The sequence below is a fragment of the Capricornis sumatraensis genome, chromosome 1 (assembly GCF_032405125.1).
Source record: "Capricornis sumatraensis isolate serow.1 chromosome 1, serow.2, whole genome shotgun sequence".
Taxonomy (NCBI): domain Eukaryota; kingdom Metazoa; phylum Chordata; class Mammalia; order Artiodactyla; family Bovidae; genus Capricornis; species Capricornis sumatraensis.
In genome coordinates this window covers 95,585,449-95,729,627 of record NC_091069.1, presented here as the reverse complement: position 1 = coordinate 95,729,627, position 144,179 = coordinate 95,585,449, and the positions used below count along the sequence as shown (strand labels likewise).

The following is a 144,179-nucleotide window of genomic DNA, read 5'->3' as shown; positions in this document are numbered from 1 at the left end:
CACTGACCAAAGCAACTGAAGCTACAAAATACCTTGAACTATTTACTCACTGTCCCATATCTTCATCTGGTTTTGGTGCAGAGGCTACAGCTTAAAATAGTGACCATAAGTTTATGCACACAACACTTATTCTGTACAAGCCAATTGAGCTATTTTCTGAATCAAATTTGCAAAGTCCTAAAGAAAAATAAGCTTCAAAGAACAGGATGTTTTTCAAGTTAGTCTCTTTGAAAGCTAATGTTAACTTGCTCTATTCTAGACTTTTTCTGGTAGTTAATAGTTTGGAAATGAGCTCATAATCTGATATAAGAAGGTCAGATTTTAATATCTTTGGTCTCCATTCATCTGATTAAATGCCAGAAGAAGTTAATATACTAGGTTAATGAGCATGATGGCTCATTAAAACAAATATCCATCATTTAAGTGTCAGCTGATTTTCCTTCTGCAAGTCTTAAAAAAGAGAACTGAAACAATCCTCTGAAGAGGTCTGGATCTAGATAAGTGGCTTTATCAATATCATGTCAGTAAAGGCATAATAATTCAAAAGAAATTTTAATTATAAAATTTTAGAATTTATATTAAACATAGTTGTAAGTTGGGCTGTAATTAAGTACAGTCCACTACATTTCACTTTGGTAGCCAGTGTAAAAGGTAAGCGGATTGCAACTAACTTACCTTGAAACACAGGCCACCCTGAGCAACAAGTCTGAGGTCCTCCTGACATCTTCTGGTCATCTGATGTGTGCTTATGAAATAAGCCCATAAAGTGGAGGCAAAAAGGTAATTTTCCTATCTAAAAGTAAGACAGACATGAATAAATATTTTTCAAAGCCAGAAAAAAAAAAAAAGAATATGTCTCAACCTAACCCTTCCTTCTGACCCATTTATAACTTGTTCTCTGTGATCTCTGGGTAGATCTCTTTATTGAAAATAAACACTGGATTTGGTAGCTGACTATGCATGTGACTATTTCACTATCCATCCTCCTACTTCAGTGCTAATTTAAGAATGCAAATCCTATGTGGTCAGATTTCTTTGAAGACAGTGAGAAATGTTTATTTTATCCTGGTTAAACTTAATCACACTTTCTGAAGTGAGCCCTTACATTTACTTCTGTTTAAAAGTTTCAGTAAGCTAAAAAAAAAAATTAATTTAGGTCTTAACTGTAGTTATCACCACACTGCATTCAAGCTATAGCCCAGGCTGGGAAAACATGAGCTGAACACAGCTGCTTCTGGCGCCAAACTTCCAGCTGAAACAGCACCAAGGTGACTGAGAAGAGGACATACTCTGTTTCCATGTCTAGACTGTCTGATCTACGATTTGATGGAGAGCTCAGCTGGTGCCATACATAAAACTGAGCAGGTTGATTGACCAAACTTTTACAGCTTCCAGTTAGTCATTTGGGATCGCATAGACATGCTGAGAAAATCATGATGAACTAACCATGATCTTCACCAGTTATCCATTTGGTACCAATGTAAGTATTTTCTTACTTTGCTCAAGTAAGATTTTGTTTTTTTCACGATTTCCTCCAAGTGAATAATGGCAAAGTTTAGCAAACTAGCATAGTTCAATTTATTAAGTTACAAAAAGTAACATTCATGCCTCAATTTATGACAAACTCTGCATATAAATAAAGGAGCAGAAGCACCCTACTATGCTTTTTCATTCAGAAATAATGATTAAGAGGTAGAATCCAACTTTTTGTTATTTATAGATGCTGCCAAAGGTAGAAATGTTTATCACATTTCAAATACTGTAGGTTGGAAATTGGCACTTGGCAGCTTTGAATGTAAAACTTCATCTTAGCAGGAGAAACTTGACTAAGGGTCAAAATTTAGTCAAGGACTATTAATAAATGAAACAATTTATTAATAATTAATAAATGAAACAATTTATTAATAATTAATAAATAAAATATGTATTCTGATGCTATCCATCCATCCAGTATTTTTTTAAATTTATTATTTATTTATTTAGCTGAGCTGGGTCTTAGTTGTAGCATGCGAGCTCTTAGTTGGGGCATGTGGGATCTAGTTCCCTGACCACGGATCGAACCTGAACCCTCTACATTGGGAATGTGGAGTCTTAGCCACTGGACTGCCAGGGAAGTCTCTATGCAGTATTTTGAAGAACTTCCAGTAATAGTCACAGCTGTTGGTAGAAAAAACTCCAGTGTTGTTGATTATTTTAACGTTTTTAAAGTGATATTAAATATAGGCATGCTTTGTTTTTATCTCTCTTCACTTTATTGTGCTTTGCAGATATTGCATTATTTGCAGGTTGAAGGTTTGTGGCAACCTTGCATTGAGAAAATCTATAGGCACCATTTCCTAACAGCGTTTGCTCACTTTGTATCTCTGTGTCACATTTTAGTAATTCTTACAATAGTTCAAAAATTTTTTTAAATTTCATCATTGCTGTATTTGTTATGATGATCTGTGATCTTTGATCTTTGATGTTACTATTTAAAATTTTTTTATGAGAGTATAGTTGATTTTAAAATGTATTAATTTTTGCTGTACAGCAAAGTGAACTGGTTATAGATGTAAATGCGTACATTCTTTTAAAACTTCTTTTCCAATATAGGTCATTACAGAGTACTGAGAAGGGTTTTCTGTGCTGTAGAGTAGGTCCTTATGAGTTGTCTATTTTATATAGTAGTGTGTATATGTCAATAACCTTCTCCCGGTTTATCCCTTCCCCACCTTTCCCTCCTGGCAACCATAACTTTATTTTCTACATCCGTGACTCTACTTCTCCTTCGTAAACAAGTTAATTTGTACCCCATCTTTTTAAAGGTTTCATATATAAGCAATTATCATATGAGATTTATTTTTCTCTGTCTGCCTTACTTCACTCAGTATGACAATCTTCAGTCCAGTTCAGTTCAGTTGCTCAGTCGTGTCCAACTCTTTGCGACCTCATGGATCGCAGCACGCCAGGCCTCCCTGTCTATCACCAGCTCCCGGAGTTCACTCAGACTCATGTCCATCCAGTCAGTGATGCCATCCAGCCATCTCATCCTCTGTTGTCCCCTTCTCCTCCTGCCCCCAATCCCTCCCAGCATCAGAGTCTTTTCCAATGAGTCAACTCTTTGCATGAGGTGCCCAAAGTACTGGAGCTTCAGCTTTAGCATCATTCCTTCCTAAGAAACCCCAGGGTTGATCTCCTTCAGAATGGACTGGTTGGATCTCCTTGCAGTCCAAGGGACTCTCAAGAGTCTTCTCTAACACCACAGTTGAAAAGCATCAATTCTTCGGCGCTCAGCTTTCGAAGACTCTAGTTAGGTGCTAATGCATCTGGTGGTTTTATGGTGAAACCAGGGCTCATTTACCATTGTAAAAACCCTAAAGTCCTTATGAATTTTGCTAGATCTACTCTACCTGTGCTCTGTAAGTGGAACACTTAGGCCTGGATGACAGCACATCCGCTTATTACATGATTTACGGAATATTTTAGGCCCACTGTCGAGACTTACTGCTATTAAGAAGAAAGATTCCTTTCGAAATATCACTGTTCATTAACAATGCATATGGTCACCCAAGAGCTCTGATGGAGATATACAATGAGATTAACACTGTTTTCATACCTGCTAACCCAACTTGGGACTTCCCAGGTGGCTCAGCAGTAAAGAATCTGCCTGCAATGCAGGAGGTGGGTTCAATTCCTGGGTCAGGAATATCCCCTGGAGGAAGAAATGGCAACCTATTCCAATATTCTTGCCAGGAAAATCCTATGGACAGAGGAGCCTGGCGGGCTACAGTTGGTGGAGCTGCAAAGAGTCGGACATGACTGAGTACACACACACAATACAACCAACACTCATTCTGCAGCCAAGGGGTAATTTTGACTTTCAAGTGTTGGTAGTTAAGAAATACATTTTTAATTTTATTAGTCATAGTTGATTTTAACTAAGCAAGAAAATCTTGGCAATATCTATTAAAGTTCAGATAGAAAATAAAAGAAATGCATTTTGTAAGGCCATAGCTGCCATAGTTAGTGATTTCTCTGATGGATCTGGGCAAAGTCAGTTGCAAACCCTCTGAATTGGAAAAGCTTTGCCCTTCTAGATGCCATTAAGAACATTCATGATTCACGGGAAGAGGTCAAAATATCCACATTAATAGGAGTTTGGAAGTTGATTCCAGTCCTCACAGATAGCTTTGAGGGGTTTAGGACCCTGGAGGAAGTAACTGCAGATGTGGTGGAAACAGCAAGAGGACTGGAATTAGAAGTGGAGCCTGAAGATGTGACTGACTTGCTATAATCTCATGATAAAACTTCTCACAGATGAAGGATTGCTTCTTATTGATGTAGGTATGTTGTTCTTTCAGACATGAAGCTATTGCACACTTACTAGGCTACAGTATAGCATAAACATAACTTTTATATGCACTGGAAAGACAAAAAAGTCTTGTGACTTTATTATCATATTCACTTTATTGCAGTAGTCTGGAACCAAACATTGCAATATTTGCAAACTTGCAAAGAAAGGGGTTTCCCGAGATGGAATCTGCTCCTGGTGAAGATATTGTAAAGACTGTTGAAATGACAGCAAAGAAACTAGAATATTAATAGACTTAGTTGATTGATAAGGCAAAGGCTGGTTTGAGAAAACTGACTCGTTTTGAAAGATGTTCAACTGTGGGTAAAATGCTATCAAACAGCATTGCATACTACAGAGAAATTGTCCATGAAAGGAAGAGTCAACAGATGTGGTTAATTTCATTACTGTCTTATTTTAAGAAATTTCCATAGCCACCCCTCTCTCAGAAACTACCACCCCAGTCAGTCAGTGGGCATCAACATTGGGGCATGATCCTCCACCAGCAAAAAGACCTAACTTGCTGAAGCCTCAGATGATGGTTAGTATTTTTTAGCAATAAAGTATTTTTAAAAATTAAGATATGTATGTTGTTCTTTCAGACATAATGGTATTGCACATTTACTAAACTTCAATAGAGCATAAACATAACTCCTATATACACCAGGAAACCAAAAACAAAATCATGTGACTGTATTATATTCACTTTATTGCAGTGGTCTAGAACCAAACTTGCAACATCTCTGAGGTTTGCCTGCATACATCTTAGCACCTTTGCTATTTTTATCCAAATAGACTTTGACAAAGTAGGAAAATAATCCTTTTCATATTCATCTCTTCAAATGCAGAATCACTTTCATTTCCTCTATAGCATACAACGTTTCTGCTTCAATTACCGGAAGAATTCCTTCATTCTGAGCTTCTAATATGTAGAATTTTACAAGTCCTTGTAGGGAGAAGAGAGTCCTATCAAAATTCATGGCCAAACTTGGTCCACGGCCAAACCTGGCCCTCACTCTCCTGACTTTGCTTCTCTGTGTAACTGGTGTCTGTGTTCCTCCAGTCTTGTGCACAGTTATTTGGAACTGCAATTTATGTGTCTTCCACTCTGTTGTTCAGGCCTGTTCACTTGGTGTTGGGAGCTTACATTCAACCTCAGTCAATCACACTTTAAGTTTCTGGGCCTCTAATCACAGTCTTCCTGTGTACATGCGTCATATATATATATATATATATATATATATATATATATATATATACACACACACACACACACACACATATATATACACACATACATACACTCTTTGTCTATATATAGAGAGAATGTGTTTCATATACATGTATACATATATTTAATTTGTGCCCCAAACTGGTTGGGTCTCCCATTTGAGGGTTTTTTAGACAGTCACTCTTCGTTTTTGTTAGGCCATTTGGATCTCCATTTGGATTTCTTTATTCAATTCACTGACTTTATATAGCTTTTTTCTTCTTTGTTGAAGGGAAAGATTGCTGGAACTCTCTTGTATTGCACTCCCCCCAACCCCCTACTGCACCATACTTTAGGTTTTTAAAGAAGTGAATTTGAGGTTTGAAGATCATGAACTCATTGGAGCAATGAGTTCCTTTTACTGTATGAGAGATTTACTTAATTTAGTTTTGAATACTTTATTATTTTATCGGCTGTGTTGGGTCTTTGCTGCAGCATATGGGCTCAGTAGCTGCCTCGTGCAGGCATAGTTGCTGTGGGGCGTGTGGGATCTTTGTTCTCCAGCCAGGGATGAACCCACATACCCAGCATGGGAAGGTAGACGCTTAACAACTGGACCACCAAGGAAGTCTCATGAACAGCCGTGACTGTTCTTTGGATTTGCTATCAGATTTGACTTCTGATTTGCCTTCTCTGCAATTTGAAGGACTGTTATCAGACACATACATGTCATTGGCTGAGTGTCATCCTCAGATGTCTCCAGGAGGCTCAATCTCTGACTTGACAGTTTCTATTATCAACCGTGTCATTTATTTGATCATTGATTCAGCTGGCTTAACTATGTTATCCACAAGCATTTCACATAGACTGCTATTGTCTGTTGGTCAATCTCTGCATGTCTCCATTGATTTTCTGGTTCTCACTATCCTTCTTTCCTCCATCTCTTGTATTTTCTGAAATATATGTGAATATGGATATAAGAGGATAGGTATATGGATATATGAGTATGATAATATTCATACAAGTCCTGGTCAAATTTCTCTCTTTTTTATTATCTGAAACGGGTCTTTATTTCAATTTGGTTTTTTTTGTGTGTGAACTATGGGTTATTAATTTATTTTTAATTGGAGGATAATTGTTTTACAATGTTGTGTTAGTTTCTGCCATATAACAACAATGAATCAGCCATAAGCATACATATATTCCCTGGTCGAATTTCGTGAAGATTTGGTGAGTAATCTGCCCTGTGTCCTCTGTTATTGAGGAGTTGTTGGTGTGCCTTTTGAGTTTGTTGGTGTGCCGTTTCAGCATCTACCTTTTAAAATACAAATGGTGCTATGATTTTTTTCCCTCCCCCAAATACTGCTGTGTTCTGTCAGTCTTTGGGAATCTCAAAGATACTGGCTTTTACTTAATTTACGTTGCTTTCAGCAAGTGTCTAACGGTGGCTCTGCCTTCTGTGCACCGCGAAAAGTGCGATTTCCACTTTTCTCTGGTCGTCAGCACAGCAGGCTAGCTCCACAGTGCCCTGCGAGGTCAGGTGCTCCGAAGTAAGTACATGCTGTCCGGCGGGGCCACTCATTTTCTCACGGGATGAGAAAGGATGCTTCACATGAGAACATACTTGTTTTCTTCGTCCTCCTTCTAGGTTTTTTTTTTTTTTAGGTTGCTATTTCTTCAGAAGATTCCTGACTTGCTTTGTATAGCTGAGCTCAATCTCTGTCTGACAAATGTGATGTATTTCTTAAGAACACCAATTCCTCACTGCATATGTTTTCCTAAGTCAAACGGATGCCCGAGTTCGGTGCTCCAGTCCGGGCGTAGGGATCGGGAAGGGGCTCCGGGCCCGGCAAAGGCGCAGCCTGCTGCTGGTCTCTCCAGGGACCCCACTCCCCGGAGCTCCGCACCGAGATGGCCGATCCACCGCCTGCCACGGTCCCTGCAGCCTCTTGCCTGCTTTTGTTTGTAAATAACTCGGTTGTTCTCCCAAGTCCAGAAGTGCGAGCTGAAGCTTTGTCCAGGCGAAGGGGCACAGGTTCTGGAAGGAAAGACTGAGGATAGGTAGGTACGGACCTCGCCTGTCAATGCCCTGGAAGCTTCGCCCTTGGCTCCAGAGCCTAGCAGGATGGAGCGCCCCAGAGGGACGTCCTACGGGTCTCTGGGATGCAACATCCTGGGAGGAACCCCGAGGTCCAAGAGGCCCTCTTAGGTAACAAGGGAGGTGGTCCATAGGAGGCCCAAGAGAGGTGGTCCCAGGGCTCCTGGACCACAATTGGGCCTTCTAGCTGGCACTTCAAGCCTAACTAACCTCTATCCCATTCCCTTCTCTCTTGGCCACCCCTAAACCAGACTGTGTCTTGCAAGCTCCTCGCCCTCTTCTGGGTAGAAGTGGACCAAACACATTCAGTCCATATGGCAAAATAAATGTTAAGTCAAAGACAAGCATAAAATGAAATGCCATCATTGGAAAATTAGCTTCAGAGGTAATTATCATCAATAATCTGATACTTTATGATTAAAAATTCAACTGAAAACTTAAAATTATATAATAGGGTGTACAGACAGTATCTCAAATGTGTCAGGCTTAGATTGTTCCTATGGTCCTCATATTACACATTTGTGGAATAAAACAAATGTTTATGTTCACATCATAATATCACATCATTGATCTCATTAACCTTAATTCATGAAGGAAATTTTTTAAGTAAAATATTCTAGAAGGAACTTTGTTCCTTGGATTCATAGCTTGAAGTTTTTAAAACCCTTCATTTTTTGCTAAAAAATAGTTGGCAAACTGTAAGTTATCTTTTGTTTATTTAAAATTTTAGCTCCCACAAGTAGCCAGAAAAGGACTAATCAAAGAATGAACAAGGAAGTAACTAATAAGCATAAAAGCATAATTAATGAGGTAGGAAACAAGAGATAGTGGAAATAATAAATCAAAATGCTGGTTCTTTGGGAAAAAATTAACAAGATCAACAAATCAATAGCTAAACTAATTAAGGGAAAAAGGAAGTAAGCACAAAAAATACACAATAAGAAGGCACATAGGGGAAATAACCATAGGAACAGAGGAAACTAAAAATAAAAAAAAAGAGAGACTATTTTGTACAACTTTATGTAAACAAATTTCAAACCACAGATAAATAATTTCCAAGGGAAAACAATTCCCAAAATGGACCCTTGTGGAGGGAGAAAACAGACCAGTCTCCATAAAATAATAGAGACATTTATCAAATAAATACACCTATATATACCATATATCAGACTTCCCTGGTGGTCCAGACTGTAAAGTGTCTGCCTACAATGTGGGAGACCCAGGTTCAATCCCTGGGTCAGGAAGATCTGGAGAAGGAAGTGGCAACCCACTCCAGTATTCTTGCCTGGAAAATCCCATGGACAGAGGAGCCTGGTAGGCTACAGTCCATGGGATTGAAGAGTCAGACATGACTGAGTGACTTCACTTGCAATTTACTTGCAATATATACCATATATAAGGGAATTCTATCAAATTTCTCAAACACCAGATAATCCTAACATTATGCAAATTGTTCCAGGGACTAAAAACTGAAAGAAAAAAAAAAAGCTAAATCCTTTTGTTAAGCAAGTATATAAATTAATTAATAAAATTAAACTTGTTTTAAAAATCCTGAGGGATCCACAAAGAACTATATTAGAACCAGTAAATGAGTTCAGCAAGATTGTAGGGTACAAGATCAATATATCAGTTCTATTTCTATACACTAATAATGAATAATCTGAAAATAAAATTAGAACAATTCCATATACAATAGCATAAAAAGAATAAAATATTCAGGAATAAATTTACTTAAATAAGTATAGGATTTGTACACTGAAAACCATAAAACATTATTGAAAGAAATTGAAGAAGATCTACAATAAATGGATAGACACCACCTGTTCATGAGTTAGAATACTGTAAAGATGGCAGTACTCTCCAGATTGATCTATATAGATGCAACACAGTCTCTATCCCTGTGGCTTCCTTTGTGGCTCAGCTGGTGAAGAATCCACCCACAATGTGGAAGACCTGGGTTTGATCCCTGGGTTGGGAAGATCCCCTGGAGAAGGGAAAGGCCACCCACTCCAGTATTCTGGCCTGATAGTTCAGCTGCTTTGGAAAACAGTCTGACAGTTTCTCAAATAGTTTAACATGGAGTTACCATATGACCCAGCAATTCTAGATATCTACCTGAGAGAAGTAAAAGCATGCCAACACAAAATCTTCTATGTGAATGTTCATAGCTTTTCTTCTAGAAGTCAAAAAGTACAAACAACACAAATGTCCATCAGCTGGTGAATGGGTAAACAAAATGTGCTATATTGAAAAGGAATGGAGTACTGATACATGCAACAACTGTGCATGAACATTGAAATCATTATGCCAAGTGAAAGAAGCCAGAGAAAAAAGACCACATAGGATTCTATTTACATGAAAAATCCTCAATAGACAAATTCTTAGAAAAAGAAAGTAGATAGGATTAGGGATAAGATGTGACTACTAATGGGTATGGAGTTTCTTTTTGTGGTGATGAAAATATCTGTAATTATATAGTGTTGATCCACACACAATTTTGTGCATAAACTAAAAGCCACTGAATTGTACACTTTAAAATGGTGAACCTTATGTTTTATGAATTATATCTCAATAAAGCTGTTAATTTTATAACCTATATGAAAGTGGAGGTAGGAGAATAGGAAAGAACTCTGTAAAGTGATAAGAAATTCCTTCCAGTTGATGCTGTTAGAATATGAAAGTGCAATCAACTGGAAGAAAGGCCACGAACTAGTAGAAGGATAAGTAAATTGTTCTGGCCACACAGCAGAATAGTGTACAGCAACAGAAAGGAAGGGACAACTACTGCCGGAGTCCAGCTCCAGCAGCCAGGGATTCAACCTGAAGAGACGAACAATGTCGGCAAATGAGACAGCCTCTCAGTTTTCTTTTGGACTGCCTATTTATTTCAAGTTTAAGATTCTCTTTTATACTTTTATAAAAAACATTAGGTCAGAGGTTTGACATTTTCAGTTCCCTCTCACCTAGATTTATTATCTCTATAAATCACTGTTGCTCTTCACACAGAGTTCCTGCTTTAGTGATTCTCTTGGAATCAGCCTTATCATCTATTATCTACTTCTTCTATAGTTAACTTGTGATTTCATTGTAACTCATGCTACATTCCTCAGTTTACTACTTCTCTTCCCAAGTCCTGTTTGCCCCTAACATCCTGAGCTCACTATCTCTTAATAAGGCTTCTAATAATGAGTGATGTTGAACATCTTTTCAGGTGTTTGTTAGCCATCCGTATGTCTTCTTTGGAGAAATGTCTATTTAGTTCTTTGGCCCATTTTTTTGATTGGGTCATTTATTTTTCTGGAATTGAGCTGCAGGAGTGGCTTGTATATTTTTGAGATTAGTTGTTTGTCAGTTGCTTCATTTGCTATTATTTTCTCCCATTCAGAAGGCTGTCTTTTCACCTTGCTTATAGTTTCCTTTGTTGTGCAAAAGCTTTTAATTTTAATTAGATCCCATTTGTTTATTTTTGCTTTCATTTCCAGTATTCTGGGAGGTGGATCATAGAGGATCCTGCTGTGATTTAGGTCGGAGAGTGTTTTGCCTATGTTCTCCTCTAGGAGTTTTATAGTTTCTGGTCTTACGTTTAGATCTTTAATCCATTTTGAGTTTATTTTTGTGTATGGTATTAGAAAGTGGTCTAGTTTCATTCTTTTACAAGTGGTTGACCAGTTTTCCCAGCATCACTTGTTGAAGAGATTGTCTTTACTCCATTGTGTATTCTTGCCTCCTTTGTCAAAGATAAAGTGTCCATAGGTGTGTGGATTTATCTCTGGGCTTTCTATTTTGTTCCATTGATCTATATTTCTGTCTTTGTGCCAGTACCATACTGCCTTGATGACTGTGGCTTTGTAGTAGAGCCTGAAGTCAGGCAGGTTGATTCCTCCAGTTCCATTCTTCTTTCTCAAGATTGCTTTGGCTATTCGAGGTTTTTTGCATTTCCATACAAATTGTGAAATTATTTGTTCTAGCTCTGTGAAAAATACTGCTGGTAGCTTGATAGGGATTGCATTGACTCTATAAATTGCTTTGGGTAGTATACTCATGTTCACTATATTGATTCTCCCGATCCATGAACATAGTGTATTTCTCCATCTATTAGTGTCCTCTTTGATTTCTTTCATCAGTGTTTTATAATTTTCTATATATAGGTCTTTAGTTTCTTTAGGTAGATATATTCCTAAGTATTTTATTCTTTTCGTTGCAATGGTGAATGGAATTGTTTCCTTAATTTCTTTTTCTACTTTCTCATTATTAGTGTATAGGAATGCAAGGGATTTCTGTGTGTTGATTTTATATCCTGCAACTTTATTATATTCATTGATTAGCTCTAGCAATTTTCTAGTGGAGTCTTTAGGGTTTTCTATATAGAGGATCATGTCATCTGCAAACAGTGAGAGTTTTACTTCTTCTTTTCCAAACTGGATTCCTTTTATTTCTTTTTCTGCTCTGATTGCTGTGGCCAATCAAAACCACAATGAGGTACCATTTCACACCAGTCAGAATGGCAGTGATCCAAAAGTCTATAAGCAATAAATGCTGGAGAGGGTGTGGAGAAAAGGGAACTCTCTTACACTGTTGGTGGAAATGCAAACTAGTACAGCCACTATGGAGAACAGTGTGGAGATTCCTTAAAAAATTGCAAATAGAACTGCCTTATGACCCAGCAATCCCACTGCTGGGCATACACACCAAGGAAACCAGAATGGAAAGAGACATGTGTACCCCAGTGCTCATTGCAGCACTGTTTATAATAGCCAGGACATGGAAACAACCTAGATGTCCATCAACAGATGAATGGATAAGAAAGCTGTGGTACATATACATAATGGAATATTACTCAGCCATTAAAAAGAATACATTTGAATCAGTTCTAATGAGATGGATGAAACTGGAGCCTATTATACAGAGTGAAGTAAGCCAGAAAGAAAAACACCAATACAGTATACTAACACATATATATAGAATTTAGAAAGATGGTAATGATAACCTTGTATGTGAGACAGCAAAAGAGACACAGATGTTTAGAACAGACTTTTGGTCTCTGTGGGAGAGAGAGAGGGTGGGATGATTTGGGAGAATGGCATTGAAACATGGATACTATCATGTAAGAAATTAATCGCCAGTCTATGTTCAATACAGGATACAGGATGCTTGGGGCTGGTGCACAGGGATGATCCAGAGAGATGATATGGGGTGGGAGGTGGGAGGGGGGTTCAGGATTGGGAACTTATGTACACCCGTGGCTCATTCATGTCAATGTATGGCAAAACCAATACCGTATTGTAAAGCAAAATAAAGTAGAAATAAAATTTTTTTAATAAATTAAAAAAAAAGGCTTCTAGCTATAGTGTCTCTAAAAATTCCTAACTTCTATAAGCTATAGTAAAATATGCTAACTTTACAACATTCCTTAAATCTTTAACTTCTAACTATTTTAATTATTTCTAAGCCCCAAATTCAGTAAACTCCTTTGCCATAAACATTCTCCTCACAAATAGGCTTCATATAGCAATCCCTCCCATGGCCTCAAGCTATGGCCTATGTGCTCATCCTGGAACACTCTTTTGTAAAAGTCCTTAAACAAATGTCAATGATTAACTTTATGAATTATTCTCTGAGCACAGCTGCAGAAGGCTTTGTGCCTTCTCATGCTCCTCTCAAGAACAATAAGCACCCTAATATTCCTTTCCAGTTGACTCAGCCGAGGAAAGGAAAAGACAAGTCAGAATTACAAGGCCTAACTCTTTCATCCTGGGACTGTGCCTGCGGAATGAGGAGAGGGTTCTGGGGCCGTGCCTCCGTTTCGTCAGTAATGCCTAACGTGTCTCCCGACAAACTAGTATTTTTAACAATTATGAATCTCACATTCATTATGCTACGTGAAAGAGGCCAGAGAATACAAAGGGCTAAATACCATCTGATCCCATTTGTATTATATTCTTTTTTTTTTTTTTAAGTCGCTCAATAGTGTCCAACTCTTTGCAACCCCATGGACTATACAGTCCATGGAATTCTCCAATCCAGAATACTGGAGTGGGTAGCTTTTCCCTTCTCCAGGGGATCTTCCCACCCCAGGGATTGAACCCAGGTCTCCCACATTGCAGGCAGATTCTTTACCAGCTGAGACACAAGGGAAGCCCAAGAATACTGGAGTGGGTAGCCTATCCCTTCTCCAGGGGATCTTCCCAACCCAGGAATTGAACTGGGGTCTCCTGCATTGCAGGCAGACTCTTTACCAACTGAGCTATCAGGGAAGCCCATGATATTCTAGAAAAGGTAAAATAATAGAGAGAGGAATTAAATCAGTGCTTGCCAGAGGGTAGGAGTGGAAGAAAATTGACTGCAAAGGGCCAGGGAACTTGTTGGGGTGATGGACATATTCTGTATCTTGCCTTTGGTGCTGGTTACTTAGTGTGATACATCAGTATAAATCAAACTATACACTTAAAAAGTAGTGAATATATCATACTTCAATAAACCTTCCTTTTAAAAAAAAGTTTAAAAGTATACTTTATATGCTGACTTTTGTGTAAGGGAAATAAAAGTATATATATAACCCAGCAATCCCACTGCTGGGCATACATACTGAGGAAACCAGAATTGAAAGAGACACGTGTGCCCCAGTGTTCGTTGCAGCACTGTTTACAATAGCTAGGACATGGAAGCAACCTAGAGGTCCATTGGCAGATGAATGGATAAGAAAGCTGTGGTACATATACACAATGGAGTATTTCTCAGCTATTAAAAATAACACATTTGAATCAGTTTTAATGAGGTGGATGAAACTGGAGCCTATTATACAGAGTGAAGTAAGTCAGAAAGAAAAACACCAATATAGTATATTAACGCATATATATGAAATTTAGAAAGATGGTTAATGATGACCCTATATGTGAGACAGCATAAGAGACACAGATATAAAGAACAGACTTTTGGACTCTGTGGGAGAAGGCGAGGTTGGGATGATTTGAGAGAAGAGCATTGAAACATGTATATTACCATATGTGAACTAGATCACCAGTCCAGGTGACAGGGCACCCAAAGCCGGTGCACTGGGACAACCAAGAGGGAAGGGACGGGGAGGGAGGTGGGAGTGGGGTTCGGAATGGGGCACACATGGTGGATACACTCAAGGCTGACCCATGTCAATGTATGGCAAACCCCACAATATCGTAATTAGCCTCCAATTAAAACAAATTAATTTTTTTAAAGTATATTGTGTCTGTTTATTTTTGTAAAAGGAAAGATTGGAAAGATAGACCAGAAATTTAATGAGACTGGCTTACCTAGAGGGGCTAGGTGGGAATTCAGAGAGAGGAAGACAGGAAAGAATGAGACTTTTCTGAATACAAACTTTTTCATATAGTTTTGACTTTTTAACTATGTTAATATTTTACATATTCAAAAAACAAGAGTAAATCAATGAGGATAGGGGAAAATACTTAACATTTTAAAATGAACTTAGCTGTAAGTCAAATTAGTAACAAACTCATAAAGAAAAAATGATTAGTTCAAGAACTTTGAGCACAGTCCTCTTTTTTTTAAAAAAAAACCTTTCTATTTTGTATTGGGATATAGCTGATTAACGATGTTGTGATAGTTTCAGGTGTACAGTGAAGGGACTCAGCCATACTTATACATGTATCCATTCTCCCCCAAGCTCCCCTCCCATCCAGGCTGCCACATAACATTAAGCAGAGTTCCCTGTGTTATACAGTAGGCCCTTGTTGGTTATCCATTTTAAATATAGCAATAAACACAGTTCTCTTAATTGGACATATTTCTGAGAGTTTAAAAAATCTACAAAGAAATCTTGAATTTTACTTGATATTTTTGTTGTTGACAGTGGTATGTGTGTAACAATTCTGAAATCATTTTGTGTGTATTGTTGGATTGAACAAATGACCTAAATATATTGATATTGTTGGGAGTGAATGCTTTCACTGTGGAAAAAGGAAGATACCGAGAGAGAATTAGCCCCTGGCTCTGGGAGCTAAGCTGTGGAGTTTATTAAAACACTTATATTATTAAATTATTATAATTAAAAATTATAAAGTAAACAATTTAAATTAAAAGTAAATAATTTCACAGAACGGCAACATCAGAGAAGGCCACTCTGTGATGGTGATAGACCCCCAAAAAGCAGAGTTACCTTATAATCATGTCCACTGCTTTCCGGTGGCTCAGATGGTAACGAATCTGCCTGGAATGCGACAGAGCCAGGTTTGATCGCCCTGGTTGGGAAGATCCTCTGGAGACGGGCAAGGCAACCCACTCTAGTATTCTTGCCTGAAGAACTCCCTGGACAGAGGAGCCTGGCGGGCTACAGGCCCTGAGGTTGCAGAGTCATACACAACTGAACAAGTACACTTCACTTTCACTTATCATCATGTCCAAACACAGACAAAAAAATTTTTTAAAAACATGAATATTGTTTTTTGTTCTAGTTGGTTTTTAAAAATTATTTATTTATTTATATTTTTGTCTGTGCCGGGTCTTGTTGCTGCATGCAGGCTTTCTCTAGCTGCAGCGAGTGGAGGCTACTCTCTAGTTCTAATGCGGGGGCTTCTCACTGCGGTGGCTCCTTTTGTTGCAGAGCACGGGTCTAGGCCCATGGGCTTCAGTAGTTGCAGCACGCAGGCTCGGTAGTTGTGGCACAAAGGCCTGGTCACTGGCGGCATGTGGAATCCTCCTGGACCAGGGATGGAACCTGTGTGCCTTGCATTGGCAGGTGGACATCTATCTGCTGGACCAGGGAAGTCCTTGAATATTGTTTAAACCACAAAATGGCCTAACACTGTGATTGGTAGCCTTGTTCCCATGCTTCTCTCTTTCTAGATTAGAATTAAGCCTCCTTATCAGCCATATTCAGAGCAAAACCCATTCCCTCAAACCTTTCTCCATAATAATCCAACACAAGCCCGAATCCTGCCAAGTTCTTCCTGACACTCTCCCCCGGGACATTCCATGGCTCCCCAAGTTGAGCGGTTTCCCTTGTCGCAACAGGTCAATATATGTAACTTTGTTCAACTACAGGAGGGCTTCTGGTGGCCTTTGGTTGATGAAGGAACTTTACAGTACAGATGGAGAGCACAGAAATGAGAGGAAAAGTCTTGTGGTGTTAGAGTGAAACTAGGGTTATCCATTCGAATGCCATGATTTTTTTTTTTAATGTGTTCGTGTATCTTCTAAATCTGTCCACTGCGAAATGATACTCCAGTAGCACTGGACATGAATATCTCTCAGATTCTGATTTCTAAATATTTCCCATTTAAAAAGAGCCAGGGCTTTTTGGAGAAATGGTCGATTCCAGGACTGGGGCAGGAAAGTGTGAGGTAAGCCTGGAATATGTTGTGTGACAGAAAACAAGAAAAACACGAGGACATGTCAAAGGTCACAGGCATGAGCTTGAGAGGCTGCCACTGGTTAAACATGAGACAACTTCTGTATCAAAAATGAATAACTTAAAAATATGCAATTATAAATAATCTATGAGTTCACAGTACTAATAACATTAACAATATAAAAGGAGAAGGAAAGATGTTTTTTAAAATAAAAGAAAGCCAATCAATAAATGTAGGAATTATACCATTGAAAAATTACCATTTTTGTAACAACTAGGGTTAATGATTGATTCACACAAGAATCAATGGGAAATAAAACCATTATTCCGGGGTGGGTGCCCTGGAATAAACACTGCATTTTCCTTCACCACAAACAAAACCCTACCACAGGGTGCAAGATTGTTGGGGAACAGGGTTACTCATACAGTTTCAAAGCATCTCCTCACAAATTATTGATGTATTACAAAGGGGAAAGTCTTCAGGCATCTCTGCAGCAGAGAATTCTCCTGGACACTGCCTGAGCTCAATGACAAGTCTCACATTACCATTAATAGAACAAGAGTACCTCCCCCTGTGAGGCTTTGAAAAAGACACATTGTCTGGGTAAGATTCCTGTCAAATGGACTTGGCTTGAATCTAATAACGAAGAAACAGACAAACCAAAATCGAAGGGCATTCCGCAAAGCAATTGACTTGAACTCTTAAAAGATAACAATATCACAGAAAAAAGGGATAGACAAGGCAATAGTGGCAGCAATAAAGGAGATGAAAGAAACATCACAACGGATGCACTGTGTGATTCTGGGTTTACAGGGAAACCGTAGTTACAAGGGACATTGTGACAACCACTGGGTATGACCTAATATATGATGTTTATATTAGATAATATTATATTGATGTTAAATTTTCTGAGCGCAATAATTATGTCGTTATGAAGGATAACCTTATTCTTAGTAGACACAGGCAGAAGGACTTGGAGGAGAGTGTCCTGATGTTTGCAATGAATTCTCAAATGGCTCATCAAAAAATATGTATAGGTAAATATATTTATATGACAGAAACGGCAAGGACCTAACTGAAGCAGAAGACATTAAGAAGAGGTGGCAAGAATACACAGAACTATACAAAGAAGGTCTTCCTGACCCAGATAATCACCATGGTATGGTCACTCACCTAGAGCCAGATATCCTGGACTGTGAAGTGAAGCATGCCTTAGGATACATTACTATGAATTAAGTTAGTAGAGGTGATGGAATTCCAGCTGAGCTATTTCAAATCCTAAGAGATGATGCTGTCAAAGTGCTGCCTTTAATATGCCAGCAAATTTAGAAAATTCAGCAGTGGCCATAGAACTGGAAAATGTCAGTTTTCGTTCCAATCCCAAAGAAGGATAATGCCAAAGAATATTGAAACTACGGAAAAGGGGTACTCATTTTACATGCTTAACAAGGTTATACTCCAAATTCTTCAAGCTAGGCTTCAGCTGTATATGAACCAAGAACTTCCAGATATACAAGCTGGATTTAGTGAAAGCAGAGGAACTAGACATCAAATTGCCAACATCTGGTGGATCATAGGGATGATCCAGGGAATTCCAAAAAGACGTCTACTTCTGCTTCATTGATTACGCTGTGTGGATCCCAACAAACTGTGGAAAGTTCTTAGAGATGGGAATACCAGACCACCTTACCTGTTTCCTGAGAAACCTCTATTCAAATCAAGAAGCAACAGTTAGAAATAGACATGGAACAACAGACTGGTTCCAAATTGGGAAAGGAGTACGTCAAGGCTGTATATTGTCACCTTGCTTATTTAATTTATATGCAGAGTACATTATGCAAAATGCTGGGCTGGAATCAAGACTGCTGAGGAAATATCAACAACCTCAGATATGCAGATGATACCACTCTAATGGCAGAGAGCTAAAAGGAACTAAAGAGCCTCTTGATGAGGGTGAAAGAGGAGAGTGAAAAAGCTGGCTGGACACATTAAAAAAAATGAAGACCATAGAGCATCCAGTTCCATCACTTCATGGCAAATAGATGGGGAAAGAATAGAAACAGTAACAGACTTTATTTTCTTAGGCCCCAAAATCACTATGGATGGTGACTGCAGCCATGAAATTAAAAGGCTTGGAAGAAAAGCTATGACAAATCTAGATAGTATATTAAAAAGCAGAGACATCACTTTGCTGATAAAGTTCTATATAGTCAAAGCTGTGGTTTTTCTAGTAGTCATGTATGGGTGTGAGAGTTGGACCATAAAGAAGGCTGAGTACCGAAGAATTGATGCTTTCAAGTTGTGGTGCTGGAGAGGACTCTTGAGAGTCCCTTGGATAGCAAGGAGATCAAATCAGTCAACACTAAAGGAAATCAATCCTGAATATTCATTGGAAGGACTGATGCTGAAGCTCCAATACTTTGGCCACCTGATGCAAAGAGCTGATTCATTTGGAAAAGATCCTGATGCTAGGAAAGATTGAACGCAGGAGAAGGGAGTGACAGAGGATGAGATGGTTGGATAGCATCACTGAGTTAATGGACATGAGTTTGAGCAGACTCCAGGAGATTGTGAAAGCCTGGCATGCTGAAGTTCATGGGGTCGCAAAGAGTCAGACATGTCTTAGCAACTGAACAACAAACAATTTAAATTATTTTTATAAAGGCCATTGTATAGAAGTCAGTTTAGTAAAACAAATGAGAACTTTTCCCAAGAGTTTCTCTTTTTATCATATTCTTTATTATGTTTGGATTGAAGCTCACTGAACATGGATAATGGTACATAATCTTGGAGTTTTTTCCCCTTGCAATGTTTTGGAGGTAGAAATGTATATTGATGTTTTAATTCATCCAAATGCAACCTACAGAATTCCCAAATAGTATTTTCTCTTGAAAGCCTCATGACCTAAATGTGACTAAATAAAGTTAATTTAGTTCTTAAAGATTAGCATCTCCAAAGTTACGAATGTTAGTAACAAACAATTCTATAAAGATTTGAATTAAGATTTAATCTTATTTTTATGCCTCACATTATTTCATGTATTTATTTTTATTTATGGCTGATCTGGATCTGCATTACTTCGGGTAGGCTTTCTCTAGTTGTGGCGGGCAGAGGGGCTACTCTCTAGTTGCGATGCATGGGCTTCTCGTTGCTGCGGCTTCTCTTGTTGCAGAGCACAGGCTCTGGAACACAGGCTTCAGTAGTTATAGCACACAGGCTCAGTAGTTATAGCACACAGGCTCAGTAGTTATAGCACACGGGCTCAGTAGTTATAGCACACAGGCTCAGTAGTTATAGCACACGGGCTCAGTAGTTAGTTATAGCACACGGGCTCAGTAGTTATAGCACACGGGCTCAGTAGTTAGTTATAGCACACGGGCTCAGTAGTTATAGCACACGGGCTCAGTAGTTAGTTATAGCACACGGGCTCAGTAGTTAGTTATAGCACATGGGCTCAGTAGTTATAGCACACGGGCTCAGTAGTTATAGCACATGGGCTCAGTAGTTAGTTATAGCACACGGGCTCAGTAGTTATAGCGCACAGGCTCAGTAGTTATAGCACATGGGCTCAGTAGTTAGTTATAGCACACGGGCTCAGTAGTTAGTTATAGCACACGGGCTCAGTAGTTAGTTATAGCACACGGGCTCAGTAGTTAGTTATAGCACACGGGCTCAGTAGTTAGTTATAGCACATGGGCTCAGTAGTTATAGCACATGGGCTCAGTAGTTAATTATAGCACACGGGCTCAGTAGTTAGTTATAGCACACGGGCTCAGTAGTTAGTTATAGCACATGGGCTCAGTAGTTATAGCACACGGGCTCAGTAGTTAATTATAGCACACGGGCTCAGTAGTTAGTTATAGCACATGGGCTCAGTAGTTATAGCACATGGGCTCAGTAGTTAGTTATAGCACACGGGCTCAGTAGTTATAGCACACGGGCTCAGTAGTGATAGCACACGGGCTCAGTAGTGATAGCACACAGGCTCAGTAGTTATAGCACACGGGCTCAGTAGCTGGGATGCGTGGGCTTAGTTGCCCTGTGACATGTGGACTTTTCCTGGACCAGGGATCGAACCTGCACTAACAGGTAGATTCTTAACCACTGAACCACCAGGGGAATCCCACATTATTTTAAAATCATAAAAGTATAAATTTTTTCTTTAAACTATTTTTTATAAAGACCATTGTTTGAAGTCAGATTAGTAAAATAAAATGAGTAGTTAATTTTTTTTTCAAGTTTCTTTCTCATCATATTCCTTCTTAGGTTTGGATCGAAGCTCACTAAGAATATTCTTTCAGCTCAAAAAGAATATAGGTTCTTTCTAAGGTTATCCAATTAACACTGTCTTTCAGTCTTTGTACTAACTGTCATTAAATTTATAGTTATTTGTAAATTTTCAACAATTGATTTTATGTAATTCATAGCTTTCACAACCATTAGTCATATGGCATATTACTTTTGTAGTAATAAATGCACATTATTTAATCTGCTACATATACATACATTTGTACATATAAAACTTAGAAGTATTTTATATTTGGAAGAAAATGTAAAAAGAAAAGTGAAGTTACAGCACAAAAGAGAAAAAATGGATTAATACTTTTAAATTATAGTAATATATGCCTTTTAGAAAGATGGCAAATTTATACCTACATGTTGGTCTATCATGGTAATAAAAAATAACATTACAATTTCTTTTTTATGTCTTTAATTTCTGCAAATTTGTCAAAAAGATTTTCTTTGCATTTTCATGTTCAGTTAACAGTACAGACAGATATGTCATCTTTAGTCATAACTCATGGAAAAAGAATTCCAGTAGGAAGAGAACAAACAAACGACTAAGTGGTGGAGATTCACAAAAGTGTCTTTTCACAATGAATTCCAGAAATTGCAATTATATCTTTACCTATTTTTTTTCAGGACTGATTCTAGTGGGTTTAATTTGTCTTCAACTGAAAAGTTCTAACATACAAGGCATTTCAAAGTGGCCACACAGAATGACAGGATTGAAATATGTCTATTTCTTCATCTGTACATTTTATTGTGAGGATTTTATTTCAAATGTATGGTTTAAAGAGGTGTATGGTGGGAGGGGTTAGTCAGCAGCATGAAGGAGCTCAAAGCCGGAGCCAAAGACGCAGAACTCACAAAAGTATGTGGTTAATGAAATGTGGTATGCGTATTTGTTGCGGTAAGTCATGTCCGACTCTACATACCATAGAATACTATTTGGCCTTAAAAAGGAGTGAAGTATTGACACGTTCTAGTCCATGGATGTATCTCTAAGACATTACTGCAAAGTGAATGAAGCCAGAAGCAGAAGGACAATTACTGTGTAATTCCACCTGTAAGAGGAACCTAAGTAGTCAAGTTCATAGCGGGGGAAAATAGAAAGGTGGTTGCTAGGAGGTAGGAGGGAGGCAGATGAGGAGTTATTGTTTAGTGGGCATGGAGTTTTCGTTTGGGATGATGAAAAAGTTATGGGGATGGACGGTGGAGATTGAACTACAATATGAGGTAATTAATGCCACTGAAATATACATGCGTAAACAGTTAAAACTGTTAACTTTATTTGATGTACATTTTACGGTAAAAAAAAAAGGGTCTTAAAAATTGCTAAGTAGCAATATAAAAGATAAAATAATAAATAAAATAATTTTAAACTGCTAAGTAAACAGAAGCCAAGGGGGGAAACCACTGTAGCTCAAATAATAGTAATAATTAAAAAAAAATAAAAGCATGCTGCTGAGCATGCATGTCATGGGCTGATTTGGTACTAATTTGCCTGCAGAGTGTAATGTTTATTAAAGAGTAAGTAATTTTAAAATGTGCTAATCTGAAGGTGCTTTATTGTTAAAAAGAGTAACTATAATTGTTAGACCAACAACGTGGGCTTCTCGTGGAAGAGTTCCCCAAGCGTTCGCTGAAAACAGAGACCCCTCCTGGGGACTCCAGGCCGCCTCTGACTTGAAGTCTCTCTGCAGGGCTTCTTAGGGCTCCCCCAGCCGCCAGGAGCACGCCATCAGCACACAGACTCCACGCCGCGTCTTCTCGCTAACCCACCCCTGCCCCACTCCTGGCTCTGCTCTTCAATGCCCCGAGCTTCCTCAGGCCTGGTGCTCTGTCCACACCAAACACTTCACTTCACACCCACAGAAACCACTCTCTTCCCTCCCTTTTTCAACATACACGTTCATGCAATTAAAATATGTCGATTCCAGCAATAAAAAGAAATGAACTGTCAAGCCACAAAAACACACGAGGAACCTCAGATGCACACTTTAAGTGAAAGAGGCCAAGCTGAAAAGGCTGCACGGTGTGGGATTCCGACTGTACGGCATTCTGGAAGAGGCCGAGCTGTGGAGACACCAGTGAGAAAAGGTAAGAGACTGGCCGAGGCTGGAGGGGAAGTGAGGATGAACAGGTGGCACAGACAGGATGTTTAGGGCTGTGAAACTATTCTGTAGGAAGCTGTAATGGTGCATATATGCCAGCACACAGTTGTTAAAGTGCTTTGAGTGTACAGGACAAAGAGTGATGCCTATTGTAAACTGTAGACTTTGGTTCATATTTTTATATCAATATTGACTCATCTGTCATAACAAATGTGCCACACTAATGCAAACTGTTAACAGTAGGGAAAATAGCAGGGGATGAGGTGAGTATATGGGAACTCTCTACTGAGTACTCAGTTTTTCTATAAACCTAAAACTGCTCTGAAATGCTAAAGCCTTTGCCTGTGTGGATCCCAACAAACTGTGGAAAATTCTTCAAAATATCGGAATACCAGACCATCTTATCAATTTCCGAGAGACCTGTTTGTGGGTCAAAAAGCAACAGTTAGAAGCAGACATGGAACAACAGACTGGTTTCAAATTGGGAAAGAAGTACATCAGGGCTGTATATTGTTACCCTGCTTATTTAACTTATATGCAGAGTAAATCATGTGAAATGCTGGGCTGGATGAAGCATAGGCTGAAATCAAGATTGCCAGGAGAAATATCAACAACCTCAGATATGCAGATGATACCACTCTAATGGCAGAGAGTGAAGAGGAACTAAAGAGCCTCTTGATAAGGGTGAAGGAGAGTGAAGAAGTTGGTTTGAAACTCAACATTCGAAAAACTAAGATCATAGCATCCGGTCCCATCACTTCATGGCAAATAGATGGGGAGAGAATGGAAACAGTGACAGACTTTATTTTCTTGGGCTCCACAATCACTGTGGATGGTGATTGCAGCCATGAAGTTAAAAAATGCTTGCTCCTTGGAAGAAAAAGCTAAACAGCGTATTAAAAAGCAGAGACATCACTTTGCCAACAAAGCTATGGTTTTTGCAGTAATCATGTACAGATGAGAGAGCTGGACCATAAAGAAGGATGAGTACTGAAGAACTGATGTTTCTGAATTGTGGTGCTGGAGAAGACTCCTGAGAGTCCCTTGAACAGCAAGGAGATCAAACTAGTCAATTCTAAAGTAAATCAACTTTGATTATTCACTGGAAGGACTGATGCTGAAGCTGAAGCTCCAATACTTTGGCCACCTGATGAGAACAGCTGACTCATTGGAAAAGACCCTGATGCTGGGAAAGACTGAGGGCAGGAGAAGGGGCGACGGAGGATGAGACTGTTTTGGATAGCATCCCTGACTCAATGGACTTGAGTTTAAGTAGACTCCAGGAGTTGGTGAAGGACAGAGAAGCCAGGTGTGCTGCAGTCCATGAAGTTGCAAAGAGTTGGACACAACTTAACAACTGAACAACAAAACCTCACTATAAATGAAATCTATTAATTTAAAAACAAAATGTTAATTAATTTTTCCTTGTCATACCATAATATTACCTCGTTTATTGCCTTACCACTAGACCATTCAGGTATGACCTAAATCAAATCCCTTACAATTACAGTGGAGGTGGGAAATAGATTTAAGGGACTAGATCTGATAGACAGAGTGCCTGATGAACTGTGCATGGAAGTTCATGACATTGTACAGGAGACAAGGATCAAGACCATCCCCATGAAAAATAAATGCAAAAAAGCAAAATGGCTGTCTCAGGAGGCCTTACAAATAGCTGTGAAAAGAAGAGAAATGAAAAACAAAGGAGAAAAGGAAAGATATACCCATTTGAAAGCAGAGTTCCAAAGAATAGCAAGGAGAGATAAGAAAGCCTCCTCAGTAATCAGTGGAAAGAAACAGAGGAAAACAAAAGAATGGGAAAGACTAGAGATCTCTTCAAGAAAATTAGAGATACCAAAGGAACATTTCATGCAAAGATGGGCTCAATAAAGGACAGAAATGGTATGGACCTAACAGAAGCAGAAGATATTAAGAAGAGGTGACAAGAATACACAGAGGAACCATACAAAAAAGATCTTCACAACCAAGATAATCACGATGGTGTGATCACTCACCTAGAGCCAGACATCCTGGAATGTGAAGTCAAGTGGGCCTTAGAAAGCATCACTATGAACAAAGCTAGTGGAGGTGATAGAATTGCAGTTGAGCTATTTCAAATCCTAAAAGATGATGCTGTGAAAGTGCTGCACTCAATATGCCAGCAAACCTGGAAAACTCAGCAGTGGCCACAGGACTGGAAAGAGTGTTTTCATTCCAATCCCAAAGAAAGGCAATGCCAAAGAATGTTCAAACTACCGCACAATTGCACTCATCTCACACGCTAGTAAAGTAATGCTTAAAATTCTCCAAGCCAGGCTTCAGCAATACATGAACCGTGAACTTCCAGATGTTCAAGCTGGATTTAGAAAAGGCAGAGGAACCAGAGATCAAATTGCCAACATCTGCTGGATCATCAAAAAAGGAAGAGAGTTCCAGAAAAAACATCTACTTCTGCTTTATTAACTATACCAAAGCCTTTGACTGTGTGGCTCACAATAAACTGTGGAAAATTCTGAAAGAGATGGGAATACCAGACCACCTGACCTGCCTCTTGAGAAATCCGTATGCAGGTCAGGAAGCAACAGTTAGAACTGGACATGAAACAACAGACTGGTTCCAAATAGGAAAAGGAGTACGTCAAGGCTGTATATTGTCACCCTGCTTATTTAACTTCTATGCAGAGTACATCATGAGAAACGCTGGACTGGAAGAAGCACAAGATGGAATCAAGATTGCTGGGAGAAATATCAATAACCTCAGATATTTCATCACAGCACTGTTTATAATAGCCAGTACATGGAAACAACCTAGATGTCCATCAGCAGATGAATGGATAAGAAAGCTGTGGTACATATACACAATGGAGTATTACTCAGCCGTTAAAAAGAATTCATTTGAATCAGTTCTGATGAGATGGATGAAACTGGAGCCGATTATACAGAGTGAAGTAAGCCAGAAAGAAAAACACCAATACAGTATACTAACACATATATATGGAATTTAGAAAGATGGCAATGACGACCCTGTATGCAAGACAGGAAAAAAGACACAGATGTGTATAACGGACTTTTGAACTCAGAGGGAGAGGGAGAGGGTGGGATGATTTTGGAGAATGGCATTCTAACATGTATACTATCATGTAAGAATTGAATCGCCAGTCTATGTCTGACGCAGGATACAGCATGCTTGGGGCTGGTGCATGGGGATGACCCAGAGAGATGTTATGGGGAGGGAGGTGGGAGGGGGGTTCATGTTTGGGAACGCATGTAAGAATTAAAGATTTTACAATTTAAAAAGATTTAAACAAAACAAAACAAAAAATAACCTCAGATATGCAGATGACACCACCCTTATGGCAGAAAGTGAAGAGGAACTAAAAAGCCTCTTGATGAAAGTGAAAGAGTAGAGTGAAAAGTTGGCTTAAAGCTCAACATTCAGAAAACTAAGACCATAGCATCTGGTTCCATCTCTTCATGGGAAATAGGTGGGGAAACAATGTCAGACTTTATTTTTCTGGGCTCCAAAATCACTGCAGATGGTGACTGCAGCCATGAAATTAAAAGACACTTACTCCTTGGAAGGAAAGTTATGACCAACCTAGACAGCATATTTAAAAGCAGAGACATTACTTTGTCAACAAAGGTCCGTCTAGTCAAGGCTATGGTTTTTCCAGTAGTCATGTATGGATGTGAGAGTTGGACTACAAAGAAAGCTGAGCGCCGAGGAATTGATGCTTTTGAACTGTGGTGTTGGAGAAGACTTTTGAGAGTCCTTTGGACTGCAAGGAGATCCAGCCTGTCTATCCTAAAGGAGATCAGTCCTGGGGGTTCATTGGAAGGACTGATGTTGAAGCTGAAACTCCAATACTTTGGTCACTTGATGTGAAGAACTGACTCATTTGAAAAGACCCTGATGTTGGGAAAGATTGAAGTGGGGAGGAGAAGGGGATGACAGGATGAGACAGTTGGATGGCAGCACCAACTCAATGGACATGAGTTTGGGTAAACTCCGGGAGTTGGTGATGGACAGGGAGGTCTGGCGTGCTGCAGTCCACGTGGTTGTAAAGAGTCGGACACGACTGAGCAAATGAACAGAACTGAACTGAATGATATTCTTTAGAATTGCATGGTGGCTCAGTTGGCAAAGAATCTGCCCACAATTTGGGAGACCTGGATTCAATCCCTGGGTTGGGAAGATCCCCTGGAGAAGGAAACCGCAACCCGATCCAGTATTCTGGCCTAGAGAATTCCATGGACTGTGTATTCATGGAGTTGCAAAGAGTTAGACGTGACTGTGCAGTAAAAGTTCATCTTTGGTTTCAGATAACTCGACTTTATTCACTTTCTTGAGTAAAACCTTGTTGATCTTTCTATTCTTATTGATAATTTACTTGGAGTAGTTTTATAATTTTTGTAAATATTTTAAGGATTTTGAAAGGAGTGAGCTCAGGGTGGTATTATTTGCCCTACCATTAGCCTGAAAGCACCTTCATGTGTGAGAAGCCACTTGGCTCGAGCGAGGGGGGCCACTGAGGAGATCGTCAGACAGAGAGTGAGCTGGGGCCAGAGCCTGCAGCGCCTCTGACAGAGTTAGGGTGGTGCACCTTAACCTGAGAGCTATGCCAAGTGGAGAGCTTTGAGGAGTGTTATCGGGAAATAGTATCATCTCTTTTGGTTTAAGGAAGATTATCTGGATGAGGAGGTTGTCTTCAGTGAGGTGAGTGGAAAGATAAAGTGGGGGCTAGAATGCAGACTTTCACGTATTGATACCTGTCGAAAAGCTCTGAAAAGCTCGTCTTCCTGCAGTCATCTTGTCCTATGTCTCTTGTGCTCGTCGACCCTCAGGCTGCCAGCCACGCCTTAAGCTCAGCTTGCGGGTAGATCCCTGCCAGCGAGAACAATATGTATCCGTTGGATACATGTCTCTTAAGGTACAGAAGAAGCAGGGGTATATTTGCACAGGGCACAGGCTTTTGTATCAGACATACCTGGTTTGAGTCTGGATTCTGCCACTTCCTAGCTGATGGTCTTGTGAAAATCATTTAAACTTCCTGAAAGTTCTCATTTTTTAGGCCAGAATGTGAGAGGCCTCTGCCTGGGCCCCTGACTTTAGAAGGCCCTGCTGTGGTCCTCTCCTGGCCGCGGGGAGTCCATGCCAGTGATCAAGGCCCACATGTTGGTCTATGTCAGTGTGCAGCCTGGGCAACTGCGCAGTGCGGACCACTAATAATCTTGGAAAGGGGAGGCCGGATTGAGGACACTAAGGTGAAGCTCAGCCTTGGCAGGTGTCAGGATGTGGCCAACAGAATGACGGGGCCACCAACAGCCAGAGGAGAACATCACAGAGACTTGAGAGGTCAATTTTATTATTATTATTAGCAATTTAAAAAAACATTTGGCTGTGTTGGGTCTTCATTGTGGCACACAGGCTTTCTTTCACGGCCACACACAGGTCAGTTTCCCTGTGGCACTGTGGCATGCGGGATCTTAGTTCCCCTACCAGGGATTGAACCTGCGTCCCCTGCACTGGGAGGTGGACTCTTCACCAGTGGACCAGCAGGGAAATACAAAGAGGTCAGTTTCAGATGTGTTAAGACTTTGGCCCTGCCAAACAGCCATCCAGAGCTTCTAGATACAACTTTGGCATTAGGGTCATAGTTGAGGCCTGGTGGTTGAACAAGGCCTCCGAGGGAAAGCCTAGTCATAGTGAGGCTTGAACCTGTTCTCCTGGGCGGGGCATCTATGTTTAAAGGACATGAGGGGCTGTGAGAAGAGCGCAGGGCTTTAGGCTTCTGGGATAATGGGATGTCACCGGTGGTATTAACACATTCCAGGAGTGGAGGGTTTTGCAAGATCAGTGAAGACAGAATCACGGGCCTGGAAGACAGCTTTTTCTGGAGGGACAAGGACAGAGTGAGTGAGTAGTGTGGATGCCGAAACCAGGAGGTTGTCTATACCTGCAGGGACGTGCTGGTGATAGAAGTGGGGAGCAAAGGGGTGACTTGAAGGCAGAGAAGGATCAGGCTGATGGTCCTGAGAAGGCGGTGAGGGAGGAGCTGCGGAAAGAGGATAGTGGAAGAGGCACGTCCCAGGGGCAGAGCAGAAGATGCAGATCCAGAGGAAACGGCACGGCAGGGTGGGGGCGAGCAGTCCCAAGGAGCAGGAATCAACGCGCGTGAGGGAAAGACAAAATAGAGGATGCCGTTTGAAGGGGAGGGAAGGGGAATTGGGCCTGGGTTTGGGCTTCTTGGAAGGGGAGGAGAGCTAGTATCTGCCAAGGCTTCTGCAGGTGGGAGTTGGGATGGCATTGAAGGATCTAGATTTTGATGGAGCTTTATGTCTTCTATCTGTGGTCCTCTTGTATCTTCTGTGGTGTCCTTGTGTCTCTGACGAGAATGTGCGCTGAGTCCCATGTGTTGAATGTATTTTAGCTGATCCCCCCGCTCACTAAGGGTATTCATTCATTTCTTCTTACAGGATGCTGAGCGCCTATTGTTTTCAGAGTACACTGGGAGACATAAAATGACTAACAGCTCTTTTAGGTTAAGAAGTCTATAAGAGCATCAGTAGAACTGGTGATAAGGTTGTGAAAAAAGATTACGATTGTTTTAGTTCAGTTGCCAAGTCTAGTCTAACTCTTTGCAGCCCCATGGACTCTAGCATGCCAAGCTCCTCTGCTCTCCACTATCTCCCAGAGTTTGCTCAAATTCATGTCCACTGAGTCAGTGATGCTATCTAACCATCTCATTCTCTGCCACCTCCTTCTCCTTTAGCCTTCAATCTTTCCCAGCATGAGGGTCTTCTCCAATGAGTTGGCTCTTCCCACCAGGTGGCCTAAGTATTGGAGTTTTAGCTTCAGCAACAGTCCTTCCAATGAATATTCAGGGTTGATTTCCTTTAGGATTGACTGGTTTGGTCTCCTTGCTGTCTAATGGACTCTCAAGAGTCTTCTCCAGAACCACACTTTCTTCAGTACTCAACCTTCTTTATGGTCCAACTCTCACATTTGTACATGACTACTGGAAATTCCATGGACCATCCCCATGGAAAAGAAATGCAAAAAAGCAAAATGGCTGTCTGGGGAGGCCTTACAAATAGCTGTGAAAAGAAGAGAAGCAAAAAGCCAAGGAGAAAAGGAAAGATATAAGCATCTGAATGCAGAGTTCCAAAGAATTGCAAGAAGAGATAAGAAAGTCTTCTTCAGCCATCAATGCAAAGAAATAGAGGAAAACAACAGAATGGGAAAGACTAGAGATCTCTTCAAGAAAATTAGAGATACCAAGGGAACATTTCATGCAAAGATGGGCTCGATAAAGGACAGAAATGGTATGGACCTAACAGAAGCAGAAGATATTAAGAAGAGGTGACAAGAATACACAGGAGAACCATACAAAAAAGATCTTCATGACCCAGATAATCACGATGGTGTGATCACTCATCTAGAGCCAGACATCCTGGAATGTGAAGTCAAGTGGGCCTTAGAAAGCATCACTATGAACAAAGCTAGTGGAAATGATGGAATTCCAGTTGAGCTATTTCAAATCCTAAAAGATGATGCTGTGAAAGTGCTGCACTCAATATGCCAGCAAACCTGGAAAACTCAGCAGTGGCCACAGGACTGGAAAAGGTCAGTTTTCATTCCAATCCCAAAGAAAGGCAATGCCAAACAATGCTCAAAATACCGCACAATTGCACTCATCTCACATGCTAGTAATGCTCAAAATTCTCCAAGCCAGGCTTCAGCAATATATGAACTGTGAACTTCCTGATGTTCAAGCTGGATTTAGAAAAGGCAGAGGAACCAGAGATCAAATTGCCAACATCCACTGGATCATGGAAAAAGCAAGAGAGTTCCAGAAAAAACATCTATTTCTGCTTTACTGACTATGCCAAAGCCTTTGACTGTGTGGATCACAATAAACTGTGGAAAATTCTGAAAGAGATGGGAATACCAGACCACCTGACCTGCCTCTTGAGAAATCTGTATGCAGGTCAGGAAGCAACAGTTAGAACTGGACATGGAACAACAGACTGGTTCCAAAGAGGAAAAGGAGTACATCAAGGCTGTATATTGTCACCCTGCTTATTCAACTTCTATGCAGAGTACATCATGAGAAAAGCTGGACTGGAAGAAGCACAAGCTGGAATCAACACTGCCGGGAGAAATATCAATAACCTCAGATATGCAGATGACACCACCCTTATGGCAGAAAGTGAAGAGGAACTCAAAAGCCTCTTGGTGAAAGTGAAAGAGGAGAGTGAAAAAGTTGGCTTAAAGCTCAACATTCAGAAAACGAAGATCATGGCATCTGGTCCCATCACTCCATGGGAAATAGATGGGGAAACAGTGGAAACAGTGTCAGACTTTATTTTGGGGGGCTCCAAAATCACTGCAGATGGTGACTGCAGCCATGAAATTAAAAGACGCTTACTCCTTGGAAGAAAACTTATGACCAACCTAGATAGCATATTCAAAAGCAGAGACATTACTTTGCCGACTAAGGTCCGTCTAGTCAAGGCTATGGTTTTTCCAGTAGTCATGTATGGATGTGAGAGTTGGACTGTGAAGAAGGCTGAGCGCTGAAGAATTGATGCTTTTGAACTGTGGTGTTGGAGAAGACTCTTGAGAGTCCCTTGGACTGCAAGGAGATCCAACCAGTCCATTCTGAAGGAGATCAGCCCTAGGATTTCTTTGGAAGGACTGATGCTAAAGCTGAAACTCCAGTACTTTGGCCACCTCATGCGAAGAGTTGACTCATTGGAAAAGACTTTGATGCTGGGAGGGATTGGGGGCAGGAGGAGAAGGGGACGACAGAGGATGAGATGGCTGGATGGCATCACGGACTCGATGGACGTGAATCTGAGTGAACTCCAGGAGTTGGTGATGGACAGGGAGGCCTGGGGTGCTGCGATTCATGGGGTCGCAAAGAGTCGGACACGACTGAGCGACTGAACTGAACTGAACTGGAAATTCCATAGCTTTGACTATACAGACCTTTGTCAGCCAAGTAATGTCTCTGCTTTTTAACATCCTGTCTAGGTTCATCATAGCTTTTCTTCCAAGGAGCAAGCATCTTAATTTCAGCTGCAATCACTGTCTACAGTGATTTTGGAGCCCAAGAAAATAAAGTCTATCACTGTTTCCATTGTTTTCCCATCTATTTGCCATGAAGTGATGGGACCAGATGCTAAGATCTTGGTTTTTTGAATGCTGAGTTTCAAGCCAGTTTTTTCATTCTCTTTCACCCTCATCAAGAGGCTATTTATTTGCTTCTCACCTTCTGCCATTGTAGTGGTATTATCTGCACATCTGAGGCTGTTTATATTTCTCCCAGCAATATTGATTCAAACTTGTGATTCATCCAGCCCAGCATTTCGCATGATGTACTCTGCCCATAAGTAAGCAGAGTGACAATATACAGCCTTGATGTACTCCTTTCCAAGTTTGGAACCAGTCCATTGTTCCATGTCCAGTTCTAACTGTTCCTTCTTACCTGCATACAGGTTTCTCAGGAAACAAGTAAGATGGTCTGGTATTTCCATCTCTTTTAAGAATTTTCCACAGTTTGTTGTGATCCACCCAGTCAAAGGCTTTAGCTTAGTCAATGAAACAGATGTTTTTCTGGCACTTCCTTGCTTTCTTCATAATCCAACAAATGTTAGTAATTTGATCTCTGGTTCCTCTGACATTTCTAAACTCAGTTTGTACATCTGGAAGTTCTGGGTTCAACCACTGCTGAAGCCTAGCTTGAAAGATTCTGAGCATAACCTTGCTAGCATGTGAAATGAAATAAATTTTATGGTAGTTTGAACATTCTTTGACATAACTCTTCCTTGGGATTGGAATGAATACTAACCTTTTCTAGTCCTGTGGCCACTGCTGAGTTTTCCAAATTTGCTGACATATTGAGTGTAGCACTTTCAAAGCATCATCTTTTACGATTTTAAATAGCTCAGCTGGAATTCCATCACCTCCACTAGCTTTGTTCGTAGTAATGCTTCCTCAGGCCCACTTGATTTCACATTCCAGGATGTCTGGCTGTAGGTGAGTCACCACGCCATGGTGAATATCCGAGTCATTAAGCCCTTTCCTGTATAGTTCTGTGTATTCCTGCCATCTCTTCTTAATCTCTTCTGTTTGTTAGGTCCGACCATTTCTGTCCTTTATAATGCCCATCCTCACATGAAATGTTCCCTTAATACCTCTAATTTTTTTAATGAGATCTCTAGTTTTTCCTATTCTATTGTTTTCCTCTATTTCTTTGCACTGTTCATCAGGGAAGGCCTTATCTCTCCTTGTTATCCTCTGGAACTCTGCATTCTCTTGGATATTTCTTTTCCTTTCTCCCTGGCTTTTCACTTCTCTTCTTGCCTCAGCTGTTCATAGTCTCCTGAGACAACCACTTAGTTTTTTTGCATTTCTTTTTCTTGGAGATGGTTTTGGTCACCATCTCCTGTACAAGAACTATGAACTCCATCTAATCCCTGGAATATATCTATCACTTTCACTGCATAATCATAAGAGGTTTGATTTAGGTCATACCTGAATGGCCTAGTGATTTTGCTTACTTTCTTCACTTTATGCCTAAATTTTGCAACAAGGAGCTCATGATCTGAGCCACACTTAGCTCCAAGCCTCGTTTTTACTCACTCTATAGAGCTTCTCCATCTTTGGCTGCAAAGAACATAATCCAATTTCGGTATGACCATCTGGTGATGTCCATGTGTGGAGCTTTCTCTTGGGTTGTTGGAAAAGAGTGTTTGCTATGACCAGCACACTTTCTTGACAAAACTCTGTTAACCTTTGCCCTTCTTCATTTTGTACTCCAAGACCAAACTTACCTGTTGTTTCAGGTATCTCTTGACCTCTTACTTTTGCATTCCTATCCCCTATAATGAAAAGGACATCTTTTTTTTGGTGTTAATTCTAGAAGGTCTTGTAGGTTTTCACAGAACCAGTCAACCTCAGCTTCTTCGGCATCAGTGGTTGGGGCATAGACCTGGATTTCTGTGATGTTGAATGATTTGCCTTGGAAACGAACCAAGATCATTCTGTCATTTTTGAGACTGCACCCAAGTACTGCATTTTGGAGCCTCTTTTTGACTGTGAGGGCTATTCCATTTCTTCTACGGGATTTTCCTACAGTAGTAGGTATAGTGGTCATCTGAATTAAATTCTCCCATTCTCAACCATTTTAGTTCACTGATTCCCTAAGATGTTGATGTTCACTCTTGCCATCTCCTGCTTGACCACAGCCAGTTTACCTTGATTCATGGACCTAACATTCCAGGTTGTTCTGCAGTATTGTTCTTTACAACACTGGACTTTACTTTCACCACCAGATACACCCACTACAGAGTGCCGTTCCTGCTTTGGCCCAGCCACATCATTCTTTCTGGAGCTATTAGCAACTGCCCTCTGCTCTTCCCCAGTAGGATACTGAACACCTACCGACGGGGGCTCATCTTCTGGTGTCATATCTTTTTGCCTTTTCATACTGTACATGGGGTTCTCCAGGCAAGAATACTGGAGTGGGTTGCCATTTCCTTCTCCAGTGGAACCACGTTTGTCAGAACTCTTCACTGTGACCTGTCTTGGGTGGCCCTGCATGTCATGCTTCACAGCTTCACTTAGTTACACAAATCTCTTTACTACAAGGCTATGATCCATGAAGAGGACAGTATTATTGTTTTATTCCATTTTAAAAGTTATACACATATATGGTTATATTTAAGTACTCTGAAAATGTTTGTGATCAATAATATGTGATTCTCTTGCAGTGGGATTTCAAGCTGTGGCTTTTCCAGTGGTTACGTATGGATCTGGGAGTTGGACCACAGTGGGATTATAGGGAACCTTAAATACCACAATCTGGGCCCAGTTCAAGGTGGGAAAGAAGAAGCCACACAGAATTTGAGTGCAAAAAATAAATATAAAATTTATTAAAACACCCACAATATTTTAAAGATACCAGGAGTAATACAGTTCACAAACCCAGTTGTTTGTGTAAATTATAATAAAATACAAATCAAAAAAGGATACATACTTGCAATTTCTAGGCACCCTAAATTAAATCTGCTGAAACACTGGGGGAGAAGGGAGGGCAAGGAGGGTAGCTCAGGAGGCAAACCAATAAAGTGGGAGGAAAAAATATTAACAAAAAAGTAAAAATTATACAAAATAAAATTATCAGCATAAATTTACTGTACTAAGAATATCTACAGTTTAATAATACACATCCTATTGCCTTGAGACATTGCAAAAATCTACCATTCATCCATCAACCCCAGATAAACTTCATTTCAAGTAGCCACAGTTACAAAGTCAAGACGGAATATTCAAGTATGGTTGTTAAGTTCACCTCCATTGGAAGCCAAGTAACCAAACAGGAATTCAAAGAGAGAAGAAATAAAACACATCAAAAAGCTACAGGGGTTCTAGATTAAGCCTAATGCATTAATATGCCACAATATGACCTGCCCTTGTTTCTTTAATGAGAACAGATGAAAAAGAAATTACATCACTCCTGTTTTTCTCCTCCTTTTTTCCCCTCAAAAGAAAAGAATAAAAGTACTGGAACCAAGAAAATTTGGATATTCAATGAGCCAAATAGAATTTTTAAAATCCTCATGTGATAATGATGAGTTATCCCTGAATGACAGGTAGTCAAAATGAGAAAAGAGAGCGAACAACACCACTACAAAAAGCATCCCTGATATCAGAAGAGGAGCAAATGAGGAAGTAGGCCAATTCTCACCGATTCTTAGGCAAAAAGCGACTGTAGACCTTGCATTTCTGTGCTGCAATCTCTGCTCAGGGAAGAAGCCTATTGCTTGTCTCTTGTTGGCAGCTCTGCTGAAGGAAGGGCTGGGAGTGCCAAGACGGGGCCTCGCACATGGAAAACTCTCCTTGTGCGTGTGAGTGCGTGTGGGACTGTATAACCTATGCTGGGGGTATGAAACTCGAAAAATATGCAGGTTGGTCCAGGGTATGTTGAAGTTGGCCATGTACTACAGCAGATGCAGCTGGTTAATAAAAATAGGTTGTGAGGGAGTCATTTCAAATGACAGCAACAATGACTGAAAAAGCTCAATGAGATGGGCATAGGAAATTCACATTTTATTCAAAAGCAAAACGTAAAAGGAAACAAAATAAAAGTCAACCACAGTCCTTCCTCTAAGCATTCTGCCATTTTAACTGAAGAATGAAAAATAAAATGACCCCAGATTCTTCAAGGTCAAGTAGGTCATCAAATGGACAACCTGTATATATCAGACCCTCCTGGAATCTACTTTACCAAAGTTGTCATGATGTCCTGTTTTTGAGGTATTTAAAAAAAAATTATTGTGACAGTGGATGACACAAAATGGAGCTTCCTGTTGAATTTTTAAAATATCAACTTTTGTGGACCCAAGAAGAAATTTAGAATAGCACCAACTAAAAACAGCCTCAGTGGCACCGAGTGAGCAAAGCTCCTTCCTTTAGTTTGAACACGAGGGGATACCAATGAGAGGCAGAAGCAATGCTGGGGCAAAGGCTGTGAGGAGCAAGGGAATGAGCCCCCTGCCCACCACGGTCCTGGCCAGTGCTGGGGAGGAAGGAGGCCCATCCGGCCCACCCTGGCCTGCAGAGCACCTTTGGAACTCTCAGAGACATCTAGTCAGCACCCTGGACAGCGGAAGAAACCCGTGTCGGCTATGAGAATGCCTGCCATGTTAGAAGACGCAGGAGCACCCGACTCCTCTTCCTCCAAAGAACCCCCCAAGACCCCTTCACGTTTCCTTTCTTGATAGACCCAAGAGGACACATGTGAAATCCGCGTGCCCGTCACCTCCAAGCCAGGCAGGCCCACTCCCCACCCCAGTAAGAGGGCTGGCTGCCTTCAAGACTTGCCTTTCTGTCTGGCCAGCAAGGGAAGAATAAAACAAAACAGAAAAACTGCTCAGAGCAGGTTCTAGCACGTAAACAGAAGTCTAAGGAGACAGCACCAAAAGGGGGGCGGGGGAAGAAGCCAAGAGAGACTGGAGCCCACCTTGTTTTTGGTTGGTTGTGGTTTCAGAACCTTGATAGCACCTCAGCAGGACAGGATCAGGGACAATCACATTAAAACACCATAGCACCATTTTATTTAGACTATTTCAATTCATAAAAATGCTTCCTAGTCCATAAAACACACTTCAGTAACAAAAGGAGAGAGATTGGTTGAGGCACGTCGGGGCTATCATTTTAATTTTCCGCAGCACTGCCCTGGTGTGAGATCTGGCGGTGGTCAACTTCATGAAGCCTGGCTGGGTTCTCTTAATGGAATCAGGTTACCATCTACTCACTGTCACCCGTCCTCACATACCCAGTGCTGTCGGGTACAAAGCAATTAAGATCTGCTCCTTCTTTCCTTGCTTCAGCACTTTTAAAGTCCCTTGCTCTGCAAACTACTGTTTCCAAAAGAGGCTGGTGAAAGGACCAAGAGGGGCGGGTATGATCTCTTTCCATGCGCACCTGTCATCTTAGTGAGACGGCAAAGCAGTACCCATGAAGCCAGAGTGTGGGAAACCTAGGCCCTGCCAGAAAACACACCAAACAACAACAAAAACAAGAAACCTCAAAAGCCATGAAACACTTCAGTCAAGATTTCTGATGGTTAGATAACGGTTTCTTGAGCTAGCACCAGTTATTTTGCGAGAACCTGCCGCAAAGCGATTTTTTAATTTTAAAAACTTCTTAGCACAACACTTTGCAAGTACTTTCCTTGCACGCGAAAAAGGCAGGGAAAACAAAAGAAGAACCAACTGTCTGCACTGCATGTGGATGGCATCTGTGGACAGGGCACACTGGGGGAGATGACTCTAGGACTCCATCATTTCTGTTGCTGTACTATTATTCCTAAAACTTGGTCATGCTGTTAGGTTCTTTAGTTGCAATGGCTTTATTTTTCTTCTCATGATAAAAATGTCTGTTAATCATCTTTCAGACTTAAAAAATGATAGTGCCAGTAAAAAATAAAAATTCGATTTTTCTCTTTAAGAAACCTTCAGCAGCAAGGGGGAGGGGATAAAGAGCTGTGCATAGTTACTTTTTAAACATACGTCTAAAGCATGCTAATTTAATGACTGAGATTTGAGGTAGGTTATACATGTAGTGTGTAAAAATCAGCATGGGCTTGAGCATGGCAACAGCACCACCTAATCTCTGAAACACCATTCTGGAGGGCATGGGGACGTCCAATGGAGACTGCCTCTTGACTCACTTCTCAGCAGCCTATTTGCTAATCTAGAATTTATGAACCAAAGGCTGTTTGGGCTGGGGTGGGGACAGACATCACATGCTTTTAGATTGTATTGGTTTCTCCTTTCATCTAATGGCTTTGCTACCAAAGGGTGATGAGGGGAAGAGTCTACTGAGCACACATCAAGGAGATTCATACATGCCAAGTATCAGAATCACCTGGGTTACACTCGGGACCTTCCAAACCAACAGCCAACCTGGGGCTTTCCCGGGTCATACAGACGGTCACATTCTCCAAATGTTTTGTAAAATATTGTATTTCTTGTTTAAGATAATTTAAAATGAAGTTTTCAAGGCACCCCCGCATCTACCTAAGCACGGAGTCAAATGAGACCTGCATAAGAGTACTGATGCGTTAAGCAAAATAGCATTTAAAGGACCCAACTTTTCCTCAAAACTAGAAAATCAGCATGCTCATTAAAGACTCTGCTTCCTTTAGCTTGTCAAACTGAAGGTCAGAGGTTTTCCTATAAATCTGAGTTCTGAATAATTCGAAATCCTGATAAGCTCTTGGGTATTTATTTCAAAAGCAATAAATTTCATTTTTGTCCTGTAAAATAAATGCAACTTTACAGAATATGATAAAAGTGAAGGCTAGACAAAGCACGTTAAATATTCAGCTACTATTTACAATTTCTCCCACAATTACATGTTAAAACATACTTTTTTCAAGTTGCTGTTTAAATCTAGGCAAAAGTGCTTAAAAATTTTTTTTCACTATTTACAATTAAAACCAGACCACATAAATGCTTAGGATATCTCACAGCGACTCTCCGCCAGTGCTTCTGGAACAGTTACAGTAAACACCCAGCGGGTCAATTCTCAGCTCTTACACAAGGCACCTGGAAGCTCAGGAACTTGCCTTTAGCATCGTCATCTGATTGTTAAACTCATTTTATGAAGACCCACATCTGAATAAAACTGCTCAATAAATATCTGATGTTTATCTCAGGGTTTGGCTGTCAATCACTGTGTGGCCATATTCCCCTCTGTGTCCTTATGAAGCCTCTCACGCACCACATACATCCACATGGGTAGCTGGACATCATTTCTGCTAATACCACAGGAAGAACAAACACTCCAAGAAGTCTGACTTGCTGTCGACGGATGTTGCTTCCTACCTGTCAGGCCCAACCTCTCTTAACAAATGTCAAAAAAATTAAGCACCACATTCTCATTTCAAAGAACTGAACGAATGCACCAGAATTTTAGAATGGGCATGTTCAAGTGGGTGGAGAGGGGAGGAAGGAAAGGAGAAAATGACCAAATAGAGAAATGGCACCAAATAGGGAGGAAAATCATAGCTACCTGCTGAAAATGTTTGACTCTTGCATTTAAAACTTGTTAAGGGTAGGCCCACTCCTCAAATGATAGCATGGAGGGGGTGGGCTCAGGTGTGAGGCATGCACCATTGTCCAATGTGAAATCCAGGGATAAGGAGATGCGTTCCTGCTGTCACACTGCTGTGCAGAGTTCCCGCGGGTGCGGCCTGCCCGACCAAGGAAGTCCCAGCACAGCACTACAGCACCAGGCTCTGCCGGCTTTTCACAGCTTGGGTTCGACTTCTTGTTCTTAAAGATACAGTAGCCCTTTTCAGTATCAGCATCGACTTTGGAGGCATTTTTTTGTTTGTTTTAAAACCTGCCACTAAGACAAATTCCTTCAGCCAGTATTCATTGGCTAGTCAGCTTGGTGGAAAAAGGCTCCTGAGAACCTCTCGATTCCAGCTCCGTCCCGAGGTGCTGCCGAGGGGACCACGGTACCACGTGACTTGATAGCTAACGGACAGAGAGGATTCAGTGTGGAGACTAGCAAGCTTGAAGCTATCTACTTCCAACCTGGTTTCGGGGGAAATCTATGCCAGCATCTCAGGTGCCTGGCCTGGGGTGCGCCTGCCCCCCATACCCGACTCCAAGCCGGTGACTGGAAAAGGGACCCCAGGTGTTCCTCTACAGATTCTCCCATCCTACTGAAGAGGATGGAAGCTGTCCTGAGGGCTCCCTCCCCGAAGGGAAGGGTGTCTGTCAGGGGCACGCAGTGGGTGGCTACAGCCTGCACTTGGCTCATGAGGGGCCGATGGCTGAGAGAACCTCGTCATCTCCCAAGAGGGCCAGGCTCACCAGGCCCAGCACAACTGGGCAGGAATGAGTGCTTCTGGCCTTTCCTGCCGATCGTTTACCATTACAATTGTCACTTAAAAAAAATCCAATAAATACACATTTTAAATGGAATTTAAAACTACTCCTTTGTGAAAGGACACTATAAACTTTCTTTCCATTATTGTGATATACAAGGATAGAGTTTTAAAAACAAGAGAAAATAAAAGCCCCCCAAACAAGGGAGGAAAAAAAAAAACCAATGTGGAGATATAAATATTAAGATCACGAAAAAAATCACCCGACAGCCGTAGTTTCTTCTTCAAAGTGCTGGGGAAGTTGGGGGGGGTGGGTAAGGGTGGGGCGGGTCAGTTCTGAGGTTTGGACCATAAATACATATATATGCGTATCTATATATGTATATATAGATAAAAAGACTTCTGCACCCCCAACCCGCCCCCAGGCGTGAGGGCGAAAGCACCACAGAGGCAGCTCGGGCCGGGCCCGACGCTGAGGTACGCTGGCTCCCTGGCTCCCTGGCACCTAGATCCAGCGGCTGTAGGGGCCGGTGACCTTCGTGTGGGCGTAGGAGGACACAGTGACCGCTGAGTCCGTGGGCACGGCCAGCGCCTGCCGGGTGGGGACCATCCCCTTCTTCTCCTTATGCTGGGACTCAGGGACCACGGCGCCCCCCCACTTGCGCTTCTTCCCGTAGAGCTTGGCCTCCTGATGGCCCAGGCCCAGCCGGGCGGCCTCCTCCTGTCGTGCCCGCGCCCTCTCCGCCAGCTGCTTCATCTTGGCCTCCCAGAGCGCCAGCCCGTGGTTGGGCTGGTTGAGGTTCTTGTGCTGGTAGAAGACCAGCGAGATGCGGGTGGGGTGGCAGCGGTTGGGCTTCTTGAGGGGCGTGGTGGCGTGCAGCTCCCGCCGGGCACACTCGATGAGGATGGAGCCGTGGGCGGGGGCCACGGCCACGCCGCCGATGTTCTCGTCCAGGAAGTTGTGCTCGCTGTCCGACCACAGCTCCTCCTCCTCCTCCGCCCCACCGGCGCCCTTCTCCTCCTTCACCAGCCCCTTGTTCGGGGACCCCTCTGCCGTCCCCTCCTCCAGGCTGAAGGGATCCCACAGCTTCTCCTCGGACTTCAGGGCCCCAAACAGCTTCTCACTGGGGCCCAGGGGCATGCCGAAGGACTGCCAGGCTTTGTCCAGCTGGCTTGCCCCCGGGGTTGGAATCCGCCCCTCCTCCCCTTTCAAGGGGCTCCACAGCTTGTCTTGGAATCCAGGACCACTTTTCAGGGCGGAGCTGAAATCCCCTGCCCCTACCCCCCACGGCTTCTCAGTCAGGCCGGGCCCAGCCAAGGCCGAGGCATTGCTTCCAAACTTGCAGGGGCTCCACGGCTTGCCTCGCAGCCGTCCTCCAGGCTGGGGGGCTGGCTGCTGTCCCTCGCCAGGAAACAACCCCCACTGATGCTGGCCATCAGGGAAGTGGGAAGGGGTCAGGCAGGCACCCCCAAAAGAACCGAGCTTATCAGGGATAACAGCAGAGCTCTCCACAGGAGGGAACACGCCCCAGCTGCCACCCACGCCGTTAGTCCTCTTGGGGGACATGCCTGGGCCTCCTGAGTACTGTCCCCATAGATGACTGGGACCCCCGTTCTGAGATGCCTCAGGCAAAGGTGTTTTGCCCATCTTGCCAGGCTCTCTGGATACAGATTCAGTGTGGAGCAGAGGGTCTACTGGCTCTTGCTTGATGGATCTGTTGTAGCAATTGGAGCTCTGTGCAAAGGGAGATGGGTCCCTGGACACTGGGTGGATCTGGGGGGCCTTCGGAAGCAGATACTCCTTGGGGCCTGGATAAGCAGGCTGCTGGTGGTGAGAAGCGGGGTGGTGGGTGTCTGTGGGAACAGCCTGACCGGGCAGCTCGGCAAACTCAGCACCACCGTAGGCCGGGCTCAGGCTGTTGTGCAGAGCGTGGAGGTCTGGCTTCTTCTCAAAACTGCTGCTGCTGCCACTGTGCCCCCAGGCACCAGCACCCAGGAACTGAGAGGGGAAGACCGGGTTACTGGATGGGAAGCCGTAGTAGCTGAACGCCGGAAGCGCATACTTGGAGTGGAAGCCGTTGACGGCAGCCAGACCGGGCTGTGCATAGTGGGAGTGGCAGGAGTACACGCTGTTCACACTGTACGGGTCGGAGGGCCGGCAGCTGCCCAGCACCGAGTAGCTCTCCACCACCGTGTTGCCGCTGTACTTGAAGGAGCTGAAGGGGCTCTGCGGCTCCACCTTGAGGGAGGGTTTCAGGCTTTGCTGGGACAATCCACCCTTCAGAGAAAGGCCTGAGGAAGACAGGAGGTGAGACAGAGAAGGAGCACAGAGAACCACCGCCACAGAAGCTTCCTCTTCTCCTGAGAGATTTCCTCAGCCAGGCAGGCAAGACGTGTGAGGCTGGGCTTGCTCCTGGCACCGCTCAGATTGGCCTGGCCCCGAGGAAGCCCTGGGAGAGCGGCTGGCAGAGCTCTCGGCCCCCCAGCCCAAGCAGACGCCCACCTGTCCTCACTGAAGCGCCCCTGTGCCAGCTGCTGCAGAGATCAGGGCTGCCCCACACCGAAGGCCCTGCTGCCCCGCTGCGAGGGGAGAGGGCGGGCTGGGGGACACTCAGCTGCCCTCTGGGAAGATGGGGGACCTCCGTGCACTTGTCTCCCAGGTGCCTCCCATCGGGTCTGGGGTCCTCTGTTGCTGACCGACAAAACTGATGGTTCAGATGGCTGAGAGATTCCAGTACTTTTCTGTCTGGAATTCTATCTCAAGGCAGGAAGAGGGGTGGTAAGGGGCCCCTGACCCGACGGCGCTGTGCCACCCCTGCTGGGCACCCTCTCCCCACACACCTGGGTCAGTGGTGATGCCAGCCAGCTCCAGGGCCTCCTGCTTGATCTTCTCAGGAGTGCTCAGCTTCTCCTTCTGAACCTTCTTCTTCTCGGCTGCCGCCTTCCTGGCTTCAAGCTGCCGCTGGCGGCAGGACTTGGCAGGCTCGGGCAGGCGCCGGACCTCACGGGGGAAGGCGGTGAGCACCTGGATGGCCCCACTGCCCACCTTGGCGTTCTGGTTCTCCTCACTGCCGAACTCGTCTGTGCTGGCCATCTTGTACAGGGGGAGCACGTGCAGCTGCTCGTCCTCAGGGATCTTGCCCACGCAGCGATTGTCTTCCTTGGTCAGAGTGCAGACCTGCCTCAAGCAGAGAGAAGGGCTTGGGGGAGCCCGACACTGAGAGGGAGGGGCTGAGCAGCCCACATACAAGGCTGTCCCCTTCCCCAGACAGTCCCAACCCCAGCTATCCATTATCACTTTTCAGAGTATCTAAAAAGCACACTTGTCTTGGTTTATACAGTAACAGTATCACCAACATTTAGAGTTTGCTTGACAGTTTTCAACGCACATCCATTCACTTTGCCTAACAAGGCTGAGAGGGGATGAGATGACTGGCTCTGGGTCAAACAGCCAGAAAGGGACCAGGTCAGGACAGGGAGACGTGCTCTGCCCTCCACTGTCATCACTGCCAGGACACGTTATTACCCAGACCTTGGACCTTCAACCACTGTCCTTCTTGCCCTCAACACTCATCTCCTTTTCTTCTTAAAATTGAAAATTGTACGTGCTGGTGGTAGAAAATTTACAGCAACACAAAGGACATGAAAATTAGCTCCATAATCCCACCCACTAGAAATAACCTATACATATACTTGGTCATAGACGTGTTCACTGTTTAATAATTAAATAGGATCATTTATGCTATGTACGTGCTGTGTGCTTAGTCACCCAGTTGTGTCTGACTTTTTGCAACCCCATGGAATGTAGCCCACAAGGCTCCTCTGTCCACGGGATTCTCCAGGCAAGAATACTAGAGTGGGTTACCATGCCCTCCTCCAGGGGATCTTCCCAACCCAGGGATCGAATCCAGGTCTCCCGCATTGCAGGCGGATTCTTTACTGACTGAGCCCCCAGGGAAGCCCATATTATGCACAGTTTTAGAATAACCTTTTCTTACACAGTATATCTTCTTACATGTTAGATATTCTTTCCCAATACGATTTAAGAGCCACACTATATTATTCCATTATATCAATGTGTTAATCTCTTTAACTAATTCCTCACGACTATTTAAACCTGTTTCTCATTTTTTCCTATCATAAGTAATACTTCTATTCTTTCACTGAATTTTCTAAGATACTTAATTCCCTGGGATCAACACTATGAAGAACTGCCACATACTACCAAACTGGGCTCCAAAACGATTTAGCATCAATGCTTCGCTCACACTGGCAGAATTTTCAAATTTCCTACACTTTTGTTGACATTTTTGCCATTCATTTAAAACTTTTCACTTGTTATCAAAATGTATCTCGCCACTGGAATATGCTTCTCTGATTACTAAGGCGGTCTGATTTTTTTCTGTTTACTCTTTTTACTCTTGTATTGACTATATTTTATTTTCTGAATTTTTGATGTTCTAACATTTGGGGCCTTGATCTTGAAGGGACTGACCCTCCCTAAGACTGCACACTCAGTTGCTTTAGTTGTGACCGACTCTTTGCGACCCTATGGATGTAGCCCGCCTGTCCATTGGATTCTCCAGGAAAAAATCCTGGAGTGGGTTGCCATGCTCTCCTCCAGGGGATCTTCCCAACTCAGGGACTGACCTGTATCTCTTACGTCTCCTGCATTGGCAGGTGGGTTCTTTACCTCTAGTGACACCTGGGAAGCCTAGCTAATTCCTATAGGCAGCAAATGACCCGCTGCCAATGCAACTTTGATACATAAACCAATCTATCCCACCCCAACCATCTCCTTTATCAAACTCACACACACCAAATACTCTCCCTGTCTTAAATCACCCCATAGAGACCACCTCTAAAGCCCAGAGCCTAAAGAAATTATTCAAACCATCCACTCTAAACTTACTCAGCTTATTTATCCTGCTTTGCTCATTCCACTTTATGAAATCCCCAATAAAGCTGTGGGCCATTCTCTCCCCTCTCTGCCTCCTGACCAACCCTACTGCTGCCCAGTAAGCTGCCAAATTAGCACGCCAAAGGCTGTAAGTGTCCTTTTCCTGGGGCCACTGCACAAAGCTGTATTGAGGACACCCTCCCTGTGGTTTATGGAAAGGAGTCTGAAAGTACTGTCCATCCACAGGGGACTGGCTAGTAAACGGTGACAGGGCCACACACAGAGCCTTAGAACATGCTGAAGTAAACTGATATCCACCAGCCCAGAAAGCTATCCACCGCATGCTCCTGAGTTCAGGGAAGCACGGCCATGGAACAGCACATCCACCTGTGTAAAACGTATACAGCTGTGCACACACACACATATCCAGGTATCTGAATGGATGGCCATCACACTGCTAACACAGGTTATCTATCAGACGCCAGGCAATTTTTACTTCATACTTTCTCATATTATTAAATTCTTTTAATAATAATTGTTCAGGTAGGAAAAAAACCCATCATTCATTTTGGAAAAAACTTATTTTTCACTTCATTCTGGAAGAGATGGGATCCAAATAACCTGACTGTGCTCTTATCTCCCAGTGGTCTGTCCTTCCCTGCTCCTTTCCTAACCCTGAAGGGCCCCCTCCTTCTCTGTATTTCAGCTACAAAATCCTCACGGTGCAGTGTAGACAGAAGCCTGCCTCATCTTGCTTTTTGGTCTTGAACGTGGGAAAGGGGGACAAGATGGGGAAGTGAAATCCCACGGTTGGGCCGTTCATCCCATGGGGGCAGAAGCTACACTGATCCTAGGAGTTCCTCTTTAGTTGAACATGCCAGTGCCCTTGTCTCTTCCACAGCCCCCTGGGGGCCCTGTCTCCCAGAGCCTAGGTAAAAAGCAGAGAAGAGAGCCACATCACTCCTTGCAGGGTGCCCCCACCCAAGCCCAAACCTCCTCCCTTCTCCATCTTGTACTCTCTCTTCTGGGACCTGCATCCAGGCTCATGGCCCTAATTATGCGCTGAGTGCTCTCTAGTCTCACCTCCATTTCTCTAGACCCTTCTTTTTCCCAGCCTACTCTACATCTCCGCCTGGACATCTAGAAGGCGTCTCAAAACAGAATTTTCTTCATGTTTAAAAGAACTTTCTAGTTTTATATTGGAGTACAGCCAATTAACTATGTTGTGATAGTTTCAGGTGGACAGCAAAGGGACTCAGCCATACACATACACGTATCCAGTCTCCCCCAAGCTCCCTTCCCACCCAGGCTGCCATAACATTGAGTAAAGTTTCCTCTCCTATATGGTAGGTCCCTGTTGGTTACCCATTTTAAATACAGCAGTGTGTACCTGTCCACCCCAAACCCCCCGACTATTCCTTTCTCCCAACCTTACTCCCCAGCAACCGTAAGTTTGTTTTCCAAGTCTGTGAGTCTGTGTCTGTCAAAACAGAATTGTTGATTTTCACCCTAAACTGGTCTTCTCCTGATATTCTACATCTCAGTAAATAACACTCACACTTGCCTAGTTGCTCAAGAAATTCACACAGCCCATGTCCAGGCCATGAGCAAAAAATACCCTCAGCTATGCCTTCAAAATCATCTCAAACCTGTCCAATTACTCCCCACCCCAATTCTCACTTCTGCCCAAGCTCTGTCTGTCACCTCTGGACAACTGTCCCGGCCTCTACCTGGCCTGCTTGCTCTGGTTCTCCCCCACCCACCCCTACTGCAACATATTTTATTCTCCATCTGCAGCAGCAAGAGAGTGCTTCTGACTTTATAAGTGAGATCTTAGCATTCCCAGCTGAAAGGCCTTCCAGGACTTCCCATCACACTCAGAGCACACCCCAGAGCCCTCCCAGCCCCCCATGCTCCCTGAGACCCCAGCCCTGCCTGCCCTCTAATCTCACTCCTCTGAGCCTTCGCCTCTGCTGGTCCTGGAGCTCCCCTCCTCCACCCTCGCCCATTCGGTCCCTTACGTCCACATCTCTGCTCAGGTGCCCATTCCCAGACAAGGCTCCCTCCACTTCATCTAAAATAGCGTCTGTGCTCATCTCATCCCTTACCCTGCCGTATCGTCTCCTCACAGCCTTCACTGCTACTGGACATTATATCACATACTTGGGCAGCACACTGTCCATTTTATTCCCCAGCATCTAGAGCAGTACCTGGGGCACAATAAACATTTGCCCAATGAATGAGTCAAGAGACTGTTTGGACTTAAATCCAAGTGTTCAGAGAGACCTGGAACCACACACTTCAGCTAACTGGGGCACACTAGGTGCCCAAGAGGCTGCATTCTGCAGCATCCACCCAAACCAGCCCTGTCCCTGCATTTCCCAAAGAAGTTGGCGGAAGCAGGCAGTGTGGCAGGGTCGCTCCCAGCCTTGAGCCCACCTATCCACACAGAGCAGGTGTGTGCCCCCTCCCAGGATCATCTCATAGGTGGGGCTGTGACAGCTCACAGGCTTTCTTACCACTGTGCACCCATTGTAGAGGTTATGCTGGTCCTTGTGGGCGTGGGCACAGAAGTCCATGCAGGCTGTGACCCCTGAGAAGGGCCGCCCTTCCTTCAGCCCCAGACGGCAATCAATCGCTATTTCCTCATTGGTCACCTGTGTAGATTGCCAAGGAGAGCTGCTCAAGCGACCTGAGATGAACGGCCCTGACTTGGCATGGGGGAGGCCAGGGGCACAGAGGGAAGGACGGAGGGAGGAGGTTAAGGAACACAGCTGTCTTGTACGTGGGCTGCAGGAGGGAGGTTTTATGGCTGAAGCCCCTGCAGGGGTTACTTCCTTCTGGGTTATCTCAAGTCCCCCTTGCCTCATCTACGGAGTGCAGAGGTGACTGATGAGAGAAACTCAAGCCTCCTCAGTAGAAACCAGAGCAGAGGACATGGCGGATTATGAAGGGGACAGAGATAAAGACTAAGGATAGAGGAAAGACAGTCTGGGGGGTGGTGAGCCTGGTGTAAACAAGAGGTCTTAACAAAGACCTACATCGCTGCTGTAGCACTGGCTGGGCTTTTCCCGTCAGGAGCCCACTCTGCCACTGCCACACAGCAGGGAGCTGGGCAGAGATGGGGTGCCATGTGGGCAGAGAACAGCCCAAGACCCAGTACCTGGTTCTGATAGGCCTGGGGCGCCAGCCGCTTATACAGGGGAGCAACTTCAGTGGCCAGGTCCTGGAAACTCTTCCGGAGCACTTCTTCCTGTGGAGATAAGAATGGTCACACACCCCCAGAGCAGCTCCGCCTGGTAAATTCTGCACCCTGGAAATCCACCTCCATTCTAGAACCTCTGCTGGGCTCCCGGTGGCAAGGTAAGAAGTAAGGGGCTGTCAGGTATCTTAACAGTGTTTCCTCCGGGAAGGGTATGGGGCCAGGTCTGACTTAAAGCTGGAGATGCTGAAGCTCACCAGAGAAGACACTCCTGAGAGTCTGGTCGCCTTGACTACCAAGCACCTGCTCTCCAGGCTCCAGCCCAGTGCCACTCAGAACACCTAGAACAGGTTCCTGCTCTTACTAAGCACTCGCTCAACACCCCTGGTCAGAGGAGGGGATGGCAGGCGTGTACGGGCATGAGCAGCAAGTGTGGATCCTTCCTGCTGTGGTCCAGACAGGTAAACAGAGGCAGGGAGGGGCGGCTGAGGCCTGCGCTAGGAGTCCCACAGCCAGCCAGGCCCAGCGCCCGTCATGAGCCAAGTACACAGACAGGCTCAACGTTCTATCCTTTAGGACGCGCACCATGTCAGGTGTTTAGTTCACAAGCCACGTGCGGCTACTGAAGCATAAGTTAATTTTAATTAAAATTAAATAAAATAAAAAATTCAGCCCCTCCACTGTATTAGCTACATTTCAAATGCTCAGTGATTACATGTGGTTCCTGTGGCTGGCTGTTCTCTACAGAGAACATTTCCATTATCACAGAAAGTTCCACCAGACAGTGCTGACCTCAATGAAGCAGCCCCTAAACAGAGAGTTTAAGGTATTCACAGCCTTTCTCTAGCCCACTGAGGGTACCAAGTAGGACTACAGGGGCTCCGAGCCAGCCTTGAGCACAGGATGAAGAGTTTACAGAGAAGAACGAGGAGGAAGAGGGAAGGAAAAAGTCAAACTCACAGAATTAGAAATAGAAGGGTGAGACCAATGGCTCAGCTGTCTGTCCAGTGGGGCAGCAGAGCTACCAGCCAGCCTCACTGCACCTCCCTGGCTACCTCCCAGATGCTTCCACAAGCACAGGGGGCCTGAAGCCAGCTCAACATAGGGGTGAGGACTGTGAGCTCTGGGGAAACACAGGCCAGGGTTAAATGCTGACACTGCCACACAGCCTCAGGCAAGCCATCTGCCTCACCTGTAAAGGGAGCAGTAACAGTGCCTAGAGTCTCAGGCGCCGTAGATTAACTGCGATACTCGTGAGCTTCTGGGCAGAGTACCCAGCACTTAGTAGGCGCACAGGAAATGGTAGCTGATGGAACAGAGGAAATATTCGTTTTCCATGTACCGCTTTCATTCATGATAATTCCTAGTTCCTGGTGGCTCTGAGACTCCTTCATTCATTGAAGCAACTGCATTTGCTGCTTCTGAGGGAGGCAGGGTGCTGCCATAAATAAAAGTCTAGCATCAAATTAGACTCAGACTAGGTTATGTAACAGTCAAAAAAGCTGCCTTTGAAAGAAGAAAAAAGAGCTTCTAAATTTGGACGTGCTGCTTCCTTTTATTTCTGAAAAGCAGAGCTTGGAAGTTTGAGCATAGAAATTTATATGTGGTTTAGGGAAAAAAATGTACCCCAGGAGTCCTTGCCCCCTGAAAAGGGGGGAAGCCCTTCTGGTACAAGGAGCTTGGAGAGAGCTGGAAGGTAGAAAGTGGGATCAAGGTACTGCCCAGATCCAGTACCCCCGTCCTTGCAGTAGCAGAGGCATGAGGAAGGGAGGCTCAGCAGGGAGGCAGGATGGGGAGCCCACTGCAGCCCGTGCCTGGCTTTGCCTCTGGACTTCTAGGGGAGAGCCCCTCGGGATGGCCTGCCCAACCAAGGCAACAGAGGGGAAGTGGCAGAGGGGGAGGCAGCCTGGCTGGACACTCCTGGCTCCCAGCCTATGCTCAGCCTGCGGAGGAGACCCTGAGACCCTTGTCCTGTTGTTACTGGGTTGAGGAAAAGCTCCGGAGGGCAGAAGGAGGCCTCAGGCCTAGAGGCAACATCATGTGGCTGCCAGTCCAGTGCCCAAGGACCACACCACGTGTCCAGCAGGGGAGAGCAACGACCTGGACAACTGGACAACTGCACAGAGACATGTCCCCAGCGGCCAGGCAGGATGAGGGAAGTCTAGCATCAGCCGAAAGGTGGCCTGAGGCCCCTCTCCCTGCCACACCTCACACCCAGGAAGACATCTTGCAAAGAATGGACGGAAGTGATAACCCTTAAGAGGGCCACATTCTAATGAGGAATCAGAACATTTACCTTAAGGAGACTTTTCTAACTGCAAGAGCCTGAGGTACCTGTAATTGGTAAGTCTAATTTTTCATTTGTTATATCCTTCCACATCACATCACATAACTTATTTCACTGCAAGATAAGGTCAGTTAAAAAAAAAAAGGAAGTTCCATTTTCTGCACATCTGAGCCTCAGTGCACTAATCCTGTGTGCCATCTGGACTGTTGGAGGCAGCAGGTGGAACAGGGTGAGTGGGAAGGTCCTGGGCTCCCTATGGGGCTCTGCTCACCTCTTTGGGGTTGTCCCCTGCGAGGCGGAACTTGCGAGGAGTCTTGCTCCGAGCATATTTGCAGCCATTGAAGTACATGCTCCAGGAACAACCGAAGGAGAAGGAGGCACCACAGGTGTTTGGGTCTTTGCCTTGGCAAGCGCAGGTCCGGCTGCAACATACAACACGTTAGGCATCCAAAGCACATTTTTTGTTCTGGAATTTTCCCCTCCCTGAGGGGGAGGCCCTGCTGTTGCCTGGCATCCGCCAGCCTCCCACTATTGGGATGACATCATTCCCTCCCCTCAACTCCTTTCCCAAGTCTCTACCCTTGTGGGCAGAGGACCAGTTCTGAGTAGCCTGTTGGGCTCCCACTCCTGAGTCTGAAGGTCTGAGAGTCTGCTGCTGGGAGAAGCACCTGGGTTGTGTGAGATGGCTGAAAGGACCTAATCAAAAACCCACTCAGGTTTACACTTTGCCATGACTTTACTATCTTAAACAGCTTCAAAACAGACCACTCAAAGCGGAGAATAATGCGAACCACAGAGTTTGAACATGCCTGTTTCCTGCAGGCCCAGGTGCTGACAGGCCTTTAAAGACATTAACAATGACATTACCATTCAACACTTAATAAAATCCAGAAATAATCTAAATACCCCTCAATTGGGGAATGAATAAACAAACTGTGATGCATCCACATGGTGGAATACTACTCAGCGGTGAAAAGGAATGAGCTCCTGATACACACATCCATAGATGAAACTGAGAAACACTGTGCTCAGGAAAAGAAGCCGGACTCAGGAGGCTACCCGCTGCACGGTTCCCTTCATGTGACATTCTTATAAAGGCAACCCTACGTAGACAGGAAACGAGGTGTTTGGTTGCCAGGGGTGTAGGGGAGCCCCAGGCTATAGAGGGCATGGTGGAGTTTGGGGCTGAAGGAGCTGTTCTATGTCTTGATTGTGGTGGTAGTTGCTGCTGCTGCTGCTGCTAAGTCGCTTCAGTCGTGTCTGACTCTGTGCAACCCCAGAGACGGCAGCCCACCAGGCTCCCTCATCTCTGCGATTCTCCAGGCAAGAATACTGGAGTGGGTTGCCATTTCCTTCTCCAATGCAGGAAAGTGAAAAGTGAAAGTGAAGTCGCTCAGTCGTGTCCGACTCTTAGCGACCCCATAGACTGCAGCCTACCAGGCTCCTCCGTCCATGGGATTTTCCAGGCAAGAGTACTGGAGTGGGGTGCCATTGCCTTCTCCATGGTGGTGGCTACACGGCTATAAACATCTGTCAAATTCCTCAAACTGTATACCTCAAAGGATGAATTTTATTGTAAGTAAAAATACCTTAATTTAAAAAATGGGGAGGATTAGTGGGGCACTCACACACGTTTCCACACTTGTCATCGTTATTAGAGCCTCAGAGCCCATTTGGGGCAGAAAGTAGAGCTAATCTGAGTCAAGAGACCCTCCCCAGCCAGGGTCAGACCTCAGGCCAGCTCTGTGGGTGAGCACCCTTTCCACCCCAGTCCTAACTCTGCGGAACACACAGGGTGCTGACCCCATGTCCCACCCCAACCACTGGGACCATCCACATACTCATCGTTGAGGCCACATCTCCGGCTGGTGGGGTTCCCGTACTTCCGGAGGGTGTCGGTGAGCTCCTGGTAGAGGGTGTCTCCGAGGCTGCGGGGGATGCCCTCCCAGGCCAGGATGAGGATGACGATCACGGCATTCTGGCAGTGGTGGCCCGCCCTGTGCCGCACCAGGCAGAGCAGCTTCTCTTCTAGCGTGTGCCTGCGGATCACCTGTGGGGAGGCGGGGCGGGGCGCTGGGAACCACAGGAGCCAGCAGCTGTGCTTGGCCACAGCGAATGCCACACCCCCCTCCCCTCTGCCCAACAGACCCAGGGTGCAGCTCTTCCGGGCAGGGTCCCAGGGGTGTCACACCCTGGTGACAGCAACTACACAGGCTAAAGGAGCATTGTTAATTCAGAAAAGAAAAACATTAAACTGCAAAATGAAAAATTACTACTATAAAACCTAAGTAATTGGTGATTTACATAGACTTAGGAATAAAAATAAAACTCAGCAGTAGCCACAGGACTGGAAAAGGTCAGTTTTCATCCCAACCTCAAAAAAGGGCAATGCCAAAGAATGTTCAAACTACTGCACAATCACAGTTATTTCACATGCTAGCAAGATAATGCTTAAATCCTTCAAGCCAGGCTTCAACAGTACATGAACCGAGAATTTCCAGATGTACAAGGTGGGTTTAGAAGAGGCAGAGGAACCAGAGCTCAAATTGCCAATGGCCGTCAGATCACAGATTAAGCAAGGGAATTCCAAAAAACATCTACTTCTGCTTCACTGACTACACTAAAGCCTTTGACTGTCTGGATCACAACAAACTGTGGACAATTCTTAAAAGAGATGGGAATACCTGCCTCCTGAGAAATCTGTATGCAGGTTAAAAAGCATCAGTTAGAACCAGACATGGGACAATGGACTGGTTCAAAACTGGGAAAGGAGTTCATCAAGGCTGCATATTGTCACTCTGCTTATTTAACTTACATGCAGAGTACATCATGCAAAATGCCAGGCTGGATGAATCACAAGGTGGAATCAAGATTGCCAGGAAAAATATCAACAACCTCAGATATACACATGATACCACCCTAATGGCAGAAAGCAAAGAAGAACTAAAGAGCTTCTTGATGAAGGTGAAAAAGGAGAGTGAAAGAGCTGGCTTAAAACTCAACATTCAAAAAATGAAGACCTTGGCATTGGTCCCAACGCTTCATGGCAAATAGATGGAGAAACAATGGAAACAGTGATAGACTTTATTTTCTTGGGCTCCAAACACACTGCAGACAGTGACTGTAGCCATGAAATTAAAAGACACTTGCTCCTTGGAAGAAAAGCTATGACAAACCCGAACAGCCTATTAAAAAGCAGAGACATCACTTTGCCAACAAAGGTCTGTAGAGTCAAAGCTACGGTTTGTCCAGTAGTCATGTATGGATGTGAGAGTTGGACCCTAAAGAAGGCTGAGCACCAAAGAAATGATGCTTTCAACTGTGGTGCTGGAAAAGACTCTTGAGAGTCCCTCAGACAGCAAAGAGATTAAACCAGTCAATCTTAAAAGAAAATCAGCCCCGAATATTCATCAGAAGGACTGATGCTGAAGCTGAAACTCCAATATTCTAATTACCTGATGTGAAGAGCTGACTCACTGGAAAAGACCCTGATGCTGGGGAAGATTGAGGGCAGGAGAAGAGGGCAACAGAGGATGAGATGGTTGGGTGGCATCTTTAACTCAATGAACATGAGTTTGAGTAAACTCTCGAAGATAATGAAGGACAGGGAAGCCTGATGTGCTGCAGTCCATGGGGTCACAAAGAGTCAAACACAACTGAACTACTGAACAAAAGGAATAAAATCTATAGATAAAATTATAAGCCAAAATTTCATAAATTTTTACATTGTCCTAAAACGTTTGCAGAGAAAATGGTGCATATCTGCATGGTTTTTGTTAAAAAGCAAGGGCCTGGATGCTATGGAATACAGTTTTTGGTAGTTTCTTAGAAAGTTAAACCTATATGACCAGGCACACCTAAAAATACAACCAGAGTTTCAGGTTGGGATGATGAGAAAATTTTGGAAATAGGTAGTGGTGATGGGCTGCATAACAATGTGAATTGTAACTGATGTCACTCGATTGCACATTTAAAATGATTAAAATGAAAATTTTATGTTAGGTATGTTTTAACAATTTGCAATACCACTGAATTGTATACTTTAAATGAGTGAATTTTATGGTATGTGAATTACATCTCAATAAGACTGCTAAAAAAAGCATAGGCCATGGGGTGCTGCTCTGCTCCTCAGGGTCCAGCTGTCCAGTCACCCAGGCTCTCACCTCACTCTTCACCCATACCCTAAACACTGTCCTGGCTCACACAAAGTGCAAAGGGTCCAGGAGTGGGGGGTGAGGTGGCTGAATCTCCCCTCCAAAAATCCCAAGGAATTCTGTGACTGGATCAGATGTGGGGGCCTGTAAAGAGGGAAGACTGGGAAGGGCTCTGAGTGGCAACTGGAGGGACAAGGACTTGAGACAGGACTTCTACAAAGTAAGCAGGGGGCTCCCTTACATTCATAGCTACATGCTTTAGAAGGGGGAGCAGATGGTTGGGAGAGGGGTGAAATGGGGAGGCCACTGACATACGACAAGCAAAACGGATAAAGTCTGAACTAGAACAAGGGGGAATGAACAGGAAAAGACACGGACTCGAGAGACTTTCAGGAGAAAGGGGACTTTGGGACCACCTCACTATAGGAGCTGAGGGCCAGGCACAAGTCTTCAATGACATTCCGTGATGCAGACAAGTGGGTGAGTGTGGGCAGTGTTTCCTGGTAGGGTAGCAGGGAGCACCCCGAGGTGGAGGCACTTTGGAATACTGGGGTGGCTATTCTGGGCAGAATCAACAGAATGGGTCTGGAGGTCAGGAGGTATCTGGGCTGGAGGCAGGCTTGGTCATGAGTACATCAGTGCAGGCTGATGCTGAGGGAGCCACCAGGCAGGCACTATCAGTAAGGAAAGCAGGCCAGGGGTGCAACTAAGGAGTTGAGGGTACATGGGAAGCCAGACCTCTCTCCCTGGGTCACTGCCTGGTGAGAATTCCAGCCAAGTGCACCTACCCATTCTAGTTTGGGAAGAAGAAAACAGAAATCCAGATTTTCATATGAAATCTCTCCTTTTAAAGATATGAACACAAAATTCATTTTTAAAATGGTGGGAAATATATATATATAATGCAAAATTTAGCATTTTAAGTATACAATTCATTAGCATTAAGCACACTGACGTTGTTATACAAACTATCACCAGAATTTCTTTCATCTCCAGAACTTTTAATTTTCCTAAACAGAAACTCTCCACCCATTTAATACTAACCCTCCATTCTCCCCTGGGCCCAGTCAATGGTGACAATCATTTTGCTTTCTGAGTCTATTAATTTGACTATGCCAGGTACCTCACATAAGTGGAATTGTACAATTGTCCTTCAGTGAGCAGCTTAATTTCACTTAGCATAACATCCTCAAGTTTCATCCATAAGGCAGCATGTACCAGAATTTCCTTCAAAATTTAAAGGACATCTTGTATACTAAACAAAACATATCTGGGCCAAGAGTTCCTGCTTTGAGCCATAGCAGTAATGGTGCCCACCACCTCCACCCTTTGTGGAAGCACTGATTGCAACATTATTTGTAAAATTGTTTTTGTGGATCAGTAAATATATGAAATGACAATCATCATATCCCTGTGCAGCTGGCTTTCTGCAGACTGAGCCGGGCATTTCACGGGCATCTGCACACATAGTAGGTACTAGGGTTTGCCTCAGAAGAGCACTGGCTAATTACGCTCATGTGTGACACACGTTTGGAGAGCACAGAGACAGCTGCACTGTCACAGCTCGGACTGCGGCCGTGCCCTAGGGGTTTCCAGTCCGCGCTTGCCGGCGCGTGCGTACTCAGTCGTGTCGGACTGCTTTCGACCCCATGGACATGGCCCGCCAGGCTCCTCTGTCCATGGGACTCTCCAGGTAAGAATGCTAGACTGGGGTGCCATTTCCTCCTCCAGGGGATCTTCCCGACCCAGGGATCAAGCCTGGGTCTCCTGCATCTCCTGCACCAGCAGGCAGATTCTTTACCTCAGCCACCTGGGAAGCCCTAAATGTCTCTGCTGCTGCTGCTAAGTCGCCTCAGTCGTGTCCGACTCTGCGCGGCCCCAGAGACGGCAGCCCTCCAGGCTTCCCCGTCCCCAGGATTCTCCAGGCAAGAGTACTGGAGTGGGTTGTCATTTCCTTCTCCAATGCATGAAAGTGAAAAGGGAAAGGGAAGTCGCTCAGTCGTGCCCGACTCTAGCGACCCCATGGACTGCAGCCTCCCAGGCCCCTCCATCCATGGGATTTTCCAGGCAAGAGGACTGGAGTGGGCTGCCATCGCCTTCTCCGAGTCACACATAAATGTACTGAGGCACGAGCAGACAGCCCTGTGGCCACACCCTCACAGGCCTTTGGATACACTCAAAAAAGCTGCGACAAAGCGGAGCTCCCATACGCTATGGAGGGACCCAGCAGGAAGGAATACACAAAGTGCAGAAGTCAAAGGCCAACGTAAGGCGCGAACATACCAACACCCAGAGCACAGCAACATAGACGGCTCACGCGCCATCACAGGATCATAAACAAATCACCTGGACTTGGGGCAGGGACTCCCTGAGCACTGAGCCTACAGAGCACCGGGAAGAAACCCCAGTCTGTGCCCCCATGACTCACCCTCGGTCCTAGCTCCAGCACTGGGGTTCCCCAGTTAAGTCTGCTCCACCATGCTGCCAGTGGGCCTTCAAGTATCTGCCTTCTGACTTGTTACCATTACAGGCTGGCCTGAGCAGCATCTCCATGGCTCTTCTACCAAAAGCCCATTTACGTGTCTGCAGCGTTTGCGTCTGGTGTGCCTCCATTTATTCTGAGCCTTTGGAATGCTACCTGCATCGCTCCCTCATCTCCATGCTTGCTGACTTCCACACTTTGTACAGGCCACCTTAAAATCTGACATTACCAGCAGGCTCTCGGCGGGGGTGGGGGCGGGTCGCCACTGGTTTCTTAGATCATTCTCTGAACACACATCTGCTGGGCATCCATGATGCACCTCAGCTTTGTCGCCCAAGATCCCAGCTGGTTAAATCTAAAGCTTGTTGGGCACACTGCTTGTAGCTGAAGGTAATGGCTGCAAACACAGACACGAAAGAAAACCCAGGACCTAGACCTGGGCTGGGGCAGCAGGGAGAGCACAGGAAGCACTGCCCAGCCTAGGGAGGTGGACGCTGCCACCCCCACGGTGACGGACCACGGCCGTGCTGCCACGAAGAATAAGCTGTCCTTAGCATTTGTGGGCCATTTCCACACGGGGGCAGAGAAAGGGAACCTCTGTCCCTTCTCCAGCTTCCAAGGAGGTGGAACTCTAGATGAGCCCTACAACCGTAATACACAGCGTATTTGGTGGCTGTGTAGGCAAAAATCAAGGGAAATTCACCACACTATGGGATTTAGTTAGAAACCAAAAAACGACACAGCAGTGCCATCTTCTTGCCACTGTAATAGTTCTACGATCTACCACTCTACTCATTAACAAAATTTCCCTCCTCTCTCATTTCATTCTCACTCATCAGATGTGGAATTTCCTCACCTCTCCGTCACTATGTATTCCCTTCTATATGAGCTTTTCTTTCAAAAAGAAAGAAGATGGGCGCTGGTAACGGGCACTCCACCAGGCTTGGTGATATCCACAAGCTATTCCAACCTCTGGACAAAGCACTGCGTTCATGTGCCCAGCTCTGGGCATTTGTCCGCAGAGCCTGGAGGGACCAGAGTTCTGAGGACCACGTTCTTCCTGCCTTCATTCTACTTTCCTCTCACAGCCCCAGAAACGGATCTCACGCTTTCCCTGGGCACCTTCCTCCCCAGCCCTCAGCAGAGACACATGAGCGCTGGTCAAGAGCTAGAGTTTCACCACGGGTGTCTGAGGACTAAGATGCATATTCTTATCCTCAACACTGTCCACAGAGCCAACTGTTTTCTTTAAGGTGGCAACTGTTTCTGAAGCTGAAAAGTCTGCCAGTGCCCCAGGGATCTTTAGTTTCTTGCCAGATACTTTGGAATTCCTCATAAATTACTACATAAATTAGCAAGAGGAAGGGAAAAAGACTACTTCCCTAATGGGTTCTCTGGGAGGGATAACACCCCACCCTGATCAGCCAGAGAAATAACTAATCTCCTACTGTAATGACCATCTTTCACAAGGGTGGGGAAAACATTCTTCCTATGAATACTCTTATGTATTTCAGATTTTTCCAGATCATTCTGTGCTACTGTCTGAAAATTGCTACAAATAGATACATGGTAGTTCAGGTTTGCTGCTGTTGCTGCTGCTAAGTCACTTCAGTCGTGTCTGACTCAGTGCGACCCCATAGATGGCAGCCCACCAGGCTCTGCCATCCCTGGGATTTTCCAGGCAAGAACACTGGGGTGGGTTGCCATTTCCTTCTCCAAAGTTCAGGTTTAGATACCTGTTATTTTCATTAAACGTAAAGGTGCAAAGGGATGGGATATAGACCAGATAAAAACAGTCTGACAAAGCTCATGTTACTACTATCCTTCACTCGGTGAGCTGAGTGCATGTTCACCCTACCTTTCTGCCTTTGCCCACATGACTCTCCTCACCAGGAATGCTTCCACCTTTCTCCTCGCCCATTTAATATGGCCCCATGCCTATCCATCTTCTCTGGAAGACCCAGCCTGAACTCCTCCTGCCCCTCACATCCCTTGCCCCTGAACTCAACAGCACCAAGCCTGCCTCTCAATGTTAAACTTTGATTATTCAAGTCTCCACGATCTTACTTCCTGCTGTCTCTACATCACAAGCAGTTTGAACACAGGGACAGAGCCTTCTATTTTCCATGCATAGTCTCCCTATCAAGCAGTGAGCAAACAGCTGCCTGATAAATTTGCTGCTGCTGTGGGCATGGGTTCCATAGTGGTTCTAAAGTGCTCTATGAGGGCTGGAAGGACGGGTCAGAAAACTTTGGGTGAAACTGGGGTCTGGGTTACTGGTGCTCCCTCTGCCATGAAACGCAGGCTGCCTACAGGAAACAGTGGCTCAGAAGTCAGCAGATGCAATGCTGTCCTGATTGTGCTCAGAGGCTTAGATCTTATGGACGAGAGACAGGGACACCCAGCGCCAAGGCACACGGAGGGGACAGAGGAGTCACGGTGGGGCCCAGCCTTGAGCAAGATGATGTCTCCAGCTAGCTTCAGCATCTCCTTCCCCTGCAGTCCTGAACCACAGGGGCAGTACAAGTTGAGCATAACAACTAGAGAAGCTCCAAGGCCAGCCTTGGACATCAGGAGCTGACATTTAAACAAAGTGAGGACCAGCAGCTGAGGCTGGGGGAAGATGACCCTGACAGCTCCAGATGCTGGCTCATAGCTCCCTGGGTAGTGCACACGTCTGCCCCCCACTTCCCAGTCCAGTTTGGGCTGTGGAGCTTTGACACGTACCCACTTTGCGATGGGGCAGCCACGTGAGCTCTTCCCTTCCTTCCCCGTGTAGATGACCTTCTCGATCCGGATGGCTTTCCCCTTCTCTCCGTACCTGGAGAGCAAGACAGAAGCCACCATTAGCACAACTGAATCCCAAAGGAGTCCTGGTAAGAAGGCAAGTCTCAGGGTTTTTCCGCTTGGGTTTCTAGTTACTATGGGGGCAACAGAGAAGGGAGAGAAAGATTTAAACGTTTATTCTGTGTTCGAGCCTCTGAGAACACAACTCCACTTACAGACCTCAAGGCCTCTGGCCTACCTGGCTCCATCCTGCCCCAGGGCACAAGTTCTCTGATGATTCTCTCTGAGCACTCAAACCAAAGGCTCAACACAGGCATTTGTATCAGCCCTGTTAGCAGTCTTAGCTACTTATGAAGTCAATAAAATTCAATAGACAAAAGAAAACAAACGGGGAAATCCTTATTACTCTCTTTCAACAATCCCCAAATGACATTTGAACAGATGAGGAAAGATAGCTGAGGCCAGGGGGAAGTGGCCTCCCAGTATAAACTGGCTCCGAGATCCCCTTGGACTTACAGTAAACACGTCTGGTTCCTGAACACACCCGTGCCCTGGCTCACACACGTGTGCATACACTCAGGGATTCGCCACGTTCAGAGGTGAAGAAGCTGTGGCCCTCAGAGCCGAACTGACTTGCCCAAGGGCACACAACTACCCCGGGGGCAATGCTGGCTACAGCGCAGCCATGGGATCAGAGAGCTTCGGCCTGAGAGCCCACGCAGCCCTTCTGTTACAAGACTATGGCCAAACAGCTGAACTTCTCTAAGCCTCAGTTTCCTCATCTGTAAAATGGACATAAAAATGGTTCCTGTCTCCTACGCTTGGCAGTGCCTTAAAGCACTGCCAAAAAGTCCATACAGGAATAGGGGCTGGCAAATCTGAATGAACTTCCTGGCCAATCCGTCAAAGTTTCTGGCACAAAGGAAGAGCCCATAAAACTGCAAACATCCATCTTACTAAATTGTCTTATTTTTAATAGCTTCTAGTTTCTAATACAATATTCTATCATCTGAGAATAACAGTTATTTGCCAGCTTCTCCTTTCCACTTTCCATGGCTCTACTTCAGGCTCCTGTCTGTCTGTACCGGCTAGCGCTTCCAGAGCTCCTGCAGGCATCTTTGCTTATTTCCTGACTTTCCTGGAAATGTTTCCAACTACTTACCCCTGAGCATGCAGCATGCTAACTTTGGGCTACAGACAGAGACTCCCTTATTTTGAAGAGCTCTATTAAGGGTTTCCTGTTCTAAGAATTTTTAATCAAGAATTGATAATTTTGGTGGTCCAGTGGTTAAGAATTCACCTGTCAATGCAGGGACATGGGTTTGATCCCTGTTCCGGGAGGACTTCACATGCTGAGTGGCAACTAAGTCCGTGCGCCCTAAAGCCCATGCTCTGCAACAAGAGAAGCCACTGCAATGGGAAGCCCATGCATGGCAATTAGGGAGCAGCCCCTAGTCACGCAACTAGAGAAAGCCCACAGGTGGTAATGAGACCCAACACAGCCATAAATAAATTTTTCAAAACCTTTAAAAAAAGCATTGATCAATTTTATTAAACACATTTTTAACAACTAAGGACACAGAAGAATGGATTTTCTCCTTTGGTCAATTAACAAGGTATGTTATTTTAACAGACTGTCTAAATCCAACAATTGTTATATTTCTGTAATAAATCCAATTTGGTCATGACATATTATTTCAGTATATTATTTAATAGAGGGTAATGTTATCATAACTACTAGGCATTTGTATCATAACTATCATAACCACTACTGTTTTACATATTCTTTATACAAATACATATACGTAATTATCTTATCCACTTCACTTCTAGGAATCTCTATCTCTGACATAACTTGTAGAAATACACCAACATTTAGGAACAAGATATTGTTGCATCAACAAGAAAATTTAGAAACAACGAAAATATCCAGTATCGTTGTTGTTTAGTTGCTGAGTTGTGTTTGACTCTTTTGTGACCCCATGGATTGTCACAAAACCCTGCCAGGCTCCTCTGTCCACAGGATTTCCCAGGCAAGAATACTGGAGTGTGTTGTCATTTCCTTCTCCAGGGGATCTTCCTGACCCAGGGATCGAACCTGCGTCTCCTGTGTTGGCAGGCAGATTCTTTACCACTGAGCCACCAGGGAAGCCCAAATATCTAGTATAGGACTGACTAAATAAAACATAATTAAATAAATGGCCATGTAATGGAAAACCATATAGCTATCAAAAAAGGATTCAACAGGATTATATGTACTGACGTGAAAAAAATCAAGTGGAGAAGAAAGTTTCCACCAACATGGGTATACTACTCTTGATCCCATTTTGTTCAAAATTTCTCTAATCACATACACGTGTCTTTGTAAATGCTTAGAAAACAATTAAACTTGAAAAAATTTTTCTTCTCGGAGGATAATTAGCTTTATTCACTATAAGCTTTTTGAAAATGGCCTTTTATAGACATGTTTTATTTTTGTAACTGGAAAAGAAAACAAGTACTTTTGAAAATGCTGACCTAAGGTTTCTCTGAGTTCAATGTTTTCTATTTCACTCAAGATCTCGGGAATGAAGTGAAAAGCTGATAACTGCTACATTAAAGTTTTCAGGCTATGCTATAGAATGTGTTTGCAGACAGGACTCGGGGAGTTTATATATAGCATGGTCTGGCTCAAGAGGAAAAGACCAGATAGTCCTGCTCTTGTCTGACTCCTGGAAAACTTTCAACCCCACAAGCATTTATCCGGAAGAGGCCCATGCGCGCAGAGCCTGGGCATTCAGTGTGTCCTGGGGCCGCTGTAGGAAGAATGACCCAAAGCAACCATACCGCTCTCACTGAAACCCACAGGATATCGTTCCCCACAGAACGGTGAGTTGAGGACACAGACTTGGGCTTTCTGACCAAGACCTTCCCCACTGTGCTATCCTCATGAGAAATGCTTCTTGCAGTAAACTTTGTACTTGAGAGCAAATAAAAGAGCCAAGCACTGTCTGATCAGGCAGAATTTTTTTTAACCAGGACTGTCTCTGTGTTTAAAGACAACCAACAACTCTGGATTTAACTCTTTTTTTCTTAAATGTCTTAGTTTCTGGCCTATCATTAAGAGGTTAGGATAGAGATGAACTCCTAGACCCCAAAGTCAAATCTGCAAGGATAGGCTGAAACTTTATTCTAAAGGGTAACTTGATCGTCTTAGCCAGTGATTCTCAAAGGTGGTGCTGGGATGAGCATACAGACTCTCAAATCCCATCCCAGGCCTGCTGTTTCAGAAACCCTGGGCTGGGGTCCAGCCATCTGTGCTTTCACAAGTCCTTTGGAAATCTGAAGCATGCTCAAGCTTGATAACTGCTGATCTAAAGTTGTGATTCTTTGGGGTTACCTCCATCACACATTAATGAGACCAGTTCCCCCCAAACTCAGAGGATTTGCTAGCAGGGTGTTGGTGCTTCATTCCTAGAATGAACATGTAATGAACTGCTAGGCTGCAGAGAATCCCCTTCCCAGTTACAGGACACATGTCCCTGTGCAGCAGGCCCTTCTCAGACATGGGTTTAAACACCTGACTCCAATCACCTATGATGACAAGGACTTGGGTACCTGGAGGTATGGAACCCATTAATAAATTGTATAATATTTCAGGACTTGCTTTGAACCTCCCCCTCCTTCCAAAGTCTTTACCAGATAAGCTAAAAGCACCAACATCCCCTGGATTTCAGTTTTCTTCCCTCCTCGTCTTGGCCAACTCCTGGCTGTAGAGTGGTCCTGCAGAGAAAGGGTGGGGTGGGGGTGGGGAGTCTAGAGAAAGAGATAGCTCAGATCATTCACAAACTAGACTCCCATCGAGGTGTGTTTCAGCAATCATTCATTCCCCTCCTTGTTGCAGAAGAAGCTTAAGAAGACGTCTATGTGATAAAAATAACAGGTGATAAAATCAGAGTAAAGGGGGAAACAGACAGACATGACATTTGTATGCAAAATGCAAACGATGGGATCTTATGCATATTTTAAAGAGATGAGTCTAGAACATTTCATCACATAAGAAATCAAGGAAGCTAATGAAGGCTCCTTAGGGTTACGTATGAAGGACTCAGGGGTGAACCTGCATAGACTTCCATGGGCCAAAGATGAGAAATTACGTTCCTCTTAATGAGGATACACAAATCTGGTGCTAAGCTTACTAACAGCCAACATAAAGATGGAAACACAATCTGTTCCATGATTTACAAGGTCCTTAAGATAAAAATAAACCAGTTGCTGAGGAAAAACACAAGTATTCCTGGTCTTGAGAGGAATCCCTCCCTTGGATCAGTTTCTGAAGAATCTACACTTGGCTGTTATTTTTAAAGCAATGAGAAAAAAGGAAAGGACAAATCTCAACTGTATCATTATCTCTTAATCCTTCTTTCAAAGCATACTTTTCTATAACTAAAAGTTATTTAGAGAAGTGTCTAGAAATCTTATAAAATTGTTACCAAGAAACAAACAAATGTAAAAACGATCTCAGATCAAACTTATATATCTGACTCCAGTGCAGCCCTCAACCTGTAAACAATGGTGTCAAAATTCCTCACAAAAATCGCTGGCCAAAATAATGCCCACTCCAGCCTCAAAGCTGCAACATATATACATGTGGGCACATGCAGGGGTGCGTGTAAAACCACACACACTGGTCTTTTTTTAGTATAAATGTTTTACAAGGTTGTGTTAGTTTCTGCTGTACAATGAAGTGAATCAGCTGTAAGTATACACACATCCCCTCCCTTTTGGACCTCTCTCCCACCCCACCCCCGCATCCCACCCCTCTAGGTCATCACAGAGCAGGGAGCTGAGCTCCGTGTGCTACAGAGAAGGTTCCCATGAGCTCTCTATTTTACACATGGTAGTGTATGTATATATATATGTCAACACTACTCTCCCAATTCCTCCAACCCTCCTCTCCCCATCTCCTCCACAACCCCTGTCCATACGTCCACTCCTTATGTCTGCATCTCGATTCCTGACCTGCACACAGGTTCACCAGAACTGTTTTTCTAGATTCCACATAATTTGTGTTAATATGATATCTGTTTTTCTCAGCAATCCCACATACTGTTTTGAAAGTGAAAGTCGCTCAGTCGTGTCCGTTTCTTTGTGACCTCATGTACTACACAGTCCATGGAATTCTCCAGGCCAGAATACTGGATTGAGTAGCCTTTCTCTTCTCCAGGGGATCTTCCCAACCGAGGGATCGAACCCAGGTCTCCTGCATTGCAGGCGGATTCTTTACCAGCTGAGCCACAAGGGAAGCCCAAGAATACTGGAGTGGGTAGCCTATCCCTTCTCCAGTGGATGTTCCCAACCCAGGAACTGAACTGGGGTCTCCTGTATTGCAGGCAGATTCTTTACCAACTGAGCTATCAGGGAAGCCCACAGACTGTTTTAAGTGTTCCCTTTTCTCCACATCCTTGCCAGCATTTGTAATCTGTAGACTTTTTGATGATTTTCATGGACTCAGAGGTGCTCTTTCAATCAGGCTTGAATTTACAGACTCGGTCTTTAATCAAATGCTTTTCTGATGGGCTACTATGAATATAAATGTTTCCAGATGCTAAAGGATAATTAAGTGTTTACAGTAGATCACTGTCCTCCGTCCATCTTACCTTTTATTCATTCGAGGACATCACTATAGTTATGCAGTTCAAAATCATGTTTTCTACTGATTTATCAGTTTAGCTACACTGGTCAGATAAAATCTGGTCCCCAAATTTCTGGAAATGCTAAGCCACTCAGCCCTTGGCCTTCCACATCTGTATGCATATGTATGAGCAAACATGTTTATGTCTTACATAATCTGTGACTTTACTATTAAAATATTAATAAACATTAGTTATAAAAAACCCACAGTCCATGTGGATATGATGTAGACCCCCTGTATGTAATATTTACTAGTAAGCACCAGATGCTTTCTAGACATCAATTCCATTTATGCTCATAATTCTCCTTCAGTGTACATACTTTTATCATCCCTATTCTGTAGATAAGAAAACCGAGTCACACAGAAGTAAAGCAACTTACCAAAGAACTCAGCAGTAGTGGAAGGGCCAGGACTGGACCTTAGTCCAGCTCCAGGGTCCCAGTGTTCTCAAGCACCAAGCTACTTTACCTGTCTACACTCTGGAACTCACAGTATTTAGTATCTACTATGGACACACATGGATTTAAAAGTTTCTATTTATATAAAACTACTTTCACTGGTAAAAAAGCAAAACAGCTGTTAAGTAAAAGCCCTAAAGTCTTGTATTGAATTGTAAATGTACATGAACTCAAATGTATTTAATCACTAAACAATAACAAAAATAAAACACCTACACATATATCTTGGCTCTTTCTACTTGAAATGGCCTAGAGAAATGAGCACTCCCAGCACCTGAAGTCTCTTTTCTAAATAATTTCTCCCCCATAAAAATACAAGAAATCAAGAATTCCTAGGATCATGTCAAAATGACTCAGGAGATGATCTAAACAGGTGCCACTGGCCAAATATGAGGCATACATTCCTCCCAGTGGTGGTACAAAACATCGCCTAGGAAGTAGTTTTAAAAGAAAGAAACAATCAGATTCTGATCAAGCCTTTAGATAAAACTGCCGATTTACAGGACACAGGGCAGAAGAGCCTGTTGAACAATGCCACAGGAAAGGTACTGCAAAATTCAGCCCTGGGGACTCCACAGGACAGACAGCCACTCAACCCCATTTCTTAAAGGAAAACTGTCAATTATGAGAGAGAAAGCGGGGACAGAGGGATATACGAAGGGCAGACCTACAGACAGAAAGGAACCCAGACCTCAAGCGGGGGAAAATCCCACATTCAACTTTCCACAGTCTGGGTATCAGGGATTCCTTTCTGTAGGCTGTCTAGGATAAGGCAATGAAAATGAGAGGTGCTTAAAATGCACGTTCTATTGACAACTTGCCCATTTCTCCTTGGACATCTGTGCGTCACTCACCGCTCCTCCATGAGCTCCCGGATGGAGGCTACTGTGGGGCCAGATCCCAGATGAGTATAATATGGACCTTCATCTTTCTCCACTATTTGTTCTGCAGAAACAGAGTAAACATCATTTGGAGACATCAATTCACCAACAGAAATTTAGGAAGGCAAACCACCAATAGGAACATGAATGGCACATTATAAAACAGGAAATTCAAATGGCTTACAAACATGTGAAAATACATTCAAACTCAGGAAATCAGGATACAAATTAAAATAGAAACCAGGAACGACAAATTAAAATCACAATGAAACACTGTTATACACAGACCAGGTTGGCAAAAATCTTAAAGTCTCATAAAACTACATACTATCAAGACTGAGGTCTAACCACTTTGGCATTTAGTTTATCACTACATATAATCCAAACCAGAGGTTAGCAAAGCACTCCATTTTAAGGTACGGATCCCAAACAAACTGAAAACAAGGACGCCAACAGGACCTGTATGCAGTGTTCATTGCAGCATATTCACGAGAGCCAAAGGTGAAAACTAGCAGATGCGTCCATCAACACAGATGAACATATATATCCATACAATGGAATATTATTTGACCATAAAAAGGATTTATTCTGATACATGCTACAACATGGATGAACCTGGAAAACATTCTGCTGTTCTTGTCCAGTTGCTCGGTCGTGTCCCATCTTTGTGACCCTATGCACTGCAGCATGCCAGGCTTTCCTATCCTTCACTATCTCCCTGAGTTTGCTCAAACTCATCCATTGAGTCCATACTGCCATCCAATCATCTGATCCCCTGTCACCCTCTTCTCCTCTTTCCCTCAGTTTCTCCCAGCATCAAGGTCTTTTCCAATGAGTCAACTATTCACATCAGGTGGCCAAAATATTGCAGCTTCAGCATCTGTCCTTCCAATGAATACTCAGGACTGATTTCCTTTAGGATTGATTGATTTGATCTTCTTGCAGTCCCAGGGATTCTCAAGAGTCTTCTCCAACACCACAGTTCGAAAGCATAAATTCATGGGCACTCAGACTTCTTTATGATCCAACTCAGATCCATCCATGACTCCTGGAAAAGCCACAGCTTTGACTGTACACACCTTTGTCAACAAAGTGGTGTTTCTGCCTTTTAATATGCTATCTAGATTTGTCATAGCTTTTCTTCTAAGGGGCAAGTGTCTTTTAATTTCATGGCTGCAGTCACCATCTGCAGTGATTTTGGAGCCCAGGAAGATAAAGTCTGTCACTATTTCCATTCTCTTCCCATCTATTTGTCATGAAGTGATGGAACCGGATGCCACGGTCCTAGTTTTTGAATGTCGAGTTTTAAGCCAGCTTTTTCACTCTCCTCTTTCACCTTCATCAAGAGGCTCCTTAGTTACTCTTCTTTTTCTGTCATTAGGTTGGTGTCATCTGCATTTCTGAGGTTATTGATATTTCTCCGAGCAATCTTGATTCCACCTTGTGATTCATCCGGCCTGGCATTTTGCATGATGCACTCTGCATAGAAGTTAAATAAGCAGAGTGACAATATACAGCCTTGACGTACTCCTTTCCCAACTTTGAACCAGTCTGTTGTTTCATGTCTGGTTCTAACTGTTGTTTCTTGGCCTGCATACAGGTTTCTCAGGAGGTAGGTAATGTGATCTGGTATTCCGATCTCTTTAAGAATTTCCCAGTTTGTTGTGATCCACATAGTCAAAGGCTTTAGTGTAGTCAATGAAGCAGATGTTTTTCTGGAATTCTCTTGCCTTTTCTCTGATTCAATAGATGTTGGCAATTTGATCACTGATTCCTCTGTCTTTTCTAAATCCAGCCTGTACATCTGAAAGTTCTCGGTTCATCTACTGTTGAAGGCTAGCTTGAAGGATTTTGAGTATTACCTTGCTAGCATGTGAAATGAGCACAATTGTGCAGTAGCTTGAAAATTCTTTGGCATTACCCTTCTTTGGGATTGGAATGAAAATTCTTTGGCATTACCCTTCTTTGGGATTGGAATGAAAACAGATCTTTTCATTTGGCCACTGCTGAGTTTTCCAAATTTGCTGACATATTGAATGCAGCACTTTAAGAGCATCTTTTAAGATTTTTAAAAGCTCAGCTGAAATTCCATCATCTTCACTAACTTTGTTTGTAGTAATGCTTCCTAAGGCCCACTTGACTTCACACTCCAGGATGTCTGGTTCTAGGTGAGTGACCACACCATCGTGGTCATCCAGGTCATTAAGACATTTTTTTTGTACAGTTTTTCTGTGTATTCTTGCCATCTCTTCTTAATCTCTCCTGTTTCTGTTAGGCACTTACTGCTTCTGTCCTTTACTGTCCTCGTCTTTGCATCAAACATTCCCTTGTGACCTCTAATTTTCTTGAAGAGAACTGTAGTCTTTCCCATTCTATTGTCTTCCTCTATTTCACTGCATTGTTTACTTAAGAAGGCTTGCTTATCTCTTCTTGCTAATCTCTGCATTCAGTTGGGTTTATCTTTCCCTTTCTCCTTGGCCTTTCACTTCTCTTCTTTTCTCAGTTATCTGTAAGGCCTCCTCAGACAACCATTTTGCCTTCTTCCATTTCCTTTTCTTGGGGATGGTTTTGGTCTCCACCTCTTGTACAATGTTATGAACCTCCATCCATAATTCTTCAAGCACTCCGTCTACCAGATCTAATCCCTTGAATCTATTTGTCACTTATATAGTCATAAGGGATTTGATTTAAGTCATACCTGAATGGCCAAGCGGTTTTCCCTATGTTCTTCAATTTAAGTCTGAATTTTGCAATCAGGAGCTCATGATCTGAGCCACACTCAGCTCCTGGTCTTATTTTTGCTGACTGTATAGAGCTTCTCTATCTTCTGCTGCAAAGAATATAATCAATCTGATTTTGGTATTGACCATTTGGTGAACTCCATGTGCAGAGAGTCATCGCTTGTGCTGCTAGAAGAAGGTGTCTGCTATGACCAGTGCATTCTCTTGACGAAATTCTGTTAGCCTTTACCCTTCTTCATTTTGTACTCCAAGGCCAAATTTGCCTGTTATTCCAGGTATCTCTTGACTTCCTACATCTGCATTCCAATCCCCTATGATGAAAAGGACATCTTTTTTTGGTGTTAGTTCTAGAAGGTCTTGCAGGTCTTCACAGAACTGTTCAACTTCAGCTTCTTTGGCATTAGTGGCTGGGGCACAGACTTGGATTACTGTGATGATGAATGGTTTGCCTTGGAAATGAATTGAGATCATTTGGTAGTTTCTGAGATTATACCCAAGAACTGCATTTCAGACTCTATTGTTGACTATGAGGGCTACCCCCTTTCTTCTAAGGGGTTCTTGCCCACAGTAGAAGATACAACAGTCATCTGAATTAAGTTCATCCATTCCCGTCCATTTTAGTTCACTGATTCCTAAAATGTCAATGTTTACTCTTGCCATCTCCTGTCTGAACACTACCAATTTACCTTGATTCATGGACCTAACATTCCAGGTTGCTATGCAACAATACTCTTTACAGCATTGGATTTTACTTTCACCATCCAGACACATCCACAACTGGGCGTTGTTTCTGCTTTGACTCAGACTCTTCATTCTTTCTGGAGCTATTTATCTGCTCTTCTCTAATAACATATGGACACCTAGTGATCTGGCCAGGGCGGCTGGCTCATCTTTCAGTGTCATATCTTTTGCCTTTTCATACTGTTCACGGGGTTCTCAAGGCAAGAATGCTGAAGTGGTTTGCCATTCCCTTCTATGGTGGACCATGTTTTCTTAGAATTCCCCATCATGACCCGTCCATCTTGGGTGGCGCTGCACAGCATGGCTCATGGTTTCATTGAGCTACACAAGGCTGTGATCCATGTGATCATTTTGGTTAGTTTTCTGTTCTTGCTCCTTCTGTCTGCCCTCTGATGGATGAGGATAAGAGGCTTGTGCAAGCTTCCTGATGTGAAATAAGCCAAACACAGAAGGATAAATACTGTATGATCCCACTTATATGAAATAGCTAGAATAGGCAAATTCATTAAGGAAAAAGTTAGATTAGAGGTTACCAAGCAGCTGGCAGGACTGAGGAATGAGGAGTTATTGCTTAATGGGTACGGAGTTTGTTTAGAGTGTTGAAACAGTTTTAGAAACAGATAGTGGTGATGATTGCATAATATTGCGAATGTAATTAATGACACTAAGCTGTGCACTAAACAATGATTAAAATGGCAAAATTTATATTAAATATATCTTAACACAATTTTAAAAAAAGAAAGGAATCAATTACTGATACAAGCTACAACGTGGAGACACCTTCAAAAACATTATGCTAAGTGGAAAAGTCAAGACACAAGATATCACATATATTGCATGATTCCATTCAAATGAAATATCCAGAGTAGGTAAATCCAGAGAAACAGAAACGGGAATCACAGTTGCCAGAGGCTGGGAGGGGGGAGGAATGGAGAGTTACAACTTAATAGGCGCAGGATTTTATTTTGGAGTGATGAAAGTGTCTTGGAATTAGACAGAGGTGATGATTTCACAACACTCTGAATGTGCTGAATGTCACTGAACTGCTTACTTTAAAACGCTTAGTTTTATGTTATATGAAGTTCACCACAATTTAAAAAAATTGATCCATACAACAACATGGCTAAGTTTTATATGAATTTTTCTAAGAGAAAGAAAAAAAGACTATGTAATAGTAACTCTAGAAAATGCTATATTGACTGGATACTGTAACGCTATAAACAAAAGAACTTTACACAAATACTGTAAAATGCTGTACTACGGCCGATAACTTTGTGTCACGTCTAGGGAGACACACAACTAAACACAATGTGGCATTCTGCAATGGTTCCTACAACAGAAAAAGGACATTAGTGGAAAAACTGACAAAATCCAGAGTCTATAGTTAATACTACTGTACCAACATTAAGGTATTAGTTAAATGTACCATAATTATGTCAGACATTTATAGTTAGGGTATACTGGGTAAAGGGCATACAGGAACTCTGCATCAACTTTGCAGCTCTTCTATAAATGTGAAATTATTTCGTAGCAAAAAGTTTTAAAAACAGAGCTTTCCTGGTGGCTCAGTGGTAAAGAATCTGCCTGCCAATGCAGGAGACACAGGTTTGATCCCTGACCCAGGAAGACCCCACATGCCACAGAACAGCTAAGCCCGGGCACCACAGCTATCGAGCCTGCGCTCTAGAGCCCAGGAGCTGCAACCGCTGAGCCCCATGTGCCCCTGAGCCGGTGCTCTGCATGAGAGAGGCCACGGCAACGCCTGCACGTCGACTCAGAGCAGCCCCCGCTTGCCACAACCACAAAAGCCCGAGCAGCAGTGAAGACGCAGCACATCCGATGAATAAGGTAAACTCCTTTAAAAAAGAAAAGAATTTCTCCAAGGAAGAATGTTTTATTATTTTTTTTTTTTTAAATAAAACAAACCACACACTATACAGGGGACCCTAATTTGCTTGTCCTAGAGGAATTCTTGGCCACATGCATCAAAACACGCACAAGGATTTTCACAGCAACATTATTCACAGCAGTCAAAGTTGGAAGCAACCCATAATCCAGTAACAATGAAATAGACACAGAAAACACAGTAGAGTCATGTAACAGCATACATCCTGCAATGAGAACTGACAAACTGCAGCAACATTGTTGAGTACCACACCACCACAGTTAGTGACAGAAGCACAGCACATAATACATACAGTAAGACTATATTTAAATAATATTCAAAACCAGGTTCAACCAACAGAGATCCATACACAGGTCTAAATTATTCAATGATTTTTTTGCCTACAAAAAACTGGCAATTTCATATAGCTCAATCTTAATATAAAGAAAAACTATGAAATCATTGTCACAAGTCAAGCGAGTGGTTGCCTCTGGGGGATGGGAGAGAAATGTGACTGGGAAAGGCATACAGGGGATTTCTGGGAACTGGAAATGGCCTGCAACTTGATTCAGACAGTGGTTCACAGGTGTTCATTTCATAAATGTTCATTAAACTGTACATGAATCTTTTGTGTACTTGCCAATATATGGAATTCACAACTTTTAAAAGGTAAAAAATTAATGTTGCACCTATTCTAGGTAGAACATTATGCTCAGTTTCAGGGGGAAAGCAAGACAGAACAATAACTAATTGGGCCTTTAAAAAGTTTATGGTCTAGCTGGGTAAGATAAGACCCACATATAAGAAGATCAGGGAAGGATTCATTTTTTAATGCATAGTGTTGGAACTGGGGAAAAATCTGATCCGTACTGAATACCTTACCCCAAAATGCATTCCAAATGGTTGAAAGATTTAAATACAAAAAGTTAAACTATACAAGTTCTAGAAGAAAAAAAAAATGGATGAGTTATAAAAAAATAATCATGGAAATGGGAAGGTCTTCTTTAAGATGAAATTCTGAAGCCAATACACACAGATACTCTCCAAACTCTGATAAATATAACTAAAGAAAAATTTAAGTAATAACTACCAAAAGTCAAGTCAAAAGACAAAACACCACACTGGGGAGAAATACTTGGATCTCACACCAGACAAATGGTTGCTTTCTTTAACATTATCAAGCGCTCCTCCAGCGAAGTAAGGTCAATAATACAAGAGGTAAAAGAAAAAAGGATAAAACTGGTTCTTTGAAAGGGAATGAAAATGGGTCAAACATATGTAAGGGTACAATAAACTACCAGTTTTACCTTTCAGATGCATCACCATCGAAGTCTGGTAACTCCTCATGTTGGTTAGAGTACAGGAAAACAGGCAGTATGGAAAGTAATTTAGCAATATATTAAAATTACAAATGCCCAATCTGCTTGCCTCAGTAATTTCAAAGAATGTCAAATTCTTCTAAGAATTTATTTCTAGGAACTCAGATATATGTACATATGTACAAAGTGATATGTATATAAAAGAATGCTCACTGCATTATTTGTAATGGCAAAATATCAGAAACCTAAATGTTCAGAATACATTATGTGTAATAAATACATTATAGCACATCCATATAATGAAATACTAAGCATCTACCAAAAGGAATAAGCAGCTCCAGATTTACGGACCAAAAAATGACCTTCAAGATATTTCAAATGGGAAAACAAGCAAATTTCAGTATAGCGTGTATAATGTGTTAGTATGCACACACAAACACACATCCATCAGTATATATGCACACATAAAGGTGTTTATGTCATTACCCACACTAAGGATAAGACTAGGTTTATGAAAATGAGTTCAGTTGGATTTGTGGTTGAAAACAAACAAATGGCTGGCCATGGTGTGTCCATCAGTAGAGGAATTAACTGATGGAAGGTGTCTGCTGCTTACGGTTTCTGCTCATGGAGACGCTTCCTCCCACTCTGAATTAGTGTCATGGTCTCCTAACTGGTCTCAGTCCTCCAAAGACCATCCTACCCAATACCAGTTAGACTCAAAACAGAAATGTGATCAGACCAGTTCCATGCCAGACAGAAGACAGAACCCAATTCCAGAGCACAGTCCACAAGGCTCCCAAGGAGTCATCCCTGCATACCTCTCAGCCTTGCATCTCCTTTTTACACAACCATGCAATACTCCTGTGTCTTGAAACACCTTTTCCCATTGGCAACAGTGCCTTCACTTCTTTCTTTCTTTGGAAAACTCATCTCTTAAGGCCTAGTTTAAATGCCACCTTTTCTGTGAAGCCTTTTTAGACTTCTTCTTTCCCTCTGGACTCCCAGAGCACCTTGCATACAACAAAAGTATCAAAGCAGGGATCACATTTTTATTGTTACCATGTCACAGCAGAATGAACACAGATTTTACAGAGACCTGGGCAACTGTGATGAATTATCTTCCTAGCCTCTCTAATCCTCACACCTTCTTGTGTAAAATACATAAAGGGCCAAGTGCAGTATTTGGAGTATAATATGAACTCAATACACAGCTGCTGTCTAGGCTCTGCCAAACAAACTGTATGACTGTGCCCAAGTCACACAATACTTGGGAGCTTTAGGCAGTGAAAGTAATGTTTCTATATTTTAGAATTGTTGAGGATTACGTGAGATGGAAGGTACCTGGCACAGTCCATAACCTATCAATGTTTAAATGTATTAAAACAATGAAAGGATTAAAACTGACTTGCTCCAAACAGACACAATTTTGAACCATAAGACAGAGAGGATTAAAGAAGGATGTATATATGGAGTGGGGGAGGGAAGAGACCAAGTTAACCTGGAAATTAGATGGTCAGGATCCTCTGGGACGGCCACTAACACACAAAGGCAGACACAGCTCCAAGTGCCAAGCAAAACCAAAGGCATTCTCTTCCTTTCCTATAAGGAAAATTCTCTCCCTTTTCCTATACGGATGCCTTGCAGTTTACAAGGCATCCAAGTAGTCCTTTAGAAGTCTTATTTCTCTTAATTACATCCCTTTCCCTGATTTTATGTATATATATTTAAAATATATTAATACATATATATTAAAAACATACAATACATACATATTAAAAATGTATGTATGTATAATACACACATACTATGTATACTATGTATACAATATAATGTATACAAAGAAGACATTGTAGACAGACGCTTCACCTTCTGAGCCACCAGGGAAGTCCAATATGTATAATACGGGATTGGGGGCAGGAGAAGAAGGGGACGACAGAGGATGAGATGGCTGGATGGCATCACTGACTCGATGGACGCGAGTCTGAGTGAACTCCGGGAGTTGGTGATGGACAGGGAGGCCTGGCGTGCTGCGATTCACGGGGTCACAAAGAGTCGGACACGACTGAGTGACTGAACGGAACTGAACCGATAAATATATATAGATCTTTCCTTTGATTCGATGCCTTATGGGGGAGAAGATACTCTGTGGGAAGAAACTGGACTTAGAGGCAGTTACATGCTTAGTTATAAACTAGTGCTGTGCTGTGCTAAGTCGCTTCAGTCGTGTCCGACTCTTTGCGGCCCCATGGACTGTAGCCCGCCAGGCTCCTCTGTTCACAGGGATTCTCCAGCCAAGAATGCTAGAGTTGGTTGCTGTGTCCTCCTCCAGGGGAGCTTCCTGATCCAGGGATCGAACCCTCGTCTCTTACATCTCCTGCTTGCATTAGCAGGTGGGTTCTTTACCACTAGCGCCACCTGGGAAGCCCCATAAAACTAGTATATAGTCTCGAATTTAATTCTTCTAGTTTGCATACATATTTACATACATAAGGATATATGTGCGTCTTTTGTGTGGCAATGGGCTTTCACTTAGTTACAGTGCCAGACAGGTGACAAGATTTCACAAGGTTTATAGAATATAGTATATGCTTTGAATCAGTGACAAATGGATGCTTCTGTTTTCCCATAGCGAAATAAGGTCTGTTAGTATTCTTGGTGTTGTCTAATGCTATTAATCAAATCCAGTAGTGAGCTGATTCTATTTATTACTGTAACATACGCATGATCTTCTGTCATTTTATGTTTTCCACGTTTCCTGGTTTTCTTTCCTATCTTTTAAAATGGATTTTGTGTTTTCCTTTACTTCCCCCTGCCCCACCAATCTACAGTATGCTTTCAGTAATGCTAACAGTACTTTGGGGAAAAAAGGAGTCAGCACCCTTACACAATTTCTCATACTTCTTCCTTCAGTTTACCTCCTGGTTTTTGTTGGTATCGTTGTGAACATGTTTTTCCCCTCTATTATAAAAGAGATATTTAATATAAAACAAAGTTCAAGTATAGTGTAAATAAATACATTACCTTTTGTTTCAGAAAAACAATACATTTAGAGTTTAGTGCCAGCCCCTTCACACCACAGATCACACTTTCCTGATCTGCTACTTATTTGATTCACCTCCAAAAAATTTTGAGTTCTAACATGTTTGGAAATGTTTTTATGAAGCCTTTACACATGCATGGCAACTCTACTGGGCACAGAATTCTTAAGTCAAACATTTAATCTCAATATCCCAAGAAATGGAATTCAAACATCCAACAAAGAACTCATATCCAGAAAAAAGAACCCTTACTGATCAATAAGAAAAAGAAATACAACAGAGAAATGGGCAAGTGGCTTGGACTTTACAAAAGAGGACATACATTAATCATGAGGGAAATGCAAATTAAGGGCACAACGAGATATGACGATACACCTACCACAGTGGCGGAAAGCCCATCGATACCATTTGCTGGTTTAGATGTGAAGTACTACTGGTGGGAGTTTAAACCACTACAACCACTTTGGAAAACAGACAGTACCTACTAAAGCTGAACACGTACAATTTCAGTCCTAGATATACACCCAACAGTAGCATATACGTGTGTACATGCATGTACCAAGGGATGTATATAGGAATGTCTTACAGCGGCATGACTCATAATAACCCCCGACTGGAAACAACCCAAAAGACTACCAACAATCTAAGGGATTAAGGGCAGTATATTCATAAAATGGAATACTATAGTACTAATACTATAATAAATAAATACTATAACATTTAAATGTATACTATAATACTAATAAACGGAATAGCAATGAGCTATTGCTACACACAAACAGATGAACCTCACAAACACTGAACCAAACAAGCCAGAATATAAAACCATACACACATACGAAGTTTAAGAGCGGGCAAAGCTGATCAGTGTGGTTAGAACAGTAGCTACCTTAGGACAGGAGTCAGCAGACTTTTTATGTTAAGGGCCAGATGGCAAATATTGAAGGCTTTTGCAGGGCATGCAGTCTCTACAGCAACTATTCATTTTTGCTAATGTAGTGCAAAAGCTGGAGAAGGAAACGGCAACCCACTCCAGTGTTCTTGCCTACAGAATCCTGTGGACAGAGGAGTCTGGTGGGCTGCTGTCCACAGGGCTGCACAGAGTCGGACACAACTGAAGCGACTTAGCATGCATACATGGATTGGAGAAGGAAATGGCAACCCACTCCAGTATTCTTGCCTGGAGAATCCCAGGGTTGGAGGAGCCTGGTGGGCTGCCGTCTATGGGGTCGCACAGAGTCGGACATGACTGAAGCGACTTAGCAGCAGTGCCAAAGCAGCCACAGAGAGAACATAAGCAAATGAGCATGACTGTGTCTCATGAAGACTTCACGGACACTGAAATCTGATCATATAATGTTCATGAGTCATGAAATACTATTCTTCTTTTGATTTTAAAAAGCAATATAAAAACATTTAAAAACATTCTGTTTTTAGCTCACAGCTGTAAGCCAGAATTGGTCTGCAGGCCACAGTTTGATTCAGGGAATCAGGTGTTAAGTGACTAGGGAGGGGTATACAGAGGTTTCTGATGTGATGGTAAAGTTCTGTTTCTTAAAAAAAAAAAAAAAATTTATTTTTGGCTGCACCGGTCTTCACTGCTTGGCGTGGGCTTTCTCTAGCTGCGGCGAGCGGGGGCTACTCTTCGTTGTAGCGCACGGGCTTCTTATTGTGGTGGCTTCTCCTGTTGTGCAGCACAAGCTCTACACACTTGGGTTTCAGAAGCTGCAGCGCACAGACTCCGCAGTGTGGTGCACAGGCTTAGCTGCTCCAAGGCATGTGGGGTCTTCCCAGACCTGGGATCGAACCTGTGTTCCCTGCACTGGCAGGTGGATTCTTTATTACTGAGCCACCAGGGAAGCCCTCAACAGTATTTTTCAAAAAGGAATCTGGCTACCAATAGAAAAGATATGAGTTCTATCCTTGATCCGGGAGGATCTCCCACATCTCGGGGCAACTAAGCCTGTGTACCACAACTACTGAGCCTGCACTCTGGAGCCCGTGAGTCGCAACTATTGAGCCTGCTTGCAGCAACTACTGAAGCCTGAGCACCCTAGAGCCCATGCTCTGCAACGAGAAGCCGCCACCAAGAGAAGCCTGTGCGTTGCAACTGGACAGCAGCCCCCGCTCACTGCAACTAGAGAAAAGCCCGTGTTCAGCAACCAAGACCCAGCACAGCCCCAAATAAACACAATTATTTTAAAAAAGAAAACCTCGCTGAGATTACTCCACTTTTTAAAAAACATTTATAGTTTTGGCTGCACTGGGTCTCAGCTGCTACACACACGCTTTCTCTAGTTGCATGAGTGGGGGCTACTCTGTGTGGTAGTGTGCAGGCTTCTCACTGCAGCAGTTTCTCCTGGAGCACAGGCTCTAGGCACACAGGCTTCAGCAGCTGCAGCCTGCTGGCTCTAGGGTGTGTGGACTTCAGCAGTTATGGCGCATGAGCTTAGGAGTCGTGGCTCACGGGCTCAGCTGCCCTGTGCACATGGAATCTCCCCAGACAAGGAACTGAATCCATGTCTCCTCCACTGGCAGGCAGATTATCGTCCACTGTGCCACCAGGGAGATAATAAAGTTCTGTTTCTTGATCTTGATGTGGTTACACAAAGACATGCTTTTTGTAAAGCTGTATAGGCATTCCTCATTTTATTGTGCTTCACAGATACTGGTTGTTTTTTTTTTTAACAAACTAAAACTTCCTTGCAAACTTAAGATGAGCAAGTCTATCAGTGCAATTTTTCCAACAGCATTTGCTTTCCTTTGAATTTTGGTAATTCTCACAATAGGTCAAACTTTTTCATTATTTTATATGTTACGGTCATCTGTGATCTTTAATGCTACTGTTTCAAAGATTACAACTCACTGAAGGCTCAGATGATGTTTAGCATTTTCATCAATAAAGTATTTTTAATTAAGGTATGTATATATATATTATATATATATATATATAATGCTATTACCCCCCTAACAGAATACAGTATAGTGCAAACATAACTTTTATATGCCCTGGGAAACCAAAGATTCCATGGGACTCACTTTAATGTGATACTCACTTTATTCCAGTGGTCTGGAACCAAATCTGCAGTATCTCGGAGATATGCTTGAGATTTATATATCTTCCTATGTATGTTTCAATTAAGAGAATGTTTTCTCTCCCAAACTCCCCTCCCATCCAGGCTGCCACATAACATCGAGCAGAGTTCCACATGCTATATAGTAGATCCTTGTTGGTTATCCACTTTACATATATTAGTAGTAATGTGTACATGTCCATCTCCAACTTCCTAACTATCCCTCCCCTCCAACCCTGACAACCGCTAAGCTCATTCTCTAAGTCTGTGAGTCTCTGTTCCGTAAGTTCATCTGTATTATTTCTTTTTAGATTCCACAGGGTATTTCTCTGAAAGGTATAGAAGAGGTATTCCTCCCTCTCTCTCTGACTTACTTCACCGAATATGGCAGTCTTTAGGTCCACCCGTGTGTTTGTGAATGGCATTTCATCCTTTTAGTGGCTGAGTAATATTCCACTGTGTATATGGCCCACATCTTCTTTATCCATTCCTCTGTCAACAGACACTTAGTTTGCTTCCATGTCTTGGCTGTTGTAAACAGTGCTGCAGTGAACACTGGGGGGCATGTATCCTTTTGGATCATGTTTTTCTCTGGATACATGTCCATGAGTGGGATTACAGGGTCATTTAAAAAGTATATCTTAAAAAAAAAAAAAAACGTTTAAAAAACCAAGTATGTATAACCAACTTAATTTTTGGTTACTTTATTAGTAGGAAATCCATCATCCCTGAAATGCATCTTGAAACTCATCTAGATCATTGCTTGTTGGTTTTTATTTATTTTCTTTCATTTCAAAAACATTTTCTATTTTATCTTTGACTCCTGCCTTTGTTCAATTTGTTCCATGATTTCGTTGGGAACAGCAGCAAATGTTCCCAATATTCCTGACAGAACTAGTCTGTGTAGAGGATCCCTTCTGTCTCTCTTCTGTATCCCTTATCTCCACTCTGATTCTGTTCATTTCTATTTTCTGTTCTCACTTTGAGTGATCTTTCAAGCCTGTCCCTCTTCCTCACTGATTTGCTTTTTAACTCTGATTCTGCTTTTTGCCACTTCCAGGATATTCTAAGTGCTTTGTGAAACGTTATGCTTCTTGCACAGTTTAATCCATTCCTCTTGTGACTTCCTTGTAATTTTAATCTAGAAGCTCATCTTTCATTTCTGGTTTCACAATGAACTTCCCTGAAGGTATAATTCAGTTCTTCAAACTCTTATTTCCTAACGCAAGTCTTCATTTGAATATTATATTTAATCTTTCCACTTTCCCCTACAGAATCTGAATGGGTTACATATTGGATTTTTTACTTATTAATTAATCACTCAATGGAGGAAGTTTACCTCCTGGCGTTCTCACCCTTGGTACTACTGACACTTTGGACTAGATAATTCTTCATTGAGGGGCAGGAGGTGGGGGTGGCTGTTCTGTGCATTGCAGAATGTTTAACAGCATCCCTGGCCTCTGTCCACTAGAGGCCAGTAGAACCTCTCTGGTTGTGATAACCAAAACTGTCCTCAGACATTGCCAGGTGTCCCCTGGGGTAAAAAGGAGGTAAACAGCACTCAGTTGAAAGTCACCAGTCTAGACTCATTTGCCTAAAAGCAGAATGGGTAGAATCTCCTTATTCTTTTGTATTTACCTGGACACTAACTCAAATTCTTCCCTTAGAAACTAAGCTTGGAGAATTAGCTGTTGCAGAGGTTTCAATTATTAGCTCAAAAGTTCAGCAGCCCAGGAGGATCTGGATCTGGCTGTGAACAGCTGCAACTGGGAAATTTCACCTTTATGCGCTCTGTTCACTGGGGCCAATGCCTCTCAATCTGTATGGGCTGTGCTCTGGTCTGATGCTAAGATTCTGGTTTATTTTCTCATATAGGACTGGACTGGTCACTCTGATCGAGATAAAGTCCTATGGTCGGTTAGGTGGTTCAGCAAATATTTTTCTCTGCACAATGGCCTTTGTTTGGTGCTGCTGGCCCTGGGCTACAAGGCTGGCTCCTAACATATGGTTCCTCAACTCTCCAGCCAACCATCCTCACCCCAGACCTTAACCCCATCAGAAACTGGAATAGGCTAGGAAACGGAGCCTATCAGCATTCCAACCTCCCTAAGTGCTTGCCTTCTACATGGGTGGTCTTAAGCCCACCCTTCCAAGCTGCGGACTCCTTCTGACCTCCACTCTTCCCCCCCCCCCCCCCACCGACACTGGGAGTTGTATACACCTCGTGTCATCATTATTTCCATTCAAATTGATTGTCAGCTGGCAGATAGCCCTTGGAATTCATCGTTTAAGACTGGGGCCATTTTCAGATTTCAGTTGATAAAATTTTCTCTTCTATTTTTGTTTGTCTTGGTTCCTTTCGCCACATTTCAGAAAAGGAATATTTTACCACCTTACTATTAAGTCATCACTTTTCCTTTTAGTGCCTAGCGTAGTATTTCTTCCTTCTTCACAGAGGTAAAGTGACGGGGCAAGGAGATGGCTCAATTCTTCTTAAAGTAAAATCTCTTATGTCTCACTTTGAGCAGTGAGAGAAATGATGTTTTTTCCTAAAATACACAGTGGAAAGCTCTGGGGTAGAGCTCAGGAGAGCAAAATCCAATTTTCGAGAATATGCTAGTTATGTGGCTCTAGGTGCGTTTTTTTTTTTTTTTTTTTTTGCCCTGTGCACTTAATTTTATTCTCAAAATAGAAAAATATGCTCTGTTCCACTTTTGCACTAGGCTGGGGAAAGAATGTAATGTATCCTTTGCGCTATCAGGAAGAGAGATTAAACACAAGAAACTACTCATTACTGCCTAACAGAAAGAGGAGTCCTTAAATTCTAAAAGAACCTTCTACCTTCTCTACCCCATTCTACACAGAGATCAGGGCACCCACACTTTTCCACTGGGGAACCTCACAGCCATGTAGAGATACAGGCACAGGCGTTTCTTTTCTTTACAACACTGACAGTTGATAACTAATGCATAGGTGTCAAGATCACACAAAGGTTTTATTGTACCCATCTTTCCCAAGCAATCCTATGCAACACTTCAGCTTCCTGATGTAATTTTAGTAGACATAAAGCCAAATACCTTAAGTTTATGTAACTAATTCCATTTGCAAGAAAATCAATAACTGCTAGAATGTTGCCTCCTGGTAATTACAAATTCTCACAGGCAGATGGTTGGGCCCCATCCTGGATCAGGTGTGCCAGATGAACATTTTTAAAATTAAAACCTCCATCATCTGCCTGTGAATTCATGAGCAGCAAACTAGGCCCGCTGGTAGCAGACAGAAATGCTTCCATAACAATGGGCACACTCACTGATGATAAAGATTAAAGGTAAGGAGATTATGCCCAAATCTATCTGATATCTTTGTAGAACTTAATATAGAGGTAAAATAAGGCCAATCAGTTGAGCACAAAATATGTGGAGCACCACCATAAAATCAGCAGCAGTCTAGATGCTTTAGAAATACAACATTCAGTTCCGGTTCTTAAGGACCCTACGATTTAACTGAAAAGACGAGCACGCATATTTAACAACAAATCATGTAAGACAAAGAAGAACCCGGCATGAAATCTTGACCCATCTTCAGCAGTGATGCTGTTAGCTCTCCAGAACTATCTGTTTGTTCTAACCTAATCTCTCCTCAATTATACTTCCCACATCTCTTCCACACTTCCCTCAGGGCCTCCTGTGTGAGAGTCTCTGCCATAAAAGTTAGTATCCTCTGTTCTTGATCTACACAGTCAGCCTGGTGAAATGTCTATAATTGCGACTCCAACTACCACCACTGGAAGCTGAAGAACTTCCAATTCACAGATCCAACTAAGTGCACCCCTGCTGGTCCTACAGACATCTCAAAGGCAGATGCCCAAGCTTGCTTCCCTGCTGTATGTCAGATCCTGCTGAACAGCACGACCATCACCCAGTCCTGGAACCTCAGGAGTCATCTGTGACTGCTTCTTTACTTCTGCATTCAACAGGTCACTGAATCAGTTAATTCTCCTTATTCTTTCTTTTATCCACCCCTCCTCTTCCTCCCTCCTACTCAATGTCATTCTTACTTTGAAAATGAAAGTGAAGTCGCTCAGTCGTATCCGACTCTTTGCGACCCCATGGACTGCAGCCTACAACGCTCCTCCGTCCATGGGATTTTCCAGGCAAGAATACTGGAGTTGAGTGCCATTTCCATCTCCAGAGGATCTTCCCAACCCAGGGATCGAACCTGGGTCTCCCGCATTGTAGGCAGATGCTTTACTATCTGAGCCATCAGGGAAGTCCCATTCTTACTTTAGGCACACATTATTTCTTGCCTGGGCTTGCAAACTGGTTTCTCTGCCTTTGGTATCATCCCCTCTTCCCCTGAAACTCTCCTCTCCAGCCACTCCCAATCTTTCACCTAACACACCAGTCATACCAGAACTTCTTGTATTTCTCCATGCTTTCTCATCTCCACATCTTCATGTGGTTTTTCATCTCTATAATCTTTATGTCCCTCTGCCCAGAACACTGTACCTTCTCCCTATGAATCTACTAAACTTCTACGTATCCTTTAAAAGATAAGACAAAACTTCATCCAGAAGTTCTTTCTGAGTCCCTCCGACCCACTATACAGTCAGATTCCCCACCATATACTGGTATACAAATATTCTATTGCCAAAAAAAACCAAAACAGTAAAAGACCCCATGGACTGTAGCCTGCCAGGCTCTTCTGTCCATGGAATTCTCCAAGCAAGAATACTGGAAGGGGTTGCCATTTCCTTCTCCAGGGGGTCTTCCTTACCCAGTGATTGAGCCCCGGTTTCCCACACTGCAGGCAGATTCTTTACTATCTGAACCACCAGGAAGACTTTTAAAAGAGATGAAGTTCTTTTTCATATCAAACTTCATACAAAGAAGGGAACTATATTCTCATAAAAACCGTAGGTAATGGGGACTTCCCTAGTAGTCCAGTGGTTGGGAATCTGCCTTGCAATGCAGGAGACACGAGTTCACCCCCTGGTTGGGGATCCAAGATGCCACCGGCTGCAGAGCAACCAAGACCTCACACTGCACTGCCGAGTGCGTGCGCCACAGCTCTAGTGTCTGTGTGCTGCAAGGAAAGCTCCCACGCGGAGCGACGAAGATTCCCCCATGCCGCAGCTGAGACCTGACGCAGCAAAAAACTTACGGGAAATAGACTTCACTGTAGACAGAGATACGTCTCCCATTCAAAACTGCGGCTCACACTGAAGTCACCCCGTGGATACTGCGATCAGCCACATCTGCTGGACAACATTCACCCCTCATCCAAACTTTCACCACGTTCCAGGCAAAGCAGCAGCTTTCCTTTTTATAATTCTATTTATTTATTTGTGGCTGCCTTGCAGGCTTTTCTCCAGTGGCTGCGAGCAGGGGCTCCTCTGCAGCGGCGGCGTGCGCACGTGTCACTGAAGTGGTTTCTCTGGCTGCAGGGCACGGGTGCTAGGGTTCCCAGGCTTAGCTGCTCTGGGGCACGTGCGATCTCCCTGGCCTACCTCCTGCATCACCACTGAGCCACCAGGGAAGCCAAGGAGATGTTCTTCTAGTATTGATCTTTGGCCATTACTTTAGGGCAAGATGATCAACTGAACAGAACACAGCATTCCTATGAAAACAGCCTCTAAAATCTGTCTCAACTTCCTGCTTTCACTGTCATTATATGTCTCCAGGGACCTGTGGACTGCTCCTCACAGACAGCAGGCAAGATGTGAAAGCTGATACGGACCTGTCTCCTTACCTATAAAACGACGGGCAGATAACCTCCAAGAATGCTTTCCCCACAAAAACATCGTCTGGACGCATTCCCTGTCCTGTGAATGTCCCCATTTCTGAGAAGAGATAAAATACATAAAGGGCCTAGCCAACAGTCACTGCAGTGAGCCATCCTGCCTCTGACAGGAGTGTCACAGGAAGGTTAAGCTGTGGTTAGAAGAGTCTCCAGTGTGTGCTTCCAAATACTACAAATGCATCCATACTCTCTTCTCCCAATATTTCAATACAGAACTTCAATTTGGGCCATGTTTTCCCAAGTCTGTACATATCATAGTACCTTTTGGAGTAAAGCATCTCCTTTCAGGTCTTTTAAATTTATTTTTTTGAAGCCCCAAAAGGTACCTTTAATTGCAGTATTTCAAGATTCAGAGAACAAGTAGAGATGAATCCCAGCCATGCCTTCAGAAAACCTGTAATCTCCATACAAGTGCAAAACGATGCTCCTGGTGCTTGGCTTACTGGTTACCTAGTGGTGCCCATATTGGCCAAAGTTGCTTATTTAGCAAAAATCACCACGGAGCTTGAACATTAGGTTTCTTTTGCTATGCTCTAAGACCTTTTCATGTTTTTATAAAGTTGTTCCCATATGTAAAACATCTGTTATGAGAGCTTAATGGCATCCCCAAATTTCACTGGCACTTCTACAGAAAATGCTTCCTGCCATCTGCACCTTTCTACATACCACTGTTGAGAGGCTGAGCTTCTGGAATATGAGATGGTTCCCACCTGACATTAATTCCAGACTGAACAAGCTTCATTCCTAGCCCTTGTCCCAAGCTTGAGTTCACAGAGATAAATTCCACCACACCAGCTGAATTCTGCCAAACCACCTGTCCAGGCTTTAACAAAAACCTCAGCACCTCCAGAAACTGTTTCCAAGTGAATCCTTCCTTCTTCGGCCCTCTCCATGTCTAACACCACTATTTTAGTTGGACTTATTTCTCAGTGACACAATTTTAATCACAGTAAATCACAGTAATCACAGTGGTCCAGCTGCCTAGGTTCAAATCTTACTTCCACCATGCTAGCTCTTTGACTTGGCAAAGTCATTGAATCTAATTTTGCAAGAAAGCAGGAAACATCAAGAAATGAAAAAACATCATTATGATGGAACTACTGATAGTATCTATCTCATATAGATGCTACAGAGGATTAAACGAGGCAGTGCCTGCAAAGCAGCACTTGGCACAGTGCCTAGAATAGAGCAAGCTTCTCCTCTGCCACTTTATTACTACTTTTGTAGTTCTTATTGTTGTTCTCAGCAGCTTCCTAACTGGTCTCCTGCCACAGGCTTGTCACTCTTCACCAATCCATCTTCTGGGCCACTTCTAGGAGGAGGCATTTTCAAAAATATTTTTTGGTTATAAAATACGTATTTCATTACAGAAAAGTCAGAAAACATAAGGAGAGGAAAGTCCCTCACAGTCTGACCAGAAGTGACTTTGTGGGCCCCTTATTTCCCAGCAGCTGGCGGACACTTATTCTGATCATAGGAATTGGGGCCCCCTCCCTTTCTCTCTTCATGTTTGTAGACATCTGACCTGTCTTCCTTGTGTTTAGGGCCTCATTTGCTGTTTCTCCTCCTCCAGGGAAGGAAATATTCTTCTGTGGGGCTGAGGATATAGTTGATCCATAATAAATATTTTAATTGTGGAATTCAATGATACAGATATTGGGATGAGATATCATGTTTGGTCAAACTAATTTTTTTAAACTTGAATTTTAATCCCACTGTTGATGTAGTTCTTCCTAGACTTTTTTCTACCTTTTAAAAAATGTTGATTTATTTGCTGTGCCAGGTCTTAGCTGTGGCATGCAGGATCTTTAGTAGCAGCACATGGGATCTAGTTTCCTGACCAGGAATTGAACCCAGGCCCCTTGCATTGGGAACATGGAATCTTAGCCATTGGACCACCAGGGAAGTCCCCTCTCTATTCTTGTTTTAACCCTAGGTGAGCTGATCATTTAAATATTCTTTGTATCTGCTGTTTTCATTGTCAGCATTTTTCCACAATTTAACATTTAACAACACAAGGTGGGTTTGGTTCTAATTGTTTAGCAATAGATAGCATACAAATATTTTATCCGTATTACATGTAAATAAAATACAAATTGGAGTAACGAAGAACGAGTGGTGGTGCTCCCCTTACCTCTTGCCCACTGCCCCTGCCACCCCCCTAACCCTGCCCGGCAACAGGCTGCCACCATTGCCACGCTGGATTTCTCTGACGCCGACTCTCTACTGCCCCTGCTTTCATTCAGGAGCTTCAAGCTGAATCTTGTCCTATCCACTGGGGGGCTCCTCTGGCCTAAGAAATGCAGGCGCACCCTGAGGGCTCAGGTCTACCATGTGCCAGGGGCTTGCTCCTTAACCACGCTCACGAATTCCTCGGGCTAGGGTGGCTACCTTCTCACGTCGCCCCACCTATGTTCACTACAGTCTTCAAAACCCAGCTCCGAAAAGTAGCTTCCTAAGCAAAGCACTGCCCTCCAAGATGACAACCAAGCCTAGTGTTTCAGAGCACTATGGCAGTTCAACCACTTCCACATAACAGCACAGGCACCTGGCAGATACCTGCTGACTGGGCCGCTGGGTATTTCATTGTTTACGTTGTCTCTTTAAGCAGACCACGATGTCCTTAAACCATTTCTCTTAAATTTTATCACACTGGTCACTAGGACCGGGTTACGTAAACAATAAATGACAGATCAATAAAGTAACAGCCAACACTTTTTTTCCTTCATAATATTTATGTTTTTACATCCTTTTCTTGCTTTTTTGCACTTGATAGGCTTGATAATAGCTAAGTACTCTTACAGTGCTTCTTACATGCTAGACACAGTCCTAAGTGCTTTACCTCTATTAACTAATTTAATGCTCAGATAAACCCTGGTGACCGGGTACTACTATCCCCTTCATTTTAGGCATGGGGAAGTGATGGGATTAAAATTCAAGTTTAAAAAAAATTAGTTTGACCAAACATAGTATTTCATCCCAATAGCTGTATCACTGAATTCCACAATTAAATATTTATCATGGATCAACTATGTCCTCAGCCCTATATAAGAATATTTCCTTCCATGGAGGAGGAGAAACAGCAAATGAAGCCCTAAACAAAAGGAAGACAGGCCAGACATCTACAAACATGAAGAGTGAAAGGGGGCCCCCCACGTCCTATGATCAGAACAAGTGTCCCCCAAATGCTGGGAAATAAGGGGCCCTCAAAGTCACATCATTATTAGACCCAATAATGAAGAGGGTCAGCCCTCAGTGGAAACCACAATCTCAGGGCACATTTGTGAGCCTTTGGCAGGACGCTGCACATCTGTGCACCCCTGGATGGAAGCACTGAGGCCAACTTTTCCTTGTTCTTCAAGAGATTCTTTGTCGCCAGCCCCACTCACTGTCTTGTACCCCAGGAGTCTGGGATAGCTGGAGCAGGCAGGACAGCCCAGCTTCTCCTTATCAACTGAGATACAATAGCCTAACAAATCACACAATTGACCAAACATTACAGTGTATTTAAACAAGCAGAGCAGACAGCCTTCTCATAAGATCTATCAGTGTATCATAAGATCGCAGCAATTCAACATGCTCATCATCGGTCTCAATGTGTTTTTTGGCCAACATCTGAAACATGCACATCTTTTACGGAATGTTCAGTAAGTAGCAGATATCCACCTTCTATAGTGGACCTGGAGTTCCCTGAGGCATCCATGACCTCCCCCGAGACAGCGAAGTCCCCCAGAGCAGCCTTCCAGAGGCCCGGTGCCCTGCTTCTCTTCCAGAAGGCAAGGCTCAGAAACAGACCCAATTCCTCAGTGCTCTCATCCACACCAGGGCCTCAACCATCACCTGAAATTAACTACATCCAAATGCATAACTCAGGGCCCAATCTACAGTCTCTCTGCCCTTCAACTCAGGCTGTCCAAACAGAACTCGCCACTTCTCCAAACATGCGTTCTCAGTGCTCACTGCCACCAAGCCAGAGACCTGAGCTGTCCACGCCCCCACAGCCCCCTCCTCAGAGGCTACTAACTCTGCGGCCTCTCCCCACCTACTGTTTCAGTCCAGGCCTGGCTCACAAGAATACCTTTCCTACAGGCCCCCCCAACCACCATCTTTCCTCCCCACAAGTCGGAACAGTCTTTCAGAAGCACAGGCTGATGATTGGTGCTTTAAAACCCTCAGGAGCTCATTACATATTACCAGTAAGATTAAGCCAAACTCCCAAGCGGGGCTCCCTGGGCCCTGCATGCGAGACCTGGGCCCTGCCTGCTTCTCGAGCCGCCTTTCGTTCATCCCCACGCAGACTCCTTCCCTTTTGCTTTCTCGGGCCAAGAGCCATCGAAATAGGCCCTACCCTGTCACGGGCACCAAGCTGTTGCCCAAGCTGTTCCCTCTTCTCAGCACATCTTCCTTCCACCGGACAGCCCTGCGGGCCTCAGCACAAGCACCACCTCCCACAGGAAGGCTTCCACGACGCCTTCACCTCAATCTGTACGACAAAGCACCACCACTGACACACGATATACCACACAGCATCACCATCAGTTTCCTTCAATGTCTTCTCCACTAGCCTGAGTGCTCACTTCTGTGTCCACAGGCCCCAGTGTGGTGGCCGGCACACAGCAAATGTTTCCCAAATCAAAGTCAGAGCCCAGAAATCCAAGCCCACCGGGCCTCATCCCCTTGCCCTTCCCTGCCAGCCAGAAGGACTTACCCACACAATCACAGGTGGGGAACTCGGCCTGGGCTCTCTTGGCGGGTGTGTCCAGCAGACTCTTGGTGGGTGTGTCCAGGTACTTAAGAGGCGACTCCAGGAAGCCACTGAGGGTGGGTGTGAGTGGGTTCTCGGCCTTGGTGGGTGTGGCCTCCTGGCCTCCCTCCTCTGAATGGAAGCAGGTGGTTGAGAGCACAGTCACAGCCCCTGAAGATTCGATCTTGATTTGCTTGGGAGAGCGGGTAGCAAAAGGGCTCTCGGGGGCTGGGAGACAAGTTGGCTGGTTCTCAGGGTCCTGAATGGGCACAGACGGGGGGCCAGGAAGCCCAAAGCTATCCCCAAATTCAGCCTCAAACTGCCGGATGAGCTCTTCCAGCTTGTCATCAGCAGGGGGAAGAGGGCCAGTGGAGCCTGGCTGCAGGGCTGCCACGGGGCTGGGAGACCTCATTTCCTGAGTAGCGGCCAGCAGGCTGTCCCCGGAGGGACTAGGTGCAAATAGCGCAAGAGAAGGTTCTGGGGGCAGGGGGACAACAGAGCCCTGTGAGGTGGGGACGGGGGCAGGTGGGTGAGCCTGCACGTCCTCAGAGGCTGGGAGCCTCAGCCCTTCCAGGACGATCTGCCGCAGAGGCGGGAAGAGGGGCTGCGCTTCTCGTGGCCTGGACTTCTTGATGTGAATGGGCTTCCGGACACCGGGCTTGATCCCAGGGCCAGCTCTGTCAGCTCCCACAGGACCTCCAGCTAGTGCCAGGGGCTTCTTCTTCTTCTCCTTGGGTGGTCTGTCGGAAGGCCGAGGGGCAGGTGAGCTGGGTGGCGCCCACCAGCCAGGAGCAGGAAGCTCCGGGGGCGGCGGGCGGGAGGTGTCGTGGGCCTGTTCCAGGAAGAGACTGCGCTTATGGTGGAGGTGCTGCTGCAGGGCCGTCTGGGCCTTCTGGTGGGTGTCAGGCTCCGAGGACGGTGTGGGCGCCTCCCTCTGGAGAACGGGGGACGGGGAGGACGAGGGCACCTCGACCTTGACCTTGGGCTTGGTGGGCAGGGCCTCGGGCCGCTTGAATACTGACTGGATGTAATCGCTGGCACTGCCCAACAACTGCTCCAGTTCAGCCATGGGGTCAGGGCTTGGGCGAGGCATGGGCCACGAGTTCTGGGGGGTTGCCGGTGGCGTGTCGGTGCCCCAGGCTTCAGGAAACTCTGTTCTCGGAGTTGCTGCAGGGAAGGCAGGGCCGTCAGGAGCAAAGGATGGGTGCTCTTCAGGAGGGACCACAGGCCATGAGGGAGCCCGGAGGTAGGACTGGGGAGATCTGAAAGGGGCAGGAGGGGACAAGGCCTCGGGAAGGGGGCAAGAAGCCTGGGAGGTGGCGTGAGAAGGTTGGGGGAGCGCAGAGGAGAGCTGTGTGAGGGCCTCAATGGCAATGGCAGTCTGCAGGCTGATGTTCTTCTCCTTGGCGATGCTCAGGGCGCTCTGGGACAGGGGCAGGCCCTCCAGAGGCGGCATCTGGGGGACCTCGGAGTTGAGGAGCGGCCCGGTGACTGGCGCCGGGAGGCCAGCGTCACCAGAAGGCAGAGTCCCTGGGAGCCTAGGCCGCTCCTCCCCTCCCTCCACGACCACAGACTTGATCTTCCCCTCCAGCCACTCGAGGTAGTCGGGGCACTCTGGGCCATCGCAGTTGCAGTTGGGCGGTTTCATGCCATGCCGAGCGAGGGCCAGGGCCGTCTGCAGCGTGTCAAGGTCTTCACTGCTGGCAGAGCAGCTCTCGGGCCCTGACCTGGGTCCCCTGCTGTTGTTCCCAGCCTCACGACTCATCTCACGGTTGAAGGTTTCATAGAGCCGGGTGCTAAGGGCTCCATAAGAGGACACAGCTTCGGCCACAGCCGAAAAGGCCACCAGATCGTGGGCATCTTCCAGGCGAGCGGTGTGAGCTGGTCCTGGGGCTGTGTCCCAGTCGGGCTTCTGGTCTGCTTGCCAAGGACTCCCGGCGCTCAGCAGACTGGGTCCAGCAGGTTCTCTAGCACCATTGACTGGCGCCCCTGAGGCGCTTAGCTGCCGTGAGTCCCCATGGTACACTGGCCCTGAGTCCATCTGACCTGGAACAGGTCCATCAACTGGGCTGAGCTCTGAGCCTGTCTGAAGAGAGAGAGAGGGGAGGAGGAAGAAGAGGGAAAAAGATGAGCCACGATACATGAAACACACTGTCCTGTGCCACGCCAGTGAGAGGCACACCTAGCCCTGCTCTCCCTGTCTCTGACAGAGCCTGAGCCTCAGCGCGTCGCCCCACACCTCCTCTCCCAGAGGGCTGCACCACAGAAGCGGATCTCTAAGAGAGCCTAACGTGGATGTCTGAATGCTGCTCAGATCCTCGCTGGGTCTCATACTGATTACACCGATGAGAGGCCCCTGAAACCAAGCATCTGTTGAGGATACACGTAAAGGTCTTCAACGACGACCAAAGTGACGCCAGAACCTTTGCCTTCCGCCAGGAGGAGAAAGCTAACTAAGCAGCCACGCAGCAACGCGCCAGCAGGGCCAAGTGTGTGTGACGGGCAGGGGACGAGCACCTCTGACTAACAAATTCAGTCTGCACAAGGGCCCAGCACGGCTTCTCGTGGGAAGGAATCCATGGTTCTTTTCTTGGCCTATTACTGTCCTCACTCAAGCCCAGGCTGAGCGCAGGTGGCAGACAGGACGACCTTCCTAGCCCAGCCCCAGGCCTGAGGAAGCTCTGATCATCCCATACAGCCCATGTTTAGCCCCGCACCGAGCCATTCATGCCTATGAAAAGCGAGTTCTTGCTAGGAAGAAGATCCACGCTGCTTCCCAATCCCCAGAACCACCATTTTTCAGCTGATGTCCACCCGAAGGACACCGAAGAGGGAGAACACCAGAGGAAGTGGGCTGGGGCTCCAGTCCAGCAAGTTAAAAGTAAGGCAAAGAGGCAGAAGCGAGTTTGCATGAATTCATCCCACTGGAAGGGAAAGCTCTTCCTTACAGTAGAATGTGAATAAAACATAGAAAAGGATATAGAAACTCATCAGTGGAGGCTACGAATAGCAGATGAAGGCTTGGCGAAACATCTCTCTAAAAATGACTTAGTTACAACAGCAACTTAGAAATCTGGCAGACACCACTTTTACCAAATGATCAAAGTTATCACCATACTGGGACAAACCAACATCATGTACCTCTTGATACACTAATTGAGGAGAAGGATATAATACACAGACCTTCAACCAGAACATATAAGCTAAACTTAATCATGCGGAAACATCAGATGAATTGAGACTAAAGGCCAGGCTAGAAAGCATCTGGGTTGTTCTCTCCAAAAAGTTTCAAAGACAAGAAAAGCAAATACCTCTCCCAGCTGACGTGAGACTAAAAGACAGGACAGCAAAATGCATGATCACGGACTGGGGAAAAACAGCTATGAAGTACATGACTGAGACAACGGATGAAATCTGAATATGGATGTGGATAAGAACATATCATAGCGATCTCTGTGTTCTTGACATGATGATTATTCTGTGATTGTATAAAAGAATGTCCTTGTCCTTAGAACACATACACACTGAAGTATTTAGAGACAAACGGTATCTCCAACTTAATCTCAAATGGCTCAGAAAAAAATCCACACATATATTAAAATATCACACACAGACAAAATGATAAAGCAAATAAGGCAAAATGTGAACAATTTGGGTACATGGGAGTCCCAGGTATTCTTCTTTAATCTTTTCTGTAAGTTTTAAAATTCTATCAAAATAAAAAGTTAAACAAATTAGTCCCTCAGGTAGAACAGAAAATATATTGAGCAGACGTTAAGTGATACAAGTCCTTAGATGGTCAAGCAGAGCCATCATGGGCTCCAAAGCAGTGCTGGGAAGCTGGGACTGGGACAGCTCACTTTGGGAGGTGAGCAGAAAGAAGACCCAGCCTAATGGTTCCCACCTCATTCTTGTCACTTGCCCAATTCTGGCCACAAAAGCCCTTCCTGCTTTCCTAATATGCTTTTCTGAGCTTTGCACATGCAGCTCTAATTCCCAGCCTCTCTGGGGTCTCCGGCTTCTTCTTCCGGCATCAGCTCGGTGTCACCTCCTCTTTGACCTGGCTGGCAGACTGACCAGTGCTCCCTTCCTGAGGCTCCCACAGTAACTTACACATGCTTCTGTCAGCACTTACCACACACCAAGTAGCTGCCTCCCCCCACTAGATGGTAGTTCCTTCAAGCCAAGAGCCAAATCTTACTAACTTCTGTGTCTCCCGCCTAGTCCCCCATACACGCCCACAGGCCATGGAATACATCAGCCTCTCCCTGACCCTGGTGGAAGACAGTCTTTCAGAACTAGGAACTAGGAACAAATACCTTTCCTCTAGAAATGGGGCTGAACACCCTCTGTTTGCCCCTCCTTCCTACTTTAAACCCTACACTCATGTGGCTGCAAAGGCTACAGAATTTGAGGTGGTCAAATTTTACATGTTTACCTATAAAAGACAGAAGAAGTATGTACAACCAAGAAGAAACATGAGAGATTAGCATGGATTTACAGAAACAGTGGCAGGAAGACTCACGCTGTATGAGCAGAGGCTTCTCCAAAATAGTCAAAACAACGAAAAGGATTTTTAAAAGTTACTCTAGGTGTGTGAATAAGAAGAACAAGGAAGAGTTAGGCCCACTCTCGTGCCTATGAATTCCCAGGGAAGGAAAATACTCTTTGGACCGAAAAGCAAAGGAAGATTAGATAGATAAGAGTAAAGTGAAGCAAAGATAGGTGGGAGACTTTAAGAACCTCTAAATTTCAGTTTTCCCAGCCAAGGGAGCCCACTGACACACTCTTGACACCTGCCAGTGATCCCAGAAGAAGCTTACCATCAGGAGAAGGTGCCAACAGGTGAGCAAAGAGCAAGCGTCAACCCCAACATGCAGTACACTGGGTGAGATCAGTCCAGGTCAGAGTCCTGAGTGGGTAACTGAAGGGACCTCAAGGAGTCAGGTTCAAGAACAGCTATCAACCCATCTACACCCAAGTAATCAGTGCCTTATTTTATGTGGTCACTGGACCAGGAGATGAGGAGGTCACAGGTCACAAACGCCAGGGCTGCAGGTCAAATCTGCCACGGATCTGTTTTGTTTGGTTTTTGTTTGGGAAAAAAAAAAAAATCAAATTTCACAAGAAGCCCAGATATTCTGGGAAGACCCACACTCCTGTCTGGCAACTTTGTCTACAACTGAGCACAGACTACTTCTCCAGCTTGCGCCCAGCCGCATTATTCACATTGCCTCCTTTAAACCAAGGCCAGGAGTCAGGGGTTATTTATTAACTGCTCAAATTAATTAGCACTTCATTCATTTGTGTTATTTGCCAGGGCCCTGGGTTTGCGAATCAGGCTGCAGACATCCAAGTTCCACGAGGTTGGCTGTGATCCCTCTGAGGGCCAGCTTCGGGAAATGATGGGCTGGATGGGCTGGCTCACTAACAGCTGAATAACCATACCCAGAGTACAAGTCGGGGCTGCGGGGGCGGGGGGGGAGGAGGTGTCTTCAGTGGTCTGCCACACGGCTCTGTCCTCAGAACTGCCCTGGCCAACATATTTATTAATAATGATAGTGAAGGCACACTTATTAAATAGACAAGTGACAGGACCAGGCCAAAAGGTCATCAGGCAGGAGAGGAAAAGATCTAACAGGGTAAACAAGGTCCTGCAACACATCTGTGCAAGTCAAAGATGGAAGCAGCACAGAGCAGGAGCGCACGTGAAACCATCTTAGTGATCAGGAGGGGGAAAGGTTTACTGATTCCGCATACTCAATGTGACGCGGTTTGACAGCTTCAACAGGTCTTATTACTCAAGGTGTCTCCAAACTTCTTCACTGTTGATGCAGCCGACAGTAAGAAACACATTTTACACTCTGATCCATTAGATTCTTGTATACATATGACCAGTTTACAAACCAGGATTTCGCCTCACTAGATACCCAAATCCCTCCCTCCCTCTTCCTTGCAGGTTGATTTCACAGTCCACTAGCCTATCTGCAGGCAGACATGCACATGGGACCTGCCTGGAACAGGACCTTCAGCACAGAGAGCAACAGCCCAGCTGTGCCTGGGCAGTGAGGGGGCACAGAGGAAGGGCAAGCAGAACAGCTCAAAATCACGCGAGAAACAGGTCCCTTCTGGTTCTGAAGGAGACGAAACTCAAGAAGATCTTTAAACATCCGAGGGCCTATCATTTGGGAATAAAATTCAACTCGTTTCGAGTGGCCCTAAGAGGTGGAATCAGAAAATGGGGAAAGCTTGAGAAAGGCAGCTTCAGCTCAATTTAGGAAAAAGTTTTAACACTTCAATAAAAAATGCACTGAATCCTGTCCTCCGAACAAGCAGGGGATATTGAAAAGGAAACCAAGCTATTACTTGACGATTACTAGCAAGACACAGGACAATGTGGGAGGAGGATGGAGGCCCTTTCAAAGTCCCAGCTAGACATGCCCTCAACCTAAAGCCCTCCACACTTTCTCCCTCATTTCTCATTCCCCTCTGGGCTGTGGCAAGCACTGCTCTGAGGATGCTCCTTAAAGTTTGGCCTCCAGCTGCTTCCAGCCCCTGGAACATGCTACAGGCCCACAGAGAGCAGCCTCTCTCAAAAGGACCAAACTCCCTGTCCCACCTCCAAAAGCTCTGTCCCCAACCCCTATTCTCGCAAGTGGTCCCAACCCAGACATCACCCATGTTCTTCCAATGTGCCCAGCCACCAGGTCCGCACAATTCTAAACACAAATGTCTCTCTACTCTATCTCCTTCCTCCCCTCCTAGTCAGGGTCTTGTGTGTACACACGTTTTAACTGTCCAACTTGAGAGCAGCTCCCTAGTCCCCGCCGCTGCCCCCCACCTTTTCTCCACCCTACAATGTGCTGTTGCTCACACCCCTCCCTCAAGACTCTTCCTCACATACCACCCTTGCTCAACCTTCAGAATTCAAGTGTGCCATCTGTATGCACCCAGTGCTTCACAGGGGGGGCAGATTTTATTCTCCAAAGATGGCCATCACAAGCCCTCCACCCACACACACTTCCATGGAGAAGTGGGGTCTCTTTCCCTCCCCTTGAAATGGGGTGAGCCTCTGATAGTGGTGGAAGCCCCATTGTCGTGGTTTTCAAATCTGTCATAAAAGACAATGCAGCTTCCTCCTGGCTCTCCCGGACACCCACGCTTGGCACCCGCCACCAGGCTGTGAGGAGACGCAGCCTGTCTGGAAAGGCCGCATGAGGGTGTTCTGGACTTTTCTGGCTGAGGTTCCAGCCAAGAGTGGGCATCAACGTGCCAAGTCAGTGAGTGAAGGAGCCCTGCGAGAATTCTAGCCCTGTATCAAGTCACTTCTAGCTTTTGAGACCTCCCAGCTGAGGCCCCAACGTCGAAGAGCAAAGACCAGCTACCTACCCATGCTGTTACCTTCCTGACTTCCAGGTCCAAGACTCCATGAGCATAATATTAATAAAACGATTCCTGCTTCATGCCACTTAATTCTGGGGTGGTTTCTTACCCTACAATGGACTGAACTATATATTTCAGGAGCATCAAGAAGTTTATAAGGCAAAAGGCAGGAGACAGGCCCACAAACAAACAAATGCCCTTGAGAGCACTGGTGCCACGAGAACAGTCTCTCCAGGGCCTGGGGCACAGGAGCCACTTCTCTCTGGGAAGGCAGACGTGTCTATCAAGAAAGGTTTCCTCTTGAAGAGACCTTTGGGCCGAGACTCAGAAGATGGGCAGGTATTTTCAAGGAGGGGAAGGAGGAAGATGGAGGGACTCTCTGTGCAAAGGCACAGAACCATGAGAAGGCCTGGCAGGTGAGCAGCTGGGCACATCCTGAGCGTGAGGCATAGGGAGGGCACACATCATGGACACACAGGAGCAGGTTGACATTTCGGGAGGGGCATTCAGATGATCCCACAGAGCACTGACTGCAGACGGAGCTGAAGGCTGGTGACCCAAAGGCCAGTTAGGAGACATGCTGCTGTCCAGATCAGGGATGATGAGGGCCTGAACTAAGGCAACAGCAGAGAGATGGGAATGAAGTGTGATTATGGAAGCAAGTGATTAGATAAAGGCTGAGACAAGGAACAGAATCAGCCCCTCGTGATAAAGTCTTCCTGGACCAGTCCTGCCCGCCACAGGTCAGAGCCAGATCGTACACATGGCCACCTGCTATTGCAGACCTTTTTCTAAGAGAGGGGGACCAATTACCCCATAAAAACTCCAAGGGGACACAGCTTCCATGACAGCTTCAGAATCTGACAGAGTGCTCAGTATGTGTTCAAATAGTCAGCTGCTTCTTCCTTCCTCCCAGAACCTGGCTGGTGCAAGCCTCTTCAGCCTCGACTTGCAGGGGGCCTGCGGGGTCTCTGGGCACTCTGGGACCCTCCTCTGTTACGACACCTGTCACAGTGCACGCACACAGAGGTCTGCAAAGCCACCAAAGCCATTGGCTCCTGAACAGCCTGGCACGCCCCTCCATCTGCTTCCACGGGGAGGGCCCCCGAAGGTCTTGGTGCTGCCCTTCCCAGAGCCACCTTCCAAGCACAGAACACAGCCCTGCCCTCACAGGGACCCACACACCTAGTCTACCCAGGTCTCCTTCCTGCTTTCACTAGAAAAACTCAGGCCCATCCCACTTGGCCTGGATAGGCCAGGGGTATGTGCTCCCCTCACCAGGCGGTGGGCAGCAGGGCGCTGTTACTGAAAGACAGGCAGAGTAAGTGCCCTTCTCAGAGCAGAGAGACCTAACCCGCCACCTACTTCAGGAAGGGCTGGCATGTATGTATAGCATCGTCTCCTGCAGTTGCCACGCTCATCTGCAGAAGACTCCAGGGGCCCAAGAAGCCCGGTCAGAATTCGGCCCTGTGCCCTGCTTGCTCAGGACTCCCGAGGCCCAACGCCCCTCCTCCTCTACAGCCTTCGCCTTTCTCCCTCCCTCAGACGTCCCTCAGACGTCAGGCATCCAACAACAGCCTGACCCCCAACCCCACCACAGGGGCTCCAGAGCCCCCCGGATACCAGGCAAGGCTGCAGAAACATGCAACGCCACCCCCAGACATCTCTTTTTATCCATAACACAATGAAAGGCGTGGAAATGGCATCAGGTTTTCCAAGGCTTTCCTGACACTCAGAATATTAACACGTGAAAGCAGATCAGCAATCCTCCATTAAAAGGAAATGGAAGGAAGGCTGGAAGATAAAAACTGTTACTGTGAGAGATCGAAGTCCTCACTGGCTATCTTTCTCAGGGCCTCTGGGAAAGGAGACATTAGAAGAGCCAAGCGTCCTGGGGGCTGTCGTGTCGCCCAGCAGTTATACACCATGTCGGAAGAAACATGTCCAAGAAGGTGTTTCGAGCCAGGATGGATAAGCCTGTAGGCAGGTTCCACAAAGGCCAGCAAGTCCTGACCCCGCACTTTCCCAGCTGCCTACACTACCAACTCAGCTCCTCTACTCTTCCAGCAGCTGTTCGACAGCGGCTTTCTAGCTGCATCCTTTTCCCCAGTCCTAGGGTTCAGCAGCCACCTCCAAGCAAAACCAATTCTCTCCTTCCCTCCCCCATATGGACGGCCCCACTGCCTCTGGTACCACAGGGGTCGCATTCATGGCATGTTCCGTCTAGAGTTGATCGGCTCGTCACCTCTCTAGAGAATTCTCCCCTCCGGGGATCTATTGATGACACAAATTTATAAGTAGGGAAAGAGACTTTCAGGGAAACCCTTTCAGAGGACGTACACATTTGCCTCTTTTTGTAGGAGTGAATGGTGTGTGTATGTGGGTACACTGGCTAACCCAGTCCCTTGACTTCACGCTCCACATCCAAGTTCTCTTTGTAGACAGAAAATCTCAGAGGGTTATACCTAACTTCCAGAAACTCACTGGACAGTGTACAAATGAGTGTCCCTGTGTGAGGCGCTGGGAGGTACTGTTTCTTGTGGTTACTATGTACATACCAATAATATAGTTTAAAGTCTAACTTTTTTCCTACTATGAAATGAACAGATACAGCAAATCTCTCAATGGTTGGGGTGATGCTCAGAGAAGAAGCTGAAATAAGGCCTAATCCCTTGAGGTCATCGTATCTGGCAGAAGCACGGGACCTTGATTGTTCATGCCTCCTGATCGAATAGTAATTACTGTGGTTTGGGGGAAGAAAGAAAAAGAAGAGGACTGACTAGGAAAAGTCTCTACGTAATAATGATGGAATATTCTTACGACAGGCCGAGTACCATGCTCATCACTGCACACTCATTAACCTCCTCCACTCATCATAAACTCCTAGAAGGTAGAGGCTTGCCTGCACAGATGAGGGCACGGTATCACACAGCAACCCAAAAGAGCACAGACATTTTAAACAACTCTTAAACTCTAATACAGAAGAGGAAAGGGCAGAAGAAGTGACAGATTTTCTCTTCTCAGGCTCTAAAACCACTGCAGATGGTGACTGCAGCCATGAAATTAAAAGATGATTGCTTTTTAAAAGGAAAGCTATGACAAACCTAGACAGTGTATTAAAAAGCAAGGACATCACTTGGCTGATAAAGGTCCGTGTAGTCAAGGCTATGGTCTTTCCAGTAGTCACATACGGACACGAGAGATGGACCATAAAGAAGGCAGAGTGCTGAAGAACTGATGCTTTCAAACTGTGGTATTGGAGAAGACTCTTGAGAGTCTCTTAGACAGCAAGATCTAACCAGTTAATCCTTAAGGAAATCAACCCTGAATACGCATTAGAAGGACTGATGAAAAAGCTGAAGCTCCAATACTTTTTGGCCACCTGATGCGAAGAACTGACTCACTGGAAAAGATCCTGATGCTAGTAAAGACTGAGGGGAGAAAGAGAAGGGGGCAACAGAGGACAAGATGGGTGGACGGCAACACTGATTCAAGAGTTTGCACAGACTTGGGAAATGGTGAGGGATCGGGAGGCCTTGTGTGCTGCAGACCGTAGGGTCACAAAGAATTGGACACAATTTAGCGGCTGAACAACAACAACAAACTCACTTAAGGGTTTCCCAGGTGGTTCCATGGTAAAGAATCTACCTGTAAATGCAGGAGACTTGGCTTCAATCCCTAGGTCAGGAAGATCCCCTGGAGGAGGAAATGGCAACCCACTCCAGTATTCTTGCCTGGAGAATCCCATGGACAGAGGAGCCTGGTGGGCTACAGTCCACGGGGTCGCAGAGTCGGACAGGACTGAGTGACTCAGCATGAGCACTAGCAAACTCACACTAAGGAAATGCAAACAAAATGAATAAAACAGCAGAAGAAATGCTTAAATTACATCTTTTAAATTTTAAAATTACGAAGATTTTCCCGGAAGCATTAATAGTAAAAAGTTACAAATAACGTAAGTGCCTCAACAACAAGGGTATGATTTTTAAATGTTTCTTTTTATGAAGCGAATGGGGAATGAACATAAGTAAAAAATAGCCAACTTCAGTAGTAAACAGAAATATAAGACTGCTGTGAGAGTCTATTTTATAACCACATTGAAGAATTTAAGAGCAAGAATGTTCAGTTAAAATCTTACCCCCATTGCTTACTAGTTGTGTGGTCTTGAATACATTAATTAACCTCTCTGTTTCTCATTTTTTAATCTGGGCTTCCCTGATAGCTGTTCACCTGTGACGCAGGAGACCCCAGTTCGATTCCTAAGTCGGGAAGATCCAATGGAGAAGGGATAGGCTACCCACTCCAGTATTCCTGGGCTTCCCTGGTGGCTCAGCTGGGAAAGAATCTGCCCGCAATGCGGGAGACTTGGGTTCGATCCCTGGGTTGGGAAGATTCCCTGGAAAAGAGAAAGGCTATCCACTCCAGTATTCTGGCCTGGAGAATTCCATGGACTCAACAGTCCATGGGGTCACAAAGAGTCAGATACGACTGAGCCACTTTCACTTCACTTCACTTCACTCTGTCTACCTGAGGTTAAAAGTTGACCTCCCTATGCCTGGATTAATAACAGTACCTAACTTCCCAGGGTGGTCACCTGAAACTAACATATGAAGAACACTTACAACAGCACCAGGTACATAGTAAGCACTGCTGCTGCTGAGTCGCTTCAGTCGTGTCCGACTCTGTGCAACCCCACAAACAGAGGCCCACCAGGCTCCCCCGTCCCTGGGATTCTCCAGGCAAGAACGCTGGAGTGGGCTGCCATTTCCTTCTCCAATGCATGAAAGTGAAAAGTGAAAGTGAAGTCGCTCAGTCATGTCCGACTCTTAGCGACCCCATGGACTGCAGCCCACCAGGCTCCTCTGTCCATGGGGTTTTCCAGGCAAGAGTACTGGAGTGGGGTGCCATTGCCTTCTCCGAGTAAACACTAGGAAAGGGTATTTTAGTTTGATACCAAGTGCTGGTGAGATTTAGCAGAAACTTTTTTCTTATGATCCACTGTTAGAGGTCAAAACAACCGTTTTGGAAAGGTCTGTGGTACCATCTATTAATGTTAAATAAACATGCACGTCATATCCTGCCGACTACGCCAAAAAAAAAAAAAACACGCATGTACCCTATGATTCTATACTCTACTCCTAGAGAAACACTGCACACGTGCCTCAGGAAATGTGTACACAAATGTTCACAGCAGCATTACTCGTAATTATGGTAATAGTCTAAGGGCTCACCAGCCACAGAATGGACATGGAATATTACACAGCAGTGCAAATGAATGAATCACAGGAACATGAATGACTCTCAGAGACTACACTGAGTAAGATTAAAAAAAAAAAAAAAAAAAGCAAGCCTCGAAAGACTATATATAGTCTATCAACTCCAAAAAGCTTAAAGAAAAAAAGGGTATGTAAATGTATTGTGTAAGGATACAAACATATGTAACCAGAACTTTTTTAAAAAGCAAGGGAATGATAAACACAGAAGTCAAGGTAGTGGTTGCCTCTGGAGGTGAAGAGGGGGAGGGTCGGGAAAATACCCAGGTAGTCTCAGTGATGTTAGCAACATCCTAGCTCTTAATGCAGGTAGGGAGTTTACATGCGTTTGTTATTACGCTTTATATGTTTAACATATACAAAACACTAAGTGCATTTCAAATAATACATGAGAAAAACTAACATATAATATTCCATCAGCAGATATGCCTACTTAAAGTGATAAAGAATAAAAACATATTATTAATAAAACCACTGGGAAATGTCTTCAATGAAAAAATGAAACTGAAGAATGTACTTATAAATGGATGCTTTCTGAGGGTTTTTAATGACAGGGGACGTGTTTACACTATTTGAAGTGGAAAAAAATAGGATTGGAATTACTGCTCAATTTAAGAATCCAATTCTATTAACAATGCACATCTGTGCACACACAAAACAGCAAAGGGAAATCTGCAGGAACGCAAACAGTGCTCATCGCGGGCTAGTAGAGAATGGGTGCACTCTCTGTTCACAGGCTCCAGAATTTATTATAGGTGTTATATTTTTATTGGGGCGGGGGGGGGGAAGCTTAAGAATAGAGTAGCTACAACACACCTGAAACTCTGCATAAACTATGCAGACCTCTAAACAAGCACTACAGGGGAGTCTCAGGGAGAGGAATTCGTGCGTGCGTTTTCTTCTTGCTATTTCTGTTGCTACCCACACACACGCACACACTCACACACACACAAGCGGCCCTCTGGGAGGGAGACTGGGTCTGGCTGAGGCAAGGTGCCAAGCCTGAGATTCCCCACCCATCAGAAATCCTCTGTAAGTCGCTGTGCCCAGTACAGCCCTACCACGCTGACCCCGCAGCAGCTCGCTCCTCCCCCATGACGATGACCGTGGCAGGGGCGGGATGGAGCCAGCTTCGCCGGTTCTCCAGACGGAAGCCCCTGCCTCAAGCGGCGGCCAGCCGAGGCCAGCGGGAGGAAATGGAGCCGACCACATCTGAGGCCTGGCGAAAGGAGCAACAGCTGCCTCGGAGGCCGCCAGCACACAAGAACCAGGTCAGGACGCAGAGGCGGCTCCTCAGCCAGACAGCGAGAGAGCGCGCCTTCGCTGACACACACCACACACACACACACCTCGCACAACCCACACACAGCGCCACAGCCGCCGGGGCCATGGCCCAAGCCACGCAGTGCACGTCCCACAGCCAGAAAAGCCCCCATGAGTCCCCAGCCAGGCTAGGCAAGCCACAGCTCCACCCACCCAGCTGCTCATATGCAGTTCTCACCACCCACCTCCTACCCCCAAAGTCTAAAAAGCGAAGGAAATGAGAAACTTTGCCAACATCACAGTCCATTGACAGAGAGCCAATCCTTAACTAGTAGCCCCATGCACTCTCCCTAAAAGTGTCCCAAACCCCACAAAACATAATGACAGTTCCAGCGTGTCAAAAGGACCAGCACTAGGGGACAATGACGACGAGAGAGCAGCTAATAATTGTTCTGAGTTCTAGGTGCTAACCTCTGGATTAAAAAAGCACTTTCCCTGGTGTCTCAGATGGTAAAGAATCCACCTGCAATGTGGGAAACCCAGGTTCCAACCCTGGGTTGGGAAGATCCTCTGGAAAAGGGAATGGCTACCCACTCCATTATTCTTGCCTGGAGAATTCCATAAACAGAGGAGCCTGGTGGGCTACAAGTCTATGGGGTTGCAAAGAGTCAGACACAACTGAGCAATAACAGTTACTCAGTAACACTTACTTATTTCATGTTTAAACACAACCTTTTGAAGTCTTCCAACAACCCAACCCCCATTTTAGCAGATGAGCAATGGAAGCACCTGCTCTGAAGCCTCGAAATTGGTGAGTGGCAAAGCCCAAATCTAACATCACGATGACAGTGGATGCCCCATGGCTTCCTAACCACCAGGGTTCTAGTCTTTTGGAGAAGGCATGCCCACATTTGCAGAAGAGTCTAATAACTATGGATTTCAGCCTCCTACTTGAACCCCTGTTGAGTGAGTTTGCCCTCATCCATTCCTTTCTCAAAGACTTGAGAGGATTTCCATGTTTGTTTGTTTGTTTAATTCAAAAAAAGAATTCTTAAGCCACCACTCAAAAACCTATAGGAAAAGTAACTTTTGGCAGAGGAGCCTGGCGGAGGCCAGTCCTAAGACAGACTTCACACAGTGGGTTAGGAAATGGAAAAGGGGGAAACTGGGGAGTACAAACAAGTTTTATTTATTCTAAAGCCCTGGGTGTTGGGGGTGGGGGGGGGGGGAGCAGGGAGGCCAGGAATCACACAGCACATCTCAATGTAAAGTCTCATTCTCTGCAGTCACTGCAGGTCTGTTAGCCCAGATAACTGAAAGATGCCAGTAATCTGGGGTCCTGTACACGTTTATCTCAAAGTTCTGTCTTCATTGTTGGAAAAAAGGGCAACAGAAACCTCAGCCCCCTGTTATCCATTTTCTCCTCCATGAGGTTAGGGGTGACAGGGAAGTCAGCAGGAGTCCTCCCACCGCTCTGTGGCAGACCCCCACCCCCATACCTCCCTCCCTAGATTTTTGTGCCGTTGCTGGATTCCGGTCCTCCTTCACTCCCTCCACAGAGGTGCTCCCTGCCCTCCTGGAAACCTCACCTACACCCAAGGCTGCACTGCTCAGCCTGCACCAATAACCTAAAAGCATTCTTTCTCCTGGACTGTTGTTCCTCAAGCTCCTGGCCTGTTCTCCAACCAGCACATATTTCCACCTCGGTACAACTTAACTCCAGCACATTCAAAACCTAACTCAGCACCTGTTCCCTTTTTCCAGCAACTCTTTCTCTGAACATTCCTTTATTACAATTCATGTAAAGAGTCACTATCTTAGGGATCCTGGCTCAAACCTTTGATGTCCAGTCTCCTTTGATGTCCTCCTCTTGATGTTTCCATATGCAATTAGACCGTAGTCCTGTCAACTGCTCCTCTTGACAGTATTCCAGATCTGCCTTCTTTCAATTCTCTCCTTACTTCTCTCTCACAGGGACAAATGCAGGAGGCTCCTTGACCAGACAACCCACCTCTGCTTTTGCCCAAGCACACTAGCTTCAGAATTATGTTCAATCCACTAAGCCTCAAACCCACATCCCCCAACTCCCAGGCTAGGGTGCTCTCTAATTCACTACTTCAGTCTTCTCTCTCGACATAAATGACAGAAATAAATGAATACGTGAGCAAATAGATAGATGAATGTATCGGGGGCAGTAAAGAACTTTCCATCTTGTCATGCTGCTTCAAGGAACTTAGCTTTATAAATATGAACTTCAAAAAATATATTCTATATATTAGTGAAAACTGCAAACTCAAGATAAGGATAACAGTTTAGTAAATTATGATATAACTCAGTGGAATATTACAGAGTCATTAAAACCCATAAATTATGAACACCAAGGAAATATACTGGGTAAAGTGGGAAATGAATACCATACTGAATGAACTATGTAAAACCATGCATGTAAGTGATAAAAGAGGAAAAGTAAGAGTTTTTTAAGTGAAAATATCTGTAGTAGCCCCAAAGAATTATGAAATTTCACCTGTGGATACTATCAACACATTTTAACAATCATATTTTTCATATATCAATATATATAATTATTTATTTACCTATCCCTTCAACAAATATATACAGAGCATTTACTATCTGAGCGTCAGTTTCAGGCACTGGGCATACAGCAGTGACTGAGCAGTCCCAGCCTCATGGACAGATGTTATAGATGTTGGATCTGTCCTGGGCCCCATTCAAAGGTAAGTTCCTTGAGAGCAGACAGGTACCACTATCTCTACAATGTGTGTGGCAGCAGAAACCTGTGATGCACTCTGTGACTTTGAGTATGTGATGAAAGCATTAAGAACTGATATTAACTATAAGTTTATCTCTGAGGGAAGCTGCCCTTTGTGTAATTACTGAGAATATCAAAGGCATGCGTGCTAAGTCACTTCAGTCATCTCTGACTCTGTGAACCCATGGACCGTAGCCCACCAGGCTCCTCCATCCATGGGTTTCTCCCAGGGAAAATACTGGAGTGGGTAGCCATTCCCTTCATCCAGGGGATCTTCCTGACCTAGGGATCAAACCTGGTCTCCTACACTGCAGGCAAATTCTTACTGTCTGAGCCGCCAGGGAAGCCCTTGGGATGGTAGAAATGTTCTTAGATAGTGTTGATAGTTGCACAACTCTCTGAATATACTAAAGCCACTGAACTGTACACTTTAAATGGAGAAATTATATGTTATACAAATTACATCTCAATAAATTCAAATTTAATTTTAAAAAACCTTTAGAGAAAATCCTCATTTCTATCTCCCTAAGAGGCTGGAGAAAGAAACGGCAACCCACTGCAGTAATCTTGCCTGGGAAATCCCATGGACCGAGGAGCTGGCAGGCTAGAGTCTGTGCAGTCGCAAGAGAGTCAGACACGACTTCGTGACTAGACAACAACGAGAAGTTTTAAAGAAGCAGAACACTTGCTCCAGGAGGGGAGGGCTGAGCTGCTGAGCCCAGCCCAAAGGCAGAAGGAAAGGATGGAGGAACAACAGGAGTATCATTTAAAAACTCTTCTCAGTAACTCCTTCACACAAGCGTTTATCACGCCTCTTAGTTCCTCATTGGGTTGCGAGTGGAAGTGATAATAACATGTCCCTTACTTAGCTCAGGGAAAGTGGTGATCAAGATGGGGAGACCATCTCCCACTCCACTGCCAAGTATTGAAGGGACGGACCCCTGAGGAGAGCAGGGCTGTAACTTCTGAGAGGAGATGCGAGCAAGATTGTGTGGCCATGAGTTCTGGGTTGAGGAAGAAAGACATGAACTCTGAAAGTACGTACACCAAGGTCGCCAAAACCAAGAATCATGGACATAAATCCTGCTGAACAGTTGAACATAGTCACAGACATGAAATGTAGGATGGCTCAAAAGGTCCCTATTATTTAAAGGGGGGAGGGGAGAAGTTTGCAAGAGATTCAGTAAAATTCTAACAAGTGAGACAAAGAATATGTATTAAGCAATAAGCATGGCCTTAAAAAGCTACACGTTGTTGAAAAAAATGAATCATGTTTTTAATACCCATTATACAAGAGGGTGCTGCCACTGCAAGATAACCTTACTCTCAACTATCTGTTCCACACACACGACCACTCCAGAACCTCCACAGAAGGACCTGGGGCAGGTGGGCAGGTGGCCTGCTAGCTCTGCCCCAGCCTTGGGACATACCCAGGGCTCCCACTTCTGACTGTCTGGGTGCTACCACAACATTGCCAAGGGGGGTTAATCCCACATTCCCAGCTGAGGCTTCACTCCTCAGAAGAGGGCCACACCCTGCCCAAGGCTGAGATACTTGCTCTTCAACCCTGTTCTCAAAAGGGAGTGGCAGTGGCTGAACCAGTTTTTCTGTTTGTTTAAAATTAGAAGTATATTTTTATTTGGCTTCAGCTATCAGAATGTTTTAGTATGAATTACTCATTTTTTCCTACTTGACTCAGAGGCTGGAGAAATACACATACACATATATACACACACTACACACACACACACACACACACACACACACACACACACATATATAAATAACTTTCTATGGATTTGCTCCATAACTATGGAAAAACCCCGAACAAACTTTTTGATCAACCAGTACTTTCCAGGTATGTTCTAAGAGTTTTACATTTTTCATCCTCACAAGAGAAAACTGAAGCATACGAAGTAACTAACTTGCCCTAAGGTAATGCTGGCTGGACCAGTTTTAAAGGCTCTCTCTTTCACCACCTCTGGCAGTGATCCCTGGCCAACACCAAACCATCTAGGGAAGGGGAGGGAGGGGTGCTATGGGCAGGCAGTGCAGACAGAGGGGCAAAGGGAAATGCAGAAGGCGGCTGTTCCCTGGAGAACTGGGCCCTGCCCCACCTCTCTGCCTGGGGACTTGGCGAATGAGAAAGGAGTTAAGTGTTCACCTGAGCTGGACGGTGCATGAGCACATCAGCAGAGGGACCAGACTCCCAGCCCCCAGCTCTCCTAAGATGGTTTGGCTGTTAAGTTTTGGACAAATCGTTTTATCTATCTGGGCCTCAAATTTCTCACTTGCTTTAAAAAAATGTCAGGAAAAACTGAGAATCCATTCCAGATACAAAGAGTCTAAAAAGACCTGACCAATGAATATGCATGATCTGGGCTATCTACCCCCTGCAAGATAAATTGTGACAACTGGCAAAATTCGAATAAGGTCGGACAGATCAGTGTTACTAGTGTTCACGAGGTCTGTAGATTAAGTCTGTATTGGTGTTGTGTCTGTTAATTTCCTGATTTTGATCATTGCACTGTGGTTATTTATGAGATTTTAGAAAATCCACATTCAGTATTTAGAAGAAAGGGGTGTCACATTTGCTACTTACTTTCAAAACATTATAAAGAGACAGAAAAGGAATATGGCGAATGTAGCAAAATGTTAACATTTGGGCATCTGAGTGAGAAGAATTCTTTGTACTATTCTTGCAACTTTACTGAAATTGCGCCAAAATCAAACTACTTGTTAAAAGAGTTATGTTACTAGAAGATCTCTAAAACTCTTCCAGTTTCTGTGAAAAGGTAACATTACCCACGTTTCACAGACAAGGAACAGGAAACAGTTAAGTACGGCTCCTTAGTAGCAGAAGAGGGGCTTTAGAACTCAGGGTGTCTGACTCAAGTCCTTGCTCCCCACCAGAGCCCAAGCTCTCCCAGCCACTGACAGACATCACCCTGGGCACTGGATGAGAACGGCAGGGCAGAAGTCCAGTAAAGAAGAGGATTCCTGGGCAGTTTCGGGCTGGCTGTCAGGAGATTTAGAGAGTCTCAGGGTGTAGACCACTGCCCTCCCCACTATCTAGACCCTCTCCTTCCCCACATACAAAGCACACCCCAAAGGGCTAGCCTGAAGCTTCAGCAACACGTACAACACACACAAGCACCAACAGAACACACAGGCCCCCCCAGAGTACAGAATCGCAGCCCCCTGCTTGCCAAACTAGAGAAAGCCCTTGCACATCAATGAAGACCCAGCACAAAAAAAGAGTGGCAAGAGTTTTGTTTTGTTTTTTTAAGGTGAATTAGACCAATGAAAACAATATTAACAGAAAAAAATGTATGCTTCTATAATACCTTTGTTAAGTCAGAAGAAAACAAAGATTTCAATCCAAGAAGCTAGAAAATAAACACTAAATAAAAGGCAAGAAAGAGAAATTGGTAAAGATAACGACCAAAACAGTTGATCAGAAAACAAAAAGTAGTGGTATCTATAAATAAATCTAAGAGATGGGAAATCAAAAGGCCAATCAAATAAGCAAACTTCTGGCAAGGTTGATCATTTTTAACAGAAAACATAAAAATTTACATTAGAAATGTAAAAAGAATATAACCAAAATCAGTGATTAAGAATTGCTTTACTAAAAACTTGGAAAACATGGATGAAAGGATGATTTTCAAGACGTGGAAATATTGAAAATACTAATCATGAAACAGGCTGCCCTGGTGGCTCAGATGGTCAAGAATCTGCCTGCAATGTGGGAGACCTGGGCTTGATCCCTGGGTTGGGAAGATCCTCTGAAGGAGGGCACGGTAACCCACTCCAGTATTCTTGCCTGGAGAATCCCCATGGACAGAAGAGCCTGGTGGGCTACGGTCCATCGGGTTGCAAAGAGCTGGACACGACTGAGCAACACAGAACAGCAATCAGGAAACAAGTAGAAATTTGTCAGAGAGCTACCCTTGAAAAAAGGTACCGGGCCCACTAGTTGTTTATTACATTATTTTTCTAGGTCATAAAAAATGATGATCTTTCTTATTCATTAATTATCCCAGATCCCTGTGAGGTAAGCACTACCTCTCTATTTTTATAGACAAGAAATTCAAGGGCTCAGAAGGGCCAAGGCTCTGTCTCTAAGGAACCCAGCCAGACATGCTCACAGCCTGACATCTCCAGGAGAAGACCCAGAAAACCCAGTGTCTTAAAATGTTCCTTAAGTACCTCTGTGATAAGCCAGGCTTGGAAAGTTCTGGCCCTTGCTTCTGACCACACTTGAAGTGTGGTCCAGGGAATTCCCTGGTGGTCCAGTGGTTAGGATTGTGTGCTTTCGCTGCCGAGGGTTCAGGTTCAATCCCTGGTCAGGAACTAAGATTCTGTAAAACTCGAAGCAGGGCCAAAATAAAGCATGGTCCAGTAGCATCTCCAGAGAGCTTATCAGAAATGCAGACTCTCAGGCATCACACCAGACCTGCTGAGTTAGAGAATGTATTGTACAGAAACATCCAGGTGATCTGAAGGGACATTAAAAAATGAGAAGCACAGGAATGGTCTCTATCAGTTTGATCTTAAATTTCTCTTAAAATATGCAAAAGCAGTGCTTGTTCTCTTAGGAAAAAAACAAAACAAAACAAAACACCAACTGTTAAACTATTAGAATTAGATTTAGTTATATAAACCTGTAAAAAAAAAGGTATGGCAAACTAAAATAAAAACATTAAAAAATTAAGACATCTGTAGTATTTGCCAAGGTACAATGAAGCATTAATACCATTAACATATAAAGTTCTCTTATGAATTCATAAGAAAAATCACACACAAGAATAATAGGCAAAGCAAATCAAAATATATTCACAAAGAAGTGCAGATCACACCTAAATACAGCGATAAAAATTTTTCAAATCAAAGTATTTTATACCAGTTTTTATACCAATTAAAAATAGATTATAGTAAACATACTATTTTTATAATCAGGGTAAAAATCACTAAAGATATTTAAATTTTTTAAAATATGACTTATAAAGACTGTAAAATTTTAAAAGCTATAACAACATTAACAGGAGTTCTGAGTGGTAAAATTACAGATGTTTTCTCTATTTGCATACCTGAACTTTCTGATTTTTCTATAGTGAATTTGCATTCTTTATAATCAACAACAACAAAGTTAACTACTCTCTAGAGTTTGATCTTGTCTGAAATTTAATAGCTTTTACACTTAAGTCTTTCTTGGTTTTTCACAACTGTTTGCATAACACTTGGCCTTTTCACAAACCATCACAGCATTTAAAGGCATGTCTTTTCAGTTATCATCAAGCACTGGGAGCCCCAAAAAAAACAGAGCCCCTTTTACATTACTCCACAGACCAGCAGTTTCTCAAACTCCTGTGGGCAGAGGAATTGCCTGCAGGAAGCTGGCCTCTGATGCAGATTCCCAGGGCCCACCCACAGATAGCAACCCTGTGTGTCTATGGAGGGAATTCACACACAGTGACCCTCAAACTACTCTTTGAGAATCACCCTCCAATAAGCTTATGGGAGTGAGGGTGAGTGTAGAAAATGGGAAGTCCTAGCTAGTTCAGAACCTGGGTAAACTGAGGGTCTTAACTGGTTGGCAGAGAACAACAGTTTCTTTCCACCCACCAGGCGCACACCCAGCTCCACCCATTGGCAGTCTGTGCCTCTACTTCTGGAAGAGGGCGACAAGTAGATGGGGGCAGGGCTAGGAAAAGGCTTTCTCCAACAGGTGAGCTGAAGCCCTAAGCAGCCCCACTTTGCAGCTGAACTGCCAGAATGCACTCTGCTCTGGGAGAAGGCACTTGGAACAACTCCATGGGTTCACAGAGGCCCATCTGTCAAGAGTTCCTGCTCAGGACCCAGAGAGGGCAGCTCCTTCAGAGCTGGGAGAAATGCAGCCGTGGCTGCCCCAAGAAGCCTGAGGACTCAGCATGGCCCAGGTAGGGCCCATGGCAACCTCCTCCTGCCTGGGTGGACACTGGAAGCAGGAGTAAGACTCAGCTGGGGCAGGCGTGCAGAGCAGTGCTCCTGCCTTCTTCTCAACCTCATGGGTGTACCCTGGTGTCCACTGTTTCTGGGGGATTTAAATGAATTAGCAGAAAGAAGAGCCAGAGAAAGGGTTTCTATCTCCTCTGCGACCTGGGCATCGAAGGGGAGGGTGAGCACAGACCACAGGCTGAATGAGAACCATTCACTGCTGTAGTCAATGCAACTCCGTGACACACTGAACCAGATGCGTGCCAGCACAGAGTGGTTGGGAAGCGGCTCAGAGCCCACCTCTAATTGCCATTTCTTTCACATGCACGAGCCAAGCTGATTCCCTCTCCCACTTTCTTTTTTCTGCTAAGAGGGAGAAATCTCAACTTCTGCTTAAAAGCAGCAGGGACTCTCTGTCTTTAGGTCTGTAGCACCCATACCCCAGGGATGGGGGTGGGGTGGGGTGCCTCATTCATGGGCCCTGGTGGATCCAGCCTTCCCAGGCAGCAGCGATCAGGGACCTATGGTTATGGGAAGACTGGCAAGGGAGCGAGGCAGAGTGGCTTGCACTGGACAGCTCCACCAAGAAAAGGTGACTTCCATTTCCCAATCTTAAGTAAAAGCTGAAAATGAAAACATGGTAAGGAGGAGTAGCACACTGATAGGAATAAACTTCACCTAGAAATCCTGGGGGTGGATGGGGAGGAGAGTGTCACAGACTCTGGAGAAATAGCAGACAGACACCACATTTGAGAAAGGAGACCAGCCACACAGATGCAGAGCCAGTATCACCAGTGAGTGGTCTTACAAGCTCTGTGCTCAGCCTTGATGAATCCTCACCCCCAGTGAGCAGTTAAGTTTGTTCTATGCTGTCTTCAGGTATCTGGGAACCACGAAGGCAGCTCTCTCTATACTTTAGTGCTAATGAGGATTAATGGGCAGTGGGCTGTCAGTCAACGGTTAATTATGAGGTTGTGGGTTCAGAGGGTTCCTCCCTGATATCAGCCTGTGGGACAATGGCCCAGGACCTTCTTTTTATGTGGGGACAGAGCAGGTACCCCATTTCTTGCTATCCACCTCACAGCTTGCAGGCCTGCTTTAGATTCTGCTCCTTACGCTGGCCCATGTTGTCACACTTTGAGGAGGTGAAGCTCATTGTCTCTGTCATCAATTTGATTTCACAGCATTTACTAAAAGGATTTACTGCGTGCCAGGCTCTGTGCCAGGTACTGGGGAACGAAATTGAGTGAGATGAGCACCTCATCACTAGCCACTCACACCAGGCACTGAAGCATCACTGCCCTGGTACAGCCAGCACACACAGGGAGTGAGGAAACAAGGGGATGTTTGGCCATCACAGAGCAGCTGGCAAAAACCGGAGCATTTCTAGTAAACCTGTGGTAACAGGCTAGAAAGTGTAATGGCAACAACAGCAGCAGAAGCTACAGTATCCAAAGAAGCAGCTTAATAAGAAACATGTAAGACCTATCTGAAGAAAATGTTAAAAAGAACTTTGACTGACACACAAAAAGACTACAATAAATAGATACACTTCCTATTCCCTGGATGGGAAGGCTCAATATAAAGCTGTCCGTTCTCCCCCAGATAATCTATAAAGTTCATGCATTCCCAAATGAAAAATCCCAACGTTTTCCACGGAGCTTGACAAATTGTTTATAAGCCTATTTGGAAAAGGAAATTATTTGGCAAAAGAAAAGCCAAAGAAACATTTGGGGAAAAAATGAATTTCTGTTCTTGTTTAAACCAAATCGTTGTATAAAAACTCCAATAATTAAAACAATGAAATATCGACATAGAATCGGAAGGGAGGCCCTAAAATGTTTGCCCATGAATATATGCATATTTATAAAGTGCTTATGGTAGAATTACAAATCATTTGGAAAACTATAAATATTTAATAAACAGATTGGAGATAACAGACTTTCTATTGGGGAAAATTCAATCTCTATCTTATATCATATACAAAAATAAATCTCAGCTTAAAGAGATCTAAATATGTAAAATAAAACTATACAAACTTGCATGCCAAAATACTGATGAATTCCGACTGTACAAAAATCAAATTCCATTTGACAGACACAATGAAAGAAAACTCAGAGGCCAAACTGTTTTCAAAATATAAGAGGCTAATACTGATAATATATGAATAAAGGATCAATAAAAAGACAATCTAGGGACTTTCCTGGTGGTCCAGTGGATAGGACTCTGAGCTCCCAACAGGGAATTAGAGCCCACTGCCACAACTAAGACCCAGCACAGCCATGTAAATACATAAATAAAAATGAATGAGTTAATTTAAAAAAAATTCTAAAGTAAAAGCGGGTACCTGTATATAACAGGTAATTCACAGAATAAATACAAAATGGTTAACATTTAAAACATTCTCAGGAATTCCCTGGCAGTCCAATGGTTAGGTCTCAGTACTTTTCATTGTGGTGGCCTGCGTTCAAATCCCAGTCAGGGAACTAAGATCCCATAAGCCATACATCGCAGCCTAAATAAATAAATAAATAGAACATTTTCAAGTTCACTAATAAACTAATATGTTAGATCCTTTTTTCACTTACTAATTTGCTAAAAATTAAAAACTGATCATTTTTCATTCAGTGTTAGTAGGAGAGTATATTTGATAGATATTATCAAATTACCTGTTGGAGGGTAATTTGGTGATGTCAGTTAAAACTTCATTTATATGATACTGTCCTATACAAATACTTGAACAAATAACCCCAAAATATATGTACAAATATGTAAACTACTAACATTATTTATAATTGCAAGAAATTGGAACTACAAATGTCCACCAAAAGGAAATAATTCATACCATTAAAATCAAAGATTCCACAGCCATTTAAAAGGTTAAGATAAGTGTACTAACATGGAAAGATGGCCTCAGCATATTATGAGCAAATACAAAATGACCCCATATGTATAACTGATTCACTTTGCTGTACATCAGAAATTAACATCACATTTTAAGTCGACTATACTCTAATAACGGAGAAAGCAATGGCACCCCACTCCAGGACTCCTGCCTGGAAAATCCCATGGAGGAGGAGCCTGGTAGGCTGCAGTCCATGGGGTCGCTAAGAGTTGGACACGACTGAGCGACTTCCCTTTCACTTTTCACTTTCGTGCACTGGAGAAGGAAATGGCAACCCACTCCAGTGTTCTTGCCTGGAGAATCCCAGGGACAGGGAAGCCTGGTGTGCTGCCATCTATGGGGTCGCACAGAGTCGGACACAACTGAAGCGACTTAGCAGCAGCAGCAGCAGCATACTCTAATAAAAATTTTAAAACAAAACATAATGTTTGTTATAAACGTTATTTAAAACATTTGTTTTAAACATTTGATTTTTAAATCATTTTCCATTTAAAAAAGAAAACATAACCCCCAAAACAGGCATGGTACAAACACATTATTGCAGGAAAGGCAATAAGTTCATGTGCTTATTTTGGAGTCATGTACTCATTTTCAGTTGCAAATAGAGGTTATACTGGGATGGAAAAGATGTAGGGATTTTCATTTTCTGATTTACATACTTTGACATTATTTTATTTCTTTAAATGGGCATGTATCATTTTATTTAAAGTTCAAAAATTTCTTTTCCATTTGGAAAAAAAGCAAAAAGTAGTAATATTGCCACTGGTTTCTAGGTTGAACTTGAAGTTCATCCCTTCTCTGTCCCCTGCCCAAACCCTCCCCCTGGCCTTGACTGTTCTCTAGGGAGTGAAGATAAAGGGTGAGAAACTCTATGGACCAAGGTACTGCACTGTCTCCCTTTAGCATAAGCCCCAGGCCCGGCCCTTCTCTGCTGGCTTGAACAAGTCTAGGCTGGGTACAGAGGCCTCCCCGCCTCACACCCTGCTGGTCTCAGAGAGCGGAGGATCCACTGTCCCAGCGGGGACCATTGTCATCAGCACCCTTGAGATGGATTTTCAGTGGACCACTGCTGGAGACAGATGCCCACCCTGTTTCTCCTAGCACTGTGGATCCTTCACTTGTCTTCCACTGTCCTCTCCATCTGAGGACGTTATTCACAGCCTCAGGGACACCAGCTGGGCCATAGTTTCTAAAGGTGTATGAAAGAAGCAGGAGCAAGGCTTGAAGCTGCAGCCTAAGCCAGCTCAGCTAGGCTGTGAGCTCTGGGTCAAGCATTTCTCTCGTGCTCCTCTCAGCTTCTAACTTTCTCTGGTGCTAATGTGTGAGGTTTTTCTAAATACTACTGAAGCTTCCATCTGGGTTTAGGATATGCTTTGGTCCTAGTAATTCAAACCGATACTGCTTATTAGGTTTAAAAACAAAGTTTTCCACAGGTTCTGTCTAATAAGCTGATAAACTATTACTAGTTCCCTTCCCAGGGGTTTGGAGACAAGTAAGCAAGCGCTGCATTGTCTGGTCTTGCCATTTTCCACACACAGGGATTCTTTGCTAGGCCCATGTTAGGAGGAAGGTAGTCAGGCTACATTGGGACTTGCTATTTTCCCACAGGGTAAGCCATCAGCACCTCCCCAAGAACGCCAGCAGACATAAAACAGCAAAACCTGGAGAATGAGGCCACAGTGCAACTTAGAGAAAAGGTCATATTTTTAAATGTGTTTGTGATCAAAGAAGAAAAAAGCAGAAAAAGACAGAAAAAATAGTGTCCTAAGGCTCCAACTGAGAATCTAGAAAAAGCACATACCAAATAAACCTAAGAAAAGGACAATTAATAAAGACTAAAGTAGAAATTAACACTTCAGAAAACAGAAGGCGCAACTGACAAATCTACCTTCTTTTATACAGAAAACTGGCACAGCTGAGAAGGAAAAGAGAAAAGATGAATATGCAACATTAGAAATTAAGAAAATGAAAAAAGTCACAGCTACTGAGGAAACTGAAAAGCAATAACTATATATGCATCCTAGGAATAAACCTGAAAAATAGACCTCATGGAAAGACAAAGTACATGTACCAACAGCCACAGAGGGAAAGAACTCTGGAAGCTGCAAAGACCCAGCCTTCAAAAAGGTACCAGGCTCAGGCAGTTTCATCAGATTTTTTTCCCCAAAAAATCTGTTTTTTTGGAACAGATGGAATAGTTAACTGTTTCGACTATTTCAGAGCATAAAGAAAGAATAAAAGTTTCACACTGTATTATATGAAGTTATCATTACTCTAATACCAATATCTGACAATGAAAACACAAAATGAACATTATAGGTCGATCTCATTCACAAATATAGATTCCAAACTCCCACATTAACAAATCAAAACAGCACATTTTTAAAAATTCCCCATTTCCAATTATGGTATATTCAAAGAATGCAAAGACAGTTCAGTATTAAGAACTGTATTAACAAAATTCACTTTATCAGTAGGTGAGGGAGAAATATCTTTTATCTTCAAACCATGTTGAAAATATATCCCTGGGGCGGGGGTGGGGGGATGGGGAATATCCCTGACCTTGATTCCAGTTCCACCCCATTATAAAACATCGGCCCTTGGTCATACTACTGTTCCGAACTGCAGTTTTCTTATCTGAAAGGTGGAGCTACCACCTGCCTTGGAGGTGTAATGAGAATTGCAAGAGACAGAGAACTATGAAAACTTCACCCCATGACACACACAGTAACTGCTCAACAGGTAAACTGCAGTTCGTTATCATGTGGGGGGAAATAGGTTCTAATACAGCATGACTCTTTGTAAACGACACAGAACAAGCGTCTAGTGTGCATACAGTCAAGGGTAGAGGGATACTCCAGTTTACAGTGATTAACCAGGTTGTGAATTATGGACAAATTCCTTCCCTTCTATTTATTTCTATTTTCTAATGTTTCCAAAGAACATGTAGCATCTGTATAAGCAAAAAAGCAAATAAAAGCCCCAAAATGTTATAGACTATTGGATTTAGCCAAGATTGAGGACTGGCAAGCCTAAAGGCCAAGGTGGAAAAGGAAGTAGAAGGGAGACAGAGTAAAAAGGAGCATCAGAGAGGAGCTTGCAGGACTCCTCTGCCCTGCACCCTGTCGCCACAAAACCCGCTCCCATTCAGGAACGCCCACACAGGCGTGGAAAGGTGCTCCTGGCAGAGGACAAGCTGAAGCCTGTCTCGTACTAAGCACAGCCTCACCTGCTTTGCCCAAATACCACAGAAATACTGAACAATGGCAGGGAGGTGAGGGTACTCATTTCTCGGTTCAGGCGCTGGCCACACAGCTGTACTTACTTTGCAAAAACTCACCAGCTCTACACAGTATGTGCTTTTGTGTATGCTATACGTCAATAAAAAGTTTTTTCAAATTTAAAGTTGAGAGGAGAACACTTTCTGTTATCAGCTACAGAACTACCTTCTAAAGTTCTGGCTTTAATATGAACTTATGGGTCAGTTTCATGGAAAGGAATATTCCACCCAGTATTTTGTCTGACATGTCTCACTGTCTTAATAGAGTCTGCAAATAGTCTCACTAAAATTATCAATAGATGAGAAAAAAAAAAATTCCAGGGCAACCCAAGGATATAGGAGACACAGGGAAAGCCAAATCAAATGAGGGCCGCAGCTCTCAAGCCTGAGTGCACATTTAAATCACCTGGAGAGCTCTGAAAAACGCTGGTGCCTGGGCTCCACCCCAGACCAGTTACTTCAGATTCTCAGGGGCTGAGGCCTAGACACCAACAATTTTTTTTAAAACGCTCCACAGAGGTCCTAGTATGCAATAAACTAGCTGGACCAGAGGGCCCAGCCACTGAGACACGTTGAAGCCTGGCCCCTGCCCATCCTGGTGGAGGCTGTGGGAGAGGGAGCAAGTGTATAGGGCTGAGGTGCCCTGATCCACCCAGGTCTTCTTCCATTTCCGGCTTCCCTAGACCTCAGCAGAGCTCCAGTGAGGAGGGATGCCCCCCACATGAAGGAAGCAGCCTCTGGAAAGTAAGAGGGAGGGGATTCCCAGGGATTGGACACAGAATCCTGGGCTCTGGCTCCCTGCTGGGTGTTCAGACTGTTCTGGACCACTTGTCAATACCGTCCCAAGACATACACCACTCCAACCACACAACCCCAGAACCAAGCCCTAACTACTACCCAGGGTCCAAATGACACCACTGGGAACCCACAGCTGGAAAACAGGAAACCGAGGAGAGGTAACAGCAGGAAAAGGGCCACAGGGCAGAGGTCAGGGCACAGCCCAGTCATTGGGTAGGACCCGGCTCAGGGACAAGCAGTAGGGGCAGTAAAGAGGATGCTACGAGACACACCTGCTGCGAGGCTTACACACGCACCTCCAGGGCCCCCACTCCCACCCATCCTGCATCCACTCCACCTGATTATGTGACAGGAACCTAAGGTGTGACTCCAACAGATGGCTCTCTTGGCCTGGCAGTCCCAGAGCATTTTTACAAGCGCCTAGATAATTTCAACACAAGGAGCCCTTTGCCCATATTCTGAAAAGCGGCATTCTCGGAGGCCCTCTGTTAGTCTACAGGGCTAAGCTCACAGGACGAGGGGGGAGAGTGAGGATGTGCTGAGACCATGAAGAGCATGCCAGGATGGAGAGCACAGAGGGAGCAGAGAAAGGCATGGGCAGTGCCAGCAAACGGTGGGGATCTCTCAGGCACAGCCTCCAGCACTCCACTGAAAATCCATTTCTGTATTCCCCCACTGGAGTTCAGGGGCACGGCAAGAATGATCCCAACTGGGAAGGCACAGTCTCCCCTCTCTGGGTCCAGCAGGGCCTGGACAGTCAGGCAGCGTCCTCTTCACCCAGCCTGAACTTGTTCAAGCCAACAGAGAAACGAGTGAACCCAGGGTCGCGCTCCAGGGGGAAGGTGCAGCAAAGGCACTCTGTCTGGGGACTCAGATGAGGCCATCAGCCTGGATCCCTTCCAGGGTTTCTGCCTGTCCGCAGTTACTAGCCTCCCGGGTTCTTCCGCCTTCTGTAGAGTGGCCAGCAGTAATCAGAGGTAGACCCTTCCCCCTAATGCATGGGAAGGTGGACTGCAGGAAACAGCTCCTGCTGGAAACTCCATCTGTTTGGCAGGGCTGGGAACCAAGACCCGCAAGCTAAAAGCAGACTCCCGGGGAGGAGGACCCTGGGAGTGGTGTGGAGGCTGCAGAGGCAAAGCAGGAAAACTCAGTCAAGTGGGCCGGGAGCTCAGCAGCTCGCTGTCAGGGACAAGCTGAAAACCCTTTCAGTGTCTTTGTTTCCCTCGCAAGGTCCGTGAGGTTCGGATTACACATGGAAAATGCTTGGAGGTGGGACTGAGAAATCCAATTACTTAAGCACCAAGGGCACAAGAGTTCCAGGTCATAGAGGTAACCAGGATTTGCTCAGACCCTAATCTCACTGTCCTCGGAATGTCTGCCTCCTAAGGAATATTTCTGCGGCATGACAATATTACACCTTAGACCCTCCGCCCACCCTCCTCCAGGATGAGGCAGCTGGCATAGAAGGCAATTAATATTTTAACTTTTTTCTGTACTCTTCAGCATCTTAAATGAAAAGGTCAAAGATCTTAAGCAGAAGAAAAAAAAAAAACTTTGCAGAGTGTGGGGGGCTAAGGGGGTGACATAAAGTAGGAGGGAACTTCCTGAACTCAAAACTATCAGAAACATTAGGAGACTCATCCTTAGAGAAATCAGGGCAGAGGTTGTGACCAGCCCTCAGGGGAAAGGGGCTGAACCTCTCTATGTTATCAAGAGCTACCAAATGGAAGAAGCTCAGAAGTCAAGGAACCCCACCAGGGCAATAGAGCCTTAGAGTCTGGCAGGGCCTAAGTCTATTCTGGCAACTACAGGGGCCTGGCCTCAACCTTAACTGTACGTGCACACGCGCTCACACACACACTCAGACACAGACACAGAGTCCCGCCAATCTACCATCAGAACTGAGACTTACAGAGATAAAAGGACAGACAGGAGGCAACCTTATCTACAGAGGCTATGATGCAAGTAAAATCTTTTGAGGTACTCCAAGAGAATTCTGGGGTAGCAAGATCTCTCCTCTTCCAAGTAGTGGCTCTGTCCCCAAGATGGACAGTACGGAAGAGAGGGGTCAAAACAAAGACCCTCTGCTCTTCCAGAAGCAAAGTTCTAAAGTAATGCTGTTCAAGGAATGACCCATAAACGTTCTCACCAGTTCATCACAACATAAACACAGGAACCAAGAGGAAGCCTTTAGAAACTAGCACAGTGAGGTGAACTTCCGGCTCCATCCCGGAGTGCATTTGCCAGACCACCTCGTTCAATGGCTCACAGATCGGTCTGGACGGTGCTGAACCCCTGAAGGGAGCTATGCATGGCGAGAGCTGCCAGCTCTATATACAGAAGGAGCTGTTTTGGTCCGCAATATTTTGGAAATTAGGAAAACTGACCCTCAAACCCATTAGTTTGAGAACAACCCCCTCAGTTTACAGGGAAGACTAAAGTCCAGGGACTGCCAAATGGCTAAAGACAGAACCCAAGAACAGGAGAGGTGGGATCAGCCAGGAAAAGTCACTGCACGACTGCACGTCTCACCCTCCTCTTCCCGGTCAGCGGTCTCACGGGAGCCCCTAAACCAGTGAGGGCTGCTTACTGCTTCGGATGAGTAGAAGACAATTTGGGGTTCAAGGTAAATGGCCCCAGCACAGTATTTCCTTCCAGCTTTTCTTGAATCTCAAACCCAACGCAGCTAAAGCCAACATCTTCCTTTCAGAATTAAGCTATTGTCCCAGCTGGTCCATTTCTTGACCCCACCACCCTAATCTGTAATCACCAGATCCCAGAAACGCCAACTTATTGAAAACACAGTTGGTATGTTGATTGTTCCTTCAAAGTCCCCTGAGGTCCACTGAGTCTGTAGTGAAAGTAGATGTGAAGAGCTAGGGCTGGTGGGGGGCGAGAGGCTTCCTCTCTCTTGGGCAAGTTCACAACCCCAAACACGAAGATCAAAAGCGTTCACTGCATTAGGGAAAAAAAAAAAAAAAAACTGCCAGAGCTGGTTTTCCCATTCAGTGTTACAGTTTTAGGCAATTTAGTCAATGTCTCCTGCTTCCAGTGATACTGTGACTATCACATCATAATGTTGTCTCCTATTTTTCAGGACCTAGTGTTATACACAGAACACGGCAAACAGTAAATGCAGAAAGACAAAGGGAGAAAGAAACAGAGATAAGGTGAATGGGGACAGGGTCACAGTTCTGGATAGCATGATAATGTGTAGATTTTAATTGTCTCAGCCACCCCCATCTCTATTTGCCCAAAGGCTTCCTCAACTAATCTGTAAGGAAGCTACCTCCTCCTTAGAAGCTACAGACAGCCTTGTAACAAGGGGAGTCCTCAGCTGACTGCCAGATGCCTGAGGACAAGAGAAAATGAGGCCTAAAACCTAGGAGGTCAGGATGGGAAAGACAAGAGGCCCCAAAACTAAGCCAAAACAAGGCCCCTCCCTATACTGCCTGCCCCCATCCCCAGCCAGCCAAACCATTTGCTACAGCCTCAGGGGCATGGGAGGGGACTTGGCAACACCACAATAACCATTTCTAGCAGAAATGTCCATCTGCAGCTGAAGGGAGCCCAGCACCTAGGCCCCTCCTCAGCCAGCCCAGCCAGGGGGCTAAGGAGCCATCACAGTGGCCATCAGGCAGCTCAGGGGCAGGAAGGCTCTCCTTTGGACTCATTCACCCATCTGTACTGCAAAGTTTCCCCCATCTCCCACAACATTCAAAAATGGCTGGGGTCACAAAGGAGGTGGATCTGAGCTCTGGGACTCTAATACTGCACTTATTATGCATGGGGAAGCCCTCTCTTTCCATCCTCAAACTCAACTCTGAAATCCCCTTGGTTGGTTCCTTTCCTAGCCTAGCTTGATATGCCCACCTGCTTCCATATCTGCCCAACTTCACTACCGCTTGTAAACAATACCTCAGAGATAAAAGAGTTCCCGCTGGACCCTCACAAAGGGCTGAAGAGTGGGAAGAGCAGGCAAGAAAGAACTAGGAGGAGTTCCCCATGGTGTGTGGAAAGTTGAGGATCACAGATCCTTGACTAAAGGAGCAGTGGTCCAAAGGAGAGACAGAAGGCAGAGATCCTGGGCACAGTCCCAAAATAGTTTCCACACATCCTCAGCCAATGGAGGGTTCCCATGGGGCAGAGCGTGGGAGCAGCGTGGGAAGCCCAAGAGCCTGGTGCTTGCGGCTCTGGGCACTCACTCTTGTCCAGGCTGCCAAGAGGCAGGAGGTGACAACAGCTTGTGCTACGGCATGTTCCTTGGGATATCATAGGTAGACACGCAACACGCCCAGACAGCACAGTGACCAGCTGCATTCATCAAGCTCAACGTTATGCCTGCGCTGGGCATGACACACACTCTGTGTCACGGATATTCTTGAAACCCTGTCAGGACTCGGCACCTGCTAGACGTGCACAAGCCCACTGGCTGCTGGATAGTCTTCACCCAGCGAGCTTACCCACCCTGGGACCCTCCCATGGGAACCCCCAACCCGGGAGACCCCCTTTGCCCTGTGTCCCAGAGTCTCTGACTGTTCTGAATGAGTCCACACACCACACACATCTTCCTAAAGCACCACCTTCTGACAGAAGAGGATCTCACAAAACCGCTCTGAGGGTATATGTGAAACTCCACACTGAACTATGGGAGAGAACTGCATGGCTGGGGGGAGGTGGCACCAGGAACAGAGGGCTCAGATCCGAGTGCTTGCTGGCAGTGCCCAAGCTGGGCCAAGAGCAAGCTAGGACTTTCCAAGAGACAACTCAACAATAAAAACAAGCACAGACACCTCAGAGCTTTAAAAACACCACCAGTTCAGGCCCCACGCTGAGAAGCGGGAAGGAGGAAGACACGGGTGAAGGGTATTCTCTACTTTCCCAGGCAGCCCTGCCCCATGCCCACAACACTAAGGACGGAGATGTTAGGCTGGGAGATCCCAGCAGGGTGGCAGGGCCGGCACAATGCAGGCAGGGAGGAATGGAGAACACACTTGGAGAAAGCTGAAGAGAAGCCATCGCTAGGCAGGAGGGGGTGCTTTCCGGAGTAAACAAACCTGCCAGCAGTCCCTCTTCTCAGCAGAAAGGGAAGCTCTGGCAGACAAGGCCAAAGACACAGAGAAGGGAGGGAGCTGCCTGCTCCTTGGGCCCATCTGTCCTCATCCCCTTGTCCTGCTTTCTCTAGAGTGGGGGGCAGAGCAGGCACACAATCTCTGTGTCCACAGCCCTCAAAGCACACCGGTGTCTATAACAGTGGGCAGCCAGGGGCACAAGTGGAGGTGGAACCTGGGGGTTCTGCTCTGGATAAAGGGCATGGAGTGAGCTCACAGCTCTCTCCTCCCCACCCACAGCAAAGCCAGTATCATCCACCTCTGCTTGCCTCAGGGGCCTGCCACGGTCTAGTCCCAGGCAGTCACCCAATACTTGCAGCCCCACCAAGGCTTGCCCAACTCTCCAGGGCAGCCAATGCCACCTGGCTCTTCTCCTTCCCCCAGAAGTAAATTTCTTGCCCTCCCTCAGGCACTTCCTGCTGTAAGTTCCTCTGGGAGGAGGCCAGGGAACCACCGTGGTTCCTGATCCACCCCACGACCTCACCTAGGAACCCCCAAACCCCCTGGGAAAGCGGAGGCCCTCCCGGCCAGCATCCCGGCCAGGCAGTGACGGCGGCACTTTCAGCACCTCCAGGGAGCTTCCCATAGTTTTCCCAGGAAGTCAGAGGAGGATTTCCCAGGAGGAAAATCTAAGAGCATCTGGGGACACGAGCAGCTTGCCCACCTGCTACCCAAGCAACCAGACTCCGCCAGCTCCTCACAGGCTCCAGGGGCTGAAGGGGAAGATAGAGCTGAGGCAGGGGCAGGAAAGGGCTCCACTCTCCTAGGAGAAGTCCCATCCAGTCCTGCCTCCCACCTGTCCCTACTCTCTTTCCCCAGCCTCTCTCTGCTCTTGACCTGAGAGGCAGCCACTCTGAGCTGCGTCTTGCTCTGTTTTCTTCACTCTGGGCCAGCAGAAGATACTGCTGAGTAATCCCAAACTCACAGCAGATCCTCAGCCCTGAAAACAGGGCAAAGCCCAAGGAAACCTACTGATCCTGGCCTTTGCCAACCGGGGAAGAACATCTGTGTTTCCTTATAATGGCTTATATTCCACAGACTCTGCCCTGCCCCAAATACCCCAGCCCTGGCCTGAAGACAACCACATGGAGAAGCTCAGTGTCCCCTTCTCCACTTCCAACGCACCTGGTAACATTCCCTTCCGAGTCCCCCAGACACCCATCTGCACAGAGTAACAGCAGCCCACCGCCTGCAGGATTCCCAGTCATGATGTTGCATCAGCCCCCACCCTACCCAAAATATCCTCACCCCCACCACCTCCTCTCCTCTCCAGCCATCTCCATGGTGACAGCAGCATGACTAATGACACCCTATCAGCTTCAGACTCAGGAGCGCAACTCCCCCCCTCCACAGCACCCCCCCACCCCACCCCGGGGATTTCTGCAGATTGGATGCAAACCAACAGTGCCAGGGGCATTCTCGAGAGATTTCCAGAGGCAAGGGTGAGGAGTGGGCTGTGTGTCTTAAATAAAAAAAAAAAAAACAGTTCAACCAACCCAATCCCAACTGCACCCAAACCATCCAGCTGAGAAAGCAAAAAGAATCCAAACAAAACCCACACAGGCCTGAGAATTCATTGGCCGCCTACACCCCCGCCGCCCCTCCCCCTCAGCTGCTGCTACACACACAGTGGGAGATTAAGGGATCACCAGAGGAGACCCTTTATTTTTATCCAATCCAGTCAAACACTTCACCTCTACCACACACACACACACACACACACACACACACACACACACACACACACAAGGTACCTTGACAGCAGCTCCTTGTCCCCACGGCCCGGCTCCTTCACCAGCCTTTATTTCCACCTGCAAAAGAAGCCGGAGAGACGGATAAGCCAGGCCACCACCGGGAAGGCAGCAAAGTCCTTCTGCTGCGCTCCCAGCACGCTGCAGGGGAAGGGGGAGAAGGGAAGGCAGGGGGGCCTCTGAAAGAAAGGATAGCAGGGACCATCTTCCTGCCTCCAGCTGCCACCCAGACGCGCGGTGGATGGACTCATTCGCCTTCAAGAGTGTTTTTGTTTTCATTTCTCCCCTATCCACCCTCCCGAGATCCAGGAGGGCTCGGCCCCTCCTCCTGTGTCCGGTCTGGCCTCGTCCCTCCCCGCCCTGCCCGCTCTACCTCGGCCGGCCTCCTCTGGTGCATCGGCCGGCGGGCCTCCCATTATCCCCGCCGGAGCGCACGGAGGGAGGCACTGCAGAGGCGGCGGCGGCCAGCTGCCGGCCTGGCTCCCCTCCCCGCCGCCGGCGAGGCTGGTGTGGAGGGGGCGGCGCGCTCGCCAGCCAATCCCCGCGGCCGGCCGGGCGGGGGCAGGGCCGCCGGGGGCTGGACCTGCCCGGCCGGGAGGCGGGGGCACCGCCAAGGGTGCCGCGGAGCCGGGCTGGCTGCGGCCCAGGCCCTCCGCCGCTCCCCGGCAGGCTGGGGATCCCGGGGCACCCCCGTCTCCTTCCGAGTCGAGGATCCGAAGGTAATACCCACAGGCATCCTCTGCATCTCCAGGGTCAAAGACTGACTGCGCTCGGGGTCGAGCAGACGCTGGCGGGATTCCCCTTCAGGCCGCTCTCTGGCCCAGCAAACTGCCTCATCCTAGCAGCAGCTAGGACAGTGCCAGGCACTATGATAAAAGCAACAGCCCCTGCAATCCTCCAAGGAAAAGAAAAGCCTTGGAGTATGAACCTTTTACCCCGTTTTGCAGATGAGGAAATAAGGCCGGATAAGTGAAGTAACTCACCCAAGGTGACACAGCTAGAAAACAGCAGCTCTGGGACTCCAAGCCAGGTTGTCCTGCACCGAAGACCAGACTCTCAACCATTATGCAGTCGTCTCCTCCCCACCTCCCATCAACAGATTTCCTCTTGAAGCCAACACTGCCTGTGGCTCAAAGCCTCACCAAGTCAGACTTGCCCTCCTTTGCTCACAAACACCCACACCTCACCCTACTATCGCTCATCCCTGCGACTTGGAACATAGGCCACCCCCTCCAGGCAGTATTGCCTCCACCACCATTCGCAATGTTTCCTCCTCTTTCAGAAAGGCCACGGGAGGTGGCACACCCAGACTTCAGGACTCCCCATGAGGAGAGGAGGCAGCCCAGACTCTGAGCCTTTGAAGGCTGCAACGCCCAGGAGACTGAAGGAGAACAGAATGGGGAGAGGAAAGCCCTGCAGTTCCTAGGCAACCCAAGAGACATCCTGCTTCACCCCAAGCCCTCCCTGTAGCCAACACCCCAGAGTTTCCACCGTCTAGGAGGGCAACCGTCATATGGACTCTGGCACTCATGCATCTGGGTCAGTTCCTGGCTCCGCTATCCAGCTGCAGGACCTTGGTGGTGGTACCTTCTCTCTCTCAGCCTATTTGTAGTTCTATTTTATAGATTAGTATTGCTCGTGAGCAATAGCAGCTACCTCATTACACAGCTATGAGAAGGCTGAAAAAATGCCTCACAGTGCCTGCCACACTGAAGGTGCCCCACTACCACGCTTTGTTTCTCAGCGCTCGTGGTGTGCTACTTCTGTCTCGCAGATGTGGCTTGCGGGACTAGCCAGGACGTGTGAGAGCGTTCAGCGTTGTGCTCTGCTACCAACTCTACCACGTCGCCCAATTACGCCCGTCCCTGAAGCCCCAAGGGGGCACTCAGAATGGGACAAGCTGTCCTAGGAGAGACAGCAAAGCTGGTCTCTGGTGAGGAGACTCCAGGAGGCACCAGGGACCACACCTGCCTCACCTCTGGGGACAAAGGGCAGCCCTGCTGGGCTCCTCCCTAGGGCAGGGAGGAAGGCAGGTGACAAAGCAGGCCAAGGGGCACTGTCCTGAGCCGTGTGCTTCTGCTCCCCTTAGCTCTGACCTTGGCCAGGCCAAGCGAGGTCCCCTCCTTTATCCTGGTCCCCAAAACCCCTGCCCCACCCACCCACCGCAAACACAGTCTGCTGCTGGATAAGAGCAACTAACACGGCTTGGATAATAACGATCAATACTGTTGCTGCTCCGGCTGCCACAGTTTATCAAGCCCCTGCTACGTACCAGGCCCTGTGCCAGCACACTGTGGGAGCATCTCATCTGACTTACTCCACACACGACCTTATGGGGAAATGGGCTTAGAGATGTTAAGTGACTTGCCCGTCAACACACAGCTGGTGAGTGGTTAGCTAGAATTCCAAGCCAGGCATGTCTCATTCCAGTTCTTTAAGCCGTCTCTCCCAGCCTACCTCAGGGAAATGCAAAGAGGGATAGGGTCACTTGAACCACACTACTTCCCTGTAAGCTATGGGTCTGAGAATAGTAATATTTTCATGCCTCAGAGACTTGGCAATGCTGCTCCTTGCCTAGGTTCCCCTGCCTCTCCCCCACCTGGCAAGCTAATACAGTGCAAGGCTTAATCCAAACGTCACCTCCCACTGCTGCCTTCCCAGCTCATCTAGCCCCCATGAGCTTCACCCCACTCCTCCCGGGGCCTCTTCTAGAGCAGTCACACCAAGTACAGTTATTTATTTACACGGCCGTCTCTCCCACGTGGGCAGGGGCCCTATCTTCCCCACTCACTAGGCTCTGCACAGAGCTGGAATGTGCTGAGCTGAGTTTCTATACAAGGAGGGTGGAAGGGCAGGGGGCTGGGCACTGAGATGCAGAAGCCACTCTCCAGGTCTGTCTGTTCTCTGAGGCCCCCAGAGATCAGAGGAACACTTGCTCTCCTGGGAGAGGACCTGCCACCTGAACTATAGCCAAGACCCAGCCTTGTTCAGCCAGCACGCGTTTTCCTCACAAGGCTGCAAGCCACCCTGACTCTCTGCTTGAACCATCCCTCTCCCAGTGCTAACTAAATCCCACCCCAACTGCAGGTCCCAGCCCACCCCCTGGCAGCCTGCAGACACACTAGCAGAGCCCATGGTCCCTAAGGCAGCGCACCTGCAACCACCTCCATCCCACGCTGGCCTCCTGCCCTGTTCTGAAGCACCTGGAATGCTAGGGCTCCAAGGAGTCACAGAGGCACATACCGGGACCACCCTGCCTCCAGCAGGGACACTCCCCACACTTCACACCTGACCCCCTCTCCTCTCTATCAGGCCCTCTTTCTGTATTTGGGGCTTCACAGTGACCAACCCAAAGGTCACTGGGACCCCTCTCATAGGGGCTGAAGGTCTCTCCGCACTTTCCATCATGACCCCTAGACCCCACTGCACTCCCAGCAGGAGAAATGGGGTCACAGCCCTCTCCACTAGGCAAGAGGTGAATGGATTAACTCACTCGCAGAACCCACTAAATACCCCAACACAGAGAACCTCAGAAATACAGATCCTCACAGGCCAGAACTCACATAGATATATAAAGACTAAGAAGTGGGGATGCATCCAGACACAGATTTGGGGGGCTTTGAAGGAGGATCAACCAAGCAGCAACCCCATGCCAAGCCCCATAACTGAAGCATGATGTACCGTATCTTATTTACCCCTCAGAACAAACCAATGACATAGGAATTATTAATGCCCATTTTACAGATAGATTAATTGGGAGACTGAGTAGGGCCTCTCACTCCCTCACTGGCAGCAGTACAGGTGGTGCTGCTCTGTGTAGCTCTATGATTTTATCAACCTACCTCCTCTTCTAGAGTTGGCAGGGGGTAGACGGGCGACTTCTCTTCCCTTGCCATGGCTGTGTCCTGAACAAGGTCACTCGCCACAGGTCTTTACTTCAAAGCTCAGTTCAAGCCCCACTTCCTCCAGGAAGCCTTCTCAGGTTACCCGAGTCCTCTGCCAGCTGACAACACTTCCAGTGTTTCTCATTTGACACTTGGTACTGCTATTTGTCTGTGTATCCTGCTTCTCCAACCAGAATGGCTAGAGTTGTGCCTCTTCAAAGCCCTGGGGTTTTTTTTCTTTGCCCAGCATTCCACACACTGAAGGCACTTGGAATCCAACGTGGGGGAAGTCTGTGACCTTCCCTTCCCTCTCCACCGCACAAAGGATCCTGCCAAAGAAACCCAACACCCCCTCCACCTTCGGAGCCTATGTTTGAAGTCACTGGTGTCCACGCATCAATTTCCACCCAAGTAATTGCAGCCCATCACACACACATCATCCCCTATATTTGAAACTCTTTGCGGTTGTCATGGGAACTGCCTTTGCCTTCATTCACTGATCAGGCCTCACAATTAGCTTTGGCAGCGGAAGTCTGTGTCAACGGCAATCGCGGGGAGGAGAAAGCCGAGGAGGTGGAAGAACAGCAGCAAGGGAAGAAAAGGTGCTCCTCCTTGGAGATGCAGGAGAACCAGACTGAACTCGGGCACCCGGTGATGTCAGAGGGGAAAGCACAGCCAGCCAGCAACTCCACCTGCACACTTCCATGCCAACAGACAGGACGCACCCAGATCCCCCCAGGCTGGCAGGCAGCAGCCGTGCCTCTGCCCACAACCCCCCATGCTGCGCTAAATGCTTCTAAGAAGATCTTACATTCTGTGAACTTCGTCAGGGTCTCCCCAATCCATATTTAACAGTTTTGGACCATCAAATGTCCCAGGATCCAAGCAAATAATTGGAATGACAGAATAACAGAAACTTAACTGGTTATTGAGAAGGTGAGACCGGAATACTGAGTGGTTTAGAAACCTGGGGACAGCCCCAGGGGAAGCCTTCTAAGAGTAATTAACACAAAGCGTCTTACCTTCCACCTTGAAGATTCATGAACACCCTCAGCTGGTGCCCTGCGGTCTATGTCCTTTCACACCCCTGCCACCAGTCTCGAGCATTTGAGTAGCGTATCTGTACAACTCAGCTTCAGGGGAGATGCCTCCCTCCTCCCGGAAGCCCCACCTCATCCTTCACATATCACTCTGCTGAAACTCTCAAAACAGGTCCCTTTCCTTCCATGATGGGCTCTCTTGGCCTAACAGTGACTAAGACTGGTCTCTGCCCTCAAGGCATCCCTCCCTTGTAGCCCTACCAGACTGCTCTGTAATTATTTGTTGCCACGCTTGTCTCCCTGCCCAGACTGTGAGCTCATTAAGGACAGAGTAAATGCTGCCTCCCCTTTACCGCCAACTCGGGCTTAGCGCAGCGCCTCAAACACAGCCGGTCCCAAGCGAGATGTGCAGGAGGCGGCTGGGAAGGCAACCTGCAGGTCTAGCAGTCAAAGCAGGTGACATCCTGCCTCCAGAAACTGAAGTGACGCCAGTGCCCTCCCCCGGCACAAGGGACACAGGAGGTCCAGGGACCGAGGAGACACTCCAGCAGGCCGCCTCTCCTCCGTATCCCTCTAGCAGCCGCTCTCCTCTCACTGGCTCTCAGCACCCCACCCCATCCTGCGCTGTCAACCGTCCGGACTGGACCCAGCCTCCCCATGCGAAGATGCCATTCTCTCTCTTCTCCAGGGCTCCAGGGTCATTCCCAGCATCAACCAGGGAACCAGGACACCCAGAGCTTACCCTTAAAAAGCAGACCAGTCAGTCAAAAGATTGAGACTCCCCCAGCAGTCCAGCAGTTAAGACTCTGTGCTTCCAATGAAAGGGGTACAGGGTTCCACCCCTGGTCTGGGAACTAAGATCCCACATGCCATGCAGCACAGCCAAAAGAATAAAATAAAATAAAAACAATAAAAAAACCAAAATGAGACCAGAGAAAGCCACTCAGTGTCCTTCCCGCAAGGAAGACTCAGAAGGGGACAGACTCTAGTCTGGTACATTGTCACTTATTCCTGACCCAGCATCTCCACACCCCTTCCTGAGGATTCCTCTGGCAGTAATTAAATGGGGTGGGGGGCTAGGGGGTACATGCACTCTGACAAGTGGGCCCAAATGAGTCTACCTCACACAACTCCCTTTTCATGTGGAGCATCAAGATTTGCTCTGTACCAGTAGTGGGAGGCGCACCATTCTGTCCACAGACGCCCTGGCCGGCTGTGGAGAGGTGGGCACAATGAAGTTGGAATGCGTACAGGTCAGAACCAGCAGTTCAGGAACAGAGCTCGCACGCCCTGAAGCAAGCAAGCAACCCCCCAGTGGTCACCAGAGGCCTGGCCAGCTACCCCACACTGAGTGCCAACTTTTACTTTCCCCTCCCTCAGTGACTAATAAAAACTCAGGTTATCAGATCTCTTAGGCAAATGACAGGAGACAAGGCCACAAGGGGGTGCGTCCACCCCAGGTGTGCCAGCAGGCTGGGCCCTGCACGGACACACTCAGGCTGAGGCCTAAAGCCACCCTAAAGGACTCTCCCAGCCAAAGTGCAGCAGAGCTCAAGGCACATAAAGGAGTCCTATTCCTTTTCAACACCTTCTGTCCTGCTGAGCATGCTGCCCTCAATCCACAAGGGAGCTGTAAAGAAGGGATGGGGGAGGGGAATCCGTGACAACTCCTGAGACCCCCGCCCCCCCGAGTGGTCTTTCAGCTCACCCAGTCCCCACACCGCCTCCTCCAGTACGAGAGGCCCAAAGCAGAGAGGCAGCTGCTGACTCAGGGTGGGGTCCGCGCCAGGGCAAGAACACTCAGACAAGGATCACCAGGGCTGCTGGGCACGAGTGAGGGTGGGAGAGTCATCCCCCCAGGGAGCTTCAGAAAGTGTCTTTGAATAGGAAGCCACCCCTCATTCCTACTGTTTTTCCCCACAGCAGATAATTTAAACAGGGCTCAAGCCTTCAATGAGAAGCAATAAGCTTTGCTTTGGATTAGAACCTCCCTCCCAAAAAAGCGCTGCCCCTGGGAACAGGGACCCTAACCCAACTTCCCTATCCCTCACTTACCTTGGTGGGGAACAAGGACCCTAACCCAAAAAATTCCTCCCAAGAATAGCCAACCAGGACAGCTATTTCCCCAACCCAGAAACAGGCTTCAGTGAGGGTTTAGAGACCATGGAGGACAACTACATGTCCAGTAGAATTACCCACACAGATAAAACACACACACACACATATATATATAACATACACAAGCCACTTGAAAGGCAGCCAGTGTGACTGAGTTACTGAATTTCATGTTAATTACATTTAATTTTTGTAGCAACACACGACTAATGGCATCCATATCAGACAGCACAGGCAGAGCATGCTTTTTAAATCTGGGATGTTATGAACACTCCTGAGAATTTGCTGAAAACCACGAACCCTCTCCCCTGAGAAAACATACCCCTGCACATTCACACACTCGGCTGAAACTTTCAGAAAGTTCACAGACCGTATTCCCACCCAGCTCTGAGATTAGGTCTAGAGATTGACCAAAACCTTCATGGCCTAAGAACAAGGTTTTATCTGCAATGTAGTTGTCTAAGGGATACGCTACACTTGACATAGTTTGTGCAAGAGACCACCACATGAGGAAGCCCCCACCTGATAGAGGACGTCTTCGTAACATCCCAGCCTCTACAAAGACCCATGCAGGCACAAGACCGGGTCTTCAGCCTTGGAACAGCTATAAATGTCAGACAACTCTTTTTCTCACAGATGGACTCAGTCTGCCTGCTTACAATTGCTATGCTCTAATACTGTCCCCCTGCTTATTTAACTCATATCCAGAGGACACCATGAGAAACGCTGGGCTGGAAGAAGCACAAGATGCAATCAAGACTGCCGGGAGAAATATCAATAACCTCAGATATGCAGATGACACCACCCTTATGGCAGAAAGTGAAGAGGAACTAAAAAGCCTCTTGATGAAAGTGAAAGAGGAGAGTGAAAAAGTTGGCTTAAAGCTCAACATTCAGAAAACGAAGATCATGGGATCTGGTCCTATCACTTCATGGGAAATAGATGGGGAAACAGTGTCAGAGTTTATCTTTTTGGGCTCCAAAATCACTGCAGATGGTGATTGCAGCCAGGAAATAAAGACACTTACTCCTTGGAAGAAAAGTTATGACCAACCTAGACAGCATATTCAAAAGCAGAGACATTACTTTGCTGACTAAGGTCCATCTAGTCAAGGCTATGATTTTTCCAGTGGTCATGTATGGATGTGAAAGTTGGACTGTGAAGAAAGTTGATCGCCGAGGAGTTGATGCTTTTGAACTGTGGTGTTGGAGAAGACTCTTGAGAGTCCCTTGGACTGCAAGGAGATCCAACCAGTCCATTCTAAAGATCAGTCCTGGGTGTTCTTTGGAAGGAATGATGCTAAAGCTGAAACTCCAGTACTTTGGCCACCTCATGCAAAGAGTTGACTTATTGGAAAAGACTTTGATGCTGGGAGGGATTGGGGGCACGAGGAGAAGGGGACGACCGAGGATGAGATGGCTGGATGGCATCACTGACTCGATGGACGTGAGTCTGAGTGAACTCCGGGAGTTGGTGATGGACAGGGAGGCCTGGCGTGCTGCGATTCATGGGGTCGCAAAGAGTCGGACACGACTGAGTGACTAAACTGAACTGAATAAAAGTCCTGCACATTCCCCGACACGAAGGAACTAACTCCCTCTTCCACACAGGATTCATCTTAGCCTGAGTTCCCCTACTTACTCGTTTCCAAGCTGAACAACCATCTTTTTCAGTTGCCTTCCATGTGACCACTTTGACAGAGCTCCTAGAGACAGGCTTTCAACACACCTTTTTAGAGTTTCAGCTCTTCCTACCTGCTGGGAAGCCAGGAATCCTTACTTGTACATTTCTTTCTTTTTTAAAAATATGTGCAGGACTTTGGATTTACCCCGATTCAATTCCATTGAGTTTTGCTGAATCCCACTGTTCCAGACTGCCCCCATCTCCTTTACCCATGTTTCACCATTCAACTTCAATATCGCATCACCACTACTCCTGCGACTGCCACACACCTACCCACGGATCATACCTGCTCCCACCTACATCCGAGGGAGAGGGCACACATCTCTTCTGCTCCTAACCCTCCAGGCCCTTCCATGAAACCCAGAGTTCTATGGATGTGCTCCTGCTATTCACAACTACCACCAGCTACCACTCCCTCATAGGGCTCCCACGTCCCAAGTCAGGCTGCTGAGCAGCAAACATCTTCTGAGAGCCCTTTCCCAGCTGTTCTCAGAACACACAGATATACACACTCATACACACACACACACACACACACACACGTTCTTAAAGGGGTTACTGATAGCTCGTAAGACTAGATTGAAATGGACTCCAGAAAAACAAGAACAAACATGGAGTAAATCTCAAGATGTTCTTGTCTCCCTGGCCTACAGGGTAAAAAATAGGTTGGGTCACCCTCCTTACTCTTGTTGGCAATGGGAATACCTTACCTGTGTTCATCAAGACTTATTTCTGTCCCCTTTTCCACGCCTCACCCCCTTCTCCACTCACAGAAGTGCCGCAGACTGGCTTCTCAAACTCTCAAGGACATACAAATCACCTGGGAATGTGGTTCAAGTGCAGGCTCTCATTCAGTAAGTCTGATGTAAGGTCTGAGATTCTGTTTCTAATAAGCTCCCAGGTGATGCTGATTTTGCCAGTCCACTGATCAGCAAGGTGGAAATATGGTTGTAATCCATTCAGGTCCCCTAAGATTCAGGTGAGCAATGTGCTGTCCAAGTGAGCGCCCATCAAATCAGCTTTCATCTGTATCAGAGGAGTTCCACTCTAACTACACATTAGATATACCTGGGGAGCGCCAGCCCAATTGGAGTCCTCCCCAGAACAATCAAACTACTGACAGAATCCCTGGGAGTGGGATCCAGGTGATCCCAACATGGAATCCCTGATCCACACTGGCTGGTAAAAGTTCTCAACAGGGTAATTATACCTGTGTCCTCTTCAGAATGCTGCTGTTAAAAAAAAAAAAAAAGAATGCTGCTGTTGCTGCTAAGTTGCTTCAGTCGTGTCCGACTCTGTGAGACCCCAGAGACGGCAGCCCACCAGGCTCTGCCGTCTCTGGGATTTTCCAGGCAAGAATACTAGAGTGGGTTGCCATTTCCTTCTCCAATGCATGAAAGTGAAAAGTGAAAGTGAAGTCGCTCAGTTGTGTCCGACTCTTTGTGACCCCATGGACTGCAGCCCACCAGGCTCCTCTGTCCATGGGATTTTCCAGGCAAGAGTACTGGAGTGGGGTGCCGTTGCCTTCTCCGCTTCTTCAGAATGACTTTAAATAAAAAAACTGGCCCTCTGATCTATGATGCTGGAAGGAAGCACTATCATTTATTTGCAGGAATCCAGGCCCACTGGTTTGACTTGAGTTGCTTTGTAGAGAACCACAGGTATCCCCGAGCCCACCGTTTGTCTTTCTAAATCTCATGAACCACCTTTTTAAAAATCTGCTCTAGGACCTGGTGGTCCAGTGGTTAAGAGTCTGCCTGCCAATGCAGGGGACAGGGGTTTGATCCCTGATCTGGGAAGATTCCATATTCCACAGAGCAACTAAGCCCATGCGACACAACTACTGAGCCCACGGGCCCTGGAGCCCGTGAGGCACAACAAAGCAAGCCACTGCAGTCAGAAATCCATGCATCGTGACTGGAGGGCAGCCCCCGCCCACCACTGGAGAACAGCCCGTGTGCAGCAGCAAAGACCCAGCACAGGCAGAAATGAAAGATAACTAATTTAGAAGTCTGCTCTAGGATGGGCAAAAACGGAAACTGGTTTACAATTTCCAGCATATCTTTGAAAAATTGAACCTTCTACCTGTCTCTGGTCTTCTGGCTCTCTCCCAATCATCATCTAATTCCACAACAACGCCATTCCATGGGCATACCTGAAGGTGTGTAGTAGGGACTCAGATTCACGTAGGGTAGCTGACTCTCCCTCCCTAACCACACATGCCATGGTTTATCCTTTCCCCAGTTTATACTCCATGGCAAAACAGGGACCTAGAGGCTTCTCTCGGTCACCAGTTCTGCTCCAAAGCTGTAAGACCACCCTTTCCTTCTATGTTCTTACTGGGAACATGTAAAACACTATTAGTGTCTTGAGCATCTTCCACCACCTCAGCAGATTCTGGCCACTGGACTCTCTAATATTCTTCTTAAAGGGTCAGACAACCCTTGACTCGCACCCCCTTTCCATGTAAAAAGCATGATCTTTCACCATCTGCACTCCCTAGACAGCTGCCCAAGCAGCCACACAGATGGTCCAGCTCTTAGGCCCTCACCACCTTCCTCCTTAGGGCCCCCATTTAGAACTGCTGAGTCAGCATTTTCTTTTTAAAAAGCAATCCTATCCCTCCAGCTAACTTCCCTTTTAGAGTCTGTAGCCATGGGGTTTAAAACTGTTTACATCTGAAAAACAATCTTCTGAGGTCTATGGTCGACACCTCTCCTTGCCCAGGTGTCTCCCTAGATTCACAAATGCTGAGATGGGCTCCCTATCTCTAAAGTCTCACCACTTCTACTTTACCGATCAATTCTCCCTTCACTGGTGGAAACTGCTACCTTCCTGATAGCATCCCCCACCCCACCCTACCCCACCCTCAGCCCATCTTCAGGAAGACAGAACCAGGAGCAGGTGAGGCAAGAATTGGTCAGGTGTTCCGATACTGTTGAGAAATCCCAAATTCCAAAGTATCTTTTCTCAACACGGGCATGGAGCTTTGTTTCAGCCACGAAATCGACCTGGCTGAGGGCTAGACACACCATATATATTTCTATTTCTCACTCATGCGTCTAACCTCATGTATACATACTTCCAGAAAGTTTTTTTTACAAGGAGTTTTTCTCCTACCCTCTTTATCAAACCTTCACTTCCCTCACCCATGGGCAGCTTTTCAGTCAGGCCCTGGGCCACACCAGCTCCTCGCTCCTGGATGTCCAGCCTCCTCCCCAAGGAAAGAGACTGGCAAACTCCTCCCTCCTGTTGCCTGGCCCCACAGTTCTATGAGTAAGCTGGGATGTCTTGAAATAAACATTTAATAAACAGTTACAGCTCAGGACGAACATATATAATTTTTATGCATAAAGATTGATTCTCTTCTAGATGTTCTAGGAATGTCTCGTCACCATGCACTGATTCCCTACCATGTACTAGAGATTCTGCCTATTTTATCTCAATTAATCCTCACAAAGAAGGGTTACCCCATCTGACATGTGAGGGAAAAAAAAAAAAAAAAAAACCAATGCTCCAAAGAATAAGCAGCAAGCACTTACTTTGGGCTCTGCATCTCCACACTCACCAAAGCCTACTTTTCTAGTCAGCCATCTCCACTGTGCTACAAGCCACCACGCAGGTGAAAAAGGATGTGGAAGTCAAACAGCCTCTGACATCAGCCTAGGATCTAAATCCTTCCTGGCACTAGGGAGGAAGACCACAGCTGCAGAAACGAACTCCTTCAGGTGTTTTCCCTCTCTTTAGGGCCCAGAGGAGTAAGTAGTCACTTACCTCTGTGGTGGACAGGAACAGCCCCGGGAGTCGCCTCTGGTATTAAAATATGGAATGTCTCTGACTAGGGGGGCTCTGTAGCACCACCTACCCACACTGGGTAAAAAAGTGAGGAGCAGGGAAGGAGACAAGAAAATCAAGATAATGTTCCCCCTCTTAAAGGATGACACAAAGCAGCTGCCAGCAGACAGCTCTGCGGAAGTCCCAAAGGAACCTGGAGGAGGTGGAGACAGGCTGGACATGAAGAAAGGATGCCCAAAGAGGAGACGCTGAGAAGCACGGATGCAAGGAGAGGGCCTGATCCCCAGGAGACACTGAGAAGCACGGATGCAAGGAGAGGGCCTGATCCCCAGGAGGCTCCTGGGATGCTCTTCTTGTCCCACCTGAAGAGCAAGGACTAAGATCTAAAGTTCTGTTTCCAACAGTCAGGTTTCCTCCTTTCCCAACCTCCCAAATACTGGGACATGTCCCCTCTTTTACATGGCTGCTCAGACCTGGTGGTGAAGGTCCCAGCAGTCCCCTAGGGGCTGTAAATGCCGGGTGGTTCCCTGGGCTCTCACTCAGGAACAGCCTAGAGGGCCTGTCAGCTCTGCCAGCAATACATTTGTCTAATGCAGTGTTGCCTGGACAGTGGTTCCCACGCTCTTAGCCTTCACAGACCGATTAAAAAAAAAAAACTATGGTGAGAGACACTAGTTACTATTCTGTATTTTGCCAAGTAAAGACTCTTTTTTAGAAAAAAAAAAAAAATAGATCTACTTTCTATCAACATTTCCATTCCATAAAAGAAAGTATATTTTCAATCATCAAAAAGTAGAAAGTACCTATCCCTAAAACAAAGTTCTGCTCTTTAAGTCAAACAAAGTTAACTTCAAGACAAACCTCACTCCATTGTCCCCTTCCCATTTCTGCAGAAACCCAGAGAACTTGTCATGGGGCCGCACTGGTCCACAGATCAGCATGTGGACCCTCTGTCTGGGGGAACCACTGGACACCAGCTGCGTTTTCCCCAATCCTGCAGGCCTTGAGAGCCAGCCGGCCATGGCAAGGTCCACAGGGATGTAAACATCCAGGGGCTTGACTCTAAGCCTCAGCCAAGCCAGATTCCTCCTCTCTTAACTGCGACCACTGGCAACCCAGGGCAGCAGCTTACACACAAGGATGACAGGCCCCTGGCTACACTCCCAGCCCCTTTCACTCAGGTGCACCTCCTTGCTGCCAAAAGAAGAACTTAAACACGGTTCACAGGAGCCACGCACTCTAGGAACATCCAGCCCAGAAAGCTCATCCCCCAGGGTTTGAGAGGAATGAAGTGAGAGGAAGGCAGCAAAGAAGGAGATAAACCCTAGAAGGAAGCAAGCAAAGGAACCAAGCCTTACAAAGTAGACGGGGCATGTCCTCCTTATACCGAAACAAAAGCTCTCCTGCCCCGGACTGAAGCCTACCCTTGGTCCAACCCCCCTTTCAGAAACAACCCACAGGGCACTGGGCCAGCAGGATACCAACTCCCCCGTAAACAGCAGCAACATAAAGGGGCTGCACACAGCCTCCCAGGCTGGGGTGGGGAGCTACAGATGTGATCCAGATGTCCGCTTTAACCTTAGACTGGGGAAACAGGGCACCCATCGCTGTCCCTGGCCCGTGATACGCAGCTTCCGCAGGGAGCAGACAAGAGGAGAGAAGGGGCAGAAATGTCCCAGCAACGGCCACTTTCCTGACCAAAACACTTGGATCTGTCTTCCCAGCCACAAGACCACAGCCCCACCAAACTGGCGGCACAGCTCCGACACTCAGCGGTCAGGGAAATCCCAAGTGCAAGGCGCCAGCCCATCGAAGCCACAGGTGCCCCGGCTCCCAGAAGCACAGCGGTTTCCAGCCCAGCTGGAAAGGGCTTCAAAGGCCAAGAAGCACAGCCCCTCCACATCCCCAGGGAGAAGACAGACTCAGAGAGGGGACCTGAGTCGTCCGAGCCCTTGGACAAATCAGGGGCAAAGCGGGGAAGCCCCACGGACAGCGCAGGCCTCGGTCTCTGTCCAGCGCGAGTCCCGCTGCCTGAAGCGACCTCAGCCGCTACAGCGCTCCTCCCAAGCTGCTTCACTTCACTCGTCCCTACTTCTGCCAACTCTCTGCTGTGGCGGCTGCCACCAGCCTCACGGCCGGCAACCCACCACCGGCATGCAAAGGAAAGACGGCCGCTGCAGTGCCACTGCCTCTCCTTCCCCCCCTCTGTTCTCATTCCAACTCCTCCTCCCCTCCCTTGCCCTCCCAACTCCCAATTAAGGGAGTACTCCTTCCTGGGGTTGACAGCGTCTCAAACACACATCATTCATTCATTCATTCATTCATTCAATTAGCATCTGAGGGCTTCCTACACTCCAAAGAACTGAGCCAGGTCCTAACACAAGGCATAAAAAGTCCTTGACCTCAAGTACTGTCTAGCATGGGAACTCAAACCATGGGTTTCTCATTAAATTCCCAAACATGTTTAGGTACCATCCCCAAAAGGATGGCGCTCAAAAAGAGATTTAGGGAAAGAAACATCCCACTCCATCAGGGCAGCATAAGACCATCCTGTCACTCCAAATTTTTCCTTCCAAACCCATCAGCCTCCACCCCTTACCTGACACCATCACTCCCATATCACCCAAGCATTAGCATGACCTTGAAATATATCTGAGGCTTCAAGCAGACAAAAAACTTCTAAAGATAAAGCTGGATACCATTGTCCCATGTCAAATGCAAACATCCGGGATGAGAGCGCTAGCTCAAAGCCCTGTGCAACCTGGTTACCCTCCCACCAATTGTAAGCGCAGCAAACTAGCTCGAACCAGCTTCTAAAGACAGCTATGCTCCTATTCGCAGCCCCACTCAAAGTTGGACCAGGAGGATCAAAACGGGATAATGGGCTTAACGGTCTTCAGCAAGACTCTTGTGAATGCAGCACCCTCAAGGAAGGAAAAGGGCTGTCAAGCAAGACCCAGCTTACCTCCTTGAGAAGCCCCACTTTCTTCTTCAGCACCTCACACTTGCGCAGTTTGCAGATTTGGTGTGTGCGGCGGTTGGTACAGCTGGTGCAAGCCCCACAGTTTTCCAGCCGCCGGCAGGGCTCACAAGTACCACACCGTTTCCGCTTCTTCCGCCCATCTCCACCCCCTCGGAGTTGGGGTTCACTCCCGGCCACTGGAAGCCCAGGCCCCGGGTAGCCCGCTACCATCACCTGGCCCTGAGGGAAGTCATAAAGGCCTGGCAGGTCCGGCTGGACTGCCAGGGGCACCTGAAACTGACTCATGACGTTGCCAGAGGTGGGGGCATAGGTGCTGGGGCAGAGCCACAGTCCAGCTTCCTGCCTGCAAAGGCCACCAACAAGTCCTTCTTCCTAACGCAGTCAAAATCTACAGAGCGAAGGCAAGTAGCTCCAGGCCGCGGGTGGGGCACCTCTTCTCAACCCCTCTTCACCTCCTCTGCAGCAGTCTGACAGGACTCAGTTGGGGGCCACTCTCCCAGGGGCCCGGGATCTGGGGGAGGGCGTCAGCGGCAGTCCCCAGAGAAGGGGTCATCTTGGCTGGGTGGGCTCTTCACCCTCACCCACCCTGGACCCAGGCATGAGGTGAGCAGGTGGGTGTGTGACGGGGGCAGGGTAGGGTGAGGAGCTCCTCCTCCTGGCTTCTCCTTTCCCAGCTCAGAATGATGGAGAAGGCAGCGCGCAGCCTGGAAAAGAGACAGAAAGGGGAAGCGCATCACTCGGGGCTGGGGGACAACTTTCACTCTTTCGGTTACCTCTTCCTGCTTCTGGGAAAAGAGAAGTTGGGGGAAGAGAACGGGCTTGCTCTCATGAAATTCTGTCCAGAACCTCTGGCAGGGCACACTGGCACCCGCTCCCTGATGGAGCAGGACGAGGGCCTGACGAGGTGTTAAGGAAACCTGGACGGCGAATTTAAGGGGGCGGTCAAGGTGAGATGTCTAAGAAAGTTGTCCTTTTCCCCACCCCCACGGGCTTGGGAGAGTTTTGCCTAAATTCCCACACGCCCCTCACTGGAGGTCGCTGGGCCTTCCCCAAGGGAGCACAGCTTTCAAAATAAAGTTTGCCGAGAGCTTCACTCGGCGGGGCTGCCCGGGCGCCCCGGGCACTGAGGCGGCCTGGAGTGGGGCGCGCCCGGGGTAGCCCGCGCCGGCCGCCCAGCCAGCGGGCCGGACCCTGGAGG

At 45.6% G+C, this 144,179-nt stretch overlaps 1 protein-coding gene across 2 annotated transcripts; it reads right to left on the bottom strand.

Moving 5' to 3' along the window:
• Positions 1-41,301: 41,301 nt before the first annotated feature.
• On the bottom strand, positions 41,302-143,266 carry TET3 (tet methylcytosine dioxygenase 3). 2 transcript variants are annotated; one of them, XM_068982870.1, is made up of 11 exons: positions 142,964-143,266; positions 127,485-127,541; positions 90,933-93,054; positions 67,595-67,685; positions 60,549-60,642; positions 53,027-53,235; positions 51,457-51,607; positions 48,860-48,949; positions 48,216-48,353; positions 43,638-43,974; positions 41,302-43,088 (listed from the first exon to the last, which is right to left on the bottom strand). In XM_068982870.1, exons 1-11 carry the CDS (start codon positions 143,264-143,266, stop codon positions 41,302-41,304), a joined length of 5,379 nt encoding a protein of 1,792 aa, XP_068838971.1. The 2 variants fall into 2 exon arrangements, with proteins under 2 accessions (XP_068838971.1, XP_068838978.1); XM_068982877.1 differs by lacking the exon at positions 142,964-143,266 and adding an exon at positions 127,855-127,878.
• Between the last annotated feature and the right edge of the window lie 913 nt (positions 143,267-144,179).

Excerpts from the sequence above, each read along its gene's own strand:
- TET3 (XM_068982870.1), bottom strand. The coding sequence starts at position 143,266 with ATGAGTCAGTTTCAGGTGCCCCTGGCAGTCCAGCCGGACCTGCCAGGC. Across the intron at positions 127,542-142,963 it reads AAGTGGGGCTTCTCAAGGAG|GTGGAAATAAAGGCTGGTGA; the intron begins GTAAGCTGGGTC and ends CTTCTTTTGCAG. Across the intron at positions 93,055-127,484 it reads GACAAGGAGCTGCTGTCAAG|ACAGGCTCAGAGCTCAGCCC; the intron begins GTACCTTGTGTG and ends CTCTCTCTTCAG.